Genomic DNA, 121896 nt, shown 5'->3' with positions numbered 1-121896 from the left:
CTGTCTGTCATCCCCCTCTGGGCCTGGCTTACTTGCTGTTTCCCATGGAATCCCCTGCCTCTCCTTATCCTGCAGACCCATCATCCCAGGCTGCCCTGAATACCCCCAAGTGCCCTGCACCTGCCACAAGTACTGTGGTCTAAACAGCCCACAGAAGATGGAACCCTCCCCCACCCTGGTCCCTCTGTTCCCCACAACCACTCCAGACAACAGCCACGATTGGTAAGGGCCATGGAGAGAGCCACGAGGCCAGTATGGGAGTGGCCAATCATGAGGCATGCCTGCCTCCCACCCCCACTGGCCACAGTGCTGGACAAGCAGGAAATAGACCTTGAGACGCTCAGCCCACTGCAGGCATCTCTGGGAATGAATGTGGACCAAGGGCTGTGCTGCCGGATTCTTTTATTAGCCAAGAAGGACAAAGAACAGGTCACAACATCACAGGAAATCAGACAGACGGACGGATCACAGGACAGAGTGTCATGCTGCACTACACAGGAGGCAGGGCAGGGAGGGGGAAATTTGAGTCTTGCTTTTTTCAACTAACAGAATAAATAAATACAGTACACAGTGTTTTTGCCACGGCCTGGCACAACCTCTAAGCACAAATGGTCACAAAACAGCTGGTTTGGAAAGCAGTCTGTACAGCCCTCCAGCTGCCAAGTCGGGGTTGGGGGCCCAGGCCCCTGGACCATGCTCAGGGGAAGTGAAGAAGCAGGGAAAATGGAGACCTCAAATAAGAGGGAGAGGTGAGGAATGAGGCTTTCCTGGAAGGAATGGTCAGAGATAGAGCCTCACGGTGAGCCAGCAGGCCCCAGGGGAGGCTTCAATCTCAGGTACAAGGGGCCCACGCCAAGCCCATACCCTCTGACTCCTGTAGGAGACACATGGTACACTCTCCTCCAGCTCTCTAGCTGTCTTCAGTAACAGGCTGGTCCCCTAACTAGGTTGACATCTGCACAGGGGCAGGGGATCATGTATACTTTCCCTGCCTTTTCTGGGATAGTGGAATTGGATCAGTTGAACGAGGAAATGTCGACAAAGATCCGAGAGAAGCTGGGCTGAGCTCCAGCCAAGACAGAACATGACTCCAGGGTGGACTTGCCCTTTAGGAGGTCAGGGGAGACTTCCTGGAGAAGATGGTAATATCTAGAGCTGCTGGATTCCAAGGCCTACTGACAGTCACCTGCATCCAGGGACTGCAAAAGGTGTCAGTCCCCACGCCTGATCTAGATGAGACTGCTTTCATTGCAGAAACAGACCTTCCTGGAGCTGATCCCAGAAGACAAACCAAAAATCCCTTCTGTCTCAGAGAGTCTCCATCCTTCAGTCTTCCTGCCTGAGTCCCTTTTCCTCTGATGCTCCAGTGGCTGTTAAATTCACCTTCCAAATCCCAGATCCCAGATCCTGGTTCAACTGATCCCCCTCACCTGCCTGCCACATCAAGGTGAAGTCTTTAGCCTGGATTCAAGGCCCTCAGCCCCACCTCTCATGAAACAAGGGCCCCCTGCCCCACCATCCACCTAGTCTCAGTCCGTTGCCTTATTAAAATAGCTCTCCTGGCCCAGGTGACCATCCCCCTCACTCCCCCCCCCCTCAAAGCCTCCTCCATCCGACCCAGCTCAGAAAAACACCATCCCCGCACAAACGCCAAGAATGATGGGCATCTACTGCTCTGCAAACCCGTCCTACCTGGCCCCAACAGGGGCCTCTGCCTCCTACCACCGGGAGAAGAGACACACCTTAGGAATCTTTACCCTGGTTTCCAGATGCAATTTCTGTAAGTAGAGTGTTGAGGGTTCAGTGGTGAGCCACAAAGGGTTGAGGATCATGACTCAGAATCTGTGCAAGCCGTTCCCCTCCCCTTGCCCCGAGTCCCTGACACCCTGTAAAGGCATGGAGATGGGGCAACCTCAAAAGCTGGCACTATGACTCAAGGAAATCAGGGTCAAATCCACATTTTCTCAACTAGAAGGGACCCATTATATTCATGGGGAAACTGAGACCCAGAAACTGTGGCCATGCTCATGCAAAGGCTTGTACGTACAACACTCATTGCTCCACAGCAAGGCAACAGTAAGTTTCCAATTCATCCACTGTACTTTTGAGAGCCTTTTTGTTGTTGTTGTTATTGTTGTTGTTGTCGTTGTCAGTTTAACTAAAAACTTCCACCCTGCAAGGGTTGTGAGCCCAGACATGCAGGATGTTACAGCTGGGCAGGACGTTACAGACCATCTAATCCAGATGGGGAAACAGGCCCAGAGAGGCTACGGGCTGACTCAAGGCCACACTGCTTTGAAGGGAAGTTTGCTGAGCTGGCCTCCTGGACATAAACAGGAACCCACTTTTCCATGCCAGTGACTAGCTGGACAGAAGCCCTGACTTCAACAATTAGCTCCAGGACGGCATGTCAACAGAAGCCTGAGACTATGCACTGCTGTGTGGTTTGCACTTATTGTGATCAGGAGTTAGGGTTCAGCCTTTCTTCCTGGCTCAGACGCACCCCTGCAGCAGACTCTAACTGCAGGACTTAGGGGCCAGGGAGTGGGAGAAAAGAATCTGCCCCATTCCTCTGAAAAGACCTCTCTCTGAGAGCCCCCCTCCCCTGTTTCCTCCCCCCAACCAGAGAAGTCTCACCAGAGAGACCTAGAACCCTGTGGTCAGTCCTGGATGAACACTGGCGGCCGTCCTCTGTCCTGGAGGTCTTACAGGCAGGGATGCCGCCATCCTATTGCCTGCCTCAGCCTGACTCCTGCCTCCACTCCCCTCCTCCTCCATCTTGGGTGGGGCCTCAAAGCTGAGAAAAGAGAGAGAAGAGAATGTGATTTGTGACCCCTTCTAGATGACAGGTCTGAGGGAGGACGGCTAAGGAGGCCAATGCCAGCTCCTGCCCTCAGCTCCGTGGCAAAAGGGTCTCCAGCTAGGGCCTTACCACCTCTACTGGGGATGGAGAGGAACAGCAGCCTAGAGAGGCCGGTGCAGTGCAGGGAGGAGACAGGCAGGTGGGAAGAAGCAGGAGGAAGAACAGGAAAAAGCAAAATCACTACAACTAAGAAGTCACAATCCCAAACAAAACATAGCCTGGGAACTGACAACATCACACAGCCAGGACCAAAGAAAGAAAGCAGGAGCAGGGAGAAGAGATGTGGGCAAAGGTCCAGAGTGGGGAAGACAGAGGCTGGGAAGAGAGGGGTAGGAAACAGGACAGAGGCAGGTCAGGGAAGGAGAGGGGAGAGAGAGAGAGACAGAGGAAAGCCAGAGAGAGATGTGGACGCTGTACGGGGAGGCAAGGACGGCAGGGGGGCTGGGGCAGGCAGGGGCCTGAAAATATAGCTTTATATATTTATATTTATACCTCACATTCCACACATCGACTTACTAGGGGGCAAAGGGGAGGTAGGGAGGGCAGGGAGGAGGCCGTGCAGAGGGGAGGATCTGGCCACGGAGGGCCTCGCTCTCCTGCAGAGGCTGCGGGCGCCCCAGCCTCCCCTCCTCCGATTCGGCCTCCGTGGGATCCAAGCAGGGCCATGCAGAAGGTGTGCAAGTGTGGGCTTCACCCGGGGGCTGGGACTCAGGGAGGGGGATGGGGGCAGGACTCCATGGCCCCAGGATCCCCGGGCTCATAGAGTTAACTCCATGCAAGCCGTCTGGGGGTAACCCTGGGGCTGGGAGGGGGCACCCAAGACCCCTGGCTGGGTTGGAGGCCAGCGGTCAGTTGGGCAGCGTATCGAGTCCCAGAGAGGCTGCGTGCTGCTTGGCCCGAAGCCGCAGGTTCTCGATGCTCGTGGTTTTACTGTTCAGGGCAGCAGAGGCAGGTGCCAGGCCTGCCGGGGGCGCGGGCAGCAGCGGGGACCCCCACACGCCCTGGTGGGCAGCAGCGGCTGCCGACAGGGACTGGTAGTAGGACTGGCAGTGCAGCGAGCCCAGCGGGGCCATGTTGACACCCAGGTAGGGGACGGCGGCAGCGGCGGCAGGGGCCGGGCCCCCCACTTCGAAGGATGAATAGTGCACTAGGTTGTTGGTGGCTGCCATATGCTGGCGGAATTGCTCCTGCAGACGGAAGAGGCTCAGCGGGGATGACGAGTAGGAGTGGGAGGGGCCCAGGAGGCCACCCCCGGGTGCTGCAGGAGCCAGGGCCAGGCTGCCTGGGGAATCTGCAAGCAGAGAACCGAGAACCAAGGGCTCAGGACAAGGACAGTGGTCCGCCAGGAGGGTCTCCCTCAGTCTTCCCACCCCTTGGCACTGCAGATAAGACAGGCATTGGCTGAAACCGTATCCACTCATCTCAGCCAAGGCGTGTCCTGAAGCACCCCTCAGAATCCTGGGAGGGGGGGAGCCAGGCTTCCTAGGGCAGTCCCAGAGACCCTGCCAGGGCCCCCCGTGTCTGACTTCTTGGGAGGACTGTCACCTCCCCTTCCCCTCTCCTGTCTGTGGCTCCCGCCCCTCACCAGCTCTCTGCCTGGGCTCAGGATTTGTGTCTGAGCTATGCCTCACCCCACAGCTCTGTTCCCTCAGAAACGTGGCTCTGAGTCTCTGCTGCACGTGAGAGTCCCTGATACCAGTGTGGAATTCACCCGATAGGCACTGGTGCATCTGTGCTGGCTGTTAAAATACCATAGTATTTCCATAATGGTTGATAAACAGCTTTTGCCCTGGGCTCCCTAAGTCTCCTCCCCTGCCACCCGGCCCTCCCCGGAAAAGACCTGGCACAGGCCTGCTACGGCCAACTCCTTTCTTTTATTTTTTATCTTTTTTTGTTTGTTTGTTTGTTTGTTTGAGACAGAGAGACAGAGAGAATCTTAAGTAGGCTCCACGCCCAGCACTGAGCCCGATGTGGAGCCTGATGTGGGGCTCCACCTCACGACCCTGAGATCAGGACCTGAGCTGAAATCAAGAATCAGATGCCTAATTGAGCCACCCAGGCGCCCTGGCCAACTCCTTTCTAAGGGATCATGCCCTAGTGCCATGTGTTAAAAGCTGACTCTATCCCTGCTCTGATCCACCTCACATACCCAGGGCCCTGTCCAGCAGGATCTGGCTGTTTTCCCTCCACTGGGCCCCAGCCCGCCCACGGCACCTGCCAAGCCTCACCTGCCTTGGGGCTGCCCCTCTTGCAGCCCAGCCCCTTGCTCTCAGCGCCAGGGCTCTTCTCGGTTTTGGGATCCTCGATTCCTGCCCGGGGATCCTCCTCCCGGTCTGGCTGGTCCTCAGGGGCTGACTCACTGGCCGACTGCTCAGACAGGCTCAGGTGAAGCTCGGCGGGGGGGTCGCCACTGGGCAGGCTTGGGGGCTGATCAGTCTCCAGCTGGGTGTCTGGGGTTGGGGCTTCAGCCTTGCTTTCCCCGTGGGAGCCCTCAGCCTCCTTCTGCTTCTGCAGCTGCTCTTTCTGCAGGCTGCGCTGCTTCTTCCGGAACTTGGCCCTGCGGTTCTTGAACCACACCTGGGGATGGGAGAGCAGCTGTGGGTTGTGGAACTGGGTGCTCTGGGAGGGGACGTGCATGATAACATTGCCTCCCACCCCGCAGGAAACATGCACCCCAGTCCCTTCCAAAACCCCACTCCTGTCATCGCAGGCATTCATGGAGAGAGCAGTTACACGGGCACTGAGGGATAAAAATGCTGGCTCCTGGGCAGAGGGAAGCCAGGTCGGTGGGCTGGTGCTTGTCTGCAAGGTCCACTTAGAGGAGCGGGGACCTACCTGCACCCGGGCCTCAGGCAGGTTGGTGCACATGGCCAGCCTCTCCCGCATCACCACGTCTGGGTAGTGAGTCTTCTGGAAGGTCTTTTCCAGGGCCTCGAGCTGCTGGGCAGTGAACGCCGTGCGGCTACGGCGCTGTTTGCGATGCTGTGAGCCATAGCGGGCCTCCAAGATGATGTCTTGAAATGTACAGCCGTTGGAGGGCAAGGAGAGGGCGCCCATTTAATTATGGGAAATAGGTTTTGAATCTTACTTTGCTCTGACCCACTGCAGACACCCAGGCTCCTGCAGAGCCGGGTCCTGGCCCTTTCCCCTTGGAAACCCCGCAACTTCTCTCCATATGGCTGGGGTTCTGAGATCTCTCCTTGCCCACGTTCACTATAAGGACCACAGAGGTCTAACTCATCTCCATGAACAGCTGTCAGGAATATGACTGAGAGCAGTCTTCCTCGTTTGGTTTGAGGGTGTATGGGTAGATAGGTGGACATTGCCCTAAGATCCTCAAAGTCCTAGGATGCTGAGCATAATATTCTGAGACCACATGATGCTAATAATCTGTTTACCAGTGTCACAAAGGTTATAACATCCTATAACCCTTAGATTCTGGATACCAACAGAATATTGGCCCCTGACCGTGAGAAGCCAGGCTGGCAGCAGGGATGGTATCTGCAAGGTCTAGTTAGGTGAGGTCTGACTGGTACACAATTCACTGGCACTTGATTCCATGTCCTCTGCGTATGACTCTGAGGATCCAAGTTGGCCTAAGAGTCTCTGATAGCAAGACCTGAGGCTCCTGCTCTTATGTCTCCTCAAAAGAAAGCCCGGCACTGGCAGGGCCCTCAGAGCACGGGAAAGTTTTTGCATCTAGTCTTGGCCCTTTTGGCTGCTTCCTCAAAGGACAAAAAAGACTAGGTTCTAACCACTGCTTGGATGGGAGACAGAGCTAATGGACTGTTGATTCTACCGTCCTGCTCACATGCTGGTGACATGAAAACCACTGAGGATAGAGATCTGCCTAGGGCTGGTGTCTAGGATCCAGCCCTTCTGCTTGACCACATCCTGGTGGATGGACAGTAACCTCTCTCCCCTGCCTCCCATAGCCCATAAATGGATCCTGGACTGCCTGTATTGAAGCGAACCTGAGCTGGGTAAGCCTCTGATAGGGCTGCCAGAGTCCTTCCCCTGTACTCCAGGGACTGGGGAGTCATCCACGGTGCTCTAAATGGGGAAGGAGGCAACTGGGTATCCAGAAAGGCTACCTTTGGGTTGCTCCTTCTTCAGTTTAGAGGGAGCCCTGAACCTCTCACAAACTGGCACTAATCCCAGCCTGGACTGAGCTCACACTGGTTACCTGGGGACTGGGGACCCCTCGGTCAGCTGAACCCTGGTTGAGGGAGCAGCGGCTCAGCACCCTGCTGCTGGCTCCAGGGGCCATACGGGTGGGTGATCACAGGGGAGGCCGGGCTGTCTGTACCGTCAGCAAAACTTTCTGCCAGAAGGCGAGGCCTCCAAACAAAGGCCCACCTAGAGCTCATGTCCTTCCTTCTTAAGAATTAAGAGAATTGGGGTGGAGTGCTAAATGTTCCCGTTCCTCTGCCCCCACCAGCAGAGAGGAGCCTCCACCCCCTGCCTCCTCTCTGGGTCTAGAGCACAGTGAGGAGCTGGTGTCACCACCAGGTTCGGGATAGGGAATCCACTCCAAATCAGAGATGCAGCCATAGCCAGGACAGGACTGTACCCACATTCCCACACTGGAGACTTATGCCCCACACTGATCTAAAGAAGACAACCAGGGGCCCAGGGATTTTGTTCACTGAGCCCTGCCCCAAGGCCCCGCAGGGTCTCAAGGAGTGGAAATGACTGCCCCGCCCTCCCCCAGGCCGACACCTCTTCCCAGGCAGGGTCCTCATATCCCATCCCTTTTCTGTGCCCCTGCTCATGCTGGTGCCCTCACCAGTCATTCCTTTTTAAGGCCTGGCTCCTCCCCCACAGCCTGCGGGAAGGCTGCTCTGACTACACCAGATGCCGCTGCTCTGAGCTGCCCCGCCACTGAATCTTAGCCACACTCCTGTCGTGCTCTTCTATGGCTCTGTGAGCACCTGGTCTCCCTGGGGGTGCCCTGAAGTCCTCTGAGTACTGCCTGGCACAGGGCAGTGAACCCACATGGGTTCACTAGCTGCTCAAGGTTTGATCTGAGACAGGAGAGAAAGGGCGGCCCCACCTCCCGGGAATCATGCCCCTCACCTATGCGGTCACATCCTCCTCACACCCAGCGAGGGGCTACAGGGCAGGGCAGCAAATCAGTAGAAGGGAGACCGGGACACAGGACTGCAGCTCCCTCATGGGCCCTTACCTTGGGACTTGAGGAATAATGACTTCTGAGCACTTACCAATCTCTGCTGAATCCTTTGCCTATGTTACCTCAAATAACTTCCCGATCATCCTATTGTCCCCTCTGATTAAAGGGGACACAGGCTCAGAGAGGAGAGGTGAATGTGCAGACCCCCAATAACTACAGACCTGGGGCTCCGAAGCTTATATTTTTAGCCCTAGTGTCATGTTCAAACCCTCCAGCCCCATCCCCACCTAGATTTGACCTCTCTGAGCCTCAGTTTCCTTGTCCATAAAATGGAGATAATAACCTCCTTTATCGGGGTTGGATTTGATGCACAGAGAAAGCCTCACACAGCACCTGGCACACAACCAGCTGTTATTACTTGTATGACTCCCTGTGCCTGAAATACCCTCTCCCGGGCACTCCACTCCTCTTGCAGCGACTCAAGGCGAGTCCCTTACCCTCCCGCCTCAGTCTTCATCTGCAAGATAGGCAGAGAGGCGGATGAGTCCCTCCCTCATGGGGTCGTTAAGGGAATCCAAAGGCCAGGGCAGCACCAGTGCCCAGCACAGTCCTGGCAAACAAGGAGCGCTCTGGATGGTCACACATAGATTTTAAATTGATGCCTTTCTGTGTTGCTAAGTGACCTGGGTCTTCCATAGCCTCCCAGAGTAAAATTTCCCAGTGCTCCCTCCCTCCTGTCTTCAACTTCCAGAGCCTCCTCCCCCAGACCTCTCCTCCACCGCAGGCCCCACGGTTCTGTCCCCAAGGTCCCATCTCCATGGCCCTTACCAGCCAGGCGCTCAGCCAGTGTAAGCGCATGCACCGATGGCCGGTAGTCGGGGGCGTGCTGGGCCTGCTGGGCCGCCTGCTGGTGCAGGTTGTACATGGCGCTGAGTGAGTTCATGGCGTGCAGCGAGTAGCCATTCACCCCGTAGTGCTGCATCGCGGCGTGCGCCTGCGGATGGGGAAGAGGAGAGGAGACCTGAACCAGGGTATCACACTCCACCCTGGGGTAGACATCCCTAGCCTAGACCTTGGGTGTTCACCTCACCCCCGAGAGCTTCTGCCCCTCCATCAGAAAGTGGCCTGGGCTCTGGGCTCTGGAGTCAGACTGCCCGGGCTGGAATCTCAACTCTACCACTTAGGAGCTTTGTGACTTTTGGGCAAGTCACTTAACTTCTCTGCCCCTCCGTTTCTCCATCTGCAAAATGGGGCTAATAAGAGAAGTCTTTACAATAGGGCCTGGCACACAGTATGTGCTAAAAAATGTCAGTCACTGTGATTTATCAGTCCAATTGCTGCTTTATGCAGCCATCTCCATTTAGTCACCCAGGCACTTTCTTATCTGTGCCTTCACTGATTCTCTCACACACGTATTATTTACTCAACACCTACTGAGGCCCACATGGGGCCAAGTCCAGAGCTGGACTGGGGACACTGAGGCACTTGCTCTGAGATAATGGATTAAAACCTTAATGCGCTACACAGACAAAAGGACACTATTGTTATGACTGGTATATATTCACTACCATTACCTCCCTCTATTTATCATTTTCCCAAGAGCAACGAACCCCATTTACAGATGAGTCTACCAAGGCTTAGAGAAAGAGCAGTGACATGTTGAGGCCACACAGCCAATCCAGGGCCCAGCCCGCCCACACTGCTTCAGCTTCATTTTTTGGTGGCTAATTTATCATCCTTCCTGCTGAGACGGCCCAGCTCAGCACAAGGCTGCCAAGGTCCTATCAGCCCCAGGTCTCCTCTGGACCCTCACAGTCCTCATCTGAGTGCCCACCTGTGTTGGCCTGAAGTGTCGTTTTTGGAACGTGACCCAATGTCTGCAGGCTCCCAAAGACACATAGGTGCTTCCTGTGTCCTGGGCATGGGAGGGAACGGGGGAGGGTTGGCGCAACGGCAGGTCCATTTGGTAAGAGGAAGAACTTGCCCAAGTGTCTCAGCTCCCCACCCTCGCTGACGTAGACACTCAGGCTATACGTGACCAAACATCCACAGCACACACACGCACACACGTTTCATGCCCAAATACACACACATGGACATTCTCAGCGAGGCACTCACAGAAGTAGTCATGGTCACACACAAACTCAGCAAATTTACAAATTCTATGTCATTATTCCCCATGGCTCTGCACACAGACATTCTCACGGGTATCTATCCACGCAGCAGATATATCTACACACAAACATTACACTCACACACATTTATATATTACACATATTCATTCAATAAATATGTATTAAGCATCCACCTACTAAGTGACCAAACAAAGTCTTTGCCTTCGTAGAATTTACATTCCAAGGGAGGAGGACTACAAAATAACAAATAAATATAGGTACTAATGCCAGACAGAAACAAGTGCTCCGAAGAAAAATAAGACAGAGGAGGAGAATAACAAGAGGAAAAGGGAAGATTGTTGTGGAACACGTGGTCAAGAAAGGCACTCTGGGGGCGCCTGGGTGGCGTAGTCGGTTAAGCGTCCGACTTCAGCCAGGTCACGATCTTGCGGTCCGTGAGTTCGAGCCCCGCGTCAGGCTCTGGGCTGACGGCTCAGAGCCTGGAGCCTGCTTCCGATTCTGTGTCTCCCTCTCTCTGCCCCTCCCCCGTTCATGCTCTGTCTCTCTCTGTCCCAAAAATAAATAAACGTTGAAGAAAGGCACTCTGCTGTTTGGAGTAAGCCATGCAAAGTTCTGGAGGGAAAGCTTTCCAGGCAGAAGGAACAGCAAGGATGAAGGCCCTGAGGCATGAAGAAGCTTGGCGTTTATGTGGAACAGCAAGACAGCCAGGGTAGCTGGAACACAGAGAGGGAACGAGCGAGTGGAGGGAGAGGAGAGGCCAGACCCCAAAGAGCTTCACGGCTCCATTGCAAGGAGTTCGAATTTTACCCCCACCATGATGGGAAGCTCCTGGAGGGTCTTGACTGAAGAGGAACATGATACAATTTGTCATTAAAAGCTCACTTTGGCTGCAGAGAACAGCCTGCAGAGAGTAAAGAAGAAAAGTGGAGAGACCAGGTCACTGCAGAAGGCCAGGCCAGCAACTAGGTGCCTTCCGCTAGGCGGGAGGGGGGAGGTGGTGAGAAGTAGTGAGATTCAGGACATGTTTTTCTGAATTTGTTTTTTAATATTTTCTTAAGTTTATTTACTTTTGACAGAGACAGAGTGCGACCATGAGCTGGGGAGGTGGAGAGAGAGAGAGAGAGAGAGAGAGAGACACAGAATCTGAAACAGGCTCCAGGCTCTGAGCTGTCAGCACAGAGCCTGATGCGGGGCTCGAACTCACGAACCATGAGATCATGACCTGGGCCAAAGTCGGACGCTAAACCGACTGAGCCACCCAGGCTCCCCCCCACCCTTATTTTAGAGAGAGAGTGCGCGTGCGTGCACACACACACACACACATACAGAAGTGGGGGAAGGGAGGGTCAGAGAGAGAGGGGGACAGATGATCTGAAGCAGGCTCCATGCTGAGCCCCAACAAACCATCATGAACCACGACGAACCAAGATCATGACCCGAGCCAAAGTCTAACCTGAGCTGAAGTTAGACGCTTAACCACTCTATTGACTGAGCCACCCAGGCACCCCAGGTTCAGGACATATTTTGATGGTAAAATGGACATGATTGTGATAGGTTAGTTATAAGATGTGAGGGAAAGAGGTCAAAAAAGGATGACTGGGGGTGCCTGGCTGGCTCAGTCAGTAGAGAATGCCACTCTTGATCTCGAGGTTATGAGTTCAAGCCCCATGTTGGGCATAGAACCTACTTAAAAAAAAAAAAAAAAAAGGTTAACTCAAATTTTTGGCCTGAGCAACTGAGTAAAGATGGGCCTTTTCCTGAATCAGAAACACTGAGGGAGAAGGGGGTCTGGGGAGGGGGCAATGGAAATCATGGTTTTGGGGGTGGGTATGCTAAGTGTGAAAATAGGGATCCAACTTCCAAGTAAGGATGCTGAATTAGCAGTTGCATATACAAGCCAGGAGCTGAGGGCAGGATTTATAGATACCTGACCTGACACTCCCACAAAATACCTCCCAACAACATTTACTTAAAGAAGCCCACTCTACACACTATAAACATGACCCCAAAGGCAGAGATCTAAGAGGGAAGAAGGACAGACATGGTGACATAGTGTTTAAATATTGTATAATAGAGGGGTGCCTGGGTGGCTCAGCCTGGAGCCTGCTTCAGATTCGTTGTCTCCCTTTCCGTCTGTCTCTCTGTCTCTCTGTCTCTCTCCCCCCCTCTTTCAAAATTAAATAAACATTAAAAAAATGTAAATACTGGGGCACCTGGGTGGCTCAGGAGGTTAAGCCTCCGGCTTGGGCTCAGGTCATGACCTCACGGTTTGCGAGTTTGAGCTCCACGTCAGGCTCTGTGCTGACAGCTCAGAGCCTAGAGCCTGCTTCGGATTCTGTGTCTCCCTCTCTCTCTCTCTCTCTCTCTCTGCCCCCCGCCCTCCGCTCACACTCTGTCTCCCTCTCTTTCTCTCAAAGATAAACATTTTTAAAATTTAATTTAAATACTGTATAATAGAATATACCATAAACAAAGCTAAAAGGCAAACAACAAACCTGGAAAAATATTTACCATATATATGACATAGCAAAATTGATAAAAATAAATAACACAAATAAAAATAAGAGAACATCCATAATATATAAAAAGCTCTTCTATAGAAACAAAAAGATGGTCACCTTAAAAGACAGCAAAGTAACTAAAGAGACAACTTATTAGGAAAAACACAAATAGCCATCTGATCTATGACAAAAAGCTTAGCCTTCCTTGTAACCAAAGAAATAAAAATAGGAACCGTAAGTCACAATATTTTTCACCAATCAGATTAGCAAATATGAAAAAAAAAATTATTACCCAGGATTATCTAGAGGAGTAGAAAATGATCCCTTCCTCCTCCGACTTTGCTGACAAAAGAGCTTTAGTTCCTAGCATCAAAAGCCTTTAGAAAGAGCATCATTTGACTCAATGATTCCATTTCCAGAAATATATCCTTCAAATATGCAGAGATGTATGTCCAGGAATGTTTATCACAGCCCTGCTTACGATGGTAAGCAACTGGAAACTTCACTGTCCATCAAGAGAGGGTTAGTTCAGTAAATGAGGGGACAGTCATGCCCGCAATGGAATACAGTGCCACAGTCTGAAACAATGATATGGATCTGTATGTGCTGATGTTCACAATATATCGTTGAGTGGAAGAAATAGGTAACAGTACGCATGATATGATCCCATTTTTGTAATGTATGTATAAATATGCATAGAAAAGAAGTCTAGAAGGTTATACCCTGAAATGTTAACGGGGGTTATCTCTGGGAGATAGCAGATGGGATTACTGGTGATTTCCACATTTATATATTTTTTTCTTTCTTTCCTTTTTTGAGGGAGGAGTTGGGGAGGGTTATCCACATGTTTCAGTGGATGTGGGGATGGAGCCAGGCCCCAGGATGTGTCACAGGCTCCAGGTGGGGAAGACGGAACAGAGTTTAGAAGTAATTTTATCCATCCCCTTCCCCCACCTCTGCAGGGCTCTGTTGCTTTAAAACTCATTGCTGTTGATGTGGTGACATTTTAATTGACTTAATTATTGCTGATCTCACAGCTTTTGATGCACGACAAGTCTTTATTAACTAAAGCCAAGAGAGGTACCTCTCTCGGCGCCACAACTGCCCCAGCTCACTGGTCCTCTGAAGGTCTCCAAGACCTTCCCTGTCTGGCCTCTGCCCACCCCTTCAGCCTGATGCCCTCCCTCTCCCCAGCACCCAGCAATCTCCGATTACCTGCCACTCCCTCTTGTCACCTCCATGCCTTTGCTGCTGCTGGGCCCTCCACCTGAAACACCATTCCCTTCCACCCCCTTCACCTGACAAATCCCTCCCTCTCCATCAAGACCTAGTTCAACCTCCTTGGAAACAGGGCCTTTCCCAACTCATCCCTAAGAAGGTATCTCTCTTCTCTCTAGGCTCCAGATAACTAAGCTCGGGTCAGGGAAATGATGATAACAATAACAAGAAAGCAACGAAAACAACTCCTGTTTACTGAACACACTCTCTGAGCCCTTGCTCACCACACAAAGCACCTTCCATGGCTTTTCTTCTTCTAGCACCTGAATCGGAATAGTGTGGTGATACTCCTACCTCCCTTACTAGACTGGGCTCCTTGAGGGTAAAAGGCGTATCTCATGCATTTCTGGACTCCCCACCCCAGCCCAGATCACAAGGTCTGGCACAGAGGCACGGCTCAGGAGATGAGGATTGGATGAATAAATTAATAATAACAACTATTTATAAAGTGCCTTGGATACATCAGCAGCCATCTCCATCAATCCTCCCAGCTCCATGGGAGGTAGGGACTGTTTTTATCAGATGCGGAAAAAGGAAGGTGAGAACGACTGTTGAATTTGTTAAAGGGCAAGCAGCTAGGAAGTGGTGGAACAGGTTTTCACAGTGAGGTTCTTCCCACCAGCTAGTGTTTCCTAACCCCAGTCACGCAGGCTCTTACTCCGGCATGTTCCATTCCCTGACTCCCAGCATCTCTGATTTGATCCAAGGCAACAGGACGACAGCAGAGAAAAAGCACATCTCCCCAGTGTGCATGCTCATGCATGCATGTGTGTGTCCGTGTCTCCACGTGTGTATAAATGTGTGTGTGCGTGTGTTGTGAGATGAGGCTGCGTGTGAGCCCAAATCTTGACAGCCGAGCTCCTCTCCCCCCAGCCTCACACTCCTCCTCACTCCAGGTGGACATCAGGGCCCCAGATCTGTGGACGCCACTTACCACCCGAGCTACACACATGTGGTAGCACACAGCGTGCAGTTCATCTCAGTGTTCATGTGTGCCCATGTCTGTGTGATTGGCCACATACCTGCATGTGTATCTATCTGTGTCTACGTGCGTATGTGCAGTTATTTATGTCTCTGTGTGTGCACGTCTGGGGGCCCATGTGCATGAATGAATGTATGTGTGTGTGTATGATCAGAGGAGCATACACTAAATGGGACCCTCAGAAAAAGGTCTGAGGGAAGACAAGAGAGAAGCACGAGGAGGAAAAAGGGGAAAAACCAAGGAGATGGAGTTGATGCAGAGAGACAGAAAGAGCAACGCGGAGAAAATGAATAGATTTGTCCTCTCCATTTTTTGTTTCGGCAACACCTAGCACAGAGCCTGGTACACAGCCAGCGTTCAGTAACTAATAAATGCTGAATGGATGACAAAGAACCAGAGGCTAAGAGAGGTGAGGGAATAGTGAAAGAAGCAGGGCCACCATAATGGGCTATGGCCCTCAGGCCAGAAAATGGACACTTAGAGCCCCAGTCCCACCACCTCCTTTGTCCCCATGACCTGAAGCCAGGGTTTGGGGAGAACCCTGCTCAATGTGCCCTTTTCCAGCAATCAGGGCAGCCCAGACCTGGCCCCGGGGTCCTCAGCCAGGCCCAGTGGCTGGAACACCACCCACATCCAGGTCCCATGGTGAGGCCAAGAGCCACCCAAGCTGGAGTCCTGCAGAGCCTGTGGGAGCCTCTGAACAGGGCCCTGCACTCCTGGCCCCAGGCCGGGCCCTGCACGGGCTCAGCCCACTGCACACTCCAAACAGAATCAATTATATATTTAAAAGGTGCCGCCCCGCAATTCCTGGCGAGCCAGGAGAGCCATCCATCACGGCGCGGCCGCGTTTCACAAGCTGTCGAATTGTGCTTACATTGGTTAAAAGAATCTTTATATTTCATTAAGCAAGCAGATCGGCGGATCTCCCGCCACAGGCGCCATATAGATGGCTTTAATTTTCCAAATCTGCAAATGCATCCGTTATGTCCCCGCGTCGCTGCTGGCTGCGGCCTAATGCCCAGCCAATCGAAGAATCAAGCAGAATTTTATTAGGGGGCATTTTTTATAAATTAACAGCAGGACCGCTAGGAAACCACACGCAAGGCGTCTTTGATTAACAGGAAAGTGGACCCCTCCTTCGGTCACACCCAGCTCAGCACCCCCACAGACCCACGCCATCTCTCTTCACCTCTTCCTCTCCTGTTCTGAACTTTTAATTCCCCCTCAGTTTCTTCTCATTCCCACACACGGTGGGGAGCAGGGCAGAACAACTTTGTTTAAAGGGAAGGAAAGAAAGCAGGAGGGGAGGAACCAACATTCTCCGAGGACTTGCCTCCTCTGTTGCAAGCCTGGTCAGACACATTATCTCATTAACAATGACAGCTTCCTTTCAGTGACACCCACTGTGAGCCAAGCCCCCTTCTCACTCACCAGCTTCAGCACAAGCCGACTGGGTAGGAATTATTGTCCCCATTATATGAATGAGAAAACTGAGACTCAGGGAGGTAAAACCACCTGCTCCAGGTCCCACCGTTGTTAAGTGGTAGAGGCAGGACAGGAAGCCCAGGTCACTGAGGATCTATCTGGGATTCATCTCCAAAGTGTGGCCCAGGAATTGGCCCTAGTGAGGGCTAGTCCTGGGTGTCAATGGCAGCAGGAAGGATTGAAGGGAGACTGTTGCTACAGACTTCCTTCCCTGAGAAATGCCGCCCTTCAGCCCCACAGGATCCCCGGTGATCCTCTGTGGGGAGAGGCCCCCTGCAGCCGTCCTTCCTACCTAGCAGTTTGGAGACCAACAGGCCTTTTGCTTGGCAGGTAGCAGAACATAAATACACAAGCCCAGGAGCACCACGCCAGAGCTCCTGCCCCAACCCCAGGGTGCTGTGTGACCTTGGCAAGGGTCCTCCCTACTACTGACCAAATGGCTGCCCCAGAAGGGAAAGAAATCTCAATCATGAGAAGTGTGTAACCCAGGGCTGGCCAGCCACCTGAGGGAGGCTAAGGAGGAAAGATTCCTTCATATGTGTGCATGTGTGTGCATACGTGTGTGTGTGTGTGTGTGTGTGTGTGTGTGTGTGTGTGTGTGTTAGAGCGTGGAAGCTAAAGACTTCCAGCTCTGAGCAGGTGAGCCCAAGATTTTAAGAGAAGCTCTGTGCCTGGCACATGCCGGATACTCAACTGCGGTAACTTCACCAATTTCTTACCTCAACTCTATGAAGGAGGCACTATTGTCATCTCTACTTTACAGAGGAGGGATTGAGGCTCAAGGGAGGTGAGTTACCCTTGGCTGACCTGTTTGGGAACTGGAATGGCTGAGCCCCCATCCTAATAAGTGCCCCTATTCCCACATCAGTCCTTAGTTCTGAGTTGTCCAGAAAGAGCAATGGGAGCATATGCTGTATGGGGGCCACCGAGAGCCCGGCCCTGCCCTGAGCAAGGAGCCTGCAGCCACCAGGTCTGAGGGCAGACTTGAGATGAAGCATCCCTAGCTGCTCCCTCTCAGATGCTGTTTTACAGCTTCACTCTCAGGTCACAGCTGAACCCTCCAACTCCAAAAGTCTCCACCGTCAGCATCAGGTACTCAAAGGTGCAGAGAGCCCAGGAACCAGCCACTTTGTCGCCTTGCCAGGGGCCAGATTCCCCCACGCATGGCCTCCCTCCCAAGGGGATGGGCCAGGGCACCAACAAATCAGTGACTCAAGGTGGCCAGCAAGACCACAGGAAATGGCCAAGGACACATTCTAGAGACACATCTAAGGGCTAATGGCTGGAAACGTGGCATCATTCGCTTCTGGGTGTCTAAGAGCTAGGGAATCTAGGGCACATGCCCCTCCCTGAGATCCTCATCCCCTGGATTGCCAACCCCAGCCCCACCGCTCCTATCAGTGCACATTTAAACCTGTTTCCATGTCCCCCTTTTAAAACAAAAGGACTCATCTCTCAGAACAGTTCTCTCTGGTCCCTTCAAAGACAACTTTCTTGAAAGCCATTTCCAAATTCATCATTTCCACTCTGGGAACACTGTTCCTCCACCAGCATTACCTGAAAAACTCCTGATCCCTCACACTAGGCTTAGGCACCCCCTTCTCCTGGAAGCCTCCCCTGACACCCCAGCCTGGGTCAGGTGACTTCTCTGAACTCCTATCATAGCATTACCTCACCAGATTATAGTTAGTTGTCCATCTGCCTGCCCTTCACCCAAGATATAATAATAACTATTTTTACCAGCCATCCTGATAGAGACCTGACAGGCAGCATCTCATTTAATCCTCATAACAAATTCATAATTCCCATTTGTCTGATAAGGGACCTGAGACTCAGAGAGGTGAAGTCATTTGCCCAAAGCCACACAGCTAAGCAGCTTAGCCAGGATGAAATCCAGGGAGTCCAATTCCACAGTGCTGAGTCTAACTCAATGCTCACCAAGAACTCATCAGTTAGGGGTCTCCTACAGGGCAAGATCTGGCTCCGGAGCCAGTACTCAGTACCTAGCAGAGGGGACATTAGATGCTCATTCCTCAAGTAAAGAGAGCCACTGTTGGTCAGGTAATGGACTCTGGGGTAATGTAAGGAGTTCCAGCCCCATTCTAGGGGAATGGTCAGATAGTCAGATGCCCTGGAGAAGAGACCAGCGTTAGGAGATGTGATAAGGGCAGTAGAGCCCAGAACTGAGTGAGCCAAGGCCCAGAGTCCCCCTCCTCACTTGCCTGCCCTATCCCACTGCATCAGGAAAGACCGCATGTCCCCACCAGAAGCCAAACCACCTTCTGGCCATAGCTGTGACCTTGACCTTGCCACAGACTGAGCTCTGACCCTGTACCAAATGGAGCCCTGGCCACTGCTCTCACCTTGGCCATGCCCCACCCCCCAGTGGCATTTGATACAGGTACCATGACCCCACATTGCTACCACTAATCCCACACTGCTTGATCCATGTGGGTAGGGAATGGGCTGTTGTTGAGGTCCAGAAATCCCAACGGCCCCCTTCAGCTGCGGGCCCCCAAAGCGGTCCTGGATTTGGAGCCAAAGAGCTCAGGTGGGCCTCAGGGTTTGTAGCTTTGCAAGGGTCAGATCAGATGGGATGCTGGTCTCTTGGCACCTAGAGCTCATCAGTTCCTCAAAGGAGATTCTTACCTCCCCTCTTAGTTTAGGGATGGGGAATGCCCGCCAGTGTGGAGATCTCCAGGGTCTGAGGTAGGTCTCAGGACAGACCCCACCCCCATGGCCCTCTGGAGGAGCCCAGGAGCTTAGTTCTCTACACAAACTGTTATCCATTAACATCCAATTATCCCTTGGTCCGAGCCATTAATTATAAATCAGAAGCTAATTGGGGTAATTAGCCCCCCGCAGGCTAATGGGCTGAGACTAAGGGAGGCCACTCTGCCTACCCTCCTCTGGTTTTCTGAGGTGCTTAATGTTGGGGGGGGGGCAAAGAAATCAGGCGGCTGGAGTTAATTTTAAGGCAGTGAAATGCGGCAGAGAGAAGGAGAAAAGATGAGAGAGGCTGATTTTTGTTCTTTTTTCTCAAGATCCCGTGCAGCGTGGGCTCTTGAGGACAGTCTGTTGCAGGGGAGGCCTGACCGCGGGCCCTGGGAGTAGAACTCGAAATAATTGCTGGATTCTCCACTTCTTTTCCAGCACAGATGCAGCTAGAACATGAGGGAAGACCGAAGAGACTTGGTCAGAGCCAGGGTGGTGCAGAGGCGGCGGTCAGCATGTTCCCGCCTCTCCCGGGCGAGAGGAGGCAGTCTTGCTCGCCCGGTGCGCCCCGGACCAGAGTTCCGGCGGGGACGAGTGGGCTTCCCCGCGCTCGTCCAGACCCAGGCCCGTGCCGGTGCAGAGGAACACGGACTGCGGCGTCCCTGCGGAGCCGCTGCTCCAAGCCCGGCTCTGGGTCTCGGACCGCGAGAGGAACTCGGGAAGGAGTGCGTCGTGCCTGCTCCGAGAGCCTGGTTCCCGCCCTGCGCGCAGACGAATGCCGCCGGGATACAACCAAACCCTGGAGGATAGAGCTGTGGAGGCTGGAAGCCGGCTCCAGTGACCTGGACGCACTGAAGTAACACCCTCAGCGGCACAGGCTGACCCGCAAGGAGTGACCCCGTCTGGGAAAGGCACTCCGGCCTGGTTGTCGCGGATCCATACAACTCTCCACTTTGCCGCCGCCGGTAACCTGGCTTAAGTTCGAAAATCAGTCGGAGCCAGAGCTGTGATTCCGTGTCTGTGTGAGCTGGGATCTCCGCCCATCCGGCAGCAGTGGGGCTGTGTTAAATAAGTTGTCCGAAGAACGGACGAGTCACTAAACAGCAAGAGAGATCGCTGAGTGGCAGGGGGCCGGACGGGATAACGGAGGACGCGGCTCAGTGCCGTTCTTACTGAAAGGGAAACTGAGGCCAAGGAGGAGCAGTGACTCACCCGAGGTCAGAGATGAGGGGTACTCAGTGCAGGACGAAGGTCCAGACCGGACCATACGCTCCGCTAGAAGCTCACCCGCCTCCCCCTAGCACCCCTCCCTACTGCGCCCGCCCGCTCTGTAATGGGCTTTGGCGGGCGGCGGCGGCGTCGCCCCGGGCCTTGATTAGATATTTATTGCTGTCATTTACATGGGCACCGCAGGGCGGCCGAGCGGGACTGCGGGGAAGGGGCGGGGGAGGAGGAGAGGAATGGGAACGAGAGGGAGGGGGGGTTGGCTCCACAGGGACCAGAGATCCGGAGAGAGCAGGCCCGGGAATTGGGAGCGCAGCGGCCAGACGCCAGTCATAGACGCACAGGCCCTTGGGCTGCACCGCTAAAGTGGGAGAAGTGGGTTGTTGCGCATCCCAGCGTTGGGGGGCAGGGGGGACGGTGCATGCGTATGTGTGATGTGCAGTGAGTGTCCGTGTGAGTTTAACCAGTGTGTACCTGTGTCTGTCAGAGGGGTTTTGTGAGTGTGCATCCGGCAGATCTGCCTGTGTGCTCCTAAGTGTGTGTGTTCCTCTACCTGTGTAACTTCTCACCTGGGTGTATTTTAGCTACCCCTAGCCCAGGTAACTCTAACCCATGCGTCTGACTCTGTGTGGCAGTCAGCATATGTGTGTCTGTGTGGCTCCGTGTGTGTGTGTGTGTGTGTGTGTGTGTGTGCGCGTGTGCGCGCACGCGCGTGCAGGATTAGTACAGAGATGGAGGTGGGAGTCTGTGCCCCTTGGTCAGGTTCTCCCCTTTGCCTCCTCAACCTACAGCCAGGGTCAGGGTACTCCAGTCTCCCAGAACCCAGGCTTCAGGGAAGCTGGCAAAGAGGGCTGTAACTGATCCCTCATTCCTAGTCCACAATAGCGTTGGCCCCCAGGGGCCCTGGAAACTGTTTCCTGCTCAAGATCCACCAGGCAGAGTGTGAGTGGGTGTGCCAGGTCTCCAGAGCAAGTCGTTTGTATCTGAGCAGAGAAATGGCTCCAACTGCATGACCACACTGGATGCCACTCGTGAAAGTGGCAGTGACAGGGTGCAGGGGCCCCCCCAGACACTCACCCGTTCCTCTTGAAGCTGACCCGCAAGCCGGCCCACAGGCAGAACCCATCCAGAGGCCCAGGGTGGTCGCCTTCCCGGTTGACTTCGCCTGGAGCGGGTTTCCACTCCTCTGCACCTTTGCCCTGTTCGGATTTCCACTCGGGGTTTGTTGCAACCGCAGCCAGGTTCTCAGGTGGTAGCAGGAGTCCCCGACGGAAAGGTCTGCAGGGGTGGGGGTGGTTACCCCTATCCTGAGTAGGGATTCCCTGCTTCTGATCCAAAGACTGTGTCTACCCCAGCCACAGAGGAGAGAGATTTGAACCAATTATCTGGATAATTTGCTCTCACTAGGTAGCAAATTCGATTTTTTTCTGACCGCCTTCACACACATAAGCACAGCTGGCTGGCAGAGAGGGGAGGACTAAATTCACCGTCCTTAGGTCAGACTGCTTTCCCTTTTGGGGAGGACTGGAAATGCGGGGACGTGAAACGCGAATCCCTGCAAAATTGAAAACAACTCACTCCACCCCACCTAAAACTAATAGACGACAAGACCTCCCAGGGAGATAACTAGACTCGGCCAACCCGCCTGCAGCGCACAGGATCCAGAGCTCTCAAGAGTGGAAGAGACAGCGGCCGCCCCGCCGTCGCGGCGGCGAACTGGGAACTTGCAGTTTCCAGGGCTTCGGCGCGAACCACCTCCGCGGTGCGAACTGCCTTCCCCCGACCCCCACCCCCACCTCTGCAAGGCCCACCGAGTCTGCAAAGCCCTCCTCTCCTCCCGAAGTCCTTAAACCAGGGGAGCCTCAGAAAACAAGCACAGGCTGAGCTGGCCAAGGGCCTCTGCAGACTTTTCTAAAACGAAAAAGGGCGCCCAGTGTCCCGGGCAGAACCGGCCCTGAGACTGCGCGGGAGACTGCGCGGGTCCCCTGCTTGGGGGGATTCCAAAACCGAAAGAAGACAAAAAGGCCGAGGATCCCAGCACCCCATCCAGACCTCCTTATTGAACATCCAGCCCAAAGAGCTCCCCTCCTGCCGCCGCCAGAATCCAGAAAAGTTCGATCCCCAATTTCGGGTTGAATTTGGAGGAGGAAAGGTTGCGCCTAGGCACCCCACCGCACCACCGGGGCCGTCGCGGCCCCAGCGCAGAGCCCGGGAACTTGTGACGGGTGACAAAGTTAAGCTATGGGTGTCCCGGGACACCGCCTATTCCCGTCCAGAACCGGATCACGGCCACCCGGGGTGGGAGGCCCAAAGACGAGAGACCATGGCAGCTCCCTAGCCCCTTGACCTCTCCTCCCAATGCACCGTGAGAGCCGCTCCAGGGACTAGACCCAGCCTGCGGTTCCCCGCCTGAGCTCACCCGACCCACGCCAGCCAGGGCCGCAGAAGGCAAAAACGAATTCTACGGGACTGGGCCCACCGCGCCCCAAACATCCACCTGAAGTACCCTAGCCCAAGGTCGCATTTACGCAGACAGAGGTAGACTGAGCGCTGAACAATCCCTAACTGGAAAATTCGTGCAGAATCGCAATCCCGAGAGAAAAGGCGCACTCGCCGGCGGCGGAGTTTGAGCCGGAGCCGCGCGGGCGGGACCTGAGCCGGATCCCGGGTAATTTCCCGGGCACCGAGGGGTTCACCAGGCGGCGTGAACTCCGAAGCCGGGGAGGCGTGGGCAGCCCCTGCGCTCCCCAAGCGGGAACCTGGGCTTCGGGCCGCGCCCCCTCCCCAGCCTGGGCCCCGGGCTTCTCGAAGCCCGGGGCGCATCTGCTCCGCATTACCCCGGCCACCTCCTCCCCGCCCCCCTCCAAACTGAGAAGGATTTGTCTCCGCTTAATATCCAAACCTTTTTTGTATTTTTTTTTTCAAGGGCGAAGTAATATCTTCCAAATGAGGCAAAACCGTGACGGATCTGAAGCGTTCTCTGCGGGTGCCTGCGTCTCCGCGGGCCAAGCTTCCGTCTCGGCCGCGGCGTGTTTCTGCCCACGGCTCTCCTCTCTCTTTCTGACTCGGAATTTCGAGTTCTGCGCGCTCTGACTCCGTTTTCAGCCCTGGGTATCGTTCCCTCTGTCTGACCCTGTGTGTCTCCCTCTCTCCTCGAATCTGCGTCTATGGCCTTCCCTTCTGCTTCCTCTGTCCCTGCGCAGTCTGTCTTGTCTCCAAGTCCCTGACCGCAAGCAAACTTTCCAATCCTCCCAGCTGGTACTGGACTGCAGGACCACAGGAGGGGAGGCGGTCCCCAGAGTTCTCGGGCCGTGTCCTCCCCGCCCCGCTCCCCTCCCGACCCGGCCCCATCGGCTCCGCCCGCTCGCACCTGGTCTCCCGGGCCACGCCGCCGCCGCCGCTGCCATCTACGCGCGCCGCGGCCGAGGCTGGAGTTTTAAACGGCGTTTCCCGGGCGCCCGGCGCGGGCCCACGCGATCCCTAATGGCCCCGGTGGCTGCCAATCACGCGTCGCTCCCGCCCCCGCCCCGCCCCACCCTGCTGGTGCAGTGGAACCACTCTTGGCCTAGGACGCGAGGGTCCCACCGTCGGTGGGTCTGTGGGCCCGGCCAGCGTCCGTCAGCTTCTCCGAATCTTCATCTTTCGGTCTTCCAGTCCCGGGATCTCTGCGTCTCTCGGTTCTGCAAAAGCCGCAGGCCAATTCCTGGGACGAGGAGGGGTCTTGACAAACCTTTCCCTCAAAAGGCCGCACCCGCGACTGGGGGCTTAGCGCCAGAATTAGTGGAGCTGGCATGGGGGCGCTCTGGCTGACCCCCGCCCCCCACCGTCCCTCCAAGATGGGTCCTGAGCTGCGCGCGCACACAGACACGCACTCTCCCTACGGGTCCCACACCACCGGCCGCCCTGCCGTCCCCGCGCCACCACAGCACCCTACAACCCGAAATCAGCACTCGCCGCTCACGCACTCAGCCCATACACAGGATGGCGCTCCTAACCGCCGGCCTCCTGTCTGGCAAGCTGGAGGCCTCTTCGAGAGGCTGTGGATGTGGGACTCAGCTTCCCACGCAGCACACGCACCTGTTTCAAGGGGGACAGACACCCGGTTCCTGGCCCACATGGGGAAAATCCTGGGCCTGGGGCCCTCGCATTCCTGCCAGTGCCCTACTCCCTGCAGGCAGGACCGGCTCACAGGAAGAAGACGTTTGGGAGCCGCCTTTGGGGCCAGGTGGTGAAGGAGCCCAGCCTTCTGAAAGGTGTGTCTGAGGTGCGTGCCAGAGGGACAGGTTAACGCAGACGCTACTGGTGGTGCCCAAGTGACGACTGATCGTGTTGAGGCTGTCCGTGGAGGTGACTAGAGAGGCACTTGGCCAAGTGTGTGTAGGATGTAGGGTGCATACAGTGTGTGTCCCTGTGTGGCTGGGATTCTGTGCAGTCTGTCTCTGGCCACAGTGGTAGCAACGGCGAGTCAGATATAGAGTGTGTCCTTGTAACCAGTGCTCCCAGGACCGCAAGTCCATGTGTAATTGTGGCCGTAAGTCCTTTCTGTGTGTATAACCAATCATTGTGCAATTGTGAGTCCAAGCATGATTGTGGATCCAGGTGACTGCGTGTAAGACAGACACAGGATGAGCACATGGTCTTAAACTTGGGGCTGGAGCAGCTGGACCCTGGTTCTGGCATTCCCTCCAGTAAGAGTAGCTTCTGGGAGCTGGGCTGTTTACTTAGAGGCAAAGGCACAAAGAGGTGGGAGGTGTTGGCTGCCTGATGCTACCAGTAAGTTTCAGAGTCCTGGAATGGGTAGAGGAGGTCAAGAATTTGGGCCTGGGCAGGGCAGAAGGGGCCATGGATAGATTTGAGGATTGATCCCCAGGCAGAGTTAGGGGCTGAGTGCCTCAGGCGGGGGGGGGGGGGGGGGGGGGGGGGGTAGGGAGTGGTGGGCCTCAGAAGGGAGGGGAGAGGAGGGGGCGGTAAGAGGATTAGGCTGCTTAGACCCTTCTCTCCCACCAGGATCCCCCACCCCCACCCCAAAGCTCCAGAAAAGATTTCTTCTGCCAAAGCAAAACCGTTTAGGCTCCATTTAAAGGGACAAGAAAGGTGGAGGCGGGGGCTTTAAATAACCTTTTAATTTCCCTTCAGGGATCCAGCCCTGTGAGGGAGGGGAGAGAGGAGGAGGGAAGCGAGGGAAGGGGGGGGGTACCTAAGCCTGTCTCTTTGGCTTAAATTATCCAGACTTTGGCCAGGCCCTCCACAAGCAGGACAAATGGTGGGAAGGACACTGCGCCCCCACCTGGCTGCCCTCCACACACAAACACATGTGCAAAGATCATCCTGGAGAAAATTGTAACCCCCTACACACATATACAGTCATTCAGTCACACACAGAGACCTAGATATGAGTGCACACGTGGAGCATCCCATTTAGAGATGCACAAATGAAGTCCCTTCTGTGTAGCACAGATGTGGAATCCCTCTCTCCCAGCCTCAAGCCATCTCTGCTTGGTGGTAGCAGGAGGGTTTGCTGAGGGCACTCCCCCCCCCCCCCAGGAGGAATCCTGGCTTCATTTGGGACTCCCTTCCCGGTAGGAAGGGGCTTCATCTTTCTTTGCCCAGGGACCCAGCTCTCCAATTCATCCCCCCTTAGTCCTTGCCTCAGACAAGACAGGGGCTGCCAGGCAGACTGAAGGGGTGGAGACCCCAACCCAGCCAGGGCCTGACTTGGGGCCAGGTCTGCCAGGCCCAGACTTGCAGAGCAAGACTGTTGAGGATAGCACAGGTTCTGCTGGTGAACCCAGTGCTACTGAGGGTTCCAGGTGATGGGAGCACCTGCTCCTTGAGGGAAATTGTCTGCCATACAGACTCTGAGGCCAGCTGGGGAAACCCCTCTTATCTCAGGGCCTGCCAGTGCCAGCTGTCCCAGTCCCAGAGGTGTGGAGGTGGAGGCTGGGTGGCCAGTATATCTCAAGCCTCGTGGAACACACTGGGCCTTCACAGACTGGAATTCCTAGGCACCTGGAGAATCCCGCACTGCCTTGCGGGGACACACAGGCCTCCACACAAGGGGACGATGTGGAAATCGTCTCTGTCATATTCCCACCCTGGTGTACTTCCACAGACATTGCAGCACAGTGTTGGGCTCTGAGTTGATTGTGGATTCTTTTTTTAAAATGTTTATTATTTTTGAGAGAGAGAGAGACAGAGCATGAGTGGGGGAGGGGAAGAGAGAGAGGGAGACGCGGAATCCCAGGCAGGCTCCAGTCTCTGAGCTGTCAGCACAGAACCCTATTGTGGGGCTCGAACCCATGAACCTTAAGATCATGACCTGAGCTGAAGTCCGACGCTTAAAGACTGAGACACCCAGGCGTCCTGATTGTGGATTGGTATGGAGGCAGGGCAAAATCCCTGGCACATGCTGGGATAGAAAGAGAGGAAAATGGGGTGGAGGGAAAAGGGGAAGGTGTCCTTTAGGAAGGTGGGGGGGGTGATGGGGAGCTTGGCAACCCACAAGGTGGGTGGGTTTTACTGATTTAACAAAATGATTCTAAAGGTGCCACCGTCTAGACAGGAGCTAAAAAGTAGAAATGATTCAGGGCCTCCCACCCGGGGTTGCTCCTGGAACCTCCCCACCCTCCCCGCTTACCCCAGGGGTGGGGGTGGGGGTGTCTGTGGCTGACACCTTCAAAGGGCTTAAAAGGAAGGCGTCCCCAGACTGGTTGGGGTCCCGCCCCTAATAGACTTTCCTGGGCTGCTGGGGCTGGGAGTGGAGGAAGCAGTGCATTTCGGGATGTGGTTGTATGTTTGTGTGCATTCGTTATCCTGTGAGTTTATGTGTGTATGAGTAGTTATGTGTATATACTCCTGTATTTGTGTATAACATATGTGTGTGCATGTTTAAATATGTAATATATGAATGCAGACTGTGCCTTTGTGTAGGGGGGGGAGAGGGGAAAGGGGGTGTTGGGGAAGATGTTTCTAAATTGGACCAAGGTAGTGGGTAGGCAAGGGATGGGTTAATTTGGGAACTTGGGAAAACTGGGTGCTCACAGGTCTGGAAACTCTGAGACCACCGGTCCCAGCCATCTGTGCAGAAAGATCTGGGAAATGAGGGTCGGAGGTTCCCTAAAGCCCCATCTCTGAGCTCGGTTTAGAGAGCAATGCCAAATCAACCCCCCCCCCCCATACTCGCCCCACACACACATATACATACATTCTGAAAGAGAACTCTAAGCCTCCTTGGCCATTCACAGCTCGAGAGCAAAGGGGGCAGGCGCCGATGAGGCCACTCTGTAGGAGCCCCCAGATCCCCGAATTGCAGGAACACACCCGGCTGCCATGGAAGAGGCTCGCCAGGCAGATTTGTGACCGTGCCCCTCCATGCTCCTTCCCGGAGCCCCACTTTCCCCTGCGTCCCTATGAGCCGGGATTCAGTGGAGGGGGGGGCCTGTGTCCTGGTTCCAGATGGGGGGCGCGGGGCCCACTCCCCAGTCCGACCCCACGGCTGGCGCTCCCCGGGGCAGTAGCTAGGTGGTGGGCGGCTTAGAGCTAATTCGAGAGTTAATGGCGGCGGCCCGGCCCCCCGCGGCCCCCTCCGCCCCCCACACCCCCCACCCTCGGGCAGGGCCGCGGGCCGCCCGCATCTGCGCGGTCCGCGGCGATTCATCATCTTGATCCATGGCGCGCGCTGACGGCGGCCCCGGCCGCGCTGACAAGACTAACAAAGCAATTTGCCACGAGCCATCTCCTGGACAGGTTATTAGCGCGGCCGCCGCTTAAAGAGCCCTCCCCCCAACCCCAACCCCAGCGCAGGGCAGCTACCTGCTCTGCCCCTTCCCTCCGATGGCCTACTGCCCCTCGGCGGCGTTCAAAGATACCCACTGCCCATATCCCTGGCCTCCTCCAACCACCCCAGAGTACCCCCACCCCCCCCAACACACACTCACCCTGCTAATTTTCCGTGCATTCCTGCCTCCCCTAGCGGGGGTCCATACCTGGCCCACCGGCTCCTGCCCCCACCCAGCTCCCCCAATCCCCTCAGTACTCCTGGCCCCTTCCCACCATCTATCAGCTTTATTCCCAATACTACCTGAATTGTCCCTCACCTTCTTACTCCCAGTGGGTCTCCCCATTTCTTCTGAACACCCTCCTCACCTCCTCTACCCACCCCCTTGCCATCAGAGATTGGAAAACCCTACTCATTCCCAGATTTGGGGGGAGAGGTGTGTCCTACTGTGCTTTTGAATTTCCTCCAACCACTTTTGCCCCCAGGTGGCCTTACTGTGGGGGTTGGGGTGGCCAGCTGGGTGCCTGAGGAGGTGAGAGGACACTCTGACTTCTCCAAGGGTACCTTGATGAGGGACGTGGTAAGTTGAACGGAGTTTCTCTGAGGAGAGGCTATGCATGCCAGGGGGAAATGTTGGTCCCCATCCAAACAGAGGCTCAGAGAAATTCAGGGCCAGACAGCAGGTCAGTGCAGAAGAGGTTACTGGAGCCAGGTGTGTGGCCTCCCAGGCCTGGGCTTCATCCCTGGCTGCATCCCGTCTGGAAATAAAGGAGGCCAAAAGATCAGGGTGCCCTCCCTAAGCGACTCCTCTCCCACCTGCAGTGAGGAGTGGAGAGACCTATAAATGAAAGTAGGTGTGCTTGGCCAGATTTATCTATATATGATAGATAATAAGGGAGAAGAGCATTCTGCACATTCAGATCCCCAAAAGCAAAATGACTATTTGGTCATTTCAGACCGAAGTCTTCCTTTAAAAAATTCCTTAGGCAGGGTGGATGTGGTCTGGTTCTTTAGATATACAGCAGGTCCATGTGAAGGGACTCCATGCGCACTAGGTGAGCTCCCGGGTGTGTGTGTCTGTGTGCATGGATAAAGCCAAGTGTGAGACATGTGTGTACTTGCATAGGTGGGGTGTGCCAAGTGTGTCCCTCTGAATATATGTGTGTGTTGGAGGCTGAGTGTGTCCTTTCAGGTGTACATGGAGGCCTGGGAGGGGCCAACGTGTGGCATATATGTGAAAATGTCTGTGCATACCTAGGGTAACTGGCTTCGAACCAGGAAGGAGCCCCGCCCCACTCTTCTCTTAGATCCTCAACATTCCCAAACTGGCAGCCTCTGTACCTGGGTGATGCGGAGAGAGACATGGCCCTGCTCTGAGAGCCTGCCGGAGCTTCTTTGGAGGGATTTAGATATAGGAGGGGACATTCTATCTAAAGGACAGGAGGTCTTGAACCTCTACCATGACCCAGGTTGGTGCTGAGTGCCCAGGGAGGGGCAGGGGAATGGGCCATGTACCAGGAAGCTGGCGGTCTTCTTTTCCTCTAGCCAGCCAGGCCATGTCTTCACCCGCAGGGAGACCCAGCTCTGTCGCTGCCTGCGCCACCACTGCGTCCCTGACGTGAAATATGGGGGGCGCAGGCCGCGCTGGGGAGATTTGTCATCTGTGCTCAGCGGGTGACTCTATCTGCAGACTATTAGAGTATAAAATATATTTTACAAGAGTTTTAGCTACAGGTGACTTGCTCTTTATTACTAGATGTGGGCAAAATCAATACTTCTGTAACTAAAAGATCATTTATTTTGCTTTTTGAAACATTTTTCAACAGGGGCACTGGCTAAGCTTGCAAAGCTATGATTAAGAGTTATGGTGGCTCCTGTTTCCCTTAACCCTTTAAGGACCGCAGCCCAGGCGCTCCTAGTGCTGGTACCTGCCCATGGAAAGCCAGACGCACATCCCAATTACAGCAGACACAGACACACTGACTGAAGTGTACATGCCCCCATGCTGATAAAACCATCGTGCAGACACCCAGATTCTCACATATGTGTACATACACTCTCCCCAGGTACACACAGAAATATAGCAGCAAATACATTCCTTCCCGCCCAGAAACCCACAAATCAATTGCACATGTGCATGAGTGCATGCTACATGAAAGCCACCAGCACATATGTCTACATACAAATTTCTCCCACCTCATGTCCTAACACATTCACACATACACACCATGACCCTCAGATGTGCACAATCACGTTGTGCTAACTTGTGACTCCGGGTCAGTGGCCAGCCAAAAATGGGGACTCTGAAAGGGGGTTGGAAGATGCTGAAGGGGGGCAGGTTTCTCCTGAATGAAGTTTTGGCCACTATTGGGCAAGGAATGGAGAGAGGCCAGGAATGTCAGAGCCCAAAGATGGGATCTGTGGAAACTGGGCCCTACTCCAGTCAGCCCAGCTCTCCTCAAGCACTCATCCGCATGACTGCCCTGTACCCCCAACTAAAGCAGAGGGTGTAGCTTTTCTGTATAGGAAAGCTGACGTCACATAATTCTGTCAACACTGTTCATTGGTGAACACCCCTGGCCTGGGTGGGTTCAGAATGATTAAGTGGCCACGTGCCATTTCCAGAATGGCATCACCTAACCAGACTGGACTGTGACCATTGTCTGATTCAGCAAATCAGCATTAGCTCATTGTTATTTAACTCGGGGCTGGGGAGAAACATGGAGGAGACAGTGACTTAACCAATCCATGGATGAAGCTCTAATGGGGAGATTCCAGACCATGAGATTGGCTAAGTGTATCTGCTATCCATTGTTGTATAACAGATTACTCCTAAACTTCAAGTGGCTTAAAACGAACATTTATAGGCACACCTAGGAGATATTGCAGGTTCAGTTCCAGACCACCGCAATAAAGTGAACATCTCAATAAAGCCAGTCAAATGAATGTTTTGGTTTCCCAGGGCATATAAAAGTTATGTTTACACTATACTGTAGTCTATTAATTGTGCAATAGCCGTATGTCTAAAAAACAATGTATATATCTTTGTTAAAAATACTTTATTGCCAAAAAAATGCATCTGAGCTTTCAGCAAGTCATACTCACTGATCGCATATCACCACAACAAATATAATAATAATGAAAAATATAATAATAATGAAATAATAATGAAATCTTGTGAGAATTACCAAAATGTGCCACAGACACGAAATGCGCAAATGCTGTTGGGAAAAAAATGGCACCAACAGATTTGCTTGATGCAGCGTTGCGGCAAACCTTCAATTTGTAAAAGAACACGGTATCTGCAAAGTGCAATAAAGCAAAGCTCAATAAAATGAGGTATGCCTGTATTATATCACAGTTTGGGAGGGGCAGGAATCCAGGAGTAGCTTAGCTGGGTGGTTCTGTCCTGTGGTTGGTGGGGGGGTGGGGGGGTGGTCTCTTACAGATTGCAGTTATATTGGTTAGGGCTACATTCTCTGAAGTCTTGACTGGGGCTGGGGGATACTCTTCCAAGAAGGCTTATTCACATGACTGGCAGGCGGTGCTGGCTGTCAGCTGGAGCGCCTCAGTTCTACTCCACATAGCCTCTTCAGCATGATAACCTGAACTTCTTTATATGGTGGCTGGGATGAGAGAGAGAGAGAAAGAGAGAGAGAAAAAGCCAGAGAGAGAGAAAAAAAAGTCCAAGAGAGAGAGAAAGGTCAAAATACAGACTGTCATCTTTTAAACCTAATCTCAAAAGTGACATCCCATCACTTCTGCTATGTTCTAGTCCTTGTAAGCAAGTCACTAAGTCCAACCCACATTCAAGGAGAGGACAATTAAACTCCACCACTCAAAGGAAGAAGTATCAAAGAATTTGTGGACACATTTTTTAAACTACCAAATTAGGCAAGGGGACACTTCCACTCTACAAAATGACAAGCATCTCTTGGTGACTCCAAACCCCAGGAAAACTCTGGGGCATCCTGAAGTGGAGAGGAGAAGGCATGGCCAGGTGATGATGGAGACTCAGAGGTAACCCTTGCTCAGGACCACAGTGTAACAGTATAATTGCACAATAATTAAATCCATAGACCCTGGATCCAGACTTCCTGGGTTCAAATCCAGGCTCTGGCAATGACTAGCTGTGTGACCTTGGGCAAGTCACTCAACCTCTGGGCCTCCGTTTTCTTATTCGTAAAATGGGGGAAATATCAGTACTTACCTCCTAGGGTGGTTATAAAGGTTAAATGACAGTACCTGGTTATTTTGTAAAGGCCATGTGAGTTTCAGCTAATACATCAGTTCCTACCTCTCATTGGCAGACCTCTCCCTGTGGACGCTTTTTCACAAGGAATTTGTTGAGCACCTTTGATGTTCCTCAAGCTAAGCCCATACACCCACCACCCCAGTGACTCCGGGCCCCTCCCTGCCCCCATCCCCTCAGGCCGGCCTGGTGGAAGGCTAAGCAGACAGGCTGGGCTCCATGAGCTCCATTTGACCCTGCCAGCCCAGCACTGCCTTTTGTGGCCTCTCTGGGAATGTTGTGCAATATGTTGGCCACAAACATTTTATGAGCAAGAAGACAGGAAGAAATTTTCCTCTATCGACCGCAGTCAGGCCTGCTCCCTCCGCCTCCTCTTCATAGGTCTCCTTGGTGATGAGGGGGACAAGGTGAAGACTGCCCTCACAGCAGAACCCCCAAGGAACAGCCTAGTCCCAGTGCCCTTGCCCTCAACCTCCCCAGGGCAGGACCTGAAGCAGCTGGCGCCCCCTCCCATCGCTGGCACAGAGGGGTAGGCAGACCTGGATCCAGGAGATCTCAGCCCCTTGGGGCAGGCATCCTCTCCAAGCTCGCCTGGTCTAGGAGTCCCAAGATGGTTCACTCAAACAAGAAAGGAGAAAAGTAAAATTTGGGGAGAAAATTGTGCAGAAAGCTACATCTATTCAATGTGAACCTCTATCCTCTCCATTCTGAGATCGTCTTTTCAACTTTTTTGACATTCACATATCCTTTCTTTTCTGAAATGAAGCTGAGAGCAGTTGGTAGCTTTCCCTCAGTGCCTTTATATGGCAAAATTAATAACTGGCAACTTTATGCTGGAACCCACATCTTTTTAAATTTATTTTTTCAACTTTTTTTTTTTTATTTATTTTTGGGACAGAGAGAGACAGAGCATGAACGGGGGAGGGGCAGAGAGAGAGGGAGACACAGAATCGGAAACAGACTCCAGGCTCTGAGCCATCAGCCCAGAGCCTGACGCGGGGCTCGAACTCCCGGACCGCGAGATCGTGACCTGGCTGAAGTCGGACGCTTAACCGACTGCGCCACCCAGGCGCCTCTTAAATTTATTTTTTATGTTTTATTTTTATTTTTGAGAAAGACAGACAGACCCATCGCAAGCGGGGGAGGGGCAGAGAGAGAAGGAAACACAGAATCCAAAGCAGGCTCTGGGCTTGAACCCATGAACTGTGAGATCAGGACCTGAGCCCAAGTCGTAGGCTTAACAGACTGAGCCACCCAGATGTCCCATGGAACCCATATTTTTAAAATATCACTCTCTTCAATGCAGGAGGCACAAAACTGTCCCACCTCCTCAAACACTTGCTGACCCCTAACTTGGGCTCCAACACCAGGTGAAAGAGGGAGCCCACCTCATCTCTGCCTCAGCTCTGCCAGCAACTTGAACTGACTGAGGACAAGTCCCTTCCTCTCCCCAGCCCCAGTTGGTCTCCCCATCTGCTCTATGGGCTATTGGACAGATGTTCTCTCTCAGTCTATGATCTTAGACTCACTCTGACCTTTGCCCTGGGCACCCCCACCCCTCCCTGCCCCCACTCCCTCCACCTCCAACCTAAGATGACCACAGGTGGACGCTGACATGCTGCAGAGCAGGGGAATCACCTCTCACTGGCCTGATGCCCCTTTGCCAGGCTCCACTGGAGTCTCTGAGCTGGGGGCAGAGAGACGGGAGGGGTCTTCGGCCTTTGGCCAGGGGGACCCTCCGTGATGCGCCAGGGAGGGAGAGAAGGATTTGTCTCAGGGGCTTGGTCTAGGCTGAGGGACCCCCCTCCCCTCCCTGCCCCCAAGGCTTGGCTGGAGCACAAGGGGCCCCTTTGTGGGGCCTAATCTCAAAGCACTGCGGCTTTAGCGACCTTCAGGGATGAAAGCGCCAGGAGCTGGCGGCCGGGAGGTGGTGTGGGGGCAGCCCCACTAATCCCTGCGCTTTCGCCAAACAAAGCTGCCAGGAGGGGCTGGCTCCCAGGAGATGATCCAGGGAACCAATTCCTGGAGCCTAACCCGCTCTGACAGCCCGAAAAGGAGAGGCCCACTACCGCCCCAGTGGCCCCAGCTTGGCCACGGGGGCTGAGGGAGGCCTGGCCTCCGCACTTCCTCCTGTCCACCCATGGACTCCTCTCCCTGTCTGTGAGGATATGTTCCTGTAGTTCCTTTCTCTCCCTGCTCAGCTCCACTGGCCCCTAGTTCCTCAGCCCCAAATACTTTAACCTCTTTTCAGGCCCTGGTACCCTAGTCCCTCAACGCCAGGCTCTTTGCCTATTGCCCCCAATATCCCGTTTCTCGGTATCCCAGACCCAAATCCTTTAGCTCCCAATCCCTTGTCCCCTAATTCCTTACCCCCAGTCCTAACTCCCAGACTCCCAGTCTCCACCTCTTCTCCCCCAGCCCCTAACTCTCCAGTCTCATGGCCCTCTGGCTCTTGATGTCCCCCAGTCCCCACCTCCTGCCTCCAGAGAGCTGCCAACCCTTGCTCTCCTGGCCCTTTCCTCCCCCCTCCCCAACCCCTCCTGACCTGATGCCCCTGCTGTTCCATGGGTGTGTGTGTGTGTGTGTGTGTGTGTGTGTGTGTGGCTGTCTCTGCCTCATTCCATTCTATCTAACCCGTACTCAGCTTGGCCACAGAGAAGACTGAGGAAGGAAGTGATTCGGACTCAACTTTGATGAAACCCATGCCTCCCACCAGACTCCCTCCAACCATGATCACCCTGGAATCCTGATGCTTCATCCCAGGCTCACAGGTGAGCACATCATGGTGGCCAGAGGAAAGGGCATGGTGGGTTCAGCAGGCTGAGAAAAGAGGCCCAGAGGGCTAGCTTCCTGGAGCAGAAGGTGTCAGCAGGGCTGGGCTGTCTGCTGCCCCATCTCTCCCCTAAGCTGAGGAGACCCAGGATGCAGAAATCTCCACCAGATCCAGAGAACGCCAGGTGCCAGGTGGGGTCACCCAGGCCAGCAGAGGCCACTGAAGAGCCAAGATGACTTTGGGGCCCACAGGGAGGGATTGGACAGGGCAAGAGGGTTGAATTCCCAGGAGAGGGGCGGGGGCCAGGCCAGCCCAAAGCACTTTCCCACCATAGCCTCTGCTGTCTCTACTCCACTAATCTGATTAGGATATTTACCAACCTCCCATAGCCTGCTTGGGGCGGAGGGGGGTATTACACCGAGGAGGATCGAGGATCTCCATCTCCCTTCCAGTTCCCAGCATAATGGGAGGCCCAGAAAGGTGTTTATGGCCCCTGAAATGACTGCACCAGGCCATCCCTCCTGCCTGCCTGGTCCCAGGGCTGTCTGAAAGACCCTTCCCCATCAAGTTTAGCCTTCTTCAGGAAGTCTCCTCTGCCACCCTCTGTCAGATGCCTGGGTCCTCTCCAAGCCATTTCTGGGCTTTCATGCTGTCCCACCCAGAGCCACAATTATTATGACATTATTCATGTCTGGAGGCAGTGCTTTCCTTCCTAAGTTTGTATGGGTTTTTAGGCACTGAGGACAAAGAGGATGGTGGTTCAGTCCCCAAGAGGCTGTTCCATGTAGCTGGAGTCAATGTCACTCACACTTGCTTTGACCCCACACCCAGGTTCAGGCCCTTCTTGAAGGGGGAGGGGCGCAGCACCTGTCTCAGGTTTCACTGAGAAAAAAACCTGACAAACCTTGGTGTGTGTGTGTGTGTGTATGTGTGTGTGTGTGTGTGTGTGTGTGTGTCTCTCTCTCTCTCTCTCTCACACACACACCACACACACACACACACACACACAGGCACACACACAGGCACACTGTCACACAGGGAAGGTCCACCCATCCCAGGCCCTCCCTTGCTTCTGTACCACTGAACACCAGACACAGTGGGCCTAGCTTGGGCTTGCTCCCTCCCCCAGCTGATGTAGGTGTGAGTGCAGTAGAGGGAGGACACAGCCTGTAGATTAGAGGGAAGCATTCTTCAAGGGGCTAGAGGGGAGGGGCTGCCAGCCTCCCTGGGGGTTGAGGACAGTGGAGGTGGCTCTCCGCAGAGGAATGACAGCACCTCTTTCCCCCTCTCCTCAGAGGTTGAAGGCCCCAAGTTCATTCATCCTTTGCATGATTTCAAATAGAAAGTTATTCTGAGCCAGAGGCAAGAGTTTCTTTAAAAACTAACAATACAAGGCCAACTTCAGACCAGGGTAAAGCTGGCTCCCTCCTAAGGGTTCCCACCCACAGTGTACTGGTGTACTCAACATTTACCCCTTTGGATTATTCCAGCTAGGAGTAATTTCAGCGATGGTTTCTGAGGATAGAGAAAGGATTGGGCGCCCCCTGCTGTCTGACCTTTAGAACTGCACCATTTCCCCAGGGCGCCCCAGCCAGGATCCTTCTGTAACCCCAACCCCAATCACACAAGACCTCTTCCTCTCACCTCCCACCTCCAGATGCCCTTGATCGGGTCAAAGAAACTATCCTGCTTGGGCTCCCAATTTCCCACTGGCAGCCGCCTGGAAAAGGGGATAGCCTGGCTGTGGTAGGCGTGGTTGCTAGGGAGATGGAGTTTCACAGGCTGATTCTTGGCATTTTGGTCCCTAAGGGACTGAGGGGGACTAATGGGAAAATGGCTAAGAAGGGAGAAGTAAGACTGACCCAGAGACTGGGGAGGAGGGGCAAAGGGAGAGGAATCTGATGAGGGAGGAGAGAGGGGGCAGATTAGAGGGGCACAGGAGAGAAGACAGTGAACAGGACAGGTGAGGTGGGCATAGGTGATAGGAAAAAGAGAGAGATGTACAGGTGAGGACACAGGTGATCTGGGGAAGAACAAAGAGGGAAGAAAAGATGCAAAGTGAATGGAGGCCACCAAGGGGCTCATGAGCAGGAGTCATTGCTCCCTGCCTCCAGCCATCTACTGGGCCACATCCAGCCCTATGTGTCCAGCCAGCCCTGTGACTGATGGCCAGGCCCCTGGTGGGGCACTGAGGGCAGGCACTCAGCAGAGGCAGACACCTGGGATGTCTGGGCTGTGGGGCACACACAGAATTTATTCTGTGTGGGCAGAACACATTGAGTTCAGTGCTGTGGTCAGAAGCCCAGGCCTAGGGGATGGGGGTGGAAGGTCTGTGGTTTTGAGCCAGGCCTTGGGCTCCTCTCCTTCCCACTCCTCACCATCTGCTTGGCCCAGGGGTCCTTCTCCAGGCAGGTTCAGCCTCTTTCTCTTATGTCAAAGACCAGAAGGGAGCCCTATCCAGCTGGGCTGGAATCAGGGGTGCTCAGGCTTCTCGCCTGCCAGGTACCCTTCAGGGCAGAACAAATCCCTTCATGGTGCACCCCGCACAGATAGCCACGCCCAAGGAAGAGAAGAGGCAAGTTCACTTTCTGCTCTTGGTCTCATCTTCCTCCACCCGCTTGGTGCTGTGTATGTGTGGGTTGAGGGAGTATTAATTAGACCATACTTTCAGATTGTCCAGCCCCAAATTCATGATTTCTGCCCTCAAAGCATTTATCTGCCCATCCCCTTTGAGAAAAGCAAGCTTAATTATTTGTCTTTCTCAGCAAGGGCCCTTGGAGGTGGAGGTGGGGAAGGGAGGCTAGGTGAGCAACGTGTAATTCTCCCATGGTCACACAGCAGACAAGCTGGGCTAGGACTTGGATGTCTTGCACTCACCCAGGGCTCTGCCCACTATCTCCCCTGCCTCTCCAGGGCCCTGGAGTGGGTCTATTCATCTGCCTTCTAGCCTCTTAGAGCCTTTCCACACACACAGCACACAAAGGCCAGAAGATCTATGGCCATGAGGAGGGGTGAGGACCCAAGTAAGCAGACTTGATACAGATCTTCTGTCTCCAGATCCCGTGAGCCTGTCTTAGTCATGGGGTTAGTGCTCCTAAGGGGGCCTCAGGGCCCTGGTACCAAGAAAGGCCAATCAGGATTCCAAATGAGGAAGCACGACGCAATAAAGTGGCTGGGGAGATGCTGCGCTTACCATGCCTGGGAGAGTTTAAGAAGAGGCTGTAGAAAGGAGACCTCATGGGATGCTTCTTGAGGCTCTTTGCAGACCTTGAACCCTAGGACGCTCCAAGGGTCCTTCATTCCAACTCCTTGCCCTCTACTCCTCTTCTCCCCAGTTACATGGTCTAAGGAAGTATCTGGGTCTCCTTATTTCTCCAACATCCCTTCCCCCACCCCCAAGTTCCCAAGGGAGCCTGGTGTCTAGGCTTAAAGATTGCCCAGCCTAAATCCCCAGCAGCCTCCCTCCCTGCTCCCCCACTATGGCCTCTTGCTGTGCCTGGCTGAGTGGGGATGGGGACGCCAAGGGGCCGGGAAGGGGGCTCATCAGCAGTACTACTAATAGACCATCCTCAGCCACATCCTATTACCGCACAGCCCCTCCCCAGCCCCCCAGCCTGGCTGGCCTGCGCCTCTCTGAGGCCCCGGGGACCAGGCATCAGATTGGAGTCAAGATTCCGAGAGTGTCATTTGCCGCTGCTGATGGTGCTGATAATAGGGACGGGATGGCAGGCGGAGAGCAGGAGGCACAGAGGCGGATTCTCTATTAAGGCTTCCCCCTCTCAGCACAGCAGCAGGCGAAAGGCAGGCCAGAGCTGGCACTGGGAAGATGAGGCAGGGAGAGTTCTATGATGGGCTGGATGTCTTGCTTCTGCCATTAGAGCAGACCAGGTACTGGCAGGGAGCTAGAGAGGACTGGGTAGCTATGTGGTCAGAGGATGCCAAATCCCAGAAGGAGGGTGAAGGAAAAATGGAAAGCCCCAGCCTACCCCTTTGCCACACAGTGGCCCAAAACTGCCCATTTCCATCCCACTTCACTGCCTGGGACCTAAAGCCTCCTGCTGCTGAACAGAAGGGAGGTCCTTGCTCTCCTACCTGCTTGCAGAGCAGAACTTTATAGAGAAAATGCCCAGATAAACCTGGCAGAGCCTCCTGCTCTGCTGGGAGCTTGGCTAGTGGGTGTTCTTAGAGCAGGACTTTACTGCCCCTGTACCTCCCCTGGGAACCCCAGCAGTGCTCATTCTTCACCTCTTTTGTCGTCATTACCAGTGCCCGGCTCCCTCTATTACCATCCTCCACAAGCACCCAGCACTCACTCTTGCCAACCCCAACTCTATCATGGTCTCCATGGTCAAGGGCACAGCTCTGGAGCTCCTCCAATTACTAGCTGTGTTGCCTTTGATCACGTATTTCAACCCTTCTGTGCCTATGTTTTATCAGCTTTAAAATGGGGATAACATTAGCTACCTCACAGGGTTAAAAGGATTATACAAGTTGCTACATACCAAGTGCTTACAATAGTACAGGGCACATCTTACTACTCCATAAATTGTATCATTGATGTTATCATCCCTGCTGTCACCATTATCAACTTCACTGCCACCATCTCCGTCCTCATCATTACCACCTTCACTGCCTTCCTTAATAGTAATAGCAGCTATCACCCACATAGTACTCACCACATGCCAGGAACTTGTCTAAATATTTCACATGTTAACTCATTTAACCCTTTATGAGGTAGACACTATTATTATCCCTATTTTGCAGATAAGGAAGTTGGGGCACAGAGAAGTTAAATAACTTGCCTAAGGTCACCCAGTTAGCAAATATCAGAGTCAGAAGTCAAACCCAGGCCAAATTCTTAGCTACTGTGTCAAGCTCTCTCCCATTAGGGCTTACTTCTTTGTCTACCTTACTGCCACCTTTTAGCCACTGTCATCACGTCTCCATCACCTCCACCATTGTCAACACTCCAGTTCTCCCCACCCCTGCCATTAGCACATTAGCACCACCACCACGTCCATGGCCGTCTCCATCTCCATAATCACCATCCCCATGCCAGTCTCAGCCACCAACAGATCCTCGGCACTGTTACTCACAGCATACCCAGAACAGAGCCTTGCTTCTGTCCTCCCTAGGCCCCATGCTCTGAGAGGTTTAAATGTTCCCTGTGATACAGATCTGTTAATATGGCCAGACCTGGAAAAGACAGACAGAGAAATTTAAATTGCTACAAAGCAATTCAGGTGCCAGCTAGAATTTAAGGTCAGCTGGAGCCTGCAAGATGTTCTTTGCAAAGCTGACTTCTCAGTTCCCCCAGGAGGCCCAGTGTGGTTTAAACACCCTTTTAGCATTCCAAGAGCCTCTGATGTGGAAAGACACCTTCTACCTCACAAATAGCTTGGCTGAAAACAGATTTGTCAACACAGACACAATCCCCTCCACTTGGCTTAGAAGTCTGTCTTCTCAACCTACTGAAAGCCTTGAGGGTGGAGACACAGCCTCATTCCTTTCCTTGTCCCATTTCTTTTCCAGTACACCCCCAGCCCCATCCCTACCCCTAACTCACCAACACACAATGAAACAATGGACAGATGAGCCTAGTTGAACCTGAAAGGGGTGGATCTTGCTGTCCATGGTACTGAGACAGAGCCTTGCTCTTTAGGAACCCACAAGTTCCCTCTTGTCCTTTACAGGTAAGAACTAGTCTTCAATTTTTCCAAGGTCCTTCCATCAACTTGCCACTCCCATCACTATTGCAAAGCCCGTTACCATTTGCAGAGCCTGTCTCTGTTTGCAAGACCCATTATTGTTTGCAGAGCCTGAAATTGTATACCAAACTCATCAGTATTTACTGAGCCCATTACCATCTGCAGAGCACATCCCATCCCTGATTTCTGAGCCTATCACTGTTACAGATCCCATTATAATTTTCAGAGTATCTTATAAATTTTCAGAGCCTAAGACTTCACAAAGACCATCCTAAGTTACAGAGGCAAACTTCACATTTGGATCTCATTATGGTTTACAGAGCCTGACCCCACTTGCAGAGCCAGGATCAAGGTTGAGTACATAGAGGGTGCTCAAGTGGCTCTTATCACCCATCCTCTCCAAGCATAGAGACAGCAAAAGACAGAAGGAAAGAAAGGAAATGAACAATGAGGAAATCTGTATCCATTCAACAAGACTCCTATGGGCCAATGCCTCTGTTAGGCTCTGTAAACAAATGGGGAAATGCAATAAAAAGTGACTTCCAGTTCTTGAGTCAGGCTCTGTGTTAAGTCCTTTAGTCATGATCTCATTTTATCTTCACCACAATCCAGGGAGATAGGCACTGTTCCTATCCCCATTTGTGAGAAGAATGTCCATAACTGGGAGAGATCAAATAATTTACCCACTATCATAGAGCTTATTAATAGCAGGTCCAGAATTTGAATCTGGATTTTTGTTTGTCTGTCTGTTTGTTTGTTTGTTTGTCTGTTTGTTTGTTTTATTCCAAAAGCCATTCCTAGAGCTTCTCATGGGGTAAAAATGGAGGAAAATGGAAGTGGGAGGTACTGAGAGATTGGCTACCTGTCTGAATAAAAAGACAAAGCCCTGCCTTTGAAATAGTCTAAAGCAGGAGGCTAAGCCTTTGAAAGCTTTCAGAGTGCCTCTAGCCTGACTCAGACTGAGTACAAGTGCAAACTCTGGAGGACAAAGCTCCTCAGAGGGAACACAGAGCATCCAGGACACCCTGTCTCCCAGCCTTGGGACAAGCCAGCTTTCCCTCTCCATTCAGTTCTTGAGCTACAGTGACCTTCGAACCTGACCATAAAGACCTCATAGAGCCACACAGAGGAGACAGAGACAGAGAGACACAGACTGAGAAACACCAGGATTCAGAGACAGGGAATCAGAGACAAAGAGAGACAAGCAAAAACCAGAGAAAGAGTCACAGATACAAATAGAGAAAGATACAGAATCAGACAGAGACACAGATTCACAGGCCCACAGAGATAGAGTCAGACATGGAGAGACTCTGAGAGGTACAAACAGAGACACAGAGAGACCAAGAGCAGGAGAGGAAGGGGGTAGGAGCCAGGAGGGCATGAGGTGGAAGAGGACTCAGTGGCATCAGTTGAGAGGAGCACCTGTTCAGGCCCAAATCAGAGGCTCCATAGCACCTGGCAAAGGTGAGGCTCCTAAGGAAGAGGGAAAAGAAGTCCTTTCCAGGATGCTCTGAATGCAGGCGTTTGAAGAATCTGCTGGATACAACCCCAGTCCTGGGTAAGGATGCACACACAGCCTAAGCCCAGGGTTTAGGCTCATCTCTGTCCCTCTTCACCCACGTTGGGGGTGACTCAAGAGATCACCACTTTGAACTTTAGTGGCTTCTGGGCCTGGAATTTGGTAGACAAATGCTTTCCCTGAGCCTGACCCCAGGGGTGGTGCCTTGATGGCTTGGAGGCTTTAGCCCTCTCCTTCATCATCAGCAATGCCAAGCCACCCCAAAGAGGCAGGAAATCTTCATAAAACAGCATGCTTGCTATACAAACCCAGCAGGCAGGATCTTCAGCCCGCTTCCCTCCAGTCAGCCACGCCTTCGCCCCCCCTATATGGAAATCCTCTGATTCCCACTGCCAAGTCTTGCCCTGCGGGCTAGATAATCGGATGACTTTCTTGAAAAGGCTCCTGCTGGTTTCCAGCTGTGGCAAAGGCACAAAGTAAACAGGAGATGCTTGGGGGCCCAGCTAGCACACAGTAGGTGCAATCAATTATGGAGGTGCTGTGGGCAGGGACCCTTTCTCTCTGCTAGTCCCCACCCCCACTGGTGCCCAAAGTGGAGAAGAGTAGGTTGGACTTTGCCTCTTCCTCTGGTCAGAGAAAGGGAAGGGGGAAGGCAAGGAGGCCTCAGGCGGACCTGGAGTCTCATTCCAATCTGTACTCCACTCGCCCCTGCCCCTAGCCTCAGATGGGCCATGGGCTTCTCTCTCCGGGAAGGTAATGGCTTCTGGCCTGAAACAACTGATCCGCTGAGCCACTTCAGATGGCTTCTCCCCTCCCCATCCACTCCTCATAGACGTGTACTTGGACCGGAAGGGAGTAGTTCAGGCTCCCTTCCCCTCAGGGCAGGCTGCCCAGACTGTCTCCCATCCCCTCTGCGCTCTCCTAGGTAATAAGCTTGAGTGAGGGGGGGAGGAATTGTAGTGGATCCCCATGTGTCCCCTCTCCCTAGCCTCCCTCCTGTGGGGGAGGGGGTGTCAAGATATCATTGGCTGGCGGATTCCTTCTGTACTCTGCTCTTCTGAACTAATAGTAATAGTACCATGATGCCCACAGCTTGGGCACTTATTATCTGCCAGCCACTTTGCTACATGCTTTACATTTTCTTTATATGGATTCTATGAAGAAGGTATTATTTTATCCCCATTTTAAACTTGCGCCCTGAGGCACACAAAGGTGAAATACCTTACTCAAGGGTACACATCCATTAAGCAATGCATCAGGATTTGGGCCAGGGCAGGCTGGGGGGAAGGAAGGCCCAGCCCAGCTAAGGACCACTGAGGTGGCACTGAGCCCTCACTGAGCCCTGACCTGGAGGCCCCCTGGGTGTGTGCACACAGGGAGGCTTTTTCCTATCCTCATTCCCTCTAGTCCCACAGGCCTCCCCCCTGGTACTCGTCAGATGGGATCCTGCCTGGGAGGCCCTTCTCCATAGCCTGGTTGCTGATTATTTCTGACCAAGCCCTCTCTGCAGCCAGTGAATCAGATCTGCCCCATTGGTGATCAGAGGAATCCTTCTTGAGCATGAAATCGGGCCGTGGAACATGCTTCATGGGGGTGAGGGGCCAGGCCTACTATCAGATCCTGTCCAGTGGGTCAGGGATGCCCAGGAGAATTCCTTCTTGAGGGTCTGACTACTCCAGCCTCTCCTCCAATGGATTCAGGACCAGAAAGGCTGGATCAGGGAAGGCCAATGAGGGAACCAGGCCCAGACTGGGTCAGGGCTTTGCTATGGTTACACAGGAAGGGGACTAGCCTCCTACCATCCCCTGCAGCCTGAAATACCAGAGCACGTTTTGACCCTACCATAGAACCCCTTCTCCCCCAACTGAGCAGGATCCAGGGGTCAGTCCAGACCACCTCAAGGTGGTTCTGAGATTCTGAGGATAATGTTCTCCCCCACCCTCGCACACGCGCGCGCGTGTGCGCGTGCGCGCGCGCACACACACACACACACACACACACACACTTCCCAGTGACAACAATGGTGCATGTGACCAACACACAGTCACATATGTACATACAGCACAAGAGTGAGTGGCAGCAGCCAGTGCCCTGCTTGCTAAGGACTCATTAACCCTGCCCCTCTTCCCCACTGATTGAGCCAGCCACAGGGTCACTCTATCACTGCCTAGGGCATGGGATGGGGTGCCCTCCAGCAGCTGTGGGACCTAAGAATTTGACTCCATTTAGTGTTCACTGTCTGTCCATACAAAGGATTGGCCTCTCTCAGAGGCTCAGTGTGTTTGTATGTGTGTGTGTGAAAGTGTGTGTCCATGGTCATTTCGTGTGTGCAGGGTGAGTACCTTCTACAGTCAATGTGTGTCTACAGTTATTATGTGTGGCTGTGATATTTGCGTGAGGGGTGGAGGCTAGGGATATACATACCAGTGACCAGAAACACACACTGTCCAAAAGCACACATATTACCATGGATGTACACAAAGACCATGGACATACACCAAGCATGAAAGCATGTATGTTCCCCAGACGCACACTGATCACATACACTGAATATTTTACGGATAAAAAGAGGCTGAGGCTTTCCTGACTTCCTGCCTTGGGTTGGCTTATAGCTGGGTTCTGTGTCTTTTTCCCAGATGTGGAAGGGAAAGCTACCACCCTTTCTCTCCAACTTCCTCCCTGACTGCCCCTCAAGAAAGCAGTAGGCCCAGAGGAACTGGCAAGGAGAGTGAGTCTTGGACCCCCAGCCTGTAGAGAGAATCCCAGCCACCAACCCCCCCCCCAAACCACCACCACCACCAGCCAGAGTAATCAAGGCAAATCAGTCTATTTCCCAGCCCAGTGCCATTCCTCATTCCCTCCTTCCTGCCTGCCCTGAGAAGGCCCGTTGCAAAAGCCCAAGAGTAAGCTCAAACTCCAGAAATATGAGCTATCCTGGCAGGCTCACACTCAAGCATACACACACACACACACACACACACACACACGCACAAGCACACACTTGTCTTTAGAGTCCTTCCAAGGGAAAAGGTGGGGGAGGTCTGTGAGAGAGCGCAAGTGGGGGGCTGTGCACCTGGCCACGTCCCTGCATGGTCCATACATAGTGTAGCTGAAATCGTAGCTCTGTGTCATGGGGGTTTCCACTAGGATCACCGGAGGCACTGCACCTGAATGTAGGATTGTGTGTCTGCGTGGTAGAGGGTCTGCCTGTGTCTGTGAGTGCGACCAGGAGCCAGTGTTGCATGACTGCGTGAGCAATGGTGGACCTGGTTTATGTACGATGCTGAGCCTGTGCATGTATGTGCGCACACTTCCATGTGTTCTCAACTGTTTTTCCACTGGGGAGGGTGACGGTGGGGGGGGGGCTTGTGTACTTACGGTTATTGCAGGCCCTGGTGTGTAACTCTTTGCGTGCGTGCGAGCGCGCGCGCGTGTGCCTGAAAAAGTGTGGCTGTGGCTGCGTCTCAGTAGGCGCACGCCCCACCTTGGCTCCTCTCCCGGCCCAACCGACCCGCCTCCATTCACCCAGCTGGGAGCAGTGCGGCCGCCGGCCGGGGGGGAGTCCCCGCCCCCTCCGCCCGAGTAAACTTTTCCCAAATCCCCGAGCCGCTTAGGGCGAAGCCGCCCCCGCGGCCTAATCCGCGCCCCCCGCGGATCTGCATAATCGGGTTAGCGGCCGCGCTCCCTCCCGCTCTCGCCGCCGCCGCCGCCGCGCGCGATTCTCTCGCTGTCACTTAGGGAGGCTCAGCGCGATTTGCGGCCTAATCCCCCGGGATCGCTCGGCCGCCGCTCCCCGAGGGGCCGCCAGATTGTTCCCTTCATAATTGATTGACTCTATTTGCCGGATTGGGACTTCAAAGCGCCGGCGGCGCGGGGGCGCCTGGGAAGGAGCGGGGCCCGCGGCGGGTCGGCGGGCTGGGCCGGGCGAGGCCCCTGCCCGGCAGGCGCCTTCCACCCCGCAGCCGCGTCCTTGGGCCGGGGAAGCTGGAGCACGAAATTCGTCAGTGATGTTGGTGACCAATACGACGAGTCCGATGGTGTGGATCGCGTGGTCATCGCCCGTGTTGGAGAGGTCTGGGCCAGGCACGGTGCTCAGTGCTTCTTGAGTCCACGCTTTAATCCTCCTCCCAACCTCAGAGCCTGCAGTGTATTAATATCCCCATTTTACAGGTGAGGAAACAGCTTCAGAGAGCGCTCTTCCTTCTCGGAACACCTTCCATGGGCAGCAAGGTTCTGGGGATCCAGCTGGAGCCAGACTGACCCTGTCTCTGCCTCCAAATGGAATCTTATTCTAGGGAAAGAGGCAGGTGGACACACAAGAAACAAAGAAATACATGAACAGAAAACAAGGCAAAGTGATGTTGCCATAGCACCTGGGGAGGTAAATTAGACTGAGTGGCCAGGGAAGGCTTCTTCTGAAGGAGGGGCTGCTTCAGCTGCAACCTGAAAGCTGGGAAGTGAAGGAAAGCGCTTGATGAGGAGCTGTGGGGCAGACACTGGAGCAGAGGGAAAGACAGGTGGGAAGGCCCCTGTGCAGGCACCAGCCATTAGCAGGTAGTAGAGCTGAGGCAGAAAACTCAGGGCTGAACTCCAGAGCCCAGAGGCTGAATCTCATTTCCTTTTCCACCTTGCCCAGCCTAGACCAAGCAGCATCTTCAGCACAGGCTAAGCCCCTAACACAAATGTCCAGACGTACTGGCACAGGCACCCGTCTCTGCACAGCTCTCTGCGGGTTCCTGGATTGGCCTATCAGTGCTGGAGCCCGGGCGCTTCCATATTCCATGGATCAGAGACTGCCTTGGCCGACAGCCCAGCACCCAGAGCCTTTTTGGAGCTAGGGCTGCCACTTGCTCCTCTCCAGAGGAGGTAGGGGCAGGGCAGGAGGCGGAGCTGGAGGGGCCCGTACCCTGCCCAGCCATAGCCAGACTCCCAGAACTCCCTAGCCCAGACTCAGGAATCCCCAGAAACGCCTAATTAATTCTTGATTACCCACTGTCTCTGCAGCTGCCATTAGCCACCTCCCCAGCCTGGGCCCAGTTAGGCCATGTAATTAAATTAGCGTAGGGAGAACATTTCCAGGCAGGAGCGAGGTATTCCTCCTGCTGAGCCTCCTACGAGTTCTGGGAGAGCTGATGAGGAAGGCTCAGAGACACCAAGGGGAGCATACAGGGTCACACAGAGGGGCTAGAACTGGGGCGGCTCGAGTGTAACTCCTCGAAATTAGTTCTGGCCCCCCTCATCCCACCTCTCTTGAGACCTCTACTCTCAGCACATATTTTAAACCTTAAATGTCTTTAAAATGACAAGAGATTTGCTGCTGTCCTTAATTAAATTTATGCCAATTCACAGAGCTTTTGGAGAGAGGGATTTGGGACAGGGGAGGAGAGAGCCCGATTTCCATGGGGTAGGAAGCAGAAGACAAGGATTTGCAGCACGGAGGCATTTCCCACCTTCAGGATCAAAGGGGTGGGGCAGAAGGAGGTGGGTGCAGCAGGGGTATGGCAGGGAAGGGAGAAGAGGTGAACATTGGAAAACTGAGGCCCTGGCCACAGGAGCTCCCTTAGGTGAAGGTGGGGAGTCACGTTCTTTTTTATAAGAGAGACCAGAGAAAGTAGCCTAAAAGAACACCCTGAGGGGGAAAATTAGGCCATAAACCAAGGCAGGAAGGGCTGGGGAATTTGGGCCTATACACAGTGAGGAGGACCTCGCTGGAGTCTCTACCCGCCACATCTGAGGAGCCAGGCTTCCCTCCCTCAATCCTGGGAGATGCTGGCTGACAGCCCCCCTCCCCCCAAACCCAGCTTCTTGTCACTTCAGAAAATCAGAAATAAGCCTTAGTGATTAGAGGGAGACGAGAGTGAGATGGGGCTTAGAGGCTCAGGGAGGTGTTAAGAGGCGAGTGGGACTCAGAGTATTAGGGGGGCAGAGCTAATAGCTTCTCTGGATGCCCCCCCCCACTGTAGTACTCAGGGGGAGGAGGGAGAAGGAGAGGGAGAAGGTGAGGGATGAGAAGACATGGAGAAGAGAAAGGAAAAATGATGGGGAAGAGAAGGAGGCAAAGAAAGACAGGCGCTGAAGGAGGGAGAGAAGAAGGTGGGGAGAGGGTAAGGCAGGAGGGATGGAAGTGAGAAAGGAGTGAGACATGGAAGTAAAGGTGAAGATAAAAAGTAGATGAGGAAAAAGAACGGATTCAGTGAGATGTCACAGTCTTATTTGATTGAGAAAAAAGTAAATTTTATAAAGCTAATACCCAGTGTTGATGGCAGTAGGGCGATGGATGCTTGGGGTACAATGGCGCAACCTTGGAGTTTCTGGAGATAGAGGGAGTTTTGGCAATAACCATCAAAATTTTAAATATGCATCCCCGGAGGCCGAACAATTCCACATCTAGGCATCTGTCCCCCAGCAACACTGGCCTGTGTGCACAGTGGTGTAAGGACAGAGGTACTTGCAGCCATGATGCAGTCCAACGAGCAAGGACTGAGTACATCACTGCAGCCATCCCATGGCATACTATGCACCCAGGAAGAAGGAGAAGCTAGATCTGCCCACGCTGTCATGGAAAGGTGCAGCAGACGTATTGTTCAGTGACTAGAGTAAGTCATTAAACAGTATGAATAGTATGGTCCCAGTTTGAAATGTTGAAAGAAAAAACACTTAAAACTATATTGGGGGAGGCACCTGAATGGTGCAGTTGGTTGAGCGTCTGACTTTTGTTCTTGGCTTGGGTCATGACCTCACAGTTTGTGAGTCCAAGTGCCCGCATGGGGCTCTGCATTGATGGTGTGAGCTTGCTTGGGATTCTGTCTCTCCCTCTCTCTGCCCCTTCACCGCTTGTGCGCTCTCTCTCTCTCTCTCTCTCTCTCAAAATAAATAAACTTAAAAAAATTTTAACCTATATGAGAGATGTGTGTGTGTAAATATATAGAATCAAATGTGGAAGGAAGGAGAACCCCCAATTACTGTCAGTGAGATTTATGGGGTAGGGATAGGGGGAGTATTACCTTTTCACTTTGTATTCTTTTGCATTATGTTTTTAGAATGAGGTTTTTGAATTTTTTTAATGTTTGTTTATTCTTGAGAGAGATAGAGCATGAATGGGGGAGCGGCAGAATCCGAAGCAGGCTCCAGGCTCTAAGCTGTCAGCACAGAGCCCAACGCAGGGCTCAAACTCACGAACCACGAGATCATGGCCTGAGCCAAAGTCAGACGCTTAACCGACTAAGCCACCCAGGCACCCCTAGAATGAGTTTTTTGAACCATATATTAGTTATGTATACTTAACAATAATAACTTTCTAAGAGGGATGAGGAAGGAAAGGAGGGCAGGAAGAAGGAAGGAAAGAAGGTGGTGCAGGGCCAGAGGGAGAGCGGTGGAAAGCAGGCCGGCTGGGTCAGTAGTGGTGCAAGGTGGGGGGTGTTTGGCTTCCAGGAGGTGCGGTGGGGGGGGGGGGAAGGGCGGCTACCAGCCAAGCAGCGCCCCCCAAAGTGCCCAAACACATTCCTTACCCCTGTCCCCATCACAGAAAATCTGGCTGAGGCCTGAGTAATTGAAGGCTAATTGGGTTTTAGGCTTGTTAATGCTCCTGCGAATGTTTGCACTGAGGAGAGCCAGTCGATCCGGATAAATGACTCCCGGTGGGACTCCAGTGGGGGAAGAGACACTGAGGAGAAAGGGCCTTATGGATGACAAGCAGGAAGCAGAGTTTTTCAGCTCCCTCCAGAGGAGTGTGGGAGGGGGTACAGTGCCTGGGAAAGCTGAGAAGCCCTTGGATTTTGTGGAGAGGGGGAATTGGAAGGGAGAAGCTGGTCCAGGGAAGTTCAGGCCTTAGTCAGGGCAGGGTTCTGACAAGTGGCAGGGAGGAGCCCAGGAGGGAGGAGCCCAGGAGGGAGGCCAGGACTGGTGACCCCAGCCAGAATACACAGCAGCCTGGGGGTTCCAGTCTCCAAAGGGAGTGAGGGGATGAGTCGAGCTACCTGTGATAGGCAAGGAGGAAACCGCTGGAGCTTCTGCCCACACCCAGGAGCAAATTATTGGGCTCACAAAGGGACAGGGTCCCTTTAAGAACTACATCCTGGGCTGTGCTGAAGTGTGCCTTCTGACCCAGGCCCTTCATACCTTCTGAGGCATCCTGCACCTCCAGGCCTACATCACAGCCCTCCCTCCCAAATTCCCCACCACTGTGTCCTGCTAGGAGGTGGCTTGCCTGCTGCACCAGAGGGGCTCTGAGGCTCCCCATTCTCTGTGGACTGGACGTTGTTGGCTTCTGACTGTCGAGCCTTCAGGAGGCTTCTGACTGGCATAAACGTGCGGCCAGCAGGGATGGGGCCAGAGGAAGGTAGCCTCTCTAGGTCCCCCTGAAGAGACCTGATGATGCCAGAGGAGACCCCATGAAGGGGAGTCAGGCCCAGGCAGCCAAGGAAGAGCGAGGGAGACTCTAGGAGAACATGAAAAGGTTTTGTTTTGCAAAGTTACTGCTTGGGGGGGAGCTCCTTGTGCCACAGGAGCTGGAAATCCCAGACTCGGGAGAAACCCATGATGAGGCCCTTCCCGGGGTAATCCCCACCCTCCACAATCCCCTTCTCTTCTCCGGGGGTCAGACAATACAGGATGTGCTTTTAAAGGATCAGCTGCACATTTGTTTCCTCCTCCTCCTCCTCCTCCTCCTCCTCCTCCTCCCCAGGCCTGACTCCGGACTGGGCCCCTGTGACAAGGCAGGGAAACGTTTAATGAGTTTGTACCCCCGAGAGCGCAGTGACTGACAGCCGCCCCGGGGGTCACCACTCCTCTTGTCCTGAAAGAGGATGCGGCAGCTGCTGGGCTCTGCGTGTGCGTGTAAGCACACGCCTGTGCTCCCTGTGCACGTGCACCTGGGGCTGGGAACCCTTCCTGGGAACAGAAGCTGCTGCGAGGGTTTGAGGAAAGGGGAAGGACTTGGGGGTTGCTTGGGGTTCTTTCTGGGGGTGCCTCTAGCCATAAACCCTAACCCTTCATCTGGGCTCCTCACGTTGCTCTCCACACATTCAACTTAGGCCAGGCTGGTGGGAGGGAGGCCTGAGGCTGCCCACAGTGGGGTTTGAAGAAATTGGGGGGCAGGGTCGATGTGGAGGCCTGAGTCTGCATGGGTAATGAGGCCAGGGACTGGCTTGTCAATAGCATTTAAGTACTTTTCTCCCATTTTCAGGCCAGACTGAATTATTTATTCGTTTCTGGTCAATCGCTGGTAATGTCATTAGCATTTGTCCATCAAAGGTAGGGAACAGAGTGGGAGTACTCCCCCCCACCAACTGACCCCCGCTTTGCAGACCGACTCTCAGAGGTCAGTCCGTCCTGTTCCAGGTCCCTGCCCCGGCTCTCAAGTTACTCCAGCACTAGAATTTCTCAGAGGCCCTGCATCCAGGATGTTCTGTATTCCCACATGCCACATCTTCAAGCCTCATGGAACTAAGGAGCCAGGTAGTAGACGTCCTTCCTATTCTTCTCACACACACCTGGGTCATTAACTTAGAAACTCAGTCCTCCCACATTCAGGCATCACACCAGCTGGCTGACTTCCTGGAAGGTGAGCCAGGCCTGGCAAAGGAAGACCTAGATGCACGGTGTGGTGGAGAGCAGGCAGTCCGGGGAGAGTCCTGCCTCTTCTCTTGGTCCAGAGCCTGCTCTTCTTCCTCAAACTCGGCTCTTCACGTACTGTCCTTCCTTCCTTCCCCCTCAGACGAGGCTCCCAAGTCAGAGTTCTACTTGTCCTCTCAGACCAGGCTCACAGGACGTGAGCTGCCTCCCCCTTCAGATTAAACTCTCAGACCAAGTTTCTTTCTCTTTCCTCAGTCAGCTCCCCAGACAGAATCTGCCTCCTCTTTCAGGCCAAGACCCCAGGCTGGGCTCCAGGGCAAGACCTCCCTCTCTACTCAGTCCACAGGACTTCCTAAACCATTGAAATCAAAGCCCCGCAGGATTAATTCTCCGGGAAGGGACCGCTGGTCCTCGCCTGGCTGAGTTGTGAGCATCTAGTTTGGGAGCCCCTAAATCCAGGCCCTTCAGTGACCAACCTAATCTTCCATCCTCGACCTTGGAACTTGAAAAAGCCAGTAAAGGAGGAGAATTCCTAAAGCGATCAGGGAGAGAATGTGCAGGGGGCTTGCTGAGCAGTGCTCTGGGGATCAAGCCTCTGAAGCAGTGGCAGCAGGACCAGACAGAGGGAGAGGTCCATCCGTGCGATTCAGTGGCCTCAGCCGGTCCCACAGGAAGCTTGAGGTAAGGGGTCAGACCTTGTACTCCTGCACTGGCCAGTCATCCTGTGCACCGCCCCTAGGGAAAGGGCGTACCTTGGGTGAGGCAGCTGAAGGCTGTTCCCCAGAGAAGAAGCTGACCATGACCCATGAGTAGCCAACAGTCAGCGGCTGCAGGAATGAGGAGGCCGGGAAGCACTGCAGCGTCCCCGGAGCGCTAGGCGACACGGACGGACCGGGCACCAGGAGTCTCTGTGGAATGGCTCAGTCCGTGAAGCTGTGGGTGTTATAAAAGTTGGGAGGGCAGCCACACAAGGCAGTTTGGATGGGCACCGCAGGATGAAAAGGTTTGGGGCCGCATGGAGGACTGGGGTAGAGGGAGGGACCAGGCAGATGTGGCTTGGGGGGACACCAGTGGACCAAAAGTTGGGAAGACAGAGGTGGTGAGAGTGTCTTCATGTTGCCCCTGCCTGGGCTGGGCCAGGGCTTATTCCCGGGCAGGTCTAGGCAGCCCGGATAGAAAAGAAGGCCCCTCCTCAGCACTGTGGGCTCCTCAGTCACTAAGCAGGATTAGCCTCCTCTTCCTCAGGGGGAGGGGCTCCGCTCCTGCATCAGCTACCAGCTCTGGCCCTAATCCCCCTCGCTTTCTAATCCACCCACGACTTTCTTAGGCATTAACGTTGGGCTCTCAGCTCCCTAAGCACCACCCTGAAGATGGAAGCCGGGCTCTGAAGGGAATTAGGCCAGCCTCAGAGGATGGCTCTGCAGACAACTGGAGGGAGGCTGAGAACACCACCGCCCCCCCCCCCCGCCACAGCAGCCTCTTCCTCTGCAGCCCACCCCTACCCCCACCCCCAGACAGGGTCCAGAGCCTCACAGGGGTCTCTTCCAGCTCACTGCTGGAGTCAGGCAAGGATGGGGGATGGAGAAGGTCTGAAGAGGAAGAGGATCCCCTAGGGTGGATGCTGAGTCCAGAGGTGGTGTCAGCAAAGGATGCAAGGGTCACTCACAGCCTGGCAAAGGCAAAAAGTTGGGAGGGCTCGGGGCACTCTGTGCCATGAGAGAGACTGGAAGGGTAAACTAGGGCCAGATTGTGTAGGACCTTGAATGCCAGCTGAGGAATTTGGACTTTACCTTGGGAGTGGTAGGGAGTGGTGGTGGGAAAGTGGTGGGATTAAGAGCCATTGCTCTGGTACCTACGAAGGACTGATGGGGTGGGGGACAGAGACTGAGGGTGAGGAAGCTCTTGCTGTGATGGCAGCAACAGGCAAGGGGACCCAATGAGGACACCCACCCAAGGTCACCCAGCTTCGGCTCCCAGCACAGCTAGATGGTGCAACACTCCATGTGGTGGCTGGGACAGGTGCCGCCCCTGTCTGGTTCGGGGGCTCTGTGAGTATCTGTGGGGGAGCAGGCTGGGCACCCCAGAGGTGAGGTGGGGCAGTGGCCTTCCGGCTGGTTGGAGGCTTCCTTCCAGGGCCTCTTAATCAACCCTTGCTCCAACTATCAGAAACAGGTTGCAGCAGCCTGGCTGCAGCACAGGACAGAAGGAGTGGCCTGGTGGGCACAACCGTCACCTGCCCCAAGACACCTCCATTTGGGGCTAAGTTATCTGCAGATGTCGTAGGGGTGGTTATGTCTTCATTAAACCAGGTATGTACTAAAATTCTCCTTACCCTACCCCTCGGGCTGGGCAGTTGTCGTTTGCCCATTTTTTTACAGATGAGAAAAATGAGGCTCAAAGGAAGTCACTTTTCCTAGACCCACACAGCTTGTGACAGCACTGAAACCAGGCAAGCAGAGAGGGGAGGACAGCCATTCACAAGCCAGGAAGGCCAAGTGGTGCAGTGGTTACAAGTGTCACTGTTGATGACTGATGGGTCGGAAGTCAAACCCACACTCTGCCTGCCTATTGCTAACTGGGGCGACCGTCTGGAGTCCCAGGTTTCTCATTTTGGGTTAATAATGCCAACTCGCAGGACCCCTACGGTGAAGGCAGGGGAGGGGGAGGCCAGGTAGGAGAATATACATACAGGGTTCCAATGGGAACCCAGGTTGGGGGCCAAATGGTTGCTGTCGTTGCTGCCCAAGGCCACTGAGTAGACAGGCAAAGAGGCAGAGGCTGATTCCCAGCTCTGTTTGTTTCCTGGATGTACCTTCCCCTGGGTAGTGGCAGGCACCTGGGGTCCCTAGACTCCTTGAGGTGCGTTAGGCAGTAGGGCAGGCAAGTAGGGTGCTGAGCAGGTGGTGGGATGTTAAACGGCCAGGAGGTTCATCAGGGCCGGTGTGTTCGGGCCTGCTGGCAGGCCCCTCTCATTGGGCCCTGTTAATGAGCTTCCACTGGATTATCCGCTCCCACCTCCGCTCCGTTTACTCTGTCAAATCGAGTTTGCATTTTAAATGGGAATTTGACAAGACGGGCAATTTGTCTGCTGACGAGGTTAATGGGTGTTAGCCCTGCGGACTGAGGAGGGAGAACCCATGCCCCAGCACAGCCTGGCCCCTGCCCAGATCAATGACCCTGGCCGCTGCTCCTCCCTCCACTGCAGCCACTCTGGGCCTCCCAGTGGCCAGAGGCTGTCCGCGTATGTCGGGCTCACCGCCTCCAGGCAGTCTTCCCCAAAGCTCTGGGCCCTGGGCCATCATCTACTGCTCAGGCTGGTGACATTCCCCTCTTCCTAGATTCAGACAGGGCTCCTGAGGGCTGGGCCATGCCACCCCCTCTCAGACTAAGAGCCTCCCTTCTCAGACCCAGGTTCTGGGGTGGGGGGCAGGGCCAGGTTTTCCACCAAGGGCAAGGGAGTGTCTCCTCCTTCCTGCTCCCCCTCCCACCGCCCTCTCCCATTTGTGACTTGAAATAGAGCCAGGAGGGCTAGAACTGCCACTTCCTGAGTCTCAGTGCTGGGATATGGACTGGTTGGCAAGAAAAGCTTTCAAAGCCATCACCTCCAAGCTTGGGACAACATCTAGACCAAGCCCCAGTGTTGGGGCTCACAGAGGAGCTGAGAAACCCTGCTGAGACTTCTTGATGGGGCCCAAGTTGACCTCCCTCACGTGGGACCTTCTAACCCTTCCTTGAGCCACCTTCTCCAAGGCTGAGCAAGAGCCCAGGTTTCTGGAACCCCAGCCCGAGCCAAGAGCACCAGACCAGGGTGGGCTCAGGCTGTGGAAGAAGATGCCTCTGCTTCCCCTCCTCCTGAGGGCCCAGCGCCCTTCCCCGCCCTGGCTAATGTGCCACAATTACCTCCTAAGTGCCCAAACAAATGTGGCTGCTGGGGAAAGTGACACGGGCTCCAGGTGATGGATTCGTGCCATCGGGGAGCCGGGCGGAGCGGGCCCCGAGCGGGGGGGCAACACTAATATTGTATCAGCGTCGGCGCCGGCGCCACGAGCCGGTGATGAATATGTGTCACTTTACACGGCGCACACTCGGGGGCCTGGCTGCGCAGGCATGGAAAATAGAGTGTCTGGGATTAATGATATTGAAAATGATAGAGAGCAGATTGGAAATGGCTTCGCCCGCCCGACCCGCGGAGATGGAAACGTACCTCACAGCTATCTGCCTGGCCGGCCCCCACCTGCCCCCCCTTTCACCAGCCACGGAGGCCCACGCACGATAAGGACCCTGCGTCTCATTCCCACAGGCAGCTCCTTGGGATAGCACATGTGGGGGACACACCTGTGAACAGAGACACAGGACATCAAGGAAATCTCAGCTTCTGACTGACCCTTGACCTTGGTCCCACATGAGCCTGACCCCAGTCACCCAGTGAACCTTGACCTTGGCCACAGACCAAGTCCTGACCCCAGTTCCAGCTGAGCCCTGCCTCTGGCCACAGACTGAGTCTGCTGGAGCCTGAGCCTCTCACAAGACCATGAGAGCTGGGGCAGTAGGGCAGAGGAGGTGAGGAATGAGGTGGGAATGTGTGGATCACTCAGCATAGTGCATCCCACGCTGGAGGGCAGCTCACAGCCCAGTCTGTTAACTCCACGGTGTGGACTCCTGAGTCAGTTAGCAAGTGAACAGGTGTCTTCTCCATTAATGTCATTTTTTTTAATATGTTATTTTTAAATAATCTCTATCCCCAACGTGGGGCTCGAACTCATGTTCCCGAGATCAAGAGTCACACGTTCTACCAACTGAGCCACTCAGGCATGCTTCCACTGATGTCATTTTAGTGTTTAATTATGTTGGTTTTTGTGATTGTGTCTACTACACACATAAGTACATATTTGTAGGTATGTGTGTTTATGTGTGCATCTGTTCACAAATATACCTGTAGGGCTGTGTCTAGTGCGTGCAGGAATGTGGGTAACTGGGCTTCCCCTCTGTACGTATGCCTTGATGTATTCAGACATCTATGGGGGATTCTGTGTATGCATGTGAGGGTGGCTTATCTTAGGTTACTCTGTACAGAGGTATGGGGATGCCTGTGGTGAGTGTGTGTGTGTGTGTGTGTGTGTGTGTGTGTGTGTGTGTCTGAGCGTCTGTGAAGGTGTGTGTTGTTTACCCACAGATGGAGGGACGCTGATGTGTGGACTGTAGTAGAGGAAAACCCTTCAATGAGGCCTGACCCTGTTTACAGGTTAAATTCCCAACATTAGGGCAAGATGCCTTTCCCTGTTGGAATGGAATCTAGTGCACTGGGATTTCAAAATTGCCAGATGGACAGCAACCCTATGGCCATCAGCTGAGCCCCAACATCCATCCCAACCCAAACCAAGATGAGGAGGATGCACCTACATCAACTCCATTCATTCATTCATTCATTCATTCATTTGACAAATACTTCATTGGGTTCACGATATGGTAGTTACTATCTTTGATGAACAGGACAAACATGGTTCTTACTTCATGCAAGGTCCGTCAATCAGAGGAGACAGACACTAAACGAGTAAACAGAGAAGTAAGCAAACACTGACACAAGGTAAAAAGTGCCACAAAATAAATAATCAGAAGGCCACTATAGAGTTAATGGGGTGACCCATCATTAGATGCGGTGGTCAGGGTTAGCTCCTCCGTGCAGGTGACATTCAAGCTGAGGGATGAGGAGCCAGCCCTGTGGAAAGAGGAGAACAGTGAGTGCAAAGGCTCTGGCCGTATTCTAGGCCCCGTCAGGAGAGAGAAGTCAGGGCAGCAGCAGGAGGGGGTGGTGCCAGAAGGGACTCGGCCTCCTAAGCCAGCGTGAGGAGGCAGGTTTTGCTTCCAGTGGGCTGTGGAGACGTGGGAGGATTGAACTAAAAGAGCAACATGGTCATCTCTGCATTTTTAAAAGAAATTGGAGGTGTTGAGAATATAAGCAGGAAACCTTTCGGGGAGGGGGCGGGGATGGTTCTGGTAGCAGCTCTGGGCCTAGGCCCACGTCCACCCAGCCCCGCCTAGATCCCCCCTCTGCCTCACTCTCCATCCTATGGGGTCCTGGACATGCTGTCTCCCCCCAGACCGCCTGAGTCTTCCCAGCCCTATTCTCATCCCAGGAACCGGTAGAGAAAACTAAGAGCTCCTCTGAAGCTAGGAGTGGAGGGGGGCGCTCCACACTGGTGGCAAGAAGCCAGGTCTAGGGGAGAGCCTCCACCCCCTCCAATTCTGCAGGGAGAGGCGCAGCTTGCCCTGGGTTGTGGGAACTCTGAACACCTCCCCTCTCCTGCCAGTGTCTCCATGGAGGGCTAGCACATAGTAAGGGGGCTCACCTCCCTGTCTGTCTGCCCCTTTGGCTGTGAGTCACCCAGGAAGGAATCCCAGATGTCTGGTTCGCCACCAGCACTAGCACACAGAGAGGCCTGTGGGAAGCTTGAAGAGGGAGCTTCACTGGGTGAAGGGCAGAGCTGGGTGACCCGACTCCACCCCCGGACTCCGGCACTACCCCCTCCTGCCCTGGCACCTGGGCTTCCTGGCCGGCAGGCACCCCTTTGGCAGCGGCTTTTGTGTTTGGAGGAGGTGGGAAGAGGAGGCCGAGCCCCTGGGGGCTGCTTCTCTCTCCCTCTCTGCTTCCATCTGCTGTCTTCTGCTTGCTGCCTTCCCTCTCACTCTCTCTCAATCTCTCTTCGTCTCTCTCTGCTCCTTCCTCTCCCTCCTTCCCTGCCTCTCTCTCCCTGAGTCATTTGCAGAGCGGAGATGGCCTAGCCCATCTGGGAGCGAGCGCACGGCAGTGACGGAGGCGCAGGTAATAGCCGAGTGGAGGAGAGAGACGGGGAAATTTATGACATTGAAAATGGCTGAGAGAGAGAGAGAGAGAGAGAGAGAGAGAGAGTGTGTGTGTGTGTGTGTGTGTGTGTGTGTGTGGCAAGGGGAGCAGGAGAGGGTGGAGAGGGAGAGGGAGGGAGCTCCAGCGCTGGCTTGCACTCACACACACACTCCCAGCCCTGCGCCCCCTCCCTCCAACCTTGCGGAGAGGACAGGACGTGGGGGAGTGGGCTGCCAGCTCAGAGAGAGAAAGACACACAGACAGACAGACAGACAGACAGTTGGTAGGATAGAGAGGGCAAACGGGAGGAGGGGAAGAAGAGCAGGTGAGACAAGGAGACAGAGCAAGGCTGAGAACCACCGTGGGAGAGGTGAGAGTGTCTGGCTGTGGGGCCTGCTTGTGTCTGTCCTGGTGCCCCTTCAGGAGCTCTGGTCTGAGGGGAGGGGTGTCCTCTCGGAGTATGGTAGCAGGGAGTCTGGAATCTGAGCTGGAGGTTGTCTAAGGGATGATGCTCAGAAAGGGCAAGAACATGCTCTGGGTTGCACAGCGGATCTTCTTCTTCCCAGCATGGCTGTTTTCCCCAAGGTGCTGGGGTGTGGGGAGCCAGGAAGTAGACCAACTAGATCTTATAACAACCCCCAACAACTCCTCCTTCTGGACCAAAGGAGGCAGGGAAATGGCCAGAATGACCTCCTCTTGAAGTGAGAGGAGAGGGGCACCTGGGTGACTCTGTCGTCGGTTGAGTGCCCATCTACGGCTCAGGTCACGATCTCGTGTCCATGGCTTGGAGCCTCGCATCGGGCTCTGTGCTGACAGCTCAGAGCCTGGAGCCTGCTTTGGATTCTGTGTCTCCCTCTCTCTCTGTTCCTCCCCCGCTCACGATCTGTCTCTCTCTGTCTCTCAAAAAATAAAATGAAGTCAGAGGAGAATCTGTTTCCTTGGGGTACTAAACTCATAATCCCCCCTACCCTAGTCACCCCTAGGCCACCCAGAATGTTACTAAAGAGAAGAGTAATTAGACATCCTTCAGAGAACTAAACCCCCACCTGGACCCATGGCCACCTCCTACCCAGCAGACTATACTCCACACCCCTGTTCAGCCTAATTCTGCTACCTTCTGGCCCTAATTCCTCTGAGTCCCCTCCTAGTCACCATATTTTAACCCAGGGCTCTGTTCTTTGCTCAGATACCTTCCTCCTCTGGGCCTAAGTTTCCTCATCTATAAGCGGGGATAATAACATTCTCCTTGGGCCAGAGAAGCAATGCCAGGACTCAGGACTTTGGTCCACCTAAGTCTCAAGCTTCTTCTCCATTGGAGAATGTGGGTCATCTTAACTCCCCAGGAGCTCTCAGCAGTTCTAGCTGACTTTGTGGTGAAGGTAGAAGAAACAGGAGTCTCAGGTAGCCCCACATACACACACACAGCCATCTCCCAAGGAAGCTGATATATCAGGTACTCAAAGGGCAGAACCCTCCATGCTGAGGCTCCGGCAGAAGAGCTGATGCCTAGAGAAGGGGAGGCCTTACCCTAGTCATAAGCTGAGAAGGTGTGAGCCCTGGTCTACTAGCCCAGACTGTGTGCCAAGCCCCTTGTCCTGCCAGACGTGGGCAGGACAGGTACCTTAGGGCTCTTAGAAACCTTGCCCCACTCCCAGCAGCTTGACTTCAACAGGTGCCCAAGGTCACTCCCCACTCCACTGCCCTGCCCCCTTCTCCCTGCCAGCCTTCCACTGAGGCCCCATCCCCTCCCCTCTCTCTTCTCCTTCCTCCCTGCTCAGTAGCCCTCTCCACTGAAAAATGTCTTGGATTAACCCCTCCTAGCCCAGGGCATCTGAAGAGATGGGAGAGTGCAGTAGTTGAAAGCACAAGCTTTAGGGCCAGAAAGGCCCAAAATCACAGCTCTACCCCTTGGCTAGGTGACCTTGGGCTCTTCATTTAATGTCTCTGAGACTTATTTCCTCATCAGGCAAATGGAGCTGTAAAGGCCTGGCTCCAGGAGTCCATGGTGTTCCATAGTGACCCATGGTAAGGATCACATGAAATCATGGATCTAAAATGCCTGGCACAGAGGAGGTGCTCGGCAAACGCCAAGGTGCTGGCATCTAGCCCTCTGGCTAGATGTGTCTTAGCTTTCTGCTGCACTGGGAAGGATGAGAGTGAGAGCTTGGGGTAGGGAGAGGAGGAAGAGCGGTGGCAGCAGCTTCAGAAGACTCTTGCTCACTTAGAGGAGACAAAGCCAGAGCTGCGTGGGAGAGACTCAGGTGAGCCCCTGAGAGGCACTTCCCTATTCTGAGAACGAGGAGGAAGCCGCATTTCAAAGGGCCCCAACCAGTCTGTTCGTGGCCCATATCCTCATCCTAGAGGTAGCTCCAAGGCAGCAGCGGCCACCGTCTGGGGAACAGTGGGGGAGGTGAAGAGTTCACTGGGCCCACAGGCTGCGCTGGCCTCGGGCCTCCCACCCAGCCCCTGTGCCCTGGCCCTGCCCATTGTGGCCGCATAAAAGGTGACGGATGGTTAATGGGGGAGATAACGGGATTCATAAGGGAAATTTATCGGTCACTCTGGTGGTATAAATATGTTTATAGCAGACCAAGGGGAAATGAAGAAGCCCCAATAAATCATTGTGAAGCCACCAGCCACTAATAGGCGAGCGGTCACGGGAACCCCAGCGTTGGTGTTTGCAGACACCCCCTCTGGCTGCCTGATAATGGCATGGTAGGGCCGCAGACTCGTTGGCCCAGCCCACGCCATGGTGGGAACAGGACCCCAGGGGCCGCCTCTGCTGGACCTGAGCTCTCCTGCCCACCGTGCAGCAGCTCTTTCAGTAGATCTGGGCTCAGTCAGGCTGGAAGGGCCGAGGGAAAAGGGCAGGGGACACACCGGGCCTAGTCTGGGAGGTCCTGTAGTGCAGGGGTTAAGGAAGCTCTGGAGTCAGACCTGGCTTCAACCCACTTCCCAGTCCCAGCCCCTCTTCATGTTTCCCTGTCTGCAAAGTGATTTCACAACATGGGAAAGTGGTTGGGAGGCAGATAGGGATAATCCACTAATCATAGCACTTGGCACCTTGTAAGCCTCAATAAATAGTAGCTGTTCTCACTCTTTACTTTCCCTCTTGGGAAAGTGCTATGCACATGTGAGAACATTCTTAGAAAGTGGATAGCATTGTCCCCATTTTCTAGATTAAGGACCCTGAGGCTCAGAGAAGTTAAGGGGCTTGCCCCAGGTCACACAGCTAGAAGAGAAGGGTTTTGTTTGATACCCAAGCCCAGCCTCTTCCCTCTGTCCCAGTTTAGACCCCCACTCCTCCTTCAGAGTTCCTGGGGGGTCCCTATCCCCCACCACCTCCAGCAGTGGCCAAAGATTCCAGGGATCTGGAAGTACAAGCCCTGGGGGCTCCAGCAGCAACTTGCTGGTGCTGGTGAGCTAGGGCTCGGCTTCCCCCACCCACCATTACCCCTACCTTTGCTGCCCCTGCTCCTCCCTTGCTCACCCCTCCCCTGCGTAGCAAGGGTTACACTCAGTTGGGTGACTTCACCCAAGCACTGAGGTGGCTTGAAGCCTTCCACATGATCTGTACAGAGTGCTCTGCACTCAGCCTTGTCCTGCAAACTCTGGGCCTTGGTCACAGCCTCAGTCCAAGCCAAGGTCCCCTCTAGACCAGTTCACTCCTCCATTCACTCATCCAACAAATACTTATGTAGCTCCCTGTAGCTCCCTCCAGAGGGCCTAGGTGGGTGAGGCCCTGCCCCTGCCACACTCATTGTCTGGTGGAGGCCTGGATCTTGGAATAGAATGGGGTATGTGCTGACATTAAGGAAGGCGCAGAGGCTGCAGAGGCCAGGAGTCAAAGAGTAGGAGTCCAGTAGGCAAAGCATTTCCAGGGAGGGGAGCAGCTTGGGTGAGAGCCTGGGGGGCAGACAGGTTGGTTTCACCACCTCTCTCTCTCAACGCTGGGGCTGTCAGGCACCCCCACTTGGGGTTCTATCCTCACTTTGTCCCTGTTGCTGGCCCCTCCTCCCTCTTCTCCTGATCACACTGTCAGATTCACCTCCACACAGGACAATGCCATAGCCAGCTCCCCGTTTCCTGCCAGAACTGTGCTCCCCACTCTGTCACTCCCTGAGCCCCAGATCTTTCCCCCAGTGCTCCACCCAACAGTCCAGCCTTCCCCAGCCCTGGAGGGCTAGGGTCCCTACACAAACTGGGGGAGGGGAAACGGCCTTTGAGGTCCTGAGGCTCCCCCCCCCGACGCTCCTCTCCCACCTCCCCAAGTTGCCTTTGCCTCCTCTGAGTCTCTGCGTGCTTCTCTAGACCTGTCTCTCCTTCCTGTCCCAGTTTCTATCTCTCCCCGTGTCTGCGCGTCTCTGGCCGTCTCTTTCTCCCAGTCTCTCTCCCCGTGGCTCTCTCCCTCCCGGTCTCGGGCTCCATCTCTCCCCGTCTATCCCTCCCGAGGCCGGGCGGGGGAAATCGCTCCGTAAATAGGCGGATGGCCCCGGGCGCTCCGGGCGCAGACACTCGTTTTTAGAGCCGGTAATTGACTCCTTTCAGTTGATAATTCATGGCTTGCATATGCGCTTTAATGCGGGCGCCCGGGGAGGCGCGGCGGGCGGGGCGGCCTAAGCGCGCGCGGCGGGCGGCGCAGCGGCCGGGGAGGGAGCCGGACTCTGTCGGCCGGGGTACGCCAGAGGAGGGGGCCTCCGCCGGGGTCTGTCCGCCCCGGCCACCCGAGACAGCGCGGATGACGGAACTGGAGTGCCATGGGTAAGGTGGAGGGGCCCGGGTCGCCCCTGGGCCGGTGAGACGACGCGGGGCTGACTGCCAGAGCCTTGGAAATGAAAAGCGGGGGAGGGGGTGGGGACACGCGGACACCCTTCCCCCGCGCAGCCACAGTGCAAACGGAGGCCCGGAAAGGGGATAGCTCTTACCTGTATCCCACAGCGCAGAAACAAGACCAGAATTCAAGGCACACCCTTCCCAGAGTGTCCTAGTCAGGGGCCTCAGTGCCAGCCTTTGTAGACACCCCCTGCCACCAGAATTCTCCTACGTAGAAGGTAAATTCCTCCCCCGGAGTGACCCACCACCCTGTTGCTCTCAGGCTTCCCTAGGAGGAGCTGGCTCTTCCTGGTGAATTCTGGACACTGACACCAGACCTGAGGTGGCCTCTCACCCCAGCAGGGGCTCCCGGGCTGGGGAGGGGACCCCAAGTCCTCTCCCACCCGGCCTTCACCCACTGTGGATCGGTCTCATCCTGCAGCTGTAATCATTTCCAACTCACAAAAGAAACTGAGGCTCAGAGAAGCTGGGAGGCTTGACCAAGGCTGCAGAGGAGGCAGAGAAGAAGTTGGACACATGTGCACCCAGATCAAGGATTCCACAGTGGGTGTAACAGGAGAGGGAAGGGGAGAAGGAAGGCAAGGTCCTGTCCCTGGACATCCCATCCGCACCAGACACAGCCTCAGCTGCTATGGCAAAAGGTGCCGAGGAAGCCAATGACTTGCCCACAGTCACACAGACCAGGCAGCTGAAAATGGTGCTGGCAGGTAGTGAGAGGCTACAGGTCAGTGCTGGAGCTGGAGCTGGAACTGGGGAGGAAGGCAGTTGTTGACCCAATTATCAGCTCAGGAGAAACAACAGAAAGCCCAGCCTGGAGGGAAATCTGGCCTTAGGATGGGCTTCCCATTTACTTGGCCCCTTGTCCAGGTATCTGCCACTCTCTTTCCCCAGGCTAATATCAGACAAAAGTAGAATTCTGCCCCCTATCTCTTATAATCTACTAATGTGTAAACCAACTGGCTTATTCCTATGTCCCCCTATCTCAGTCTCCCCATCTCTAGTTTTCCCATCTGTGCAATGGAGTTTACACTGGGAAAGTCCTGCTGACAGTGGATCTGAAAGCTGAAAGCCAACTACTGTCTGAGCTGTGTGAAGCTCAATGCTGCCCCCTGGTGCCCAAACTGTTGCAGCCAGTGGGAGTGAGAGAGGAGGCAGGAGGCACTTGAGGTAGAAAACCTCTCTGCTCTTCTACCCCCATTTTCTCCCAGCCTCTTAGACCTCCCATCTATGGGGGAGAGAGAACAAAGCAGGAGCCCTGCTAGCCTTGTCTGAGGAGAAACCATGAGGTTTCTTCTCCAGCAGAGGGCTCAGATTCTGATAGAGCCTGGAGAGAGGTAGAGGCCACAGTGAGGTCAGTAATAGCCCTGTCTCACCTGCACCTGGACATCCCAAATGGTTCCTTCTGTGATAGGTAGAGTCAGGGATTCCCTTCTAGTGTGGTTCCTTCTTTTATTTAATTTGTTTTAAAATATTTATTTTGGGGGGGCGCCTGGGTGGCTCAGTCGGTTGAGTGCCCGACTTCGGCTCAGGTCATGATCTCACAGTTCATGAGTTCGAGCCCTGTGTCAGGCTCTGAGCTGACAGCTCAGAGCCTGGAGCCTGCTTCGGATTCTGCGTCTCCCTCTCTCTCTGCCCCTTCCCCGCTCATGCTCTGTCTCTCTCTGTCTCTCAAAAATGAATAAACATTAAAAAAAATTATAAAATATTTATTTTGGGGAGGGGAGCACACACGTGGGGTGTCGGGTGGGGGGGAGAGGGAGAGAGAGAATCCCAAGAAGGCTCTGCACTGCCAGTGTAAAGCCCGGTGCAGGGCTCAAATTCAGGAACTGTGAGATCACGACCTGGGCCAAAATCAAGAGTCGGATGCTTAACCAACTGAACCACCCAAGTGCCCCTGGTGTGATTCCTTCTTAGTTAAACTCGGGTCTTTTTCTGCCTGAAATTCCATCATTTGTGTTCAGAGGAGGCACTCAACAAATGTAGGATGGATTGATATAGGCAGATGGGTGGATGAATGAAAAATATTCCTCTGCATTGAGGTATTATCTTCAGAAAGTCTGTGCTATCAAGCACAGGAAGGAATGTGTCCATTAGCTTGCCTGGCTGACTGGAAGTAGGACTGTAAAGTGGAGTGAGATACAGAAAGGGTAAGTCTTAATGCAGGAGGACCTCAAGAGAGTTCAGATGAATGGAAGGTCATGGAGGGAGTTGGAGGGATCAAAGAAGACTTCCTGAAGGAGGTGGCATTTGATGCAGGGTTTGAAGGACAGAGAAGACAGTGAACGTGTTTGGGTGGTGGGAACAGGATGACAGAGGCACAGAGGCAGAAGTGTAAAACATGCTTGTGGTGGCAAGAAGGCTCCAGGTTGAGGGAAGGGAGGGAAGCTGTGCTGTGGTGGAGCCCTGGCAGAAGAGGCTGTGGAGGATCTTGGGAGCTGCTGGCTGTCAAGCCAAGAAATTGCAGCTTTGCAGTCTAAGCACTGGACTGTGAGCCTGGGTCTGGGTCCCAACCTTGGGTCTGTTCTGACTGGGTTTCACTCCCTTGGTCCTGCTCTTTGGAACTTTCTCTAGACAGCAATGGGAGCCATGGCAAGTTCTAGATCAGGGAAGTGCCTAGAAGTCACAACTCACAGAATAGTCAAGTTGACAGGTATACCACGGACCTCATCACATCTAACCCCTTCAATTTGTAGATGAGAAAACTGAAGTCCAGAAAGGAGAAGCAACTTGCCCAGCATCACACAGCAAGCCAGTGGCAAAACCAGGACTTGAACCCAGGTCACCAGCCCCTCTGCTGCAGTCTGGGATATCATCTGGGGGACTGAGCTGGAGGAGAATAGCTGGAGGCAGAAGGCTACCAGGAGGCTAGAGCCCCACCTAGACCAGAGATCACAAGGTCAAGCAGTCAGAAATGTTTATTGGGCCCTTTCACCCTGTGCCCCATCTTGGGCCAATGTGAGGAGTCCATGTATTGAGTACCCACACAGAGGAATGACAAAGAAAAGGAATGTGGTGGGCCTCGGGGAGGAGGAGACATGAGGCAGATATGGTATTCATGAAAAGGGGCATCAGGAGCAGACTTGGATGAGGATGAAGAAGGCCTCCGGGAGAAGGAGTGGCCAGTCACTTGGGTCCACTGTGGTTCTTGGCCAAGGTCTCCACCTCTTTCATGAACCGGAGACACAGCTCCTCTTCCTATGGAAGAGCAATGCACTGCACAGCCACAGGAAGTCCCACAGATCCTTGTATCGCCTGCTCAGAGAGAGGGTCAGTGGACTTAGAGCCTGCTTTCTGCTCACAGGTCCCTCGCCCAGCCTTCCTTACCACCCATATGCATTAGTCCAAACATCTCATCACCAGTCTATACTAAGGCAGAGATGCCCTGGAGCTCAGAGTTCCAGGCTTCCTCAACTCTCAGGGAAACCTGGAAAACCTATTCTGACTGTATCGGTCTATAGTTCGCCAGGGCTAAGATGTAAAACTTGCTCCCCATGCACAGAACTGACTATAATCATAAAATATACAGTTAATTAAAAAAAATTTTTTTAAAGGGGCCACCTGGGTGGCTCAGTTGCTTAAACATCCAGCTTCAGCTCAGGTGATGATCTTGTGGTTAGTGAGTTCAAGCCCCGCGTCAGGCTCTGTGCTGACAGTTCAGAGCCTGGAGCCTGCTTCAGATTCTGTGTGTGTCTCTCTCTCCACCCTTCTCCCACTTGAATTCTCTCTCTCTCTCTCTCTCTCTCTCTCTCTCTCGCCTGCTTCAGATTCTGTGTGTCTCTCTCTCTCCACCCCTCTCCCACTTGAATTTTCTCTCTCTCTCTCTCAAAAATAAACATTAAGTTTTTTTAATAAAAAGATTTAAAATTTTTTAAAAAATACAAAACTGAGTATCCACCTAATGTTCTCAGCAGAGGAAATAAGAATGTGCAAATCCCTGATCTAGAGCCTAGTCATACTTCTGCAGTGAAGGGGGTACTTGGGCCTCAAACACAGACTTAGTTAGGAACATGGGGACTGATCCTAAGTCCTGCCATGAAATTCAAACATAGGAATTCAAACATGTTTTCATTGTTTTATGAAAGCCCTTATTTGCCTTTGCTCTGGAGCCAGGTCAACTGGCTTCAAGTCCTGGCTCCTCCACTTCAGCTGTGTGTGGCACTGGTCAAGTCTCTTAACCTGTGTGTGCCTGCATTTCCTCATTTGTAAAACCTCACGGGACAGTTACGGGATTTAATGATTTACTATATATACAGCACTTCTTAAACAGCTCCTGGAACAGAGTAAGAGCTCAAGACACATTAGGTAGTATCCTTATTGTTATTTTCTCAGAATTCAGGTCAGCAGTTCCACTGGGTAACTCTAGCAATAAAATCAATTTCCAAAAAAGTAAGTTGCTTAATGTCTGACTCAGACACATGCATACCTTTCAGAGTCAGTCTCTCTCTCCCTCTCTTTCTCCCTGTCACCCAAGACAGGCTTGTCATTTTAGACCATGCATTAAATAGGCCCATGGAAATATTTCCTTCTGTGAAGCTACCTCGGAATCAGTGACATAGTAGCATGTATTGTACACGTCCTGTATACAAAGCCTTATGCTAATTGCTTCACTGTTTTTCAGTGGCAACTTTAGGACAACCCTGCAAAGCAGATATCTTGATTCCTATTTTCCTGGCAAAGAAACTGAGGCTCAGAGAGGAGCAGTGTCCAATCCAGTTACATACTAAGCTCCTCACCAGGGACATTTGCCCCCCTCTTCCTGCCTCTGGGATCGACTTTTCCTAGGGAAGTGTCAAGAAGACCAGTGGTTTTGTTAAGTATTCTCCCACGACAGGGACTGAGACGGACTTGGAGATAAAACGGTGTGTCCTCCAAGATGAGATAACACTGTAGCAGAAGTGATAAAGGATAAACACTAGGAATGACTGGCCCCACCCTGCCCCAATTTGCCCGACTGGGATTGAGGCAAGAATCAGTCCTGGCTTGTGCCGTTGGGGGAGAGGCATGGGGAGGGAAATTGACCCTCTGGAAATTTTTGTCCTATCTTGGGTACCTATTTTGGGTACTATCTCTGTAGTATCCCGTGTAGAAGGCCAGTTCCAAAATAGTACCTATTTTGGGTACTATCTCTGTAGTATCCCGTGTAGAAGGCCAGTTCCTCCTCGTCCTGCGGCGTCACAGTGGTGACCGGCACAACGCCAGCAGGGAAGTTCAGGATGTTGTACAGGCCGGTGTAGGAGACAATATCTGTAGGAAGGTCCAGGCAAGCCCAGAAAATCATCAGCCGACAAGACTGAGGTGGGGAAGAATGCTGGGTGAGCGCCCCCTCAGGGTCCTCCTTGGAACTGTAGCACTCTGGGCTTGCGCGGCGCTGGGAGTGCACCTGACAACTGCCTCTCGCTCACCCCGCGGTGGAGGGAAAGAGAGAACGGACGCTGCGGAGGCCTTAGTGCCAGGCCCCGTGCTGGCCTCTTTCCACTGCTGATTCCTTGAGTCCTCTCCACCCCTGGGAAGTGGAGAGTACTCTTTCCTGTGTTCAAATGTGGAACCCGAGGGGGTAGACAGGTTAGGTGGTTTTCCACAGGCCACACAGCTGGTGGGTGACAGAGGAGTCAGCCCATGCCTGCAGTACACTGGGCTCCAAGATGGCCCAGGTGTGCAGGGCCACCCTGAGTTAAAAGGCAGCTCCCCTCTGCAACAGCCACCTGCATGTAGGGAGTGACTGTCAAAGAGGCAGCGGTGACAACAGAGGACATCAGTGCAGGGCCAGGTATGGGATGTGCCTTTGGGCAGCCACTGTGGGGGGACCCGGGGCAGAGCAGTCCTGGCTTGAGGTGGGTTTTCATTCTGCACTGAGAACACCTCTGAGACCTGTACCTGTGCTGGGCAGGGGCCCCAGCAATGTCTCAGACACTGCCCTGTGCTGAGGCTGCATCTCAGGGGGGCTAGGCCAAAGCCACCTTTTGAAGTGAGGCAGCAGAAAGCATGTTACGAGTGAATGGATATGCTAAGTGAAAGAAGCCAGACAGAAAAGCCTTATTCCTTCGGATTCCATTTATGTGAAATCCTAGAAAAGGCAAAATTATAGTGACAGCGGATCAGTGGTTGCAGGATGTAAGGGTAGAGTGAACTGCAAAGGGACATCAGGGAGATTTGGTGGGTGATGAAAACATTCTATTTTTTTTTATTTTTTTTAATGTTTTTTTTTTTTTTTTTTTCAACGTTTATTTATTTTTGGGACAGAGAGAGACAGAGCATGAACGGGGGAGGGGCAGAGAGAGAGGGAGACACAGAATCGGAAGCAGGCTCCAGGCTCTGAGCCATCAGCCCAGAGCCCGACGCGGGGCTCGAACTCACGGACCGCGAGATCGTGACCTGGCTGAAGTCGGACGCTTAACCGACTGCGCCACCCAGGCGCCCCTTAATGTTTATTTATTTTTGAGAGAGACAGAGCACGGGCAGGGGAGGGGCAGAGAAAGAGGGAGATGCAGAATCCAAAGCAGGCTCCAGGCTCTGAGCTGTCACCACAGAGCCTGACGCAGGGCTCGAACTCCCAAATGGCAAGATCACGACCTGAGCTGAAGTCGGACACTTAACTGACTGAGCCACCCAGGCGCCCCAAAATATTCTATACTTTTATCATGGTGGTGGTTATACAGCTATATTTATTTGTTAAAATTTATCAAATTACACTCTGAAAATCGGTGAGTTTCATTGCATGTAAATTGTATTTCAGGGGTGCCCGGATGGCTCAGTCAGTTGAGCATCCGACCCTTGATTTCGGCTCAGGACACGATTTCATGTTTCAGTTCCTGAGATTGAGCCCCGAGTCGGGCTGACAGCATGCAGCCGGCTTGGGATTCTTGCTCTCCCTCTCTCTCTGACCTTCCCTTGCTTGCACTCTCTCTCTCAAAATAAATAGATAAACTAAAAAAAAAATGTTTAAAAAAATTTGAATGGGAGGGGCACCTGGGTAGCTCAGTGGGTTAAGCATCTGAACTCTTGGTTTTGGCTCAGGTCATGATCTCATGGTTTGTTCCTTAGTTTGAGCCCTTGTGTCTGGCTCTGCGTTTGGCTCTGTGCTGATAGCGCAGATTTTTCTCTCTCCCTCTCTGCCCCTCCCCCACATGCATGTGCTCATGCGCGCGCGCTCTCTCTCTCTCTCTCTCAAAAGGTAAAATAAATAAACTTAAAAAAAATGAAAAATACAAATAAATAAAAGGTAATGGGAAAACTTGGGAGTGTCTGCTAACAGGTACAGGGTTTCCTTTCAGGGTAATGGAAATGGAATTAGATAGTGGTGGTGTTTGCACCACACACTAAATATACTAAAAACCACTGAATTGTACACTGTAAAATAGTGAATTTTTGTCATCTGAATTTTATCTCAATTTAAGACATTGCTTTAAATACTGAATGGTGACAGAGGTCAAGGCCTCAGAGGCTGTGGCAGGACTCTGAAGTCCTGGACTCTGGGTCTCAACTCCACTAAGACCTGGTGTCCTCTCACCTGTTCCTATCTCAGAATAGCATATATGGGAGGCGGGGTCCATAGCTGGCATCAGCAGCACGTCCAGGTCCAGGGACCTCCACTTGGCTATGAACTTTTGCTGATATTCCTGCAGGGATAGTGGGATATGGGAGGGGCAAGACCAGCAGAGGTCACTATTTGCAGGACAAGGTCAGGGGCTGCCAGGCCAAGTCCTGTTAAAGATCAGGAAGAATCCCCAGGCTGTAAGATACAGACTAAGCTATCTGGGGAGGGTCAGGGCCTTCCCAGGGGCCGAGGTAAAGGGATGGCAAGGGGAATCTCAAGCTGCAGTCATTTGGGAACAACATATCATCCTGACCCCCAAGGAAATGGACTAAATTAACCTCCTGGGTCACCAAGCCTCCCCATTTGAGTTTAGCCGGGCCTCCCCTGCAGGCTAGGACAGAGCTCTACTCCCTGTCTGGCTACTCCTGTCACCACCCAGGCCTCTGCTGCCCCTGTTCCAGCAGTCCCTTGTCTCTTCAGGCACACATCACCTGCACTGCTGCGTGCTGCTCCCACAGTTTCTTGGGAGTCCTGGGGGAATAAGGAAGATTCAGAATTCCAAAGGTCACCATGGGATTTTATACAAAATGGGGACATTACAGCCAAGAGCTAGAGCCTAGTCTCAGTGCAGGCTACAAATCAGCTGATGGGCTGGGATGACCCTTGTCTTATTTGCTGTCCAAAATACCTTGCCTACCCAACGTTCCCAAGAGTACACACCCTCTGGTTGATGCCCTCCCCCCGCCACCGTCACCAGCCACAGAGACTCACAGCCTCCCCCCAGAACCACGGGTTCTTCCCCTAACCTGTGAGGCCCCCCAGTCAGCCCTCAGGCTGACCATTTCCAACCTTAACCCCAACCCCAGCCTAAACCCAACCTCAGATTAGGCCCAACTTTTACCCTAAGCTAATTCTAGCCAGAACTCAGAGCTTAACTCCAAATCAAACCTCAGGCCCAAAGTAGCCCCAATCCCAACCCCACTCAAAAGTCTAAATTTAGTGTCAGACATGACCCAAAAACCTAATTAGATCCCAAAGTCTAAATAGCCCTCACCCTCAGTGGATGCCAACTCTAGCCACATGACCCTCACTCAACTCCCCTACCCCATGGAAGATGCTTGTGAGCTTGACCCGAGGAGACTAGCATTCACCCCACTCCACGAATCTCTTCACAAGTCTGGCTAGCTCTGGGTTCCTAGAGGAAGAAACCCATTCAGAAACCACAGGGCAACACCAGCCTTCCCAGGATGGGGGTCCAAGAAGAGCAACTCTGCTCAGCACACTGTCATGGAAGCTTCTACTCCTCCACAAGCCCTGAGCCCCCTCTTGGCCCCCACTCCCTCTCTGAAAAGGCTTCCTCTTTTTGAGATGCACTCCTCTCTCTGAAAGCACCCCTCTCTTTTGGTCCCCATCAGCCCTTTTGGTTCCTCTTCTCTAAGCCCCCACTACTCTCTGGGCCCCATCCTCCTCTCTGAGTCCTTCTCCTCCCTGGGCTCCTCCCCTCCTGAATGCCTCCCCACCTTGGTCCCCTACTCACTGTGTACTTCAGGATCCAGGCCAAGAAACACTTGAGTAGGTCTGGCAGGCAGAGCCAGTTGACCATTCCCTTTATGCAGGGGTCCACAATGTCCCCCTCACTGAGGAACCACAGACACATATCCAGTCAGTTACAGCCTTTCAGCCATTGACTGGCTCCCGTACCCACCCAACTCCCATTCCAGAGGCAGGCCATGGAAGGAGGTCAGACCCAAAGAAACTCTTCTGCTTCCACCACCACCACCCTGGAACCATGCATGATGAAGAAGGAGCCCAAACAGCTGACTTGCCATTTAAGGTCACACAATTAACCAGAGGCACCCCACCAACCCAGGCCTGCAGTCCCTTCCTAAGGCACAGGTTGCTGCCAGCCCCACCCCCAACCCTGTTTTCACCATGCCCCATGTCAGAATCCTGACAAACATACAGCTTCTCCAGAAGGGTGGCCCCTCCATCAGCAAACAGACCCCCCTCGAACAGGTGTTTGACAGCATACTTTATATGGGGGATGGAGAAGGGGATGACCTGAGAGACAGAGGCTGAGTCAGGGCCTGGGGCTCCTCCCACCCTGCCTGGTATTCTCTTTGCATCCTTCAGGATTTAAAGAGAGGATACCAAATCGCCACTCATCTCCATCCACTCCAACCCCTCTGCTCCCATGCCCAGCCCTTCACCCTACACAGAGATGCCATGGCATTCAGGCAGCCCTGCCTGCTTCACTGGGATCCTGCCCCATGCTGAGTGCTTCACATATGTGAGCTCATTTAATCTGCACAGCTGCCCTATGTGGTAGAAAACTGAGGCTCCAGGTGGTTAAGAGACTGGCCCAAGACCACATAGTACACATGTGGCCAACCAGCAGTTCTCAAAGGGGAGACAGGACCAGGACAAGACATTGGAGGGAGGCAGGGGCTGGGGAGGGAAATGATTTTGGGGACATAGTTCTCCTTACAGCCATTTGATGGAGAAACCAAATCTATAGGAATTATAGGAATGAATCCCTGGTCCCCACCACTGAAGGGGGAGGATGCAAAATCTTGATGCCTTCCTCACAGGGTGGGGCCCACCCTGCCCCCACCTGCACCCATCAGTCTTTTCCAGGAAGCCTAGGGGAAACACAGTGATGTTAGCAGCTCAAACTCAGATATAACTTCCTTTCTCTCCAAGAATGGCCCAGCCCAGTCTCCTCGCCAGTCTGGCTTCCCTCCCCATCCAGAGGTAAGCAAGCCTACCTGATGTCCCGCATCCTGGAGCAGCCTGGAGGTGAGCCTCACAGCCCTGGCCATGCTAGGAGATGGCTGGGTGAAGCCATCTGTTTCACAGAAGCCTATTCGAAGGCGCTGGTTACTGGAGTATACCTGGGGGCAAGAGGGGCTGGGTGGGGCTCTCAGGAGAGACTACACCTCTTTAAGACTTGTAGGCTGGGACCTTGGAACACAGCTGTTTTCAACCCAGGGGAATCTACAGAGGCTCCCCAAGAGCTCCCTGGAGACTCTCTACATACTTTGCAGGCTCTAGGTCCTCTGGAGAAACTCCTGGAAGAACAAATGGATGAGGACATGATGATTGGGTGGATGGAGTGGATAGGTAGATAAATGGTAGATAGATTCATGAATGAGTGGGAGGGTGTGTGTATGAGATGGTGAATGGGTGGGTGGGCAGAGGGTTGAATGGATAGATGGGTGGTTGGGAGAATGGATGATTGGAATTGAGTGGGTGGGCAGTTAAGTAAGTAGATGAATAGACACAAAGATCTTTAAGCTAAAAAAAAACAGCCAGGAGACAATGGAGATGGAAAGATCAGTAGAGACAAATAATAGATGACAGAAAATGATCACAGGTTAATTATACTAGGATGTGAGTAGGGAATCAGATGAGTAGACATTGAATGAATGGTAGACAGAGACTCTCCCTATGGAGAGGGTTCTGGAGCAGACAGGGCTGGAGTCAAAGCTTACCTCTTCCAGTTACTATCTATGTGATCATAGGCAAGTTATTTCATTTCCCCTCAGTTTCCTCGCCCATAAATTGAGAAGCACAATGCTCATTCTATATAGGGAATATTAGGATGAACTACAAAGAGCCTGAACATAGTAGGTACCAATAAATTTTGTTGAATGAACTACTGAATAAATGAAGGCTGCCAGCCTGGAGAAATCTTCAGGTGCAACCTCTTTATTATACCACTGAGGAGACTGGGGCCTAGAGAAGAGATGTGACTTGGCTAAGGTTACCTAGGGGACTAACAGCCTCGTTTAACCAGATACCAGACTCTGTAAACCATATCTGCTGAGTGTATGTCTGTGTGTGTTGGGTATGTGATGATGAAGTCCCTCTCTGGGGGCAGTATTGGCTATGACTCCAAGTAGCTGAGAGGCCAAAGCAGCTGGCGTCGAGCAGGGGTAGGATGTAAACATGACTGAGTATAGAGGCTTCTTGGTCACTGTACCATGGGCTGGGAAAGGAGGTCTCCACAGAAGATGGTCAGATGGTAGACAGGTCAATGAGGAATGGGGGAAGGGAGAGGTGGCCTGTTCCCCAACCCAGCTCACCTCCTCCCTGAAGGGCATAAAAGGCACAGTAGGGTCCAGTCGGTGCATGTCTTCACTTAGCAGGGCTCGCAGACACAGGGCCAGGCTCTCCACATCCCGGGCCATGGGGCCAGCCACTGTAGTCACTGAACACAGAAGAGGCAGATTCCTCTCACCCTTTCTGCTCTGGGGACCCCCACTGCCTGGCCTCAGAGGGTGGAGCTCAGGACCGTGATCAGGGTTAAAGGGCCCTGGGGCCAACCTGGGCCAGGGGTTGAGGACAGGTAGTGTTGGCACACCAGACAAAGTAGCTCTGATGCCTGAAAGAAGAATCTCATCTGGGGCCAAACATCTAAAGACAAGTAGGAGAGATTAAAGCTAGATAGTAGGGGATGTGAGGGCGATCTGGCTGCGACATCTGTCACCCCATCGATCGCCAGGGTTGATTCGGCTGATCTGGCTGGCTAGGCGGGTGTCCCCTTCCTCCCTCACCGCTCCATGTGCGTCCCTCCCGAAGCTGCACGCTCTGTCGAAGAGGACGACCTTCCCCGATAGAGGAGGACCGTTCTTCGGTCAAGGGTATACGAGTAGCTGCGCTCCCCTGCTGGAACCTCCAAACAAGCTCTCAAGGTCCACTTGTAGGAGAACGTAGGGTAGTCAAGCTTCCAAGACTCCAGACACATCCAAATGAGGCGCTGCACGTGGCAGTCTGCCTTTCTTTAAAAAAATAAAAATAAAAAAAAAAATAAAGCTAGATAGTAGGAAGCACTTCTCATTGGACTAGGGGAGGCCTGGTGGGATCCATTCTTTATCATTAGTGGGGCTAATCTGTCTCAGATAGGGGCTGAGTGAAATATCCTTGGGAGGAAGGCTGGCAAGTGTATCTTTGAATGGGTTTGGACACAAGCACAGACAGGAGCTTACCTGATATCTTGCCTTTGACAGCACTGGAAACTCCAGAGAGGCTGCAAAACCCCCACCCAGAGTCCACCTCAGCACTTGAAGGGAAGGGCCTGAGTGCCCAGGCCTTAGCACCCAGCCAAGCACTCCCCCAGGGCCCAACACCCAGGAAGATGAGCTGCTTCAACCCTCCCATGACCCTGCTGCCCACAGCATTAAGTCTGATCTTTTTGACTGACTTCAAGGCTCTGGAGTATCAACTCACAGCTTCCCCATTCTTGCCCTTCGACACACACATATTACTCCAGGCAAAGTAGGCTCTTCACAGTTTACAGCCTTCTAGGTTCTACACCATCCTTGCATGTCTATCCTTTAAAACCAAGCTCAGATTCTGCCTCCTCCAGGAAGCCTTCCTTTCCCTTGCCCTGCCTCTGAAAGTTTAAAGTCTAGGCTTTTAATAAATCTCTGCTGAAGAAAATGTCAGCTTCATCTTGTGAGTTCTGACAAGCTTTGACACTCTCTTAGAGCTCCAATCACTTTCTGACTAATCCATCTGCATGTTTAAGAGCACAGCAGTGGGGGAGGGGGACAGGGACTGGGTCTGAGAGTGTTCTGTGTCCCCAGTACAGGGGCCACCACAGTGTAGGTTCTCATGGTGGGGCTGAGATACGTAGATGAATGAACAGAGGCAGATATGGATGGATAAACAGATAGCTAGATGACTGGATAGATGGGGAGATAAATGGATGGATAGATGGATGGATGGATGGATGGATGGATGGATGGATGAACAAATGGAAGGAAGGATGTATATATGATTTTCAAGGGCTGAGATAGGTGTCCTTTTGCTTACTGATATAGCCCAAATAACTAGTACAGTGTCAGTGACGGAAGAAACACTCAATATATTTGTTAGATAAATTAAATGGTGGGTGAATAGTGAAATTGATTGATGGGATGATGACTGCATAGGTGGATGAATGGACAAAGGATGGATAGATGGAAAAACGGTTGGATCAATGAATGACTAAGGGAACAGGGAGGTAGATGGATAGATGTAAAGATGAATGAATTAATGAACAAATGAATTAATGAGTGAGAGGAAGGTCTATTCTGCCACCTGTACCAAACATGGTGTGTTTATCTGGGGCTGAAGCAGGAGTTATTTGAAGCCCTCCTGTCTTTAGCCACTTTCACTAGTACTGAGCTAAGTGAATAAGAGTTGAGGGGCCTGCTTGGCACTACTCCGCCCACACCTCTGTTCCCCTACACTGGGCTGAGTCTACCCCTCCCCCCCCGCCCCCCAGCACCAAGTACCTGAGGCGGTATCCTGTGGTCCTGAAGCCACAGATACCACAAAAGCTGGCTGGTACGCGGATGCTGCCAGCAGTGTCAGTACCCATGCCCAGGATGGAACCTCCTTTTGCCAGCAGGGCTCCCTCACCCCCTGAGGAGCCCCCTGGTGTCTTCTTTAAGTTCAGAGGGTTCAGAGTCTGTCCATAGATGGGGTTGCTGCAATCAAAACTGAGGGAAGCAGAAGAAAAGGGGCTGGGAGGTGAAAGTTTAACTGGGGAGACACCCCCCCCCCATTTAGAGACTGATCCCCCCAGGAATCAACCCCAGGGCTTCTTTGGCTCCCAAACTCCTCCCTGGGGCTGAGTCTCCCAGTCTCCCTTACAGCTGAGGTGAGGGCCTACTGCCACAGGAAAGACCAAGAGTGGACACCAACCACAACTCCTAACTTAAGGACAGGAGCCCACAGCCCTGCTGTCAGAATTGGGAGCAGCTTCCTCACAAAAGTAGGTACACTAAGTGCTGAGGGAGGGGAGAGAGAACAGGGGATAAGAAAAACAATTAGAGAGAGAAACTGGGATAAACACAGAGATGAAACTCTTCAGAACCTCAGAGTCTGAGGGCCTGTAGAGACTATGGAGTCCACCCAGACATTATAAGATGAGGAAGCTGAGGCTCAGAGGGCAGAAAAGACTTGCCCAAGAACCTTGATCCTCGAGATCTGCTTGACTGGCCCCCACCTCACCTTCTTCTCTGAATTGGGATTTTGTGTTGCTGTCAGTCCTGAGCCCAGCCCCTGCCTACACACTTCAGAGACCTGTACAGTGTCTGAGGGATGTTGGTCTTAACAAAGGGAATAGCTCCTTGAGCCTTGAGCACTTGCACAATGACCCCATCCTTGGCCGCTGGCTTCCCCAGGAACTGGGTCAGACCACATGTAGAATCATGGCCCTGCAAGAAAGTGACGTTAACTCCAGCCCATAGGGGCCAGGATGCAACCATCCAATGGACAGACTCTCCTCCTTACTCTGCTCCCACTCACACACGTTGTCATGGCCTCAGACATGCACGCTGTACCCTTAGGAGAGCTCACAAGTAGCAGAAGAATATGGTGGGCAAGAGCTGGGTTCAGATCCTAACTGGCCACTTTCTAGTTCTGCATCCTTGATTAAGTAGCTTGCCCAATGTCACACAGTCAGATGCTCACAGGCTCAGTGGCATATGGGCACACACACAGACATGTACACATGTGAACGTACACCTCCCAGCTCACCTTGCAGTCATAGGGGTCCTTGAGGCTGACAGGGACCCCATAAAGAAGGCCTCTCTCAGTCTTCCTAAGCTTCTTCAATGCCTGTAGTTGCTCCTCACACTCACCCAGGAAATCCGTCAGGCAATTCACCTCCTGGTGTACCTTCAGTGCCTGAGCAACATTGAGGGAGACCAGATAAGGGGCTCAGGGTGAGGCCAGAGATGGGGCACTCAGTCACACCAGCCCCTCCCACCACCCCAACTCAGAGCAGGATAGAAATGGCAGATGACAGTGGCATGCACCCCTTCCCAAGCTAGCTGCAGCACCACGATGTTACAGCGGACATCTACCTCCTCTGAGTAGGACAACAACAGGTGCTAGCCCCCACCCCACTCCTGACCCAGACCCCCACCTCCTCTAAGTAGCTACACAGGACGCTCTCCACACTGAGTTCTTCATCCTGCAGCTTCTGGACCAGTGTCTCCAGGGGCAGCTCCAGGTTGGGCTTGGGGTCCAGGGATGGCTCCTGTGGAGATGGGAGGACAGAGGTCAATGACTGATCCACTCCAGTGCACTCCTACACACTCAGCATCACATCCCCACACTCCACTGGATACACAGTTGCACACACAGCCATGTGTTCAGCACATGCTCCTGTGCTTCTCCTTTAGCATGAAGAACATTTCCTGATCTGTCTCCAGGTTGGCATGAAAGCCCTACAGGGCACAGATGTTTCCTCTGCCTCTGCCTCTCCAGTGCCCATCCTGAGGCCTGGCACAGAGGAGAGCCTGCCCCCTCATCTTGCTACCCAAAAGGGGCACAAGTGCAGTGAGAGTGACTCTATATGCACGTTTTGGAACTCAGGGGTTTTGGAACTGAGGCTCATCTCTGTATGGTTTGCCTTCACGGGGCACCCTGGCATCCCACCTTTCCTTCCTATCCAGCCCTCCCACTTCTGGTGATCTGACCTGGGAAAGGGCAAGATCCAGCATGAGTGTCAGGAGATCTGGCACCCAGCCTTGACCATACACAAGACTGGTCAGCTGGGTAACCCAGGGTTGATCCCTTCCCCTCCCACGGCTCAGGTCTCTCCAAAGAAGAAAGGACTAGAAGCCAATCATGATTTACCCAGCTACTCCCCTCAGAGTATGAGGGGAGGAGTGACACCAGCCCCTCAGGACTCTTATCAGAGGCAAGTGTGATAAGACAAGGACCTAGCGCACAGCAGGCACTCAGGAAGGTGAAATAGTCTTTCTTTGTCCTCCTGGGCCCCAGCTGAGACCCTGATGCCTACAAGCTGGAGTGGGGGCTGGGTGGGAAGACAGCACAGTGGGCCTGGAGAGGGGAGGTGGCAGACAAGGGGATTTCCCCGGAGGTTAGTGCTCAAGGCTTCTTGGTTGTTAAATCTCTTGGTTTCTTCTTAGTCCCCATCTTACTCTCCTCAGTAGCATCTGACTCTTAGGCACTTTCCTTCTGGAAATTCTCTGTGCCCTCAACTCTCCTGGCTTCCTCCTGCCCCTGGGTGGCTCCTTCTCAGTCCCCTCTGCCCCTCTTCCCTCCTGTAAATAAATGTTGGTGCTCCTCAGGACTTGGCCTCCTCTCTCCCTACTTACCCACCCTCCCTGGGTGACTTCAGCAGCCAGATGTGTCCCAAGGATGCCCCGATTACCCTGTGACTACAGCCCAGGCCTATTCCCTGACATGCCTCAGACCCACTTACTGACCCACATATCCACAGGCACCCCAGGATTCATTGTTTTAATACCAAATCTGTTCATCATGAAATTCCCAAGTGATGATGCTCATGTCAGAGCAATAGTCCTCAGAATCATCCCGGATCACTCCCTCACATCCCAGTTCTGATGATAGTCATAATAGCTAATTGCAATCACATGGAAGATGTGTTATTACACTTAATATGTTCTAGGCCAAATTCCAAGCATTTTACATATAATAGCTCATGTCGCTCCTTATAACAACCCAAGGAGGGAGGGCATACTATTTTTTCATTTTACAGTAGAAAAGACACTGAGGCACAGAGCTACTTGCCAAGGACACATAAGCCATAAGTGGCAGAGCCTGGATCCACACCAGTCTGGCCCCAGTGACCATTCTCTTACCCACAAGTACTGCCGATAGGTGGTTCTGCCTCCTTCATATCTCCCACCTCTGACTCACCAGACTCCTTGCCTAGAACTTTCTCTGTCTCTCAGTTTTCTCAACAGCCTCCTCACTGGCCTCCCTGACTCTAGTCTTTACCCCTCCAGCTCAACCACTTCACTACAGCCTAGGTGATCCTTTTCAGATGCTGTGACACCATAGGTCCCAATTGCCCTCAGTATAAAGTTGTAAAACCATTCTCCTCAGTACGGTTTACAGGGCTTTCACCATAAATGTATAATGTGTGTTACAAACCAAGATTCACGTGTACTGACTGCTTACTGTGTGGCTGGCAACCATGTTAAGCACTTTGCTTGCACCATTTCATTAAATCCTCACAAAATCCCTTGGATAGGTGCTTTCATTACCAATATTTCTACTTCACCAACAAGGGAAACACAGAGAGGTTAATTCTGTGGCCCAAAGTCATAAAAGTGGAGAGACTTAAGGTCTACACCACCCTCTAATGGCTCCTGGGGAGGGAAGCTTTTATGATGAAGCACCTCCTGGGTGCCAGGCACTGTACGAGGCCCTTTCCCTGCCTGGATCCCTGTAGGCCCATTTCACCAGCCTCCTGTTTCCCTGCCCTACTTCTGTATTCTGCTGCTCTAGCCACACTGCGCATTCCCTCCACTCTCTGTGCCATTTTGTGATCTTGTGCCTCGGCTTGGAATTCCCTGCCTGCGTGCCACAAAGACCTTCAGAAGGGCCCAGACCTGGATGCCTCTAGAATAGGGTGGGCATTTGGCTAGAATGCACCTCTACAGCCGCACTGTGGCTGAAATACTGAAATCCTCCTGAGTCACTTAGCAAGAAGCCACTCCCATGAGTACTCCACCACCCCCAGCTGCCCTAGCCCCTGCCATGGGATTCCACCTTCTCTTCACAGCACAGCAGGTAAAAGGTTAATGCCCAGCCCAGCAGTGACCCTCTAGGCATAGTCTCTGATTCCCTCAAGGACTGTGCTCATCCCTTGCCCTGTGGCCCCCAGCCCTAAGGAGCCCCAGTAGGGCCCGCCGAGGACCATCACAGCACACACTGACCCACAGGCACCTACCAAAACTGCATGCCCATCCTGACTCCTACATATCTACCTGGAGAGGTGGCCCCCTTGGTGGCACCCTGGTCGGCAAGTACCCGATGTCCATCTGGACCCATGAGGCTAGTGCTCCCCTGCAGTTGTCCCCACATGGCCACTTGTAAAAATGGCAGCCTCTCAAGGAGCTGGGGAGAGGTGTGAAGAGCAGGCAGAGGGCACTAATGGGGGCCACTGGAGGTGGCTGCTGGGACTGCTCTTCTGCCAGTATGGCAGACGCTCCAATGACTTGGTGGGATGGGTGGGGCTCTCAACATGTTCACCAACTTGGTTGAGTGCCACTTCCACCTAACAGAACAAATTCACTGAAACTCACTAAACGCCCACTCAGCAAGGACATTACTTTTATTATTACTCAAGTGAGAGCTTTCATTTATATGGCGCTTGTTAGGGGTGCCTGAGTGGCTCAGTAGGTTAAGCCTCCAGCTTCAGCTCAGGTCATGATCTCACAGTTCGTGAGTTCGAGCCCCGCATCAGGCTCTCTGCTGTCAGCTCAGAGCCCCCTTCGGATCCTCTGTCTCTCTCTTTCTCTGCCCCTCCTGGGCTCTTGTGTAAGTTTTATCTCTCTAAAAACCTGTGTGCAGGTGCCACTGTAAACACTTATGAACTTGCTCGAGTACTATAACTATAATCATCACCCCATTGTGGAGATGAGTATGTTAAGGCACAGAGGAATTATTTGAAGTGTACACACCCAAGGAACATTGTTGATGTTGATGGATAGTATCTGCTTAAGGAGACTACAAATCACTTAACGACTCTCAGTTTATTGGGAGAGCTTTGAAAGATAGGGACATCTTCCAAAGATGATAGCTACATCAAAAGATCCCCACAGTTCTCTAAAAATTAACAATTTACTTGGAAATTATTAGGATAATTTGATGAAAGAACTGAGTCTTAACTTATATCATTTTCAAGTTGTTTTAACATATGCTTTGGTTTAGAACAAATCCCCCTCTTGCCAGGTCACACAGCTCCATGGACATCTGGCCTTCTCCACACTTAACTGCTGCTGCCTCCTATTGTGGTTTGAAAATCAAAGAAAATATAAAGTTGTTAGTAAATTGATATAGTATTAATATTTCCAAATGGTTGTTAAGTATGTTTAATATCATAAAAACCCTCAGCCCTTAGGGTGGCTAATTTCCCCCTGAGGTGACCAGAACTTCCTAGCCAGCAGCCAGCAGCCATGGGCAGCTTGTCTACTCCAGCTGACTAGGAGTATTTTTTCTCTGTGGTCTACACGAACACTGTCTTCTCTCAGGCTTTTCTCTCTCTGGTACTGCCTTTCCTCGTCCTTCCTGCTTTTGGAAAACTCCTACACATTCTGTAAGGCTCAGCTCCAACACCACCTCTCTGGGAAGCCTTCCCCACCCAGCCCTGTCCAGATGGTGCAAAGCCCTTCCTGCCGAGTCCCACAGCTCCACAGGCATCTGGCCTTCACCACACTCAGACCAGGAGCATCCTTAAGGCAAGTCTAAGTCAGATGTCAGATTCATCTTTATTATGAATCTGTCCCCAGGGTCCAGCAAAAGGCAAGACCCAGAGGAGCCCTCTGTAAAATTTTGCTAAGCTGAACTGAATTGCATTAGTTTGAACCCTGCCAGGGTGCGACCTATTATGTTTCAGCCTCCCACCTCCCTGGGACATAAAGCTGGGTGCCTGAGGCCTTGAGGGTATCCCTGGGTCTGCTTTGCTGGGGAGAAAATAAGGTACTGTGAGCCAAGAGGCCTGTAGCCTCGGGGGAAGCTGGAGACACCATGGGTGATCTCACCCCACACCCCTTCCACTCCTCCAGCCAACCAGACACACACACCCCCGGGTACCCAGCCCAGTAGCCCCATATCCCAGATGCCCACCTGTATACCAACCAGATGCCCAGATGCACACAGAACCAGGTGTCCTCACACATCATACACCCATGTACATGCCCAACCAAACATTCAAAACCAAACCAGCCACACATATCTAGATGTATATGCTCCAACCAGTAACACGACTCATACACACCCAGCCAGGCACACACAGCACAAGCACATAACCAAACACAAGGAGCAACACAGCCAAGCATACACTTGACCAGTACACAATAAAACCACAGCAGGAGACACACATAAGCAGGCTCTGGTGTGTGCAATAAAGGAACCCAAACCCACCACCACACACTGATGGTGCACACACAGACACACACGCACACACACACACAGATATCCTCTCCATCATGCTGATTCACCACAGCAACCCCATTAGCCCAGATTTCCTCCTCATCAACCAGGGAGGGGCAGCTACTCTCTGGGGGCAGATTGATTTATCCAACTAATTAGCCCCAATTAATATTAATACACATTCTCAGGAACTGCAGCAGCTCGGGCAGAGAAGCTGCCCCTTGGGGCCATCAATCACCATCTAGGGGACGGCAGAGGACACTCAGGAACTCCAGAGCATGGGGACGGCACCTCAGGCACTATCCACAACCCCCACTCCTGGGGCTCCCAGAGAGTCAGCCACCATCAACCAAAGTTGGGGACCCTAAGATACCACCCCTTGTAGGGTAGTTGGGGAGCCCAGAAAGGGGCTGTCACATCCTCCAGGCCCCACAGCAGAGCCCAGGAACAGTGCAAGGTCAGCGGCCTCTCCTTCCCACCCTGCTCTCTTCCACCCTAGGCAGGTTCTGCTCCAACACCCATATCTCAGTCCCTTCACCCAGTCACAACAACTGCACCAGTGCCTTGAAATGTCACCACCTAAGCTGTCAAAAGCCCCTTTTAGGACACATAGCTTTGGGGCAACTGGGTGGCTCAGTTAGGCATCCAACTCTTGGTTTCAGCTCAGGTCATGATCTCACAGTTCTGTGAGTTCGAGCCCTGCATCAGGCTCTGTGCTGGCAGTGCAGAGCCTGCTTGGGATTCTCTCTCTTCCCTTGCTCTCTGCCCCTCCCCCACTCGTGCTGTCTGTCTCTTTCTCAAAACAAACAAAGAAATAGACTGTAAAAAAAAAAAAAAAGAGAGACACATGGCTTCCTGGGAGGATCCCATCTCCAATGACCACCCTGCGCTTTGCATCTATCAGGTGCTGTCAAACATCTGCAGAACTCAGTGGGGTGGGGATGGGAGAGAGACTGTGTAGACCAGGGTTCCTGTGTCAGTGGGGCTTGGGGGTACTCAGGGGCTGGAAGAGACCTGAAGGAGACCTCCTGCCTCCAACTGCTTCCATCAGTTTATCTTATTTCAACAAATAGCTCAAGAGAACACCCACCATGTTACTGAGTCTTGTGTGGGCACTGGGAGAACAATGAAAACACACTGCCCCCGACCTCAGTGGGCTCAAAGGACATGGATGGAGTAGGAACTGACAGCAGTACAAAAAGCCAGCATGGGAAGAGCTAGGGGTGGGGGACTGTCCTCTCTCCCCCATTGCCCCAGGCTCCTTGTCTTCTGAAAGAGACAGAGTAAGGGTCCTGAGGTGGAATCCACCTATTGGGATGGAGGGCTGGGGGCCTCACGTATAGATATCCACCCACCTGCTGCCGGAGACGCTTTGCCAGTGCCTCCATCTGCTGCAAAGCTACCACTCTACGCCTCTGTGCCCTGGGGATCTTGTTCCTTGCTGGAGTATGCTGCCAGAAGAACAGAGCAGCCCCCAGCAGGGCCAGCAGGAGCAGCACCAGCATGGAGTAAAACAGCCAAGCTACCCCGGGCATCGTGGAACCTGTGTGGATACAGCAACTGCCTCCTCAAGAACACCAGCTGCTTATTCTCCAGCTAAATGCTAGAGCGCCCTCCCACATCTGAGGCCACAGGAGGCAGGGGGCAGGGGCCACACCGGGCCCTACAGGTGGTAGAATTCAAACTCCTCCCACCTAGTTCTTACACCACCTTTTGTCCTGGGGACAAGAGCCCTTGTGCCTCAGGCAACGCAGAGGAATAGGCCTTGGCAGAGACAAGCCTCGAGAGGAGCCCAAGCGTGCAGGTCGGCAGGTGACCAGACTCTGGTCAGATGTCCTCACATCCTTCTCCCCCATCCCACCTCTCAAACATGGCACCAAAACCATCATCTAACACAGGCTAGTTCTTAATGGAGTTGCCTCTGAGATTTCCTGCTGCTTCCAGGATAACCGTCAACCCCCCTTAATGTGGTTCACAGGCTACATAGAAGTGGACTGAGCAGGTTCACTCTGGAGGGTGTCTGAGGAGCAGGCGGAGAAGAAAGGAGGAACCCTGGGGGAGCAGGCAGGGCTCCAAAGGCATCAGCCTGAGGGGAGATGGTGCAAGGAAGTGAGGACAGAGGCAGGCAGGTGTAGCCTCACCTCTGCCTCTGTTCCCCTAGCTGGGCCCTTACTGCTGACTCCAACACAAGGCCACATTCCTTGTGATTCCAGCCTCCCCAGGCAATTGGTTCTCCCTCCTGGACTCATCTCCCATCTTCTCTTTGTTCCAGGAGCTCCCTACAGGCAAAGGAAGCAGTGGAGAGGAGGATTGAGAGGCAAGGAGGTGCAAACGATGGGAAGATATGGGGCCCCAGAGCAGGAAGGATTGGTTTGGGAGCCCTTTGGCTCTTCTTGGATGTTTTGGCCCAGTCCTGTCTCAGAGGGGAGACAGGAGCAATCCATCACAACTGAGGCTGCCAGTCCTTGGGATTAGGAGAATGATAGCTCCACCCTCAAGACCAGGAAGTTAGAAGCAGAATTGGCAGTGGGGGGGGGGGGGGACAGGGGGAGAGCAGAGGGGGGTGCCTGGGTGGCTCAGTACGTTAAGCAACCAACTTTGGCTCAGGTCCTGATCCCCAGCCCCATGTCAGGCTCCCTCCAACACCAGGCATCATACTTGCTCTGCTGTGATGTGTCAGGCTCGCTGCTGTCTGCGTGGAGCCCGCTTCAGGATCCTCTGTCCCCCATCTCTGCCCCTCTCTCTCAAAAATAAACATTAAAAAAATAAAAAAGGATTGGTGGGAAGGAGATGGGTTTGTGGTTAGTAATGTTGAGTCTGAGCACCTGGGGGCTGCCCAGAGCCAGATGTGCAGTTTGCAACTGACCTGTCATGACCCAAAAGGTAACCCCAAGGTCATCCGCCCTCTGACACTCTGCGTCTGCTCCAACGGGTCTCTGGAACTAGCCCCGCTCATTGGCAAACTCCCCGTGTCCTTCCTCCTTTTTTTCTGACCGTTTCCTTCCCCCATAACCAGGCCTCCCTCACTGAACCCTGGCTCTGCAGATGGCTCAGCTCCCCCAGGCCATCCGACACCTGCCCTCCTTTACAGCACCCTGAACCTTGCTACATCACCCTTCCTAAAGTTGCACCCCTTCATTAGCGTATCACCCCATTTTATTTCTTCATTGCACTTACCATTAGCTGAAATTATCTTGTTTACTTATTCCTTGCCTTCCTCCATAGAAAGTAAGTTCCATGAAAGCAAGGACCTTGTCAGCCCTTTTCAAAGTGCCTGGCACAGGGTAGGTGCTTGGTAATACTTCTTAAATGGACAAATGATGGCCAGGTTGAGCCCTCCATTCCCACCTTTATCTCTGTGTGTCTCTGCTGGCTCCTTCCTAGCAGAATTTAACATGCTTAAGTCTCTCTCATCTTTAAAAAAAAAAAAAGAGTCTCTGATTTATAGCCTTCACAGCTGCTGCTCTTATGTCTTTCCTCCCCTTCCTACCTAAGCTTCTCAAGTCTTCTGCACCTTGCTGCCTTTACTTCACCATTTGCTCTCCTGTGCCCAACCCATCTTGGCTTATGCCAAAATCATCCTAACCATCTCTTTGATGTTGAATCAGCAGCATTTGAAGCCCTCAGCCCCATACTTCTTGAAATATGGTCATTCTTTGGCTTGTGTGACAATGCAGTTCTTGGCTTAAATGTCAATTCCTGCAGGAAGCATTCATACAGGTGCGCGCACACACACACACACAGGCCAGAGCAGATCCCACTTGGTTTACTCTCATAAAATAAATAAGAGGGGCACCTGGGTGGCTCAGCCAGTTAAGCGTCTGACTTCAGCTCAAGTCATCTCACGGTTTGTGAGTTCGAGCCCTGTGTTGAGCTCTGTGCTGACAGCCTGGGGCCTGCCTCGGTCGGATTCTGTGTCTCCCACTCTCTGCCCCTCTCCCACTCATTCTCTCTCTCTCTCTCTCTCTCTCTCCCTCTCCCCCTCTCCCCTCTCTCAAAAATAAACATCAAAATGGGGTGCTTGGGTGGCTTAGCCAGTTAAGTGTCCAACTTCAGCTCAGGTCATGGTGTCACAGTTCATGAGTTCAAGCCCCGTGTTGAGCTCTCTGCTAACAGCTCGGAGCCTGGGGCCTCCTTCAGATTCTGTGTCTCCCTCTCTCTCTGCCCCTCCCCTGCTCATGCTCTCTCTCTCTCTCTCTCTCTCTCGAAAATAAACATTAAATGTTTGTTTTTTTATATACTTTTTTTTTCAACGTTTATTTATTTTTGGGACAGAGAGAGACAGAGCATGAACGGGGGAGGGGCAGAGAGAGAGGGAGACACAGAATCGGAAACAGGCTCCAGGCTCTGAGCCATCAGCCCAGAGCCTGACGCGGGGCTCGAACTCACAGACCGCGAGATCGTGACATGGCTGAAGTCGGACGCTTAACCGACTGCGCCACCCAGGCGCCCCACATTAAATGTTTTTTAAATAAACACTAAAAAGTTTCTAAATAAATAATAAAGCATTGATTCTGCATTATTGCACTTCTAACAAGAGTTTTTGTGTAATTATGCATTTGATGTCTCTTTGCTGGTAGAACAAAAGCTCCATGCAGGCAGTGACCATTTCTGATTGTTTACCCTGAGTATACTGTGGGAAGCATCCAAAATGTTTAGCGGGTGGAGGGAAGGATGAAGGGGTAGGCCGATGGGTGAAGTGAATGGAGGAGGATTTGCAGAAAGCCACAGGTGGAATATAGACTGGGAGTTATTTGTCTTAATGAGCACTAATGAAGGTCATGGTGGTGGATAAGATGAACATGAAGGGAGAAAGCCTGAGGGCAGGGATTGGCTGGGAGGTTTCCTGTTGGGGACAAGAGAAGGAAGTGGTCAGGTGGGCAAAATGGGTTCACTAATAATGAGTCATCCAAACCTCCATTCAACAAGCCTTTACCAGGTACCTGCTGAGTACCAGGCACCATGGTGGGTGCTGGACACACAAGAGCAAACCCCACATGCCCTGACCCCGAGCGACCTAAGACACACAGGTCACCACTCCCAAACTTATGTGTGGGAAACTGGGGGAAGGAGCAGGGGGCAGTCCAGGCTGGCTGGAAGGCTCAGGACTTGATTATGTGGCTGTCTCTTAAGGGTGCAGCAGGTCAGATTGCCCTGGCAAGTGGCCTGCAGTGATACATCCCAGAGTCCTTCCTCAGCCCTGATCTGATCCATATATTTATTGGTGACTTAGAAGTTAAGGAGGTCTTGTGCTCAGACTTGTGGATGGGCAAGTTGAGAGAGCAGAAAGAGTGACCAACAGAATCCCAAAGGCTCTCAGGGCACCTGGGTGGCTCAGCTGGTTAAGCTTCTGACTCTTGATTTCATCTCAGGTCAGGATCTCGCAGTTCCTGAGTTCAAGCCCCATGCCAGTGCAGAGCCTCTCTCCCCCACTCTCTGACCTTTCCCCCGCCTCAAAATAAATAAACTTAAAAAAAGAAAATCCCAAAGGCTCTCAATAGGCTGGAGCCCTGGGATGACCTAAAAGATGATGCCTTAACAGGGACAAATAACAGGTATACTAAGTGTTCTAAACTCCAATATCACAACCCCAGAGAGAGGAAGGGAAGGTGGAAAGGGACATGACAGACCTCCTGTCAATCTACCTTAGCAGAGGAGCACATCGCATGGACCTTGCTTCTGTCTCCAGCGTTTGTGGTCACCTAGCCCAGAACTTGCCACCCTGAGGGTGTGTCGTCCATGTTCTTGGAATTGTGTTACAAAAGCAGAAAGTACATGAAGTTTGGAGTTGGCATGTGGCTTCAAGTCTCTCTAAGTCTTTGGCCCTGGACAAAGTAGCAACCCTTTCTAAACTTGTTACTCCACCTATAAAATGGAAGTAAGAATTCCCATCTTTTTCCAATGGGATAATAGGTTATCAACTCCACAGCCTAACAGATGTTGGAACTATTAAGACATAGAGTGCTTCAGAGTATGAACAGGAGCACAAAGAAGCCCTTCCCACTCAGCCTGCCAGTTGTAAAGTCTACCCTCACCTCAGATAAGTGGGAGACCTATAGGTGGAAATGTGAAGTAGAGCATTCCAGGAACAGCAAGTACAGTGAGCAAAAGGTGTGGAGGTGGAGGTGTGCACAGTGTCCCAAGCACCACCCGAGGTCTACATGGTTAGGATGTGGATGGGAAGGAGACTTGCCAGGTCAGGCAAGACCATATAGGTCACAGCCAGAAGTCTGACTGAACACAAGTGATACTAAAGGTTTCAGACATAATAAGATTTGTGTTTAGAAAGGTCACCCAGGAGCATCTGGGTGGCACAGTTGGTTAAGCGTCCAACTCTTGATCTCGGCTCAGGTCATGATCTCCCTGTTCATGAGTTCGAGCCCATATTGGGCTCTGCACTGATGGTGTGGAGCCTGCTTGGGATTCTGTCTCTCCTCTCTGACCATCCCCTGCCTTTGCTCTCTCTTTCTTTCTCTCTAAAGAAATAAACTTAAAAAAAAATTTTTTTTAAAAAGAAAGAAAGGTCACCCAACTGCCATATGAAGGACAATTGGAGAAGACGAGTCTGGACCAGTCTCTCCCTGGGGAGAGGGGAGAAGGCTGAGAACAGACAGTAGCCATGTGGTGCCCAGGGTCTTGAGGCTGCCGGATTGGTGGTCAGATAGGAAGGAGGAGGTGGCTGGCTTATGCTGTCACTCCTCCATGCCTCAGCATCATGGGGCATCAGGAAGAGCTCTCTGCCAAGGCTCTGACACAGAGTAACCCAGGTTTTGATGCTAATTCCCTTACTTCTAGCTGTAGACCTTTCTGTAAAAGGGGACAAAGATGCCCACCACAGGGTTAATAGGAAGATTAAATGACATGATGACTATAAAGTGCCCAGAAAGTAGATGGTTCATAGTAGGTATATGGTAAGTATCATTCAGACTGCCCTTCTCTCTTTTTCCTGATCAAAAGTCACCATAGCACTCCATGCATTAAATATTCAGGGTCTTCACCACCATACCCGTCTGCCTCTCTTCCTCCTTTCTTTCAACAAACACCCTCCAGAATGTGAGCTCTAGGAGGACAAGAATCTAGTATGTCTCACTAGTCCCTGCAGTGCCAGCACCCAGTACACTGCTTGGTCCCTAGGAGACGCTCACTTGATATTCACTGAATTAAGCACCTTATAAGTGCCACTCCACATGCCAAGAAGATAATGGTGAGCAAGACAACGTGCAGCTTTCAGGAAGCTTGTTTGAGTGGAGGAGACAAAAAACCACCATATAATTCCAGATAGCATCAGTGCTACAAAGCACAAAGGGTAACACATTAGACAGGGTCAGACAAGCTGTTTTACAAGTGGGTGATCGGGGAAGTGACACTGGAGCTGAGTGTTCCAAGCAGGGGAAACTAGTCAGCATAACACAGAGGCTCTGCAACAGGAACCAGCTGGAGGTGATCAAGAAACAGAAAGGTGCTCATGTGACTGGAGCACAATGGATGAGAGAAAAGAGCCACCCGAGATGAGGTTAGAGAGGTAAGCAAGGGCCCATCCCACAGAGCCTTGTAAGACACAAGGAGGGACTGGATTTTATTCTGATTCTGGGTGTGATGGGAAGCCATGAGAAGGCTTGAAGCAAGTGACTCAATCTGATTTACACTTTCAAAGCATTCCCACTGGTGATTGCATGGAAAATGGACTGGGGACCAGGTGCAAATGGAAGCAGGGAAGCCCCATTCGGTTACTGCACTGCCAGATGAGAGGCAGGTGGCATGGACTACAGAGCTAGTGTAGCAGTGAAGATGGAACACAGTGGCTACTCACTGGCCCAGGGGACCACCTTCCCCACTCCTTGGCAGCATTTACCCCTTGTCTAACCTTTCTCTGAGCCCTAATCACCCAGGAGCAGATGTTTGAGTTAATGTCCCACAAGCCCGGGAGCCTCTTGAGGATGGAAGTCAAGCTTGGTAGAGCTCCAACACCACTGAGCACAGGCTGGGAAGGGCCACACTGGGACTCAAAGGGTGAATCAACAAAGCAGTGAAGGATAGAAGGACAGGTGCCTCCTCCCTGCAGCCTCAGGTCTAAAAGCACAAGGATATCAGTAACCAAAGAGAAAAGTGGAGGCAGGTGGTTTTATGGAACCATATGAGACAAACTGACACTGCAGTTACACGGAATCGGGGAAAAATGCAGCACTACCTGAGCGTCTCGACCTAGCTGTCTATGTGGGTTGGGACCTCTGGACATTCACTGGCTGCGGTGACCACCTCCCCCACCCCTCAGCAGCATTTGACCCTTGTCTAACCTTTCCCCAGGCAGTGATCACCCAGGTTGCTGATGTGTTTGTGTTAATGTCCAACCACCCCCAGAAGCCCTGGAGCCTCTGGAGGATGGGAGTCAAGCTTGAACTGAGCACAGGGTTAGGCAGGGGCACCCACACTGGCCTCCAAGGGCGAATCAATGAAGCAGTGAAGGAAAGGACAGGCACCCTCGCCCTGTGGCCTTGTGTCTAAAAGCACAAGTTTATCAGTAACCAAAGAGAAATGGGGCAGGAAGAAGCCAAGGGAGGGGTACAGGCCAGGGCACAGATGATTCTATGGAACGATATGAGGCAAAATGACACAGTAGTTACAAGGAATCTGGGCAAAGTGCAGCAAGTATCTGGCTGTCCCAATCTGGATGTCCATGTGATTTTGGTCTTGAATTGTGAGGCCTCAGGCCGAGCAGGGATACCACTGTCAGACAGTGGAGGTGCCCCTGGCCATGTAACCTGGAAGGCAAAGTCCCTCCAAAGAAGTAGGAAAATCAGGGTGGAGAAGGAAGCCTTGGGAAGGCAGCTTACCCTGAAAAGGATCTGAAGTGGGCCAGATAGGGTTAGGACCTGCCTGGCCTGAGGGCTTAGGCTCAGAAACATCTTCTGCAGTAAGTAGGGGAGTTAGAGCTGGGGCCAGGGAAGAGTGAGCTCTGCTTAGCAGGGCCAGGAAGTCCCCAGACTAGTCATAGACTAGTTGCCCACCCGCCAGGCAACACAGTCCTGTAAAAGGTGGGCTGGCAGATTGGGCAGAGGTGAGACTGAGCTGAGACAGCTCACTTCCAACCCAACTCTCAATTCCCAAACCACCTCTCTGCCTACCCCTAGGCCACAGCCCTAGCTCAGGCCTCAGGCCCCCTTCCTCAGATTAGGATCATGAAGCAGCCTCCTTATCCCTCTCCAGGCTCTGTCCCCCAAGTCTGTGCTCTTTGCTGCATCTGTGTGATCCTTTAAGAGCTCCCCATTGCCCTTGAGACAGAAGTCAAGTTCCTGAACTAACCCCCAAAGTCCACCTTGAGCTGGCCCCCACCTGTATCTCTGCTGCCTCTCCTGTACCCATTCAATACCTCCATCTACCAAACTTATCGTGGTCTTTTGGGTGTGTGGCTCCTTATCCCTCAGATGTCCTCATCCCCATCTCAGCTTCTGGAAACCTTCTACACTCAATACATGTCTTCCTCCTTCAGGAAGCCTTCCTAGAACAATCCAGTCCTTGGCCAGCCCTGTGAGTGCTACCAGATCGCCTTGTCTCATGCTCTCTTCTTGAGGCCTATGGGCCCCCTCCCCACAACAGAGCCAGTTCAGGGCCAGCCCTCCAGACTCCCTGCTGCCCTATGCCCAGCCCTTTGCTGGCCGCCGAGGACAAAGATACAGCATTAGAGTCCCTCCTGTCAAGGAGAACCAGCGTACTAAGGGAAGCAAACCCACCCACAGATGCTCACCACAGAGGACAGACTGGGAAGAAACAGTCCACCTAGTCCAGGGCTCAGAGGAAGGAGGGAAGGCCTTCTTGGGAAAGAGGGATCTGAGCTGGGCCTCGAAGGATTTAATGGTAGAGGAGCAGAAAGGGCATCCTTGGAGAGGGAAGGAGCAAAGGAAAGAAGAAGAGAAGGGCAATGTTTAGCAAAGTAGGGCTTTGTCTAAGTGAGGGGACAGGGGGATGGGTGAGGTGAGAAGCCTGTGTCCCTCCTGTGGGGGATGGGAACCATGAGATTGCCAAGGCTGGAGTCGGGCTCAACCCCCAATGCCCTGACAATGATGGCCGGAGAGCATACAGACTAGAAACATTTCTTGACTGTTAGTGGGCTTTTGCCCATGTCACACCCACTGCCTGCCATGTGGTGGGCATGTCAGGGCAGAGGGAGGGATCAGAAGGGGGGGCAAGGTCCAGACTCAGGGCATCTGTGCTTCTTGTAGATCAGGGGAGGGGTACGTGGAAGCCTCTGGCCCAGGCTGAACATTTCTTCACAGGGTGGCAGCTGTGCCCAGACTAGGCTGGACACAGATCGAGTGGATCTCAGGTCCCCAGAGCCCAGTGGGTGGCAGTCAGGATGGCTGCTTTTCAGGGGTCATCAGTCGCTCCACCTCCCGCATGAACCGCAGACACAACTCTTCTTGCCAGGGCAGAGCCACACACTGCACGGCCACGGGCAGCCCCACGCTCTTCTTCACGGCCTGTGAGGGACACAGGTATCAGGATGGGAGGTAGAGGAGGCAAGACCCCGAGAGGGACCAGAAGGCACCCCAGCTGGAGAGGAGGGGCAGCACAGCATGGCAGGGCCAGGCTGCTGTCCTTCAGGGTCTCGCATGAAGAAAGGTGAGAGAGGGGGTGCCTGGCTGGCTCAGTGAGTAGAGTATGTGACTCTTGATCCTGGGGTCATGAGTTCGAGCCCCAGATTGGATGCAGAGCTTACTTAAAAAAGAAAAGGAAAAAAAAAATGCAGGCAAGGACTACATGCACTTATGTTGCTTCCTTCACAGCAGCCAGCATTGGAGTGCGGGTGGGAGTCCAGGGGAAGGGGGACCCTGGGGGCCAAGCCAGGCCCTGTGGCCTCACCTTCTGTAGCACCTTGTCCCAGATATCTCCAAAGTAGCCCCTGTAATGTTCCATCTGGGCCTCGTCCTCAGCGGTCACTGTGGTGACAGGCACCACCCCCGCTGGGAAGTCCAGGCAGTTGTAGAGCAGAGTATAGCTGACAGCCGCTGAAACACAACACAAGCGGCTACAGCAGGCCAGGCGACCTTCAATGCCAACTGTCTTCTCTGTACCCCAGCCTTTCACCCTGGGAAATGGCACCCTGCCTCCACAGACAGAGAGGGGCTCTCTCCCAGGGCCACGGAGATTCAGGTGAATGAGAAAGCTCAGGAATCCAGATTCAAGGTAGGCTGGAGAGCCTGCTGGGGCTTGCCCTCTGCCCTTGCCCATGAAGCTTCGCCACCTGGAATGTTGTTTCTATTTTCTTGGCTTATCTAAATCCCACCTGGACTTTAAACGCCACCTCCCCAAACCATAGACTCTGTAACTCAAGATCTCCAACTTCAGTAGTGCTGTGAACAGGGAGCTCATTCCCACCCAGGACATCCCACATGACTCCCATCTCTCCAGCCAGACTGTGAGCTCCCCAAGGGCAGGGCCCTCCCCAAGGGGTGTAGCCCTCCCCCAAGGCTCCTCTTCTATTTCCCAGCAGCCTTCTGGGCACTGGGCCGAACTTCCAGAGGAGGAAAGGCAGGTGGGAGTGTCAGGGGTGTGGTGGGGCAGCAGGCCTCACCTGTGGCCCTGCCGGGAGCGTTCAGGTTCAGAGCAGGGCCCAGCATGGGGGTGAGCAACACATCCAGGTCCAGTGCTCTCCACTGGGCAATCACGGAGTTGCGGTACACCTGGGGAGGATGCCAGCAGGAACCCTCGGACCCAGCCCATCACAGGGACTCTCTAATGAAGGGACTGTGGCCAGGGTGGCTCGGGCCCCAGCACCTGCCCCTGGATCTGGACTAAGCCTGGAAGGGATGGAGGTCCTTGGGGCACACAGGCATGGCCACTCTCAGGCAGCATCAGTTGCTCCACCTCCCACACGAATCATAAACATCATTTTTCCTGCCAGGGTGGGGCCACGTAGTGCCAGACAGCACCAGTGGGGGCAAAGAGGCAGCCAGGACAGGAGCTGACTGACCCAGCCCCTAAGGATGAGCACCTAGGCAAGTGAGGATCATAGACCAGTCCAGGGAGCAGAAAGGGGAATGACAGGCTACTCCAGGGGACCAGAGGGACCAGTGGCCAAGAGAGCCCACTGGTAGGTGCCCTGTCCAACTCCACCCCATCCCCCACCCTACTCCATTCTAGGGGCTCTGACCTCACCTCAATCTCGTACTGCAGTTCCCAGAGCTTTCCAGCCGACCTAGGCAGAGGGAACGAGGTCACTGGCCATGGGGATTTGCAACATCAGACTCCTACTCCTAACACCCCACCCCCACCCAGATCTCAATCCTCCATGGGTGCTTCTCAACTATGGGAGCTCTGAGACAGATGCAATACAAGGGAGAATTTCAAATCCCTAAGTTCATGTCCTGCTGAGAAAAGCAGGCCCCAAGAGGGACTTAAACTATGCCACTTAGTGACTTCACAGCACAGCCAGGACCACATCAGGCCTCATTCCCAACTACCCTTAGTACACAAGAGAGGCCAGAGCTGCCAAAGGTCCTAAATGCCTGGCAGTGAGAGAAGGGGCAAGTCCAGAGGATGTCAGGGCCTAAAAATAAGGCCATTTATGCCCTTTTCCCACCGGAGCCACTAAGGGGCAGGCAGGACCCAGTGAAGCTCAGTTCATGTCAGACCTCCAAGAGCAGCGTCTCTCACAGGTTCCCAAGTAGCCCTCTCTCCCCTGTGCCTCTACATGCTTCCTTTCCTGGTCCTTTTTACCCATGCATAGCCAGGTCTTCTCCTCTCCAACCCATCCTTCCCGTGATCCCTTTCAGGCTCCTCCTCTCTAACCAGACCTGGACCCTGAGAAGGCAAACTTCAAGGTCCCATCTGAAAGCCACAGAGGTTGCCACCCTGGCTGGGCCACTTCCACCTCAGAAGCTACTTCCCTCATCTCTTCCTGTTGGAAACCACTTAACCCCAGGTCAGGGGAAGAGGGGGGTGGGATCTAGGCATAGGAAATGTCCTTACCGGGACTTCATACTGCCAAGAAAGGTTGCCATCCTTGGGAACTGCCAAAGGACAAACACAGTGTTAGTGACTCAGCTTTGGGCTGAGTGCAGCCAAGCCACCTGTGCCTCTTTTCCCTCTGTCCCTTCCCCCAGGTCCCAGGTCAGCACCTCTTTTAGCACACAGGCTGGCTGAAGATTGCAGGGCATGGGGTGAGGAGAGGAGTATGGGTGGGGGTTGGAGAGAAGAGGAGGCCATGCTCACCCAAACCAAGAGAGGCTAAGGTGAGAGGGGAAGAGCCCCAGAGGCCCCCTGCCAGCCCACCCCAGCCCTCCACTCCTTGTGCCCTCACCAGAGGCTTTAGCAGGAAAGCCAGCAGTCCTTTCAAACAGCTGGGTATCTTCAGAACTGAGATCAGGTCTCCCAAGCAGGGGTCCACGAAATCACCTTTGCTGGGAGACAAAGGGTCCAGTTCAGCATTTCCTCCCCAGGCCTCCCTCCTGGCTTGGGTCCAGTCCAGCACTCCCTACTCAGTGTCATCTCTTCGGTGACACCCTCTAGACTCCCTCTTCAACAGACTCTGCTAACCACTGGTCTCCAACCCCTTCACCTGCCTCCTTTTATTTATTTTTTAAAAGATTTATCTTTCTTTTTTTTTTTCTTTAATCTCTACACCCAACATGGGGCTCAGAACCACAACCCTGAGATCAGACAACCCCGAGATGCTCTACAGACTGAGCCAGCCAGACACCCTTATCTGCCTCCTTTTAAACACGTGACTTGTTTCTGCTGATTGCTGGGATGCCTGGACTCCACTCCACATTGGAGTTCCCCAAGGCAGGACTCTGTGTCTCCCTCCCTGGCAAACTCAGCTTAAAGCAATAAGGACTCAATGAGGGCAAAAGCTCCCTGGCCAGGGATTGGCACTGAGAGTATCCCCTGTAAATGCTGATGCCAGCCTAGAGGTACAAGCGGAGCCGCCATGACTCTTGTTTCTGAGGCTGTCTCTAGCTCTAGAGTTCAGGGAAAGGTCTCAGAAGGCTGATCCTAAGGGTTCATTCCCAGGGCCAGAGTGAGGGGCAGCCCCTTCTGCTGAAGCCTAGACCATACTCAGCTACGAGAAGAAGTCCAGTCAACCCAGGCACATGACCAGGAGGCACCTTCACAGATCTATCTTCCACTCCTATCGACCCTTAAGGACCAAAGGCTTCTCTAAACATGAGCTCTTTAAAGTCCCTTAAAGTAGTGGGGTGCCTGGGTGGCTCAGTCGGTTAAGCGTCCAACTTCAGCTCAGGTCATGATCTCATGGTCCATGAGCTCGAGCCCCAAGTTGGTCTCTGTGCTAACAGCCCAGAGCCTGGAGCCTGCTTCGGATTCTGTGTCTCCCTCTCTCTCTGACCCTCCCCCATTCATGCTCTGTCTCTGTCTCAAAAATAAATAAAAAATAAAGTCCCTTAAAGTAGGCCTGGCCCAACCCACCCACTCCTACTCTACAGAAGAGAAAACTACTGAAAAGGCAGACTTGGCTCAAGTCAGAAGAGCCTGAAGTCACAGCATGATGTCTAGATGTCTCCCTTCCTGCTTCATCCTGCCCTTGTCTCCCAATCTTCCCCAAATAGACAAGCAACTCCCCTTCCCACCTCCTACCTCCCAATGAGCTCCCATCAATTAAGCTCTGCTCAATCCAGCCTCCCCTTGAGCCGGTACCTTTCTAAAGTCTCCCTGGCAAAGGATCTCCAGGCTCAGTCTGCACAATTAGAGGGGCAGAGAGGTCCCTGCCCAGAATGCTCAGAGCTTCTTTGTGTTCAGCTGAGGCCTGTCCCCCATATTCTGCCAGATTGGCCCACACTGGGAGTAACAGAACCCATTGCTCTCTCTGGGTCTAAAGTCCCCACCCCAGACCCCAAAGTCCACATCACTCACAAGTTCTGTAGGAAGCTGTGGCCACCATCACTGAACAGCCCACCTGTTGAGAGGATCTCCAGAGCATGGGGTATATTGCTTGGCAGGAAGGGAATCAGCTGCAAGATTAAGGAGTATAAGGCCCCCACACCTAAAAACCCTTGACTCCCACAACCCCATGCTTCCCAGGCGGCCCTGAGGATGGACTGGACCAATCCTGCCTGCATGGTAGCACCCCCTGGAGCCACAAAGGCAGCCTTACTGACCCATGAAAACTCCCTTAAAATGCATTACCATGAGAGAAGTCAAGCCAAGCCATACATGAACTAACTTGTCTCAGATAAGCAGAGTAAAGCCCATTGGCTCACCACCCTGGGATGGTGGGAATCTCTGGACAGTTGTGCACCATTGTTTGTAGTTGATGAGAGCCTCCCATATAGCACTCACACATCCCCAGCACAGGGCTGAGTTCATCACCAATCACTTAACCTAATTAATACGATCAACCCTCTATCTATGGTCCCGCAGGAACACAGTTCCCATCCCAACCACAGAATAATCAGGGTGAGAGGATGCCAGGGACAGGCAGCAGCCATGGGTACCAGGAAGGTTTCCCGAAGGAGGGGCCACACCAAGACTTCCAGGTTCCCACAGCCATACCGTGTGGCCAGCAGCCTCCAGGCTCTGCTTCGTCTCCAGCAGGGCCCGCTTCATGGCCGGGGTTGGTGTGGTATAGTTGTCGGTCTCATAATACCCCACACGCAGGGGCTGAGAGCTTGTGTAGACCTGGGGGCAAACACAGGAGTCAGAATCAGGTCAAGAGAGGGCAGCCCAAAGTAGGGCTCCCAGGGATCTTTGAAGCTACTCAGCCCCAAACACAGCTGAGAAGCTGCAGCCTGGATCCCTGGAAAATGACTGTCTGAGAGGCCAGCCCTTTCTGCCTCTGACCCTTTCACAAAACACCTTCACAATGACTCTGCAGGAGGGGCCCAGCAAGGATGAGGGTTCCCACTGGTCATATGATGAAACTGAGGCTTCAGGTTTTGATAGGAAGACGGGCAAACAGGCCTAGTACATACTGACAACACTAGGTCCAGAACCCAGGCATCCTGAGCCAAGGCCCTCCACTGCCTGTTTCAAGAATGCAAGTCCTGGCTCCCATGATAATTTGTTCCAGACCTCATAAAAGGGACCTCACCTCCTCCTTTCCTCCCTTTCAGAAAGGGGTTCATGAACCACTGGGTTGTTAGAATATCTTCTGCCAAGGAGCGGGAACTCACCCCACCAAGTCCAGATATTCTGCCTACCAAGAAACACCCAAGTTCTCCCTCAAGTTGTTCTCTGAGATGCGTCTCCTGTTTCTCAATGACTGCAGAAGAGGCTGGGGCCAGAAGGGGGGCCCTTTCCTCAGCAGAGGCCCACCCCACCAGGCCAGTTTGGAAGCCTCAGGGTCTCCACATGCAGGCAAGAGCTCCATCTGGTGGCTGATTGCAGGGAAGCAGCTGACCCTGGCTGCAGACCCTTGAGGGTGGGTTTCAGGAAACAGAACCTCCAAGCCCTATCCACAATGCCAAGGGGCTGCTCTCTGGGCTCAGAAGCACCAGTGATAACCAAATTCAACCCCATGCCCCCCAACCCTGCTCACCTCCTCCTTGAAGGGCAGGGGGGGCACGGCAGCATCCAAGCGGAACATGTCCTCACACAGTAGCGCTCGCAGGCACAGTGCCAGGCTTTCCACATCCCGGGCCATGGGGCCGACTGACATTTGCACTGTGGGGCAGGGAGGGGAAGGAAAAAGATCACCCTACCCTAATGGGCTCTGAGGCACAAGCAAGGGCTGGGACATGGCCTAGGAGTGTGAGCAGAGACATGGAAGTAGGAACTCCCACCTAGACCAACCTGGCAGCCAAACACTGCCCCCAGGAGATGCAGGGTAGAACTGGATCAGGAGACCCCCCTCCACCAGGGCACTGAGGGAACCCCAGACCTCACCTGCTACCTGTCCATAGACACAGCCCTTCAGGCCACTCTTGCTGGATAAGAAACACAAAATGTTGGAAACAGGAAATGGTCACCCTCTGCCCAACCTCAAACCCATACAGCAGCTTAGAACTCTCACCACTTCAGAAAGTAGGAACCAACACCAATGGTGCTGTGACATTCCCTCCCAGGAAAACCCCAGAGTGAGGGAATCCCTGCCTGGGGCCTAGAGAGGTTGAGAGCTAGGCCAAGATCATAGAGCAAGAGATCCAGGAGCTCCCTCCACCCACCACCCACACCATACCTGATGCGGTTTCCCGTGGGCTTGAGGCCACAGATGCCACAGAAGGAGGAGGGAAAGCGGATACTGCCTCCGATGTCAGTACCTAAGCCCAGGGGGGAGCCTCCACCTGCAATGAGGGCCCCTTCACCCCCAGAGGAGCCACCTGGGCTCTTAGAGGACTTCAGTGGGTTCAAGGTCTGGCCAAAGAGGGGATTACTGCAGTCATAGCTGGGGGAAGCAAGAAAGGGTCAGCTCAGGTCGCACTGGTGCCAATGCCCCTGCCCCCACCCGGCACCCAATCCAACCTGAACATGGACTGAGGGATGTTGGTGTGCACGAAGGGCACAGCGCCCTGTAGCTTCAGCACCTGCACCACCACACTGTCACACTCTGCAGGCATGCTCTCGTTCAGGCTCAAGCCCAGTGTTGAGTCCTGGCCCTAGAGGGAGGATAGGTGCCAAGAGGTGTACAGCTGATGGATCAGGGGCCCTTCAGCAGAGGGTCCACTCTTACCGCCATCTCACAGGCCAAGGCAGAGCACACCCATGGTCCCTCTCAAGGCCTCTGGACCTGATACTTCCTCTGAGGGCCCAGCATAACCCAGGATGCAGAGCTGGCTGGCAGGGGCAGGGGTGGGGGTTGAAGCCTGATGTGAGGCAAGGGCATACCTTGTAGCTGAAGCACTCCTTGAGGCTCACAGGGACTCCATAGAGCAGGCCCTGCTTTGGGGCCTGGGACAGCTGAGTCTCACAGTCTGCCAGGTAGGTGGTCACACAGTTGGTCTCTTTGTTTACTTCCCAGGCCTGGAAGAGGGAGAAATGGACACAAGGCAAAGTGAGATTGGCCTTTTTAAAAAAAAAAAAAAAAATTGTGGTAGAATATACATAACATGAAATTGGCCTTTTAAAGTATACCCAGGGAAAAACCAGCAACATGGCCCGGAGCCAGGAGGGCAGAGAATAACTTAGGGCCCACCATCCATCTCACTGGGGACCTCTAGTCCCAGCCTCACCCTGGCAGTCTCTGGCTTCAACCCAAAGACAGAGAGAGTAACTCCAGGGCCAGGGCAGAAACAAGGCACGCAAAGGCCTCAGATGCTCCCCAGAGGGGATGAGCTGGGAGGAAGATGACCTCTGGCCGCTCCACCTCCTCCCCTAAGCTATATCTCTGCCTGTGAAGCAGTCAGGAGGAACCAGATAGGGGCAGGTCCCCATCTCAGCCCACACCGGGAGTCAGCACAGAGCAGGACTAGAGCCAGGTTCCAGCCTCCCAGAGGCCAGCATGCTCTCTCCTGCCCCAGGCCTGGCCCACACCTGCCCCAGCTAACCCTCCCCTTTCCCAGAAACTCTAGAATCTGATAATAAAGTCACATAGAGGAGTGACTGACTAATACCAATCACTTAAAGGGATAGAAGCCTGCCTAAAAGGAACAATGCACTAACAGTGGCCATCTGCCATGGGGTCTTTCCATAGCCCTCAAACCACATTCCACAAGGCCCTAGGGGAGGGATAGACCAGGGCAAAATGATACACAGCTTTCAGTAAATACTCCTGTCCCTGTGAAACATCTGAGGAAAATGGGTGTGGGTCCCATTGCCACAACTTAGCACATGAAATCGGTCTCCAGGCTACCCAAGGCAGGCAGGGAAAAGGCCAATCTGTGATGAGAATGCTCACTTGTGGGTGATTACGAAGGGCAGCAACTTTTCAGGGGCATTGACAGAGGAGACGCAGCACAGTCTGTCAAGACTGCCTGTGTCCTCCCGACACAGCCAGTGCGGGGGTCTGCATACAGTCCTCTCTCCCCATACAGCCAATCTCCCTCACTCTCTGCTGCAGTCACTCACACCACTGTCACACACCCATCAGTCACCCGGCATGCATGTCCACCTGCCTAGTGGTCATACCCACTGTCACACACTCTGTTTCAAGAAATTACACACAAGTCAACTCACAAAGCACAATTCTTTTTCTTTCATTTCATTTCAAACACATTCCTTGAACACTTACTGTACAAAAGCCAGTAAGTATTCAGCACCAAGTACAAAGACAAATGAGACAAGCTCTGCCCACAAGGAGCCACAGGGGAAAATGAAGGATAAGACAAGCCCTAGGACGCCATGAGAAAATGTGTTAGAATGTTAGAAAGAGAGGCACCCGGGTGGCTCAGTCGGTTAAGTATCCAACTCTTGATTTCAGCTCAGGTCATGATCTCACAGTCATGGGATCAAACCCCACATCAAGCTCCGTGCTGAGCATGGAGCCTGCTTGGGATTCTCTCTCCCTCTCTCTCTGCCCCTCTTCCCTACTACTACTCCTACTACTACTACTACTACTTCTTCTTCTTCTTCTTCTTCTTCTTCTTCTTCTTCTTCTTCTTCTTCTTCTTTTCTCCTCCTCCTCCTCCTCCTCCTCCTTTCTCTCTCTCTCAAAATAAATAAATAAACATTTAAAAAAAGAAAAGAAAGAAAGACCACTGAAGAGGGAACCCTAACTCAGGCTGGGGAGGGTCAGGAGAGGCTCCCTGGAAGACAGCCTCTTTCTCTGAGCCCTGAAGGTTCAGCCAGCAGTGCCTGTTGCCCCAAGAGGGGCAAAGAAGAGGGAGAAGAGAAGAGGGAGAAGAGGCTTCCAGGTAAAGGGAATCCCACAGTGCAAAGTGTGGCAGGCTCTGGGTGCCAGGGAACCGTAGGCAGCTGAGCTATTGATGCCCACACTCCGGAAGGCCTTGACCAGACAGGATGCCAGACACTGAAGAGGAGCAGAAGAGCAGAATCTAAAGAACTGGAGACCTGAGAGGGAATCTGGCCAGGAGGCTGGGGCCCCACCATGGAGGGAGATGGTGGTGGCAGACCAGGGTGGCTGCGGGGGACGGGAGAATGGGGACAAGGGGATGGGCCAGAGAGAGCTATAGAAAGAGAACAGACCACACTTGGTGACGGATGGGGTGGAGGCGGGAGCGAGAGGGAAGTCTGGGCTGAAAGCCAGGCTTTTAGCTAAGACAAGATGCTCAGTGTTGCTCTCTCACCAACACACACACAAAGTCAGCCTGCCTCTCCCTCTCTCTCAATCTCTCTCTCTCTCTCTCTTTTTCTCATGCACACAGCTCCTGGCAGCCCCTGGCACTGAGGCCCCACCCTGGTCCCGAGAGAGTAACTCCAGGCCAGGTTTCCCCCCAGCCTTTGCAGAGAGAGGGAGGATCCAGGCAATCCCCAGCCTGGGGCCTTACCTTTCCTATGTAGGTGAAGAGTGCAGCCTCCGGGGACAGCTCCCCTCGGTGTAACTTCTGCACCAGCTGAGTCAGGGGCAGGGCCAGCAGTGCCTCTGAGTCCAGGTCGGGGTTCTGGGGAGACACCTCAGATAAGTACCGCCTTACCCCACAGGCCTCAAGTGCCTACAGCTGACACTTGTGGCCCATGCCCCTAAGTCCCCACACCTGCCAAAGCAGATGCTAACTGTCACATGCCAACCCACGACAGACATGCCCACCTGCAGCTCTGAGACCAGAAACTGTGGCCCAGCCTAGGCAGGCACTCGTCACCTATGGACAGGACAGATATACCTCTTCTAGGAGGTTATCAGACGGGGTGCCCTGGGAGAGGCCATGCCCAGTATGATTATTAAACCATTATGAACTACCACCACTGACAGCTGCCAACTGCACCATGCTGCTGCTCTCTGTTCTGACTAAATCTTGCTACCATTCCCATTGCACAGATAAAGAAACTGAGGCACCGAAGCGCCTAAGTGTCTCAGTCGGTATAAGCGTCTGTCTCTTGGTTTCGGCTCAGGTCATGATCTCATGGTTTTGTGAGTTCCATGAGTTCCAGCCCTGTGTCAGGCTCCATGCTGGCAGGGCGGAGCCTACTTGGGATTCTGTCTCCCTCCCTCTCTGTCCCTCCCTCACTCTGTCTCTGTCTCTCCCAAAATAAATAATAAATAAACTTAAAAAAAAAAAGGGGGGAGGAAGGAAGGAAGGAAGGAAGGAAGGAAGGAAGGAAGGAAGGAATTAAGGCACCAAGTGGCTAAGTGCATCACCTAGGACCATACAGGTAAACTATAGTTCTCCGTCCACTCAGCATAGGCTGTCCACTGGCTGTCCACCTGCACCTAACCACTCAATCCCTGGCAAGGGAGATGAGAAAAAGAAGACACTATCCTGGGTGGTTGGGGCTATAGCTAGAGGCTCACAACTAAAAGAGAGGAGTTTTTCATTCATTCCAGATACATATTACCAAGCACCATACTAGGCCTGGGGATCCAACAGTGAACAAAAAAGGCACGTCCATGCTTTGGGAAGCAAGCATGTAATTAATAAGTAAACAAGAATTTGAGACCTTGAAGGCTCCCAGTCTCTGGGGTCAGCCTTTGCCTGAAAACCCAGCTTGCTCCCTCCTCAAAGGTATTGAGGCAATTAGTAAACACGGTCAGAGAGAGGATCTCTGAATCACAGCCACCACTTTCCACCCCCACTCTCCTCTGCTCTTGCCAAGGTCACCAGGGACCTCCTGGTGACAAATCCAAGAGATACTCCACTCTGATATTTGCTCCATGTCTCACTGAGGTATTCAAAGCTATTGAGACCACATACCAGCTCTCTTCAATTGCCTCCTGGGCATGGAGATACTACCCTCCCTGGTTCTACTCCCGTTTCTCTGCTACTTCTGTCATCCATTTATTCAGTTAGTCAACAAACATGTTCTGAGTACCTACTATGTGCCAGGGACTACGTTAAGGGCTATGAATTTAGACGTAACCAAGACAGACAAGTCCCTGCTTTCAGAGCCTACATTCGAGAAAACAAACAAGTTAACAAATAATGGACAGATCATGGGAAGTATGAGAACACAAGAACAGCTGCTGTGATGGAAATAAGAGACGACTGACTCAGATGGGATGGTCAGGCCTCTCTGAGGAGGTGACATTTCTTTGTGTGATTTGAAGGATGAGAAGGAGCCAGATGTGGGAAGAGACACGTTCTTCTGGGTACCTCTTCTTCCCTCCCTGATGCTGGGAGAAGTGAATCCTTCTCGTGGCTTCCACTCCAGGTTCTCCACCTAACCCACGGCCTCCTGACCCTCCACCCAGCCTGACCCAACTGAGGTCTGGTGCTCAGGGGCTATTCCCATTGCCGCCCACCCTTGTGTCCTTCTCCCTGAGCTCGCTGCTCCCCCACTTTCCACCGTCTCCTGTTCCACGTACCCTTGTGCAGGGAAGGGCTGAGTCCATCCAGGTGTTAGAGTGCAAGAACAGGCCAGGGCCCTTCCCTCCCCCTCTCCCCCGCATCCAGATCCAATTAGTCATCCTGTCCATCCTTTCTTTCCTGGATCACACAGGGCCACCTTAGCGGTTATCAAGCCCAAGCCATCTACCCACCCTTCCTGCCAGGCCAGCCAGTGCAAAGCAGGACTGGCTGCTCCTTAAGGTCTCTGTCACACCACAAGCTCCAGAGGTATTCCAGGAAGTGCTTCCAGGCTGTGTTCCTGTCAGACTCCTCCACATACTTCCATGAGATACCACCTACTCACACCCTCCACACACACCCATCACAGAGCCTTGGTACCCCGGAGTTAACAGCAGGAACACTCTACCCCCTTCTCTTTTTCTTAATTTATTTTTTATTAAAAAAATTTTTTTAACGTTTATTCATTTTTGAGAATCAGAGAGAGACAGAGCATGAGCAGGGGAGGGGCAGAGAGAGAGGGAGACACAGAATCCGAAGCAGGCTCCAGGCTCTGAGCTGTCAGCACAGAGACCAATGAGGGGCTTGAACCCACAAAACGTGAGATCATGACCTGAGCTGAAGTCAGATGCTTAACTGACTGAGCCACCCAGGCACTGCTCTACCCGCTTCTCTTAATTTGTTAAATAGATATAATACTCACTTGGGATTTTATATATATTTATATATATATATATAATTATATATATTATATAATGTAAATATATGTATTATATATATACATAAATATAATGTAAATATAATATATATTGTATATATACATAAATATAACACATATATAAAATATATAATGTTTTATATATATATATATATATATAAATATAAATATATATATAAAATACAGGGAGCCACAAAGCAGAAAAAAATAGCAGAAAGAAAGGCCACCTGACCCTGCCTTGGGGGATTGGGAAGGCTTTATTGAAGAGTGATACTCAGGTGAAAGGTAGAGTATAGTTGGCCTGGCAAAGAGGGTTAAGTGAGGACAAAGAATGTTCCAGACAGTAAGAACAGCATATGCAAACTGCTGTGATCTCTCCCCACATACACTAGATAATCCCTGGTGATACATGTTTTAAAAACATATACAAAATGAAAGCGCTGTCTCTCTTCCAGCCATCCAAGATACCAAAAGGAAAGAAGGCCAAGGGGAAGAAGGTGGCCCCAGCCCCTACTGTTCTGAAGAAGCAGGAGGCCGAGAAGGTGGTCAATCCCGTTTGAGAAAAAGCCTAAGAATTCTGGGATCAGACAGGACATCCGGTCCAAAAGGTACCTCACCTGCTTTGTCAAAGGGCCCCACTACATCCAGCTGTAGTGGCAAAAGACTACTCTACAAGCATCTAAAATTGCCCCCTGCAATTAACCAGTTCACCCAGGCCTTAGACTGCCAAACGGCTCCTCAGCTGCTCAAGCTGGCCCACAGGTACAGACCAGAGACAAAGCAAGAAAAGAAGCAGAGATTGTTGGTCCAGGCTGAGAAGAAAGCTGCCGGCAAAGGGGATGTCCCCACTAAGAGGCCGCCTGTCCTTCGAGCGGGGGTTCATGTGTCACCATCTTGGCAGAAAACAAGAAGGCTCAGCTGGTACTGATGGCACATGATGTGGATCCCCTTCAGCTGGTTGTCTTCCTGCCTGCCCTGTGTTGTAAGATGGGAGTTCCCCACTGCATCATCAAGGGGAAGGCCAGGTGGAGCATCGGGTCCACAGGAAGACCTGCACCCCTGTCACCCTCACGCAGGTTAACTTGGAAGACAGAGGAGCTCTGACTAAGCTGGTGGAACCCATCGGGACCAATTACAATGACAGATATGATGAGATCCACTGCCACTTGGGAGGCAACGTCCTGGGTCCAGAGTCGGTGGCTCGCATTGACAAGCTAGAAAAGACAAAGGCTAAAGCGCTGGCCACCAAACTGGGCTAAGTAGACACTGTAGTTTTCTGTACATTTAAAAGTAACAAAAAGTTCTCTTTCAGCCAGAAAAAAAAATATATATATATATATATAATATATATACACATACATACACAAAATGAAAATGAACATTCACCCTACCCCTGGGACCACCCTGCCCAGTTTCTCTCTGAAAAGGAAACCATAGTTAATGGTTTCTAATGAAAACTCACAGGGACAAAAAAGTTTATGAAAAGCTCACCATGTATGTAATTGTTTTCATATATTCTATTTTTGTACAAAAGGACTATGCTATATACACAGTACTTACTACACCTTGCCTTTCTCGCTTGCTATTTTCAATAGCAAGATTGCTTTTTTTTTTCTGATTACATAAGTGTGCTCATTATAGAAAAAAAAAATGCCTAAGAGTATGGGGAAGAAAGTAAAAATTAGCTGAGAGGCCACCACACTAGGAGACTTGCCACTGAGAGTGTGGTCACCACCATTTCCCACCTTGCTACAAGGTGCCACAAAGTCCCTGTGAGCCTCAGCTTGAAGCTATCAGCAGGTTCTCTCCATTTTTTAAAAAATTAGCACAAATTTTAATTCTGTCCTATGTTCTTCCATGTTGACAGCTGATGACAGCACCGCTAACAGCTATTTTTAAATCTTCAACTAGTTATCAGGCAGCTGAGACATTTTTTCTTTCACAAGACACCAGAGAAAATCTGCACCTCCAGGAGGCCAGTCTACAAACACAGGGGAAATTAAATTTGTACGGAGAACGCAGGGAAGTGTACAAATAAGTTGTAACTAAGCATTCGGCCACCTAGTAGCATATTCTTTCTCAAGGGAGGGATACTATAGCTATCATTGAATCACTGCCCCTCCTCCAGCTGTCTCTCCTTGAGTCCCCTACTGTCCTAATTTCAGCTGTTCTACATTATCCTCCATGTCTTTTTTAGTTTCCCTCATGGTTTTTATCACCTTTGTTCTATTTCAAGATATCTTTTCCATTTGGTCACACAGGCCACCGATAGTGGTCTCAACAAAAACTACATTCACCCTCAACTCATCTACTGAATCATTTTGTTTTAAAGTCAGGTTTCAAGCTGGGCTTGGAGAAGGCCAGGAGGTGGAACCACACATCAGATCCAGTTGAAGGAAGTGGCATTTGTTAAGACCAGTGGAATTCTGGCAAAAGGGGTTGTAAGAGATTTGTTTTGGGGTAAGACCACAAGTGCAAAGGCACAGAGGCATGAGCAGGTGTTCTGGCTTATCTTTTCCAGCCATAAGATTCTATTGATGGTAGTTCTTCTATTCAGTCTAGAAAGGATATTGACACTCATTCAGGGGGCAGGGTGGGAAAAAAGTGGGCAAAGAGTCGTTACAGGTTAAGCCTCACGTGGTCAACAGAGAGTTACCAGAAACAGGCCTCACTCTCCAGTTGCTCTATAGTCGAGAGAGGTGAACCATTTTGTGATGATTCCGGAGGTGATTAGGATTCCCCCTCCTCCAGCAATGCCTGGGAACACTGGTGGTATCTAGGCTCCCAGCTAGCTTTGTCAGGCTGGAGCTGTACTACCTGCTGCTGTATTTCCCTGGGGCCTGCCCAGGGCCCTGCTTACCTCACTGCCCCTTACTATTCGGGGCAGGCCTGAAAAAGCCCCAGAGGGGTTCTTTCTGGGTGACCTCGGGTAACTCAACTTTCTTTCCCTTTTGTAAGGTGAGAAGCATTCTTTCCGACACACACTCCCTCTCACAAAGGAGAAATTAAGATTATAATTATGGCAGGAGGGCGACTGGGTGGCTCAGTTGGTTGTCAGACTTCAGCTCAGGTTATGATCTCATGGTTCATTGGTTGGAGCCCCACGTCTGGCTGTCTGCTGTCAGTGAATGGCCCGCTTTGGATCCTCTGCGCGGTGGAGGCCCTCCACCTGCCCTCCACCTGCGCGGCCCTCCACCTGCCCCTCCGCGCGCCAGTGCGGCTGAAAATGCTGCTAGGGATACCCCACCCTGTGCCTCCCCACACACACCACGGGACCCGAGCGGTCACCTGGAGGCGGAAGCGCTGCGCCGACTTATCCATGGTCTCCAGAGCCGCCCGCTGTTTGCGTCGTGCCCTGGCCCCCGCGTCCCGCGCCGGCCGACGACTTGACCAGCGCAGGGCCACGGCCGCTGCAACGAAGCAGCAGGCCAGAGCAGCCACGGAGGCGCCAGGGAGCTCGGTCCACAGTTCGTCCAGCACCATGATCTCCCGCCGCCAACTGTGCGGAGAACGGCAGATGAGGGATCAGCACATTCGCATGCCGCCGCAAAACCCGGCCTGGATCGGCCTAGGATCCCGCGCCCTCTCTGCGAGAAAGGGGGTTGGAGGACGCGCGGCCGCTGGCCCACGGGGCAGCGCGCCGTTGCTTGGCAGCGGGCCGGAGGCGGATGGTGCGCGACCGTCAAGGTGAAGCCCGGCGACAGGTTTAGGGTCACTCCTCGCGTTCTCCCGCACCCGGCCGGGAAGGGCGCGAGGGGCAACTGTGTTTCGCGCGCGCCCTCGGTAAGCTTACGCCCAGCGCACCTCACAGCCCCAGCTTCCCGGAAGACGCGGCCGGCAAGAGCCCTCTGCAGGGGAAAAGCCGGCCAAGAGGACGAGAGCAGCGACCGATTGGACTGGAGGACCTGATTAACGCCCCCGCAAATAGTTCAGTCGCATCTTTCTTGGAGACCCTCCCAGGATGCTCACCTCTCCCACCCTCAGAGCTTCCAGGGGCACAGGAAGTTTCCGTGGGGAGCCCACCTGCCTCCCCCTCCCTTTCCCTAAATCAGGGACCACATGTGTCTCACTCAAGGCTCTTCATGGCCAGATCATTGATCACTTGTCCTTTTGCTCAGCTACCTCCCCTTCTCCAGTCATGGGCCCTCCTGGATTTTACATCCAGAGAGCAGAAGGAACACCTGACCAGGAGTCTGGGGACCTGGCACTCTTCCAAAGAGGGGATGGGGTGGGGGGTTAGATACACAAACAAAATACTCCCATCCAGGCCTCTATCATAGGACTTTCTGTTTATGTGTTTTATGTCATTTGTCCTCCCAACAGACCTATGAGGAAGGCATTTTTATTAACCTTATTTTCTAGGTCAGGTAACTGAGGACAAGAGGGGTTAAATGACTTCTGTGGTCACACACATGGCTGAGTGGAGACTCAAACTCAGCTCTAATCTCAAACCATTGCTCTTAACCATCAAGCAGTACTACCATTACTGCCCCTGGAAGTGAAACTCTGTGGGATGTGGTGTGGGAAAGTGCTTTGTGGCTGGAAATGGCGCCTGCTGAAACACTCCGCTGTTACTCCAGTTCTGTGTTTACTTCTCTGAACCTGTGCCTTAACCTGTAAAAGGGGGGTGGTTATAATGCCGCCTTAACCTGTAAAAGGGGGGGGGGGCTGGTTATAATGCCTACCTCACATAATTGTGAGCAGTGTGTGAGGTCCTTTATGATTGGTGCCTAGCACGTAGTAGGCCCTGCGGAAATGTCTGACTGAATGAAAGGCCCACCTGTAAAAAGCCTAGATGTGTTAACCTTAAAATGAAAACTATCAGTTATTTTAACAGCAAAGTGGCGTATTCTGGAATAGCAGAGAGTTGCAACTCCTGACAACTAAGCCTGGCAAAAACCACAGGCAAGTCTAGGAAACAAAGGAGAGGAAGTTCTTTTACAGAGGAAAGGAGGAAGTTAGGAGGGGCTATTAGAAACAAAAAGTCCATTGAAGTAAACTGAGAGTTTGAAGTATAGTGGCTTTTCATTGGCTGAATTGTGGCATTGTCTCATTGGCTGGGCAGTTGCTAGGGAGAAAAAAACCCTTTTTCCTCCAGCTGGGTAATAAAATTTTATAAGGTGTGTCCCTTCCTGTTGGGCCTGCAGTTGGGGAGTGATAGGGCATGAGAACTCTTCCTTCTGACTCCACTTTTTTTTTTTTTTTAAGTTTATTCATTTATTTTGAGAGACAGCAACAGAGAGGATGAGTGGGGGGAGGGGCAGAGAGGGAATCCCAAGCAGCGGCACCACCACCCCCTTTGCACTGTCAGCATGGAGCCCAGCTTAGGGCTCAAACTCATGAACCATGAGATCATGACCTGAGCTGAAATCAAGAGTCAGATGCTTAATGAACTGAGCCACCCAGGCACCCCTTTGACTCCACTTTAAATGAGGTTTCCTGGGCCACCTAGCTGGCTCAGTTGCTACAGCGTGTGACTCTTGATCTTAGGGGTTGTGAATTTGAGCCCCTTATTTGGTGTAGAGTTTACTTAAAAATAAAATAATAAATGAAGTTTCCTTTTATTAGTTCTCACAAATGATATTGGAAGAATCCGGACCTGAGGGTCTTGTAAGTCACTGTCAGGCTCTTGAGCATATTCTGGAGGCATTCAAAGCCTTGTGTTTCTAAGTCTTCAATCCCAGTTGAGTGCTGCTGAGTTCTTACTTAGCACTCATGGCCCTTTTTGTAAGTTTTCCTGGACCTCAGTTTCCCTAGGAGAGCTGACAATGCAGGATGATGGAAACCCCAATCTGAAATAGGTCTTGGAAGGTCATCTCACCCCATCTCCTGATGGAATAAAGGAATTCTATTCCTTGACTCAACCCTTCGCTTTCTGGGTGACCTCGGGTAACTCAACTTTCTTTCCCTTTTGTAAGGTGAGAAGCATTCTTTCCGACACACACTCCCTCTCACAAAGGAGAAATTAAGATTATAATTATGGCAGGAGGGCGACTGGGTGGCTCAGTTGGTTGTCAGACTTCAGCTCAGGTTATGATCTCATGGTTCATTGGTTGGAGCCCCACGTCTGGCTGTCTGCTGTCAGTGAATGGCCCGCTTTGGATCCTCTGTTCCCCTCACTTTCTGCTCCTCCCCCACTCACGTTCACGCTCTCTCTCTCTCAAAAATAACTGAATATTAAAAATTTTTTTAATTATAAAAAAAGATTATAGTTATGGGGAAACTAAGGCCATTCTGAGGTTTAATCACCAAGTTTATAACCTGCTGTGCATTGGACCAAAATTTGCAGGGCTTCTTTGTTTCATTTTTTAAGTTATTTGTGAGAGAGAAAGAGAGAGAGAGAGAGAGAGAGAGAGAGAGAAAATCCCAAGCAGGCTCCACACTGTCAACATGGAGCCTGATGCAGGGCTCCAACTCACAAACCTCAAGATCATGACTTGAGCTGAAATCAAGAGTGGGACACTTAACTGACTGAGCCACCCAGGTACCCCAAGCTAAAATGTGTTAATTTAGGAACTCCATTAACAAAATCTTCATTTGTATTTCTTTGCTGTGATGTTGGTTTCTCTAAGTACTAGCCTCCTGGGGGCATATTAAGCAGGATTTAATTTACAGAAAGGATCTGAAGGATCTGGTGAGGTCTGGAAGCCACGGCAGTAAGTTCTGGACCAAGTCGAATGCATAGGTCATGGTGGGTGACCACTTCATTCCTCTGAGAGATCATCCCTTCACCTTCTGACATTCTGTGGTTCAATTCAACAGACTGCCACCAGCCCCTGCTACTTATTTGATAGGCCTCTTGCGGTGAGCTGGAGAAAGTGAGGCAACTACCAGACCTCAGATCTGGCCTCGTGGGGCTCAAGGTTTTGTTGGGAAGGAAAAAACATGCATAGGCCAAGAGACAAAAGATATACTTTGGTGGAAAAAGCAGAGATCATACTGCATAAACCCAAAGAGCCTTTGGATGCTGGGCCCTTGTGCTGAACAGCCCTTGGGGAATCAGATAGTTCAGAGGTATATAAAGTTTGGCTCTGGAGCTAGAGTGTCTGGCAACCCATCCCTGTGGTGTGACTGTGCCCCAGTTTCCTCACCTGTAAAATGAGGACAATAATGGTACCCCCCCCCCCATTCTCTAGTACTATTCTAAGAATCAAATGAGTTAATGCATGTAACAGAACAGGACCTAGCATATAGTAAGGATTCCATGCATGTTAATCATTATATTATTGTTACTATTTATTTAAAAAAAAAGAGAGAGGGGTTTTCTGGCCTGAGAAGCCCAAGCTCAGGAACCAGACTGCTTGAGTTCAAATCCTGTTTGCCGCTTGCTTACGATATCACCTTGAATAAGTCGCTTTAACCTCTTGTGCCTTAGTTGCCTCATCTACAAAATGGGGAATAAAAATAGTGACCACCTTACAGAATTGAGCAGATTAAATGAGTTAAATCAAGGAAAGAGCTTAGAACAGCACCCAGCCCATCGCCCATTGTAAGAGTTCAATAAACATTAGTTCATTAGTAAGCAGAAATGTGATGCAGTCCTACCAGTGTTTGGGAAAGGCAGTTTGGAGGAGCGGGAGGCAGAAGCCATGGAATGGAAGAGCAGGGAAATTCGAGGATCCCAAGTGGGGGATGGGTTTCCAAGGCTCCAGCTGTGTTATCCAAAAGGCATCTGTAAGTCAGTCAACACCATACCATCCGTGAGCCAGAACAGCAAGTACCTGCACTCAGCCGTCAGTGTCAGTCCCTCGGTCCCTCAGGTGGGTTCCCTGAGCAGGGTCAGTGTGTCCCTCCCCCATTAGTTGGTGACCTTGAGCAACTCACCCTTGTGTGTGCTCAGTTGTCAGGAAGACAGGTAATACCCTGCCTCACTCCCTTGGAGGTGGGGGCAGGGTTGCAAGAAGGGGAAGGAGAGCTTGCAAAAGGGAAAGGAGCTTCTCAGATTCCAGAAGGTTTGAAGTCTGTCTTTGGTTCTGAGAGTGAGAACAGAGTGTGCCCCGGTTGCCAGTAACTTCTCTGCTTCTCCGTTTCCTTTCACTTGTGAAACTTGCCTCAGTACTGAAGGGGTGGGCAAGAGAGGGACGCAGCCCTGCTTGAAGGAACTCCCACTCCCACAGGTGAGGTAGGATACCAATCTCAGACGTACTAATCATGGGGTGCTTTATAATTCTCAAAGCACTGTCAGGTCTTTGACATTAGTTGTCTGGGCCTCCCTACCACTTTAAAGACCCCCACTACCCCTACACTCTCTTCTAAGAGGAGTCCATCTCCTGTGGTAAGCTTACTACATAAATGATCCCAGTACTACACCCCTTTCTAGATCTGTGCTTTTTGCAAAATAACTTTGTACCTCCTCCCTTCAGTAGGTGGAATCTCTTTCCTTACCCTCGTAAACCTGGGTTTACCTTTGTGCAAGGAATGCTGTGCTAGTCTGAGCCTAGGCTGCAAGAGAATTTTCTCTCTTTTCTGGTATCCCGCCACTGCCAAGAGAACAAGTCCAAGCTAGAGGATAAGGCCATGTGTGGGGGGAACCTACTCAGGCCAGTTTTCCCTGCTCAGGCCCTCACCCAGGGGAGAGCACCCAGCCAAGATAAGCAGGGTCACTTACATGCAGATACATGCATGAGCCTAGCCAAGCCCAGCTTAGCTCAGCGGAGCCACCAACCAACTGGTAGACTCAGAATAACAAACGCTGTTTAACCACTAATTTTGAGGGCAATTCGTCACATAGCAATAGCTGACTGATATACCTCCTGATCCCCATTGCCCAGATGGATAACCAAGGCCCACAACCAGTGACTTGCTCAGTGCTGCATAACCATTGGGGGGGCCCAACTGTGAATCAAACCTGGATCTTTGAGACTCACTGCTGCCTCTGTAATATGGACACAGACATCTAGACTTTAGAACTGTTATTAAAAGTTCCCATTCATTAGCTTGGAAACACATCAACCACACTTCACCTTATTTCTGTTTTTGTCAATTTGTTTTAACCCATGCACTCTTTGGATATACACAAAATGCTATGCTTTCTCCCTCCTAAATTTATTGGAAACTGTGGGGTAAGTTTCTTTACCATTGTGCATTTGAGTTTCCCCATCTGTAAAATGGGGATATTGGACTACCTCATTGGTTAGGAGGATTAAATGAGTTCATGTTAGTCACGTGATCAGAACAGTGCCTGACATCTAGCAAAAGCTGTATAAAATAAAATAATAAAAGAATGTGACTAGAAATGAGCCACAGCAGTAGCAATTTTCCTAAGGGAACGTTTTATTTTGATCCTGAAAGCTGCATATTTTTCACTTGGGTCTGGTGACATCAGCATGAGTGTGGAGTCAGCCCATATGCCATAAGCTTTCTCTCCAAGATAGTGTGGGAGACATCTCGAGGATGACAAACCAGTTTTTGAAAACCAGGCATGCAGAAAAGCACATGAGTCCCTTCTTGAGAAGCACTGGTAGGCCATTATTATACATTTATCTCTTATTTCACAGAGGGCATATTCTTGGTAGGTTGCGTGTAAATCAAATCCTAACATAAATCTATGTTAAAGCTTATCTGGGGAATCATTCTGCAAAATGAAGATGGTTTTTTTTTTTTTTAAGTTTATTTTGAGAGAGAGAGAGACAGACAGAATGAGCAGGGGAGGGGCAGAGAGAAAGGAAGACAGCGGATCCAAAGTGGGCTCTGTGCTGACAGCAGAGAGCTCAATGTGGGGCTCGAACCCACAAACCATGAGATCATGACCTGAGCCGAAATCCAACACTTAACCAACTGAGCCACATAGGTGCTCCATGAAGATAGCTTTCGTAAAGCAGATCGGGATCCCTTTAAGGGACATTCAAAATTTTGACTAGAGATGGATTGAATTTCCTTGTGTCTAAAACAAATGTGTCCACCTGGGTTTCCCTCAGAGGACTCTGGTCCTTCTCTCTTCCCAGGATACCACCCCCCCCGCCCCCCCCCCGCACCCCCCGCCCAGTTTCCAGGGCTGGCTGCGCTGAACCTCAGAACAATGCCAAGAGGTCTCTTACTTCCTCTCACTTGGCTCTTGCTCTTGGCTCTTGTGGGAACCTGTGCAATTCCTGAGTCTACCAAAGTGAATGCCCTTGAAATCAGAAGGTACGGGGCTGTTGTCTGCAATGACTCTGATGTCACTATGCTGGCAGCCTAGACATGTAGCTATCAACTCCCTGGCTTCTTGCCTAAGGCAACAACCTGCTTAGAGCTTCCTTCACAAACAGGGGCATCTACGAGAGAGAGAACCCACAGTTTTAGTAGATGCCCACATTTGGTTCTGTGAGCTGGATGAATATATGGATAGGGTAAAACTCAGTATCTGATGGTTCTGCCAGGCTGTTGGAATAAGCACAAGTATGAAGGAAGGTCCTAACTAACTTCTTAGCCTTCCTCAGACACCTTAGGCCCCAGTGATGTCCTGTGCCTTTGAACATACTATTCCCTTGTCTTCTAATGCTCAGTGTTCCTCCATACTCTTCCTCTAACCACCCCCACCCTGCAACACACAATGCCTCACAAACTTCTATTCATCCTTCAAGACCCAATTCAGAGGCCTCGGGTTCCAGATGGCACATAAAGTACATGCATTTACCGTCTCCATTAAAATAACAGAAGAAAAACTCTTTTAAAAGATAAACATGAGCTTTTGGCAAACCAGGAAAAAAAAAAGTAAAATTCTTAGAAGATAGAAAGCAGGTGATATCAAACTGAAGGAAAAGGAGAAGCTGTTAAAGACACCAGAGGGAGCTCCGGGGAAGATCCAAGCAGGAATGGCCCTGACGACAGTCATGGGAATACACAGAGTACTGCTTGGAACTGCTGCAACTCTGGGGGCTTTTCCTGCCCCCCCCCCACAATAAAGTAACAGTCCAGGTTCAAGTGTGGTGAAATACTCTATAAATAAAGTGCCCCAGTCTGGGAAGGACAACCATAAAGGGCATCGGGGTTTGAAAGGAACAGAACAGAAAGGGACTGAGTGACTCTGATCCCCTAAACAGACAAAAAGGGGGTTGGGGAGAGAAGAGGACAGTGATTTTGTAGGAGTCCTAAATTACCTGCCCACTTCTTGGTCATACTCCTTCTCCTGACCAGTTAGCCCTCTGGATCAGGGGAAAGGCCTCCTGGCAGGCAATCCTACCCAACTCAGTAGGAAATGCACACCACCAGCACCTTTAGTAACTAATGTTTAGTCTTTCATTCATTCCCACAGGTACAGATGATTGAGTTCACCACACTCCCCAGTTTAGAGCACATTATCATCATTGATCCACCCAATTCCCTCTCACATTTTATCTATTCTTGCTATCTTTGCTCCCCAATCTTATTCTCCTCCTAACCCACCCAGGCAACCACTGATCTGCTGTCTGTCACTACAGATTGCTGCGAATTTGATATTTTCTACTGTATTCTCTTTCATTAAAAATGAGGAGCTGAGGGGCGCCTGGGTGGCGCAGTCGGTTAAGCGTCCGACTTCAGCCAGGTCACGATCTCGCGGTCCGGGAGTTCGAGCCCCGCGTCGGGCTCTGGGCTGATGGCTCGGAGCCTGGAGCCTGTTTCTGATTCTGTGTCTCCCTCTCTCTCTGCCCCTCCCCCGTTCATTCTCTGTCTCTCTCTGTCTCAAAAATAAATAAACGTTAAAAAAAAAAAAAATGAGGAGCTGGTTGGCATACCTGGATGGCTCAGTTGGTTAAGCGTCTGACTCTTGATCACAGCTCAGGTCTTGATCTCAGGGGTCGTGAGTTCAAGGCCCATGTTGGGCTCCATGCCCAGCATATTTTAAAAAATAATAAATAATAAAAAGGAGCTGGCCTATACCTATGGCCGTAGGCAAGATAGACTAAGCTATACTTCAGGAACAACGCAAACTCTCAGTGGCTTAACACAACCACAGCTATTTTTCACTCTCACCACATGTCTAATTCAGGTCCATGGGGGGCTCTGCTCAACACAGTCGCTTGGGCACTCAAGCCGATGCAGGTTCCATCTCAACAAATGTTCCCACGATCACTGTAGCAGGAATGACATGACAGATCAGATGCTCACATTCAAAGCTTCCATCCAGAAATGTGGAAGAAAAACACCATTTCTGCTAATATTTCATAAAGCAAGTCACATGGCCATGCCTACTTGCAGAAGGAGTGGGGAAGGCAACTCCTCCAAGGGTGTCTATGAAAAGTCCCACCACACCCACAGAACTGACTTCATGACCATTAATCAATCAGTGTTGTGAACCGTAGTTCAGAAAACACTAGTTTAAAGGTTTCTTATGTTGATCTGCAACCTGGCCCACTACAGATTCCTTCCACTGGCCCCAGCTCAGCCCCCTGGGGATACTCAAAACACCTCTGCACACCCTGCTTCAGAACAGTCCTATTTAGAAATGGCATCTCTCCTCCCTAGGCCTTCCCCTCTCCTGGCTTAATACCCTCAATTCCCTCAATTCCTCTTCCCAGGCTGAGACTTTCAGTTTCCTCTCTATCCTGGCCACCCTCCTCAGGCTCTACCCATTTGCCAGTGTACCTCCTAACATGTCACCTCAAAATGTGGTCTGAGCAGCTTGACATTCAACAATTCCCATTACTCTGAGGCATTAAGGCTGAGTAAGCTTAAGGATGGGACTGACCTTCAGAAGAGTTTTTTTGTTAAGCCAGTTATCTCATTTCCTCATTCTGCAAATACTACTGATAATCAAATTCCCAGCGGGAGGCCCATGGAAATTTGATCAGATCATTTTCTGGCTTAATAATCCTGCAACAGCTTCCAATTCCTCAGGATAAAATACCCACTCCTTCAAGTGGCCTGCAAGGCCCTGGTGCAGTTGGCTTACACCTGCTTCTCTGACCTCGTATTTCACAGCCATCCCCTCCTACTAGATTTCAGCACACTAGACCTCTTTCAGGTCCTGGAATACACCCTCTCTTGCCTCAGGAGCTTCACAGTCACATGACCTGTTCTCTTGCTCATGCCCCACATCCCCGCTGCCTAGCTCACTCCTCCTCATCCTCAGGTCTGTTTAAACCTCTCTTCCTCCAGGCTAGGTTAGGTCTCCTGGGTGAAGATACTCTACACTTCTCTCAGTACTTTGATAAGTGAGCAAAGTACTTCTTTGATATTATACTTCACTTTGATAAGTGAGCAAAGTACACTTCTCTCAGTACTTTGCTCACTTATCATTCAGTTGAAATTCGTTTGTAATTACTTGCCTAGCTTGCCCAGTAGATTATATATCCCATGAGAAAAAGGACCTTGGTTTGTTCACCACTCTCTCTAGTATCTAGGATTGAGCCTAGCACCCAACAGATACTTGATGTGTGCTACCTAATTATATATCAAGCATTCTGGATTAGGGATGCAAAGATGCATACTGGCTTCCTACCCCAAGTAATTCCTAATCTAGGGATGGGTTGAGGAGAGAAAGCAAACATGGGAGGAACTACATTCATAGTATATATAGAGGGCTGGGGAAGCAGAGAGGAAGGAGCAACTCAGTCTGCTATAGAGGGATCAGGAAAGAAACTTTAGATTATGTGTAATTTTTGGAAAGTTTCTTAAGTGGTCTAAGCTTGTTTCCTTATCTATAAAATGGAACTAAAAAGAGTACCTCTCAGGGGGGTTGTGAGGATAAGAAACAATGATGCCTATAAAACAATGCTTAGCATCAGCCTGGGACAGATAACTGTTCTTAATGCAAAAGTGATTACTGTCACTGCTATTATGAATTAGGCATCAAGGGTAACTGCAGTTCCTGGCTTGGGCAGCAGGGCCCATGGTGGTGCTATGTTTGGAGATGAGGAATGCAGATGGGAAGAAAAGCAGGTTGGCGGGAGAGTGATTTGAGTTAGCCACTGGGGCTCTGCTTGCCGCCCCCCGCCACCCACCCCCCACCCTGTCCTCTTCTAAAGACCCTCAAGTTCTGAGACCTTCTTTTTTTTAATAATTTTTTAATGCTTATTTATTTCCTGTTGAGAGAGAAGGAGAGAGGGCACAAGTGGGGGAGGGATGGAGAGAGAGAGAGAGGGAGACACAGAATCCGAAGCAGGCTCCAGGCTCTGAGCTGTCAGCACAGAGCCTGATGGAGAGCTTGAACCCACAAACTGTGAGATCGTGACATAAGCTGAAGTTGGGATGCTTAACCGACTGAGCCACCCAGGTGCCCCATCAAATCCTGAGACCTTCTAACCCAAAATTGGATTTTGGTTTTTAACTTTTTTTCTCAAAGGTTTTTAACTTAGGGTTATGGATGGTCTTTGGGGAATGCCCAACCCCCTGAGATTATGTGTAAAATGTGTGTTTCCCCTGAGAATGCCAAAGTTTTTACCAGTCTCTCAGATAGATTTATGACCCCTGCCCACAACAAGCTGAAAACCACAGACCCAAGCTATCTCTCTAATGTAACCTACGGTTGCCCCAACATTTATGGCCCCCTGACAGGGATGGGCTGTTTTATGTCACACAGAAAGAACTCACAAGCAAGACTGAGGCAACATCGCTAAGCTTCTTGGTCTCTAGATATCTCCCACAACCCATATCAAGTCACATTTGGCACTCATAGTTTGCGAGCTTGGTTCTGTACCCCCTCCTATTTTTGGCCATCTTTTGCACAACATTGGATTAATCATAATCCTTTTGCATGACTGCTTTTATCATTTTTATCATGTACAACACACTTTTTTTTAACATTTATTTATTTTGAGAGAGAGAGAGACGGTATGAGCAGGGTAGGGGCAGAGAGATAGGGAGAATCTGAAGCAAGCTCTGGGCTCCGAGCTGTCAGCACAGAGCCTGACACGAGGCTTGAACTCACGG

The 121896-nt window shown here is 52.4% G+C and overlaps 3 protein-coding genes, 2 long non-coding RNA genes and 1 pseudogene across 6 annotated transcripts; 2 read left to right on the top strand and 4 right to left on the bottom strand.

The window, feature by feature from the left end:
• Nucleotides 1-385: 385 nt before the first annotated feature.
• On the bottom strand, nucleotides 386-23825 carry DMBX1 (diencephalon/mesencephalon homeobox 1). 2 transcript variants are annotated; one of them, XM_045035751.1, is made up of 5 exons: nucleotides 23688-23825; nucleotides 8826-8991; nucleotides 5699-5877; nucleotides 5092-5440; nucleotides 386-4154 (listed from the first exon to the last, which is right to left on the bottom strand). In XM_045035751.1, exons 2-5 carry the CDS (start codon nucleotides 8977-8979, stop codon nucleotides 3712-3714), a joined length of 1125 nt encoding a protein of 374 aa, XP_044891686.1. In that variant the 5' UTR covers nucleotides 8980-8991; nucleotides 23688-23825; the 3' UTR covers nucleotides 386-3711. The 2 variants fall into 2 exon arrangements, with proteins under 2 accessions (XP_044891686.1, XP_003990102.1); XM_003990053.4 differs by lacking the exon at nucleotides 23688-23825 and adding an exon at nucleotides 21395-22081.
• On the top strand, nucleotides 23710-41339 carry LOC123379598. The gene is made up of 3 exons (XR_006584245.1): nucleotides 23710-24570; nucleotides 34991-35117; nucleotides 41148-41339. It is a non-coding gene; the product is annotated as an uncharacterized LOC123379598 (long non-coding RNA).
• On the bottom strand, nucleotides 31106-45905 carry LOC123379597. Its single transcript, XR_006584244.1, has 3 exons — nucleotides 45725-45905; nucleotides 32886-32964; nucleotides 31106-31720 (listed from the first exon to the last, which is right to left on the bottom strand). It is a non-coding gene; the product is annotated as an uncharacterized LOC123379597 (long non-coding RNA).
• A 171-nt stretch (nucleotides 45906-46076) lies between these two features.
• On the bottom strand, nucleotides 46077-85595 carry LOC101081996 (vitamin D3 hydroxylase-associated protein-like). Its single transcript, XM_045033597.1, has 16 exons — nucleotides 85416-85595; nucleotides 79052-79216; nucleotides 78661-78810; nucleotides 78205-78338; nucleotides 77412-77618; nucleotides 76119-76159; nucleotides 75216-75340; nucleotides 73896-74021; nucleotides 73091-73188; nucleotides 72665-72764; nucleotides 71101-71209; nucleotides 68702-68837; nucleotides 52672-52792; nucleotides 52396-52451; nucleotides 50553-50713; nucleotides 46077-46420 (listed from the first exon to the last, which is right to left on the bottom strand). The coding sequence occupies exons 1-16, from the start codon at nucleotides 85593-85595 to the stop codon at nucleotides 46077-46079; spliced, it is 2253 nt and encodes a 750-aa protein (XP_044889532.1).
• Nucleotides 85596-92552: 6957 nt separating this feature from the next.
• FAAH (fatty acid amide hydrolase) lies at nucleotides 92553-110872 on the bottom strand. Its single transcript, XM_003990052.6, has 15 exons — nucleotides 110356-110872; nucleotides 104397-104510; nucleotides 101839-101973; nucleotides 101476-101609; nucleotides 101192-101398; nucleotides 100900-100940; nucleotides 100553-100677; nucleotides 99568-99693; nucleotides 98929-99026; nucleotides 97358-97457; nucleotides 97027-97067; nucleotides 96214-96253; nucleotides 95630-95738; nucleotides 94918-95063; nucleotides 92553-94535 (listed from the first exon to the last, which is right to left on the bottom strand). Exons 1-15 carry the CDS (start codon nucleotides 110548-110550, stop codon nucleotides 94407-94409), a joined length of 1740 nt encoding a protein of 579 aa, XP_003990101.1. The 5' UTR covers nucleotides 110551-110872; the 3' UTR covers nucleotides 92553-94406.
• On the top strand, nucleotides 107499-110361 carry LOC123379382 (annotated as a pseudogene).
• Nucleotides 110873-121896: the final 11024 nt, after the last annotated feature.

This window comes from Felis catus, chromosome C1, assembly GCF_018350175.1.
Source record: "Felis catus isolate Fca126 chromosome C1, F.catus_Fca126_mat1.0, whole genome shotgun sequence".
In the NCBI taxonomy this organism is placed as follows: Eukaryota; Metazoa; Chordata; class Mammalia; order Carnivora; family Felidae; genus Felis; species Felis catus.
Note: the sequence above shows the minus strand (reverse complement) of the source record. Positions and strands in the feature narration are given on the sequence as shown.

What these genes read in the sequence shown, in the direction of transcription:
- LOC101081996 (XM_045033597.1), bottom strand. Translation starts at nt 85,595, where the DNA reads ATGCCCGGGGTAGCTTGGCTGTTTTACTCCATGCTGGTGCTGCTCCTG. An exon ending in TGTCAAAGGCAAGATATCAG is followed by an intron (nt 75,341 to 76,118) that starts GTAAGCTCCTGT and finishes TTCTGTGTTCAG; the next exon opens with TGACTACAGTGGCTGGCCCC. An exon ending in GCCACCCTTCTGGAGAAGCT is followed by an intron (nt 72,765 to 73,090) that starts GTATGTTTGTCA and finishes GTGGTTCCTCAG; the next exon opens with TGAGGGGGACATTGTGGACC.
- DMBX1 (XM_045035751.1), bottom strand. Translation starts at nt 8,979, where the DNA reads ATGCAGCACTACGGGGTGAATGGCTACTCGCTGCACGCCATGAACTCA. An exon ending in ACTGGCTGAGCGCCTGGCTG is followed by an intron (nt 5,878 to 8,825) that starts GTAAGGGCCATG and finishes GTACATTTCAAG; the next exon opens with ACATCATCTTGGAGGCCCGC. An exon ending in TGCCTGAGGCCCGGGTGCAG is followed by an intron (nt 5,441 to 5,698) that starts GTAGGTCCCCGC and finishes TCCCATCCCCAG; the next exon opens with GTGTGGTTCAAGAACCGCAG.
- FAAH (XM_003990052.6), bottom strand. Translation starts at nt 110,550, where the DNA reads ATGGTGCTGGACGAACTGTGGACCGAGCTCCCTGGCGCCTCCGTGGCT. An exon ending in AGGAGTGCTTCAGCTACAAG is followed by an intron (nt 101,610 to 101,838) that starts GTATGCCCTTGC and finishes TCCTCCCTCTAG; the next exon opens with GGCCAGGACTCAACACTGGG. An exon ending in TGTCTATGGACAGGTAGCAG is followed by an intron (nt 100,678 to 100,899) that starts GTGAGGTCTGGG and finishes CCTGCCCCACAG; the next exon opens with TGCAAATGTCAGTCGGCCCC.